Source organism: Dipteris shenzhenensis, chromosome 31, assembly GCF_047967505.1.
Source record: "Dipteris shenzhenensis isolate YYH24624 ecotype China chromosome 31, Dip_SZ_1.0, whole genome shotgun sequence".
Classification (NCBI taxonomy): domain Eukaryota; kingdom Viridiplantae; phylum Streptophyta; class Polypodiopsida; order Gleicheniales; family Dipteridaceae; genus Dipteris; species Dipteris shenzhenensis.
In genome coordinates this window covers 27,731,048-27,875,226 of record NC_141626.1, presented here as the reverse complement: position 1 = coordinate 27,875,226, position 144,179 = coordinate 27,731,048, and the positions used below count along the sequence as shown (strand labels likewise).

Genomic DNA, 144,179 nt, shown 5'->3' with positions numbered 1-144,179 from the left:
CCATTTATTTAGAAGGCTAACACTTCAGTGTGTTGTTTTCCACACTGGAAAGTCATTATTTGAACAGTAGGCATTGGGTGCAATGGCCTGTTATATTATATTAGCCAGGGTTTGGAGGCCAGTGAATCTGTATCCACACTCCGGGTATAGGATGACGTCTTCAAATAGCTGTCAATCATTTTCTAGCAGTTGAATCTTCAACCCAGAAGTTATAATTTTGCCATATGGGAACAAATTTTGAAGCACCTCAAAATTTTTAAAAATGTTGTGCCTTTAAAATTGGATAAACTTGGAAATAAGCATTATAGGAAGCGGCATGCCATCTTGGGGGGCGTCAAACTCTGTACTAAACTTTGGTTTTGGCAAGCCATTGGGACAGGAATATAGTGGTTGGTAATTCCAATACATACTTTTGGTAGAAGGAATAGTGTGTAGCCTGAAAGAGCATGTTTCTCATCTTAGGCACGCCTTTAACTGCCTTGATCCATGCTGTTACATCGCATGCTGTTACATTGCATGTACTAATGAGTAATTTTTACAAAACGCCTTTTCAGTACTATTTCAGTGGGATTGGTGGGGAATGCTATTCTATTAGGGTTAGCTTAAGTAGGATGTTTTTTTTTTTTCCAAAAAGAGACTTTTATTAAGTATTAAAGAAAACCGTTAGAGCAAGCTCCATACGGGATACACCATGCAATGCATGAAAAGCTCAAGAGCCAAAAAGAAAGGATTGGGGCTGATAGTGCCATCTCAATCCGGTAGAAACCTTCGAGAAAAAGGGAGAACCCCTCCAAACTCGAAGAAATACAGTCCTCTTAGAAGAGGTTGCTCGTGAAGGGCCCTGCATGCTAGCCCATATGGCTATTAAAGTGTGAACCGTGTCACTCCAAATACCCGTGAATACTTGTGATGGGTGTATCTGGGTGCCATCCAAGGCCTTTATGCATTTGGCTCTCCAAATGTGCCAAGAGGAAATGCTAGCCAAAATCTCCCAAGAGGTGTCCACTAGAGCATGTGAAACTCTGAAGGGAGTAAGTGGTACATTCTGAAGAGAGTAGGGCTCTATCACCTACCGGCGGATCGAGAGTGTCCAAGAAGAAGGCTCACTCTCATAAAACACCTAGGGCCCAATAAGGGATAACCATCCGACCGAGTCCCAAGTCACGAAAAAAGGGGAAGTATGAAAAATGCCGAGTACCTGAGCAACCCCTTTTCAAACTGTCCTCACTTGATTGCTTAAGTAGGATGTTAGGGTCTCCATGTTCACTAATGGTTTTAGTGCTCAAGTTAATGCTACACAATTCATTTTACTGCCATAACTAAGCAAATCTAGTTTAATACTTACATTTGTGGTTTCAATTGATGGAAACATATTTGGATGAACGAGAAGATGCAAAGTCTTACACAATGGAAAAGCTTAACTAGGATGGATGGAGACTTTTATAGCCACAAAGAAAATCCTAAGTTCTGGAGAGAAGTCATCATAGTCATGAGAAGGTCTTAAGCAAGGTGTGGATCGCTACAAGAAGAATGTAGGGGATCAAGAGTATGGCTGGGTTCAAATAGGGTTACCCATTGTCACCATCTCTATTTGGCCTCTACATCAATCAGAAGGTTGAACATCTATTGTTTTTGTTAAGACAATGGCTATTCTACTCTATGTAAGCTCGCCCACTATGGATGTGATCACAATGGTGAAGAAGATGGTGCTCAACATGATCGTGCTAAAGCTTTGGGTATTAGTGGGATTTAGTGGTGAATTGAACCACCATGACTATTTAGGTTTGACTGATACCTTATCTACCCGAAGAATAATCAATGCTCGGAAACCATTCTTGAAGCGCTCCCCAAGCACTAGTTGCTTGGTTGGTTAACTCATAAGGGCTCTCAGGGTAGGCGTGTCTCTCACCAAGTCCTTGGTTCATATTTTCCTGTATGTAGAGCACGTGTTCTTACTCCACTCTTCAACTAAGGGACTCCAATGATGCTTGATGAACTTCACACCTTTTGGAGTCACATGTTCTGAAGGTCAATTTTGGTAAAACCAAGGTTATGATATTCAACACATCTAGGGTAGTCAGACATAGAGAGGAGTTCACCTTTGATGAGTTGCTAATAGAGATCGTTGCATCTTACATATATATGGGAGTGCTTTTCTCCAACTTGATTTTCAAGATAAGACCAATGATGTAAACACTATTGAGTAGGGGATATGCCATGCTTGCCAAGCTGAGTGCCAATGCTTTCAGTCTCATTTTTAGGATTCTCGAACCAAGTCTCTTCTCTTCGATTCTTTGGTCCATCTAGTTGGTATGTATGGCAGCCCATGTTTGGGCCTTGATCTATCAGAGGTGGATTAGAGGCTTGGGTGGAGAGGCTGTAGGTTCTATTATTGAATGGAGAATCCATAGAGTACACTAAAAATCCTACATCAAATCATCTTGTCTGAGTTAAGGGATTTTGGCTCTACACCCTCAATCCAAAACAAGTTACCATAGTAGACCTTATCCGCATCCATGACATTAGCAATTGAGGGTGATGAGAGGTGTCAATATGATACATGTAGGTGATTTGCAAGTCTTGGATTTCATATGAAAACCCCTCTATCATCACAAGGCTAACGAGGTCACTGGGGAAAATCTACCCGTTGGGCTACACGTGGATCCACCTCCCCCACTCCTTGAGAATCTCGATCCAGTAGATTCATGCTTCATCCCATCAGTTATGTATTGAGACCAAACAGGCCAAGGCCATACCTAGGGAGGGCTACATCTACACTCTCTGAGATCTACATGAGGTTGAGTTAGAGGAGCACTTTGCTTTTAGATGTCCTATGTACTATGAGATACAAGGTTGCTACCATTGGGTCTTTGGACATGGTTCTCGACTCCTCTTTAACCTCTTGGATCACCTAGATCAGAGACAAGTAGCAATCTTCATTCACGAGGGTGTACAATACATGATTAGTAATTTCCTTCAAGAAAATAGCATGGACAATCGATCCCAGGGAGACGGCATAGTCGAGACCTAGAGTGAGAAACATGATAGACCAGAGAGCACATTGACACATAGATAAGGCTTGGGGATCTCCTATCCATGTTTGTTGGACCAGGGACACAATCAATGGGGCTATTTGTGGCACTTGTCCAATGGAGAGCTACTATGAGGAGACCAAAGCGGACCATGCAGGTTGATTAGCATCATTGCTCTATAATGAGTTTTATCCCTCTGTGATGAAAATCCCCAATGAAGCATCTTCCTTGAGAGATGAGGATCAGGACTAGTGAATTGGAGTGGTTCATTAACTTAGTGACCCGATCATAGCATTGTGCAACCCTCTATCTATTCTGAGTGACCTAGTGGACCTAGTTCCTGAGACAACATATAGAGAACCATCATAGTGATCCCACATTTCAAATCTATCTTTCTTCCCATGGGTTCAAACCTTGGGTATAGGTGCCCACTTAGTGGCTCAACCCATTTAGCTCATTGTATCCATACACCCTTCGGACCTTTAAAAGACTCTCTCTCTCTCTCTCTCTCTCTCTCTCTCTCTCTCTCTCTCTCTCTCTCTCTCTCTCCCCCCCTCCCTTTCCCCCCCCTAAGGGGGAGCCACCAATCCCCATCCTCACAAACCTGAGCGTTTGGCACACATATGTGCGACATTGCTCTATGACATCTCGACCCAGGCACCACCTGATATGTCCTCTTTGTCCAAGCCCACCACATCTATCTTGTTCAGCTTAGAGAATGTGAGAGCAGTATTGTGCAGGCTCCAGAACTGTCAAGCCATGCATCATGAGGGGCTATGGGCTGAGCACTTTGCACATGTACAGGACGTCTTGGCCCCAATCTTACTGTAATGTTCAATCATGTTGTGTGCCATGGTTTCCCACCTACTTAGAGTACCACCACCATTGTGTCGATACACAAAGTAGAGAGATCCCATGGACATTGAGGACTACCACACCCTCATGATTGGCCACACACTGACCAAAGATCTATGGGTTGGTTCTAGAGAGAGAGATCAGCTCCTATGTAGAGGCACATGGCCAGTGAGCTTTGGGATAGGTTGGCTTCTAGAGGTGGCATTCCACTCTTGACCATATCTTCACCCTACGAGCTGTCAGTGAGGACTGAGATCAAGATCCTAGAAACTCTAGGCTTGCTTTGTAGACTTTTGAAAGGCCTTTGATATAGTTCTGTGGGCTTGCAGGATTAGGAGACTCTAAGAGATGTAGATTCTAGGAGACAAGCTCTAGGGGATGATGAGCTTATATGAGCTCGTTAGAGGGAGAGCTTGGAAGATTATAGTGCCCCTCGAGGCTTGGAAGATTGGATTGAGAGCATGATCGAAGCGAGCCTAGGATGCCCCCTCTCACTGATAGTCTTTGCGCTCTACATTGATGAGACCACGACTTTCATTGATCACTTAGGAGAGGAGGGATATCATTTCTTGCTAATTTGATGATATAGATACTGTTGTACGTAGATGAGATAGTCCTCATATCCTCTTCTTGGGCAAGAGGCCTACAAAGACACTTGAAGGCCTTAGAGGTGTTTATAGGGAGAGAGACATGATAGTTAACCTTGGCAAGATCAATGTTATGATGTTCAACACCTCATGGGAAGCACCATCGACTCCCTCAATGGAGATCATGTTGTCGTACACCTATCTATGGGCAATCTTCATAGGGACAATTTTCACAACAATGACTTATGCAGGTAGGGTACGACTTAAATGAGGGTGGGGAGCTCTAGCTTGACTAGAGAAACAATTCTTAAAGGCACAATTCTAGGACCCTCTAGCAAAGGTATTGACACACATGTGTGGCCAAACAAACCATGTATGTGCAGCCTGAAGTGACCTATTGGCAATTGGATGGACGAGATTCAAGAGGCTACATGGGTCCAAATGATTTGGAGTAAGCCCTTAGTTCCTCATGAGATCATACAGGCAGAGTTCACTATGATACCACTCTAGATTGATGCCATCTTCTATACAATGATGTATCCTCCTAGGGTTTAGGCCTTGCCTAGCTGGAGACTACCAAGTTTGGCACTAGAGTCATCCATAGGATAGCCAAGAGGGGGCTAACACAACCTAGTACACGTGCATATCTAGATGGTTTACTTGTCAAGGTATTCAGATGGATCGCTTGCCCCCTTCTAGGCTTGCTTGAATGCCCCATCTCTTTAGACCCTGCAAGATGAGATCAATTATATCATACAGTTGGATCAACTCCAGCTCTATGCATCATGGACTTGGGGGGGCCCAGGATCTCCCCACTAAGATCCCATTCTACTAAGACCACTCCTTGAGAGTATTAGAGGATGGAGTGATTATCGAAGACTGCAGTATCTAAAGGACAGATGAGTCTCACATGGATTGAGAATTGCCATTGAAATAGATGCAGGTCTCAGATCATTAGCTAAGGATCGAGGCAGGGAGAGCTATATGCATGCCTTGAGAGCAACAGATATGCAAGCTATGCACATTGGCAGAGGTGGAGATAGAGGAGAATTTCCTATCTGCCTGCCTAGTCTACTATGAGATCTGTGGACATTACCACTGTCTCTTTTAGGAGAGATGGTCTCTCAATGAATACGCTTTCATGAATAGTTCTACAGTGGCCTCAGTCTGATGGAGATGTAGCATACCCTATTGTGGCAGATAAGATAGTAGGAGGTGATAGCACCACAAGAGACAGAGATGAGTAAGCACAAAGACATGTCATATAATTCTATGCATTTGAGTTATCCCTAAGATAGTGGGGAGTAGAGGAGGAGAAGATAGAGGACATGAGAGCAAAGTGGATCAGTTGGGAGAGATCACATAGAGCAGTTGAGCTAGAGATGTAGAGACCACACATGATTAGAGGGTGACCAAAGCAAGTGTGATGGACGTTCAACATGTCTTAGATCTCCTCAAAGGGGACCACCCCAGACAAGATGTCCCTAGCGAGCCCTTTGCCTTAGCCCACAGTGGCTTGAATGAGTTACCTTTAGGATTGTGACTTATATAAGAGGCTCGCGAGGCATCCTGAAGAGATTTATGCCTCCCTCCCCCCCTCCCTCCCCCCCCCCCCCCTCTCTCTCTCTCTCTCTCTCTCTCTCTCTCTCTCTCTCTCTCTCTCTCTCTCTTCTCTCTCTCCACCTGCCCTCATCCTCATAGACTTGAGCATTTGGCACACATATGCGACATCGATCCATGACTTCTCGATCTAGGTGCCACATGATATACTTTGAATACGATTCAGGTATACTCAAATTACCCTACAATAAACAAAAGTGATGTTGTAGATGAGAAGATGCAGTAACAAGATAAAGACGCACCGCGCTCCAACAATGTTCCGACGTGTTTCAAACCAAAGTCCCCCGACAAAATCAACTGAGAACTCCGCCACAGTTCCAACGGGGACCAAACTACGCTAATCCGTGCACGTGAACGAATATTTTCAGTAAAGAAGAGTTCGTGTCCCCGAATTTTTGAGAAAAAGCCTCTCCATCGAAAGTGCCAGGTGTTGAAGGCATAGCCTCCACCCACGTGGACACTAACCATGGGATAGTTTAAATAGAACTCTAGTAAGAGGGAGTCATTAGAACAAGGTAGTGGGATCATTTTGTAATTGTAGGGATAGTTGTAACTGTCCCTAACAACACTCCTTAGTGGCCTAATCCACCACATAATGTTTTTGACTAGGACTGTTATATTCTGAAACTTACTGCTGCCTTACAACAGTCAGACTAATCTCGGATGGCTATAAAACCTTGTATCAGTTCCTGTTGAGAGTTTGAGTTGTTGAGTTGATGTCTTCTCTATCAAAACATAATATACAAGAAGCATTCTACCTTTTGCAAGATTTCCTCTCTATCCTCTTTACATCTCGTGATAGTTTTTTATAGTCCACTTACTTTCCGATTATACTCCAACCGCAGCACCTTGTTGTTAGAAGTGGGGATGTGTTTGTGTTTTTCACTTATCTGAAGACACTCTGAACTAGACTGTTACATTTTGAAATTTACTGTTGCCTTACAACAGTAAGACTGATCTCTGATGGCTATAAAACCTTGTATCAGCTCCTATTGAGAGTTTGAGTTGTTGAGTTCATGTATTCTCTATCAAAACTTGATATACACGAAGCATACTACCTTTTGCAAGATTTCCTTACTGTCCTCTTTACATCTCGTGATAGTCTTTTATAGTCCGCTTACTTTTCGACTATACTTCGACTGCTGGCACCTTGTTGTTAGGAGTGGAGATGTGTTTGTGTTTTTCACTTATCTGAAGACACTCTGAACACTATTGGCGATCCTATCAGTGTTCCTACCCAAAATTGCCGGTTTTTACTCAACGCACAACAAGCACCACTGTCAATTACAACATGAAACAACAAATAGAGAAACATACAAACAACAACTTTGAAAAACACAAAGCTCCCAACTGTGTCATAGGATTGCACCTGCGTGCACAAAGCTGGCAAAAATGCCAACAACTACAAATGACATTAGAGATCGCATACGGTAGCAAATGTCAAAAAACATAGGAAATTCTATCCTAGTGAATACACTAGTAGAGGAGAACCTCATAGTGCTACTTTAGCATACGTGTATATCCGTATTGAAAAGCAATACTCTGCCAAAGTGAACTTGGACTAGGTTCCATTTTGTTGTCATTGAGCAGTAGCTGTAGGAGCAAGGATATCTTTCATGACCATTATTATATTCCTACTGGGACAAGCTCCTTTGATAATTCCCTACATAGCCAGGAGGTGCACGAAGCGAAAACTGAGCTAGAAAGATTAATGCTATCCACTCCAACACATGAATTACTCCAAAGAACACTTGCCACTAATATTGTAGCCAGTGTCTTTGTGACTGCAAGGTCACAACTAAATTTCAACCCTCTCCCACCACCTCCAAAGAAGAAGACAAAGAAGTTTGTCAAAGTTCAAGTTCAAGTTCACGCTCAACACAAAATGCAGAACCCATTGGTCAAAGCTGCAAAGTTTACTAGGCAAGAAAGGTCAAGTCCCTGACAGCCATGTTGGGCAATTTGAGATAAGGTGGATAGCTAGTGGATTTGGACAACTGCCAAATGAGACCAAGAAGGATCAATTTACTGTAACATTCAATGGTAAATCAATGAATTGGTTTATGCAATACGGTATTGCACATTTTCACACTTATGATGAATTGAAGATTGCTTTCTTAAGTCATTTTAGAAAGGAGAAAACACCAGAGGTTTGAAAAAGCTGAGAACAATGAAATAGAAAGATCTCATGATTGAGGACTATTCATAAAAGTTTAGAAACCTCAATAGAAGGCTATCAGCAAATCAAAGACCTACCTAGGAGCAATGGGGAGACTATTTCTACAAAGGATTAAACAAGGAGTTGAGAACTGTAGTAGCTGGCAGGGACCAGCTTGGAGGAGCAAATGATTTTAGCAATATGGTGGAAGATGCCCAGAGAGCAGAGATAAGACTTGGTACAACATCAAAATCCAAGAAGACAAAAAATAAACATCATTCAGATTCAGAGATAGACTCAGAGACAGACACAGATAGTGAAGCAGAGGAAGATAATGAAAATGAGGAAGACCACTCATCAGAATATGATGAGGATGATGAGGAATACTCAAAGAAAAAGAAGAAAGACAAAAAGCATAAGCTGAAAGAAAATTCCACAGTAAAAAAGATAGTAGAAAACATCTCCATGTTGGAGAAGATGATTGAAGACCAGCTGCAAAACTTAAAGCCACCCCCACAACCACAAAAAGTTCCATGTGAATTTTGCAAAAAGGATAATCACGACAAAGAAAGATGCTGGTACAATCCCAATTACAGAGGCAGAGTACCACCTTACATTCAACAACAATAGAATCAAGCACTAGCATTACCTCCTAATCAAATGGCAATGGCAAGACCACCACAACAAAGATATCAAAATGCAGCTCCAAAAAGGTTGAATCAACAACCATGGGGGAACCTGTAGCAAAAGCAAATGCAAGACCAAGCTTGCACCTACTGTGGTATGGATGGCCATAGGCAAGGTCCACCATGTGAGCTTTGGTGTAAGCACAGGGAACAAAGAGGTATACCCATTATTCAATACGACGGAAGAAACAATCAAAATCATCAGCAACAGCCTCCTCCAGGAGTACATATGGTCTATCTAGAGCCCATCCATCAGGAGTACAACTACAATAATCAACGCAATAAAAGCAATGTTTAGGCTTTGGCAGTTACAAAATCGAAGGAATACAAAGCCACTTCCAGGGCTAGGATATGCCCCAAGGGAAACAGCCAGGCCAATGAACTGGCCAAAATTAAACTGAGACAAGAAACAAAGCATTGCAACAAGTACTACAAAACAATGTATTACAAGATATCTAAAAAGAACAATGGAATAACAAAGACAAAGGGATAATGTAGTACCAATGCATCCCAACGACAGTTCGCCTGCACAACAACAACAATGCAACAATCATGCTCTAAATTTACAATGTAGTAGCCGTCCATCAGGGCACTTTCTTGAGAAGAGCCAACATCCACAAAATACTTACTCAAGTCAAAATGCCACTCCAAAACAAAAAACAAACTTTCTGTTTGCAACAGCATCGGAGTTCCTAGAATTAAAGAATACAACTGAACAGACAGAACCATGGACCATGATCCAAGCCAAAACAACTCAAGGCAATAAGGTTACTATGACAAGAGCCCAAGAGATGCAGTAAGACACTAGCATGCAAAATGAGGACAACATGCTCTTTTTCCAAGAGTTAATGGACTCCAAGGTACAAATTACTCTTGATCAACTGCTGAACTTGGTTCCAGCTTTCAAACATCAAATTTGCAAGAGATTGCATCCATAAGAGTCACATCCAACACAAGCTCAACAACCAAGTAATGATGAAGAGGAAATTCTTGATATTTACTCATCAATAGTTGAAGATGTGGATTACCAAGTACCACTCATTGGTGTAGACTACAAAAGGTAGAGAATCCTAGAAGTATTGGTTGATGGAGGCTCAGGTGTCAATATCCTCTCAAAATATTTATTCAAAAAAATTTGCTGCAATGAATTGGTTCCAACACCATTCCAGGTGAGGATGGCTGACCAAAGGAGAATTCAACCTCTTGGAATATTGAGAGGGCAAGAGATTACAATCATGGGACTCACATTCACAGTCACATTTGTAGTACTCCAAATAAAGGAAAAGGATTCTGCTTACTCAATGCTATTGGGTAGGCCAAAGTTGCCAAGGTCAAGTAGGACTGGGCGACTGGGGCTCAGAGAGAATCACTATCAGGAAAGGGAAAAAGAAAGTCAAAATCAACCTATCCTCAAAAAGGTGTTTTCTAAGAAAAACACAATGACAACAAGCACAGGGAATCAATATGATTCCATATTTTGATGAAGATGAAGAATAAATTTTCCTTAGAAGAAACCCCACTGTATATCCTATTTTTGAGATTGATATTATTAAGATTATTGATCAATATACAAGTTCAAATCAGCAGATACCACATTTTGACACAGATCCGGCTGCTGCAAAACAGAACAAAGTCGAAAACTAGTCGGATCAAGTTCTCACGGAAAAAAATACAACAGAAGACACTGATGCAAACATACATGATACACAAAGAATATCACTTCTAAGTTAGTAGAGGAAGCAATCGTGGAGGCAGAAATACAATTTGAAGAACATATGCAAAAAAGTGGCAGGGTCAGGCAGGATGACTTGGAGAAATAAACTTGGGAAACAGTGACAACCCACAACCAGTTATGGTAAGTACAAATCTCCCTCCATCTTTTGAAATGGCACTCAAAGAATTATTGATGCAGTACAAAGATATTTTTGCATGCCATTACACTAATATGAAAGGGGTAGATCCTAAATTCTGCCAACATAAAATCAATCTGAAGACTGATGCAGTACTAATCATATAAAGCAAATATAGAATGATCCAAATTATGCCAAGTTGGTCAAAGAGGAGATTGACAAGTTATTAAAAGTTGCTTTCATATATCCCCTGACACATATCACATGGTTATCTCCTATTGTTATTGTTCCAAAGAAAAATGGGAAACTGAGAATTTGTGTAGACTATAGAAAGTTAAATGCAGCCACTATCACTGATCCATTCCCACTACCATTTTGTGATTCATTACTTGATGTTGTAGCTGGACATGAAATTTACAGTGTTTTGGATGGTTTCAATGGGTACAACCAAATCAGAATGGCTCCAGAAGATAGAGATAAAACTGCTTTTGTCACAGAATGGGGTATGTTTGCATCAAATGTGATGACTTTTGGACTGAAGAATGCCCCACCTACTTTTCAAAAATATATACAAGAGGTATTTGCAGAGTACCTCACATCCTTCATGAAGGTATTTTTGGATGATTTCTCAGTTTTTGGAAAAATGATGGAACGCTTAAATCACTTAGCATTATGTTTTGCTAGATGCAGATTTGTTGTTGGCCTCAGTTTAAATCTAGCAAAGTGTGCTTTTGCTGCTATTAGTAGAGGAATTCTACAAGGATATATTATCTCATAACAAGGAATGGAGATTGATCCTAACAAGGTTTCAACAATTCAGAATGCAAAAGCCCCAAAAGACATCAAACAACTTCAAAGATTTCTAGGCCAAATCAAATGGCATTGTAGATTTTTAAGATACCTTGCAGATATTTGTTATCCTCTCACAAAGCTGACTAGAGATACAGAACCATTCATATGGGGAAGCCCTCAAGAATATGCATTCAGCATTTTGAAAAAGATGCTCATAGTGGCACCTATCCTACAACCCCCTGATTGGTCCCTTCCTTTTGAAGTATTTGTGGATGCTTCAGATTCAATAGTTGGTGCAGTACTAATGCAATAGAAAACACCAAAATGGTTTCGACCTGTGTACTATGCAAGCAGGATCTTAACCAAACATGAAAGAAACTATGCAGTAACAGAAAGAGAGGCACTTGGTATGATTTATGCATTGCATAAGTTTAGACATTATTTTACTGGCTAATAAGGTAAATTTTCATGTTGACCACCAGGCTTTGATTTATTTGGTGAATAAACAGTAACTAACAAGAAGGCTGGATGCTTTTGTTACAAGAGTTTGATACCATGAAAATAGCATGCCATAGCTGATTATTTGAGCAGGCTCTAGTCAGGAGAAGCTCCGATTGGCATCCCAGATGAACTCCTTGATGCATGTATATTTATGGTAAGGATAGAAGAACCACCAAACTGGTATGACAAGATGTTATTTTTCCTTTATTGATGGATTGATTCCAGAAACATTGAATAGGGATCAAAGAAAAAAATTAATATTGCAAAGCAGACCTTTCCTTATCGTTGCTGGAGTGTTGTACAAAAGAGGTATTGACCAGGTCATCAGAAGGTGTGTCCAAGACCATGAGCAAAAAGCTGTGTTAGTAGAGGCACATGGAGGGCCAACAGGAGGCCACTTCTCAAGTGATATCATGGGCAAGAAAATATTGCAGGCTGGATTATGGTGGCCCATAGTATTAAAAAATGCACATAATTATGCCAAATCATGCTTGTCATGTCAAAGGGATGACATACCAATGGATAGTGATAGAATGCCACATCAGCCCATTCTTCCATTGGAACCTTTTCAAAAGTGGGGATTAGACTTTATTGGACCAATCAAACCTATAGCCAAATTCTCAGGTAATCAATATATTCTTGGTGCTACTAATTATTACACTAAATAGGTTGAGGGTGTAGCATTGAAGATGTGCAAAGCTAGCACAATTGCACATTTTTTGTATCACAATATTGTAACCAGATTTGGTGTTTCCATTGAGATTGTATGTGATAGAGGAACCCATTTCATTAACAAAATCATCAAAAAAATGACCAAGATGCACATTTTGCTGCACAAAAAATCCACAACATATTACCCACAAGCATATGGATTGGCTGAAAGCTACAACAAGCTCATGAAAAAGATTTACAGAAGAATAATTGCTGATCACCCAGAGGATTGGGATCAGCTTTTAGACTCAGTGGTTTGGGCACTTAGGACATTACACAAGGTGGCCATAGGATTGACACCTTTCAGACTAGTGTATGGTTGTGAAGCAGTGGTACCCATGTAGTTTGTTGCAGGTAGTCTCAGAGTAGCAATTGACAACAAACTTTCACCAGAAGACTCCATCAATTCTAGGTTTGAGCAACTTTTACAATTGGATGAAGATAGATTGGCAAGCTCCCATATAGTTGACATTATCCAGAAAAGAAGAGCAGTCTGGATCAATAGGAATATTAAATTCAAGCTTTTGAAAAAGGAGAGTGAATGTTGATGTTTAACACTAAACTAGGCAAAATGCCAAGTAACTTCAAATTAAGGTATGATGGTCCATTCGAAGTGATTGATACCTATGAGCAAGGAACATTCCTGTTGGCAGACCTACATGGCAACTCCTTTGAAGAACCAGTAAGTGGTTTTTGACTTAAGCCTTACATTGGCCCTGATCCCACACAAGTGAAGATCTACACAATCTCACTGCAGAATCCTTTTGGGGTACACGGTTATATAGTCTCTGTTTCAACCTATCTGCTCACTAATGGGGTATCATGCAGCTTTCCAAAGAAGCTTTCAAAGACAAATACAGAAGAGTTTTCTAACAACTCTGAGCAACATCATAGCAAGCAATCTTATGAACAGCAACTATGATTATAGTCCGACCTGATTCTGCCAAGAATGCAGCAAAGACATTGCCGCACTTCTAATACGGTTCAGGTATACTCAAATTACCCTACAATAAACAAAAGTGATTTTGCAAGTGAGAAGATGCACCACCAAGATGAAGACACAACGAGCTCCACTCCAACAATGTTCTGACGTGTTTCAGACCAAAGTGACCGAAGTCTGACAAAATCAACTAAGAACTCTACCACGGTTTTGACGGGAACCAAACTATGCCAATTTGACTTTGATCCACTGCACACATGTTGCACGTGCCTTTTTTGCCTCTTTGGAGTCCGACATTTGTGTATTCAGTCCCGCATCCGATCTGCCCACTTGAGTCCAATTTTCGTCCGACTCTCAGGTGTCCGACCCTGTAATTCAACTCTGATTCTCCACATGCATCATAGCAAATATCGACTATGCTCTGCCTATCCAACCTCACCCCACCCTCAGTCTACCAACTCACACAACACACTGCACTAGCCGTACCGACCCATCAGTGCCTGTATGTACACAGCATCAACGGTACAAAATTCAACAAGGTCGCTCACACAAACAACGCCCTCACCACGAGGAAAAGCATCATCACCGACGCATGCCTTACCGACTCCATGATGCAAACTCAAATAAGCAACGAGGGATGGGAGGTGGATTATACACACACCCAATCTCGCCGCTTCATACTGCCAGTCCGACACATACGAGACTCCTAGCGAATCTCCAGACAAGCCCAGTGAACGATGGCTTCTACAGTCAAGCTTCCCTTCAAATGGCTCCAAAATGTAGTTTGCGCCTTACAACTCCCTTAAGAAGTCCCTAACTCTGGCAAGAAAGAGCCCATGAATAAGCCGAGATGGGGAGAAGGCGATTGTCATCACAGAAAATGAGGAGACCAAGTCCAATGACGAACCCCCCTAACCACTGCTGAAGAAGCAAATTGTGACGACTAGTTTTGCCAACTTCAAAGTCTCTCTAGACCTCAGTAAAAACCAGAAATGGTTAAAGAAGATAGGCCTACTTCAGTATGCAAGTCTACCATGGACATCCTGGAAGGCCCCATAGGATCCTCTCGCGCAATATGAAGGGTTCCAAAAATCGGGAGGTATGTTGAGCAACAATCTCATGGTAACACCAGAGATTATCTCCGAGGTTTTTCAATTGCCTTTGATTAGGGAGGAAATTGCCTACAAGAAAGATGTCGATAGTGAGATGCATAAGGAATTCGGACCGCTTGAAACACAAAAAAATTATTTCTTTGTGAGTAATGTGCAAGATACAAGCCATCGCTAACAACTGGTATGGTATTTAGAGAGAATGCAGCTGTTGGTGAAGCCCAACATAGTGAGCTGAGATTCATATGCAGTACTCTGTGCAACAAAAAGGGGCACATGAATCAGTTAGGCTCACCTATTGCATACATGTCTCATGGGGGAGATAGCAAAGAAAGATTTGACTACATCTAATGCACATTTGAAAATTGCATTGTTCATCACAGCATTATTCGAATTCGTAGCACAAAATAAGAAAGAAGTGCCAAACGTCATTATACAATATAGAGAAGATAGAAAAAAGCACATGCATGATAGAATAGAGCAAAACAATAAAGAATCCGACAAATTAAAGGCTACAGCAGTGCAAGATTTGCAAGTGGCTCAATATTCTGAGGATGAGGCATTACAAGCAATGTACGGTAAGACCTTGGTAGATACACTCTAGGACACCCCACTAATAAAGGAGGAGATGTCCCCTCAGCAAACACCACATAAATCTACCAAAAAAATTAAGCTCAATCAACGAGCTAAAGCACAGATGCCGAAGGAAACATGGCTCAAGCGTAAGGACGATGTGGCTCGTTTGTTCCTCAACTCACCTCCCAAGTCCCAATTTGAGAATTTCTCTCCAATCCGTAAGCTCAACTTGCTGGAAACTCCTATGAAGGACAAACATGCATTCACACCACACATAGAGGTGTCAAGCATGCAAGCTGGCAATGCCCTGCTCATACTCCAACATTATGTTGAACAACAACAGAGAGAACAAGCTACACTGCAACAGTAAGTCCAACAGCTCCAGAAAGAAAATGAGGCAGCACAGGAATTCATGATCAAGCATTCTGACTTGTAGCAACAGCTTGCCAGTGCACAGGCCAAAATTACAAAACTTCAGGATGAATATGCAAGGTCTACATAGCAACAGAGAAAACATATTGCAAAGCTGACAGCACAAGTCAAGGTACAACCGGATTGCATGATGCCGACTGTGACAGCATGGCTCCAAGAGATGAAAGATGAATTCTTTGTTCAACTGGACCATATGGGAGCAAATCAAAATGACCTTCAAATTGAAAATCTTTTGTTACAACAACAACTTCATGCACTCGCAACTCAAGGAAATGGTTGACGAGGTAGATGGTGTATTCCTTAGCAAATATGAATTTTTTGAGTTGAAAAATCAGCTGGTTTGGACATCCCAAGAGTTGTGGAATACCTTGAAGGGTAGACTGTTTACTATAACAAAACGACCATACAATGCTTTCGCATCGGCAGCATATGCCTACTATGAGGCCATGGCCTATGAGTTGGAGACTTTAAGGGAAAAATCAAAGGATGCCCAGAAAAAGCCAATGCCATTGGAGGACCCTCTCACAATCTTTGACACAAAGAAAACAAGAACTTCTGCAAATTTCAATGACCTTGTAGAGTTCATGACACAGATTACTAAGCTTACAGCAAAACAATCCGAGGAAGATGCCAGCACAGAAGTCAAAATTACCCCCAACCACTCCAAGTGTGCTAGCCCCAACAAAACCAATGAACAACTAGAAGGAGCAGAAGCACCACCCGAGTCTTAGGAACAGAAAGAAGAAACCGAGACTATGGATCCAGTTGTCACCCGGGGAACACTGATCGATCTCAATGCTTCATATACCTTCAACATGCACTTGAAGGAGTATTTTCAGTAAAGAAGGGCTCGTGTCCTCGACTTTTTGAGAAAAATCCTCTCCACCAGAAGTGCCAGGTGTTGAAGGCATAGCCTCCACCCATGTGGACACTAACAATGGGATAGGTTAAATACACCTCTGGTAAGAGGGAGTTATTAGAACAAGGTAATGGGATCATTTTGTAATTGTAGGGATAGTTGTAACTGTCTCTAACAGCACTCCTTAGTGGCCTGATCCACCACATAATGTTTTTGACTAGGACTATTACATTTTGAAACTTACTATTGCCTTAACAATTGGACTGATCTCAGATGGCTATAAAACCTTGTATCAGCTCTTGTTAAGAGTTTGAGTTGTTGAGTTGATGTATTCTCTATCAAAACATAATATACAAGAAGCATACTACCTTTTACAAGATTTCCTCTTTGTCCTCTTTACATCTTGTGATAGTCTTTTATAGTTCGCTTACTTTTCGACTATACTTTGACTGCTGGCACCTTGTTGTCAAGAGTGGAGATGTGTTTGTGTTTTTCACTTATCTAAAGACACTCTGAACATTTTTGTATCATCCTCAATAGAGGGATTGTAAAAACATCTAGAGGCCCTTGGAGGTGTTCTGGAGAGAGAGAGAGACTTGATAGCTAACCTTAGAAAAACCAAGGTTATGATCTTCAACACCTCACAAGCAGTGTCTATCGCCATAGCTTCATATACTCAGATGAGCCAGTGGAGATAGGCTAGTCTTACACATATCTGGGGGTAGTGTTCACCGGACAAGGTTTCACGATGATTCATGCAGGTACATCACGAATCACACGGGGACGGTGTGCAAGACCCAACAAGAGAGGAGATGCTTCCAGGCACACTTCCAAGACCCTCCAACAAAGGGTTGTCTTTTTGACACTTTGGGGAGGCCAACTACTATGTATGCACTTTTTTATGGGGAGTGGCATTTCAGTGAGATGACAAAGTGGAAGAGATTTGAGAGGAGATAGGTGACTATGGGTTCTAGGATGATTTGAAGTAAGCCCTCGGTCCCCCATCAGATTATACAAGTAGAGTTTGGCATGACCCCACTCCAGGTTGATGCCATCTTTCAGACAGTGGCTTTCCTACATAGAGTATGTGCCTTACCCGAATAGAGGTTACTGAGGCTAGCACTCGAGTCTTCTAGGCAACTGGCAGAGAGCGGTGTTGCCACACCATGGTATGTGGTGTTGGCACATCATGGTATGCACGAGTATCCACATGGTTTGGTAGTCATCGCATTCAGATGGACAGACTTCCCCCCTTTAAATACAACATGGATGAACCACCCTAGATGATCCTGGGAGATGAGATCAATCGTATCACACAGTTGGACATCCTCTAGCTCCATATATCTAGGGTCTGGAGTGGAGAGTTATTCCCCACCAAGATCCAGTTCTACCATGACCACTTCTTGAGGGTCTCGGAGCATGGTCTCGTCAATCAGACCTCATTGTCTCCAGGATAGGAGAGTCGCACATGCACTGAGGATCACCATTGACTAGTTGCAAGTCTCATCACATCAGTTGAGGATTGAAGCAAGGAAAACTGCAGGCATACCCAAAGAGCACAAGATCTGCATACTATGCCAGATGGGAGAGGTTGAGATAAAGGAGCACTTTTTATGTGTCTGCCCAGTCTACTATGAGATCTAAGGGCAATATCACTGCCTCTTTTAGGAGGGGCATGGCTTTCGTCAGCTTACACAGTTGATCATTTTCTCGACCAGGTTTGTGTTGGGCTCTATCTTATTGAGATGTGATGGCAGAGAGATACACTGATGTGACAAAGCATAGAGCAGAGTAGGGAGTGATGCCACAGGTCCCCGAGATCGATAAAGCATAGACACATGTTACAAAGTCACCTACTGAGGTGGATGAGAGAGAGAAGCTTGATGAGATGAGGGCCTCTACCATGATGCTACCAGATGAGAGGCACACACTCCCCATGCTACATGGAGAGTGACCACAGCACACACGATCAAGGTTCGGTCTATTTCAGCCCTCCTTATAGAAGACTGCCAAAGATGAGGTGTCACCCCTGACATAGCCCACTAGCGGATACAAAGATCGAGGAGACCATGCCATCCACTACATCGAGAGATAGCTAGACAGATGCAGATACGAGATCCCCTTACATCCCATCAGAGAGTCACCAGGATATTTGGATATATGGGGCCTGGGCACGTACTAGAAGCTTTAGCTCTGGTTGACCATAAAGCTTTAGGTAGAACTCAAAGTAATAAGTGCAAGCTCCAATCCATAATAATCTCAAGTTTTTTACTACTCATAAGCTATTATGTCAAATAATCAACACACAAAAATACCTTATTGATGCCTTTGAACAATTCTAAGTAGTGGCTAAGTTGACTGGACTTAAAAGTGTCCTAGGACATTTTATGTCCTTCTACCAAACTAGTATTAACTCAACACCTAATAGGTGCTAACAAGTGGTACATAGCAAGATGAACTTAGCACCTAGAACTCTTCACGTACCACTGTTCCTAGTCCCACCTCATAGATCCTTCCCTCTTTTTCAATTCAAAATGATCTATGATCCCCTAAGTTCCCCCTTTTTTGAATTCTCCTATATTCCCCCTCTCTTTCCAATCCAACTCCACTCTCCTCCTCCCTTGCGTTTCCCATATTCCACTCTTCTAATATGCTTATGCTTTTTTGCTACTCTGCTATTTTGCCCACTAGTTTAGCACTCTAGCTTTCAGCAAGGGCCTTAGTAAGCCCTTTGCTTCAGCCCACGACATCTTGTATGAGTTACTTTTGGTTTTGTACTTTTGTCTCATAGGCTCGCAAGGCCTCCTGTAAATGTTAATACATCTCTCTCTCTCTCTCTCTCTCTCTCTCTCTCTCTCTCTCTCTCTCTCTCTCTCTCTCTCTCTCTATCTATCTATCTATCTATCTATCTATCTCTATCTCTCCCACTCTCTCCCCCTCTCCCTCCCTCTCCCTCCCTCTCTCTCTCTCTCTCTCTCTCTCTAACATGGTATCAAATGATGCTATTATGCTCCAACCTTCGTTGTTCCATTAAAGTACTCTTGCTTCCATTGAGGCACATGCTCACACTTTTAGGCATCCCTTGCTTCAATCAACAAGCTCTTCTCATCATTTTGGTTTTGAAAGTTTGTGATTTAGATCTATGGAGCTTGACATATGGTCTATCAAAGTTTGTGTTTTTTCAAGTCTTTCTTTTTCGTGTTTTTGTGAGATTAAGTGCTTTTGTGTGAGCAGAAATTGAGAGAAAGAGAGAGAAACTCACAACCATGGAGGTTTTTTAGCATCATTGAGAGACTTATATTCTACACAACTTCTAATGAGCTCATCTTCACTATTACAACTCGTCTTGCAGCCTTCATGGCACCCGAATTGCAATGTTCTTCAAGGCCATTACTGCCTCATTTCCAAGCTCTAAGTAGGGGCATTATTGGTACATCCCCAAAATGTATAATTGCATTGAGAGCCCTTGAGAGGCTATCATAAGCTCAAATGCCTTAAAAGGGAAAACAATTAATGAAACAAAGAAATATAATACATTTTGGTATTCAGGAATTACCGAGCCAAGGCATGATAAACAAGTCGTTCATTATCTAGAAATAGACAATATTGCTAGCAACTTTGATTTACTTCATCAATAGGTGACAATCATGAACTCAAGGAAATTATGTTAATGAGCACAAGCTTATGCAACTTGGAATGATTCATCGAAATAAAGGAAATTTTGGAAAAACATCCGGCAAATGTGATGATCATGTTTGGAACTAAGAATTCTATTCATAGAAGCAACCTAAGACAATCTTTCTTTTTTGGAAAGGGTAAGCCTCAATTAGTGCAAACACTACACTGGAAGCACTTTTGGCAAAAGAATGGGTAAGCCTCGAATGGTAAATACCTTTGTCATGGATAGTTTGGATAGTGAGTCTCTTACAAACAAAACTGCAAACACTGTACCAGAAGAACTTTGGATAGTTTGGATAGTGAGCCTCAATTAGTGCAAACACTACACCGGAAGCACTTTTGGCAAAATAATGGGTAAGCCTCGAATGGTAAATAACTTCGTTATGGATAGTTTGGATAGTTTACAAACAGAATTCCAAACAATAGTTGGGAAGTGTGGATAGATGATATTCTAATTTAAAGGCTATGTATATTTGAAATGCCACTACCAACAATAAATCACAAGATCAGATATGCAAGAAACAAGACTTTTAAGTTTCAATCAATAATCAAAATTTGATAACATACTCAAAATAAACAGACATGCTTTTACTAAAGTTCAAATAGAAATTATTCATCAGCTTATGGCATTTTTACATCAATATATGACAATTTACTCTATGCAAAAGATGAAATCAAGTTTGATAACTTGGGAGAAATGCACATCACTTTGCATCACAGTATTCAATTTGATTATGACCTTCATTCATGATGCAGGTCCAAATTTCAGCCACAAAGATATTGCAACTTCAAGAGAAGAGAAGTCTAACACTACTTACCATTCAAATGCAGATATTTGGTCTAGGAGGACAACAACAATGCCATAAAGTTTCTTATTTGTTTGTAAAAAACAATGTCGACCATCCCTTCAAATTACACACATATTTGCCTTCAAGTAATGTAACCAACTCATTAAAATAGGCATCTTGCAGTCTAAGCATTTATTTTGTCATTTGCATTAAAGTTAGGTGGGGGAGACTTTCAAGATAATTGCCAATGTTTATCACTCATTTTCATGGCATGCCACCCCTCAAGTGATCTTATGAGTGTTTCTTGCATTGACCATTCTACCATGGAGTATCTACAAATTCATGTCCAATTAGATGTAGGTTCACTTTCAAGTGTGTGTCTACCTAAATTGTAGCTTTACTTTCAAGTGTTTGAATTGTGGCACCCCATCTATGTTTGAGAGAATTTGCATCAAATTTGGCATCTTCTATGAGGCAAGCTAGCATCATGAGATACTCTTTGAAGTACTCTTCCGTGAATAGTTTTGTCCTCCTCCATTTTGGCTATGAATCTAGTTTACACATCAAGGTTTTTGTCATCTGTAATGCCCTTGATGTTCCATCCTCATCTGGTCTTCATATTCAAGTAACACCTTAATGTGAATATGTGGGGAATACTAGCAAATGTTCTCCCCTCTAGGGGTATTAATTTATAGTAGGTTTTTGCCACAAGCTTATGAGTTTCATAAGAAGCAAGTCATGACTCGAATATCTAGATCAAAATTGCCCACATAAACCTTCCCCAATATTGCCCGACTAGCATCTCTCATAGCACTTCATCTTGCGAGATGATTGGTTAGCACGCTAATTTGTGCTACAAAGTTGTTCACTATTTTGCCTTGCAATTCATTGAGGTAGTCGAGCTTTAGCAATACATCCTCCTTACTAAATTTGTGCTAAAATCTCTTCACAATGTAGCCTTCAACTCATCCTAGGTGGCAAAGTATCCATTTAGGTATTGATCATATGATCTAAAGGCTTTGTTGACAAAAGTGGTGGGGAAGTACATTGATTACTTTTCCTCATGAATGACTTGCAAGATTGTACCCATTCTCATTAATTTTTGAACATGAGAGCAAGGTTCTCTCCTTATTCCTTGAAACTTCCTTTATGTCTTCAATCCTCTTTGCTCCATCGGCTCCTCAAAGTGCGCTTCGTGACTTTGTGTTTACTATTTCCAAGTTTTTATGTTTGTGTTGCCTCAATCGCCTCTGTCATGGTTTACTCAGGCTCAATCGACTTGGGGCAACATGCAAAGAAGATACGTCTACAATGCTAACAGAGGACAAGGTGAGAGCTAGGCATCCATCCTTGTAGTCAATGAGCTGGGCATCTTGGACATGATGTTAAAGGGCATGTTCAAGCTGTCCTTGCTTCATACAGTCCTCTGACTAGTTACTCCAATCGTTCTTTATTCAAGACCTCCATGTGCCCACTTTATCCTTTGATCTGTGAGCTTTATGTGTATGTGCGCCACCACATGTGTGTGTGTGCATGTGCGCACGTGCGCACTTGCATGCATGCATACGTATGTGCATGTGCATGTGTGTGCACGTGCACATACGTTTGCATGTGTATGCGTGTGTGTGTGTGCCCACTTCAGCCTTTGGTATGTGAGATTTCCCTTGGACAAAGTTAAATCCCCAAAATGTTAGGTCCAAGGATCACAACTAATGTTTAGAGGACACGCATAAAGAGATTGAAAAGAGAAATGTGGATGAAGATGATGTTGACCTAGAACAAGGCAATAAGAAGAGAATCTAGTGTAAGAGGGGTAGGATCAAGGTGATAGTGATGATGAGATGGTTCAAATGACCCCTCTTCTTTTTAATCTTTTTCTAGGAATTTTGGGAAGTTAAGGGTTCACATTACTACCCAATATAAATGTAATACTCTGGAATTTTGGGAGGCAAGTCCAAAATGCAAAATTTTGGGATATTTTGTACTGCAATGATGTTGTTGCATACGAGATAAACAATGTAAACATAAAATTGTTTACAGTACTAATAGAGGACAAGGTGAGAGCTGGGCTTTGTTAGATTGACCATAGGGGAAGGTCTTACCATAAATATGGGAGTATCTAATCCCTTACAATGTTGCAATGTTATAATGCTTTCAAAATTGAGTGTCTACTATTAGTGCATTAGCCTCAACACACATTTGCACTCATTTCAAGTCGGAAACCTCTCAAAATTGTTTCTTCTTCTCGATGTAGTTAGAGCTTGATTCAAGAACAACAAGAATGGGGTATATTCCCTTCAAGAAGAATAGGGTATATTCCCTTCAACAAGAATGGGGTATATTCCCTTCAACAAGAATGGGCTATATTCCCTTCAACTATTGTGTCAACTATCAAAGTTTGAATGCTACCACAAGACGATATCATTTTCTCTTCCCTTCACTGACAGGGTGTTGGAAATAGTAGCTGGTCATGCTCCATACTCCATGGATGGGTAGAGTGGGTACAGTTAAGTTCGGGTCCAAGAGCAAGATCTGTTAAAGACCACCTTTGTCACCCAATGGGGGTGCACCTACCAGATGATGCCCTTTGGTCTGTACAATGCACTGACAACATTTCAATGCCTAGTCACCAAACTTTTCCAAGAGAATCTTGGTAACTTTCTTGAGCTATTCTTGGATGATTTATCGGCTTTGAATGGTAATAATGCCTCTCACCTCAACCCTTTTGTACAAACTAATCATATCAATAAGTTGAGATGGGTTTTTGACAAGTTTAGAGAAGCTCGATTGTGCTTAAATCTTGACAAATCCTTCTTCCTAGCATTACGAGGGGTTGTCCTTGGCCATAATGTCTCAGCTCGGGGAATGACCATAGACCTAGTGAAGGTGGAGGTGATACTAACTTTGCCCATTCCTCACACACACCGAGACATCAAGTCCATTTTGGGACATGCACGTTATGATAGAAGATTCATCTAGTTCTATGTCAACATAGCGGTGCCGCTGACAGAACTCCTCGACCAGGAGTAATCCTTTGTATGGTCCACACCTCAGCAATTAGCATTCGACAATCTCAAGCATAGTCTAGTGAAGGTGCCCATCCTATGGGAACCCAATGGGATATCATTTTTCATATACATGTGGATGCAAGTGGGCTAACCATTGGCACAATATTGGCCCAGTAGGATGCAGAGCACAAACTCGACTTACATGTGTACTTTGCCAGCAAACAACTCAACGGAGTAAAACAAAACTATAGTACCACTAAACAAGAGGGCCTGGGCATGGTTTATGCCATGACAAAGTGCCGACACTATCTCTTGGATAGTAAGTTTATTATCATTACTGATCATCGAGCTCTCAAGTATTTGCTGAACAAACCCACGCTTGGGGGTAGATTGAGCAAATGCATACTTCTTTTTCAAGAATTCAACCTTCACATTGTAGTCCAAGCAAGCTACTTGCATCCACCTATACATAAATTTTCATGCATCTTTTCAAGTGAAGCAGTAATAGGGGTATGACTTATCGGATGTGGGCCTCTTTGATGTCATGGTGCTAAGAGATGCTTGTTTGCTGTCGACTTCTTTCCACCATGGTATGCAAACATTGTACATTTGTTGTCCACAGGTGAGTTTCCTAAAGGGTTGATCCCAACATCGAAGAGGAGACAAAATCCTTTAGGATGCCCCCTTTAAACTAAGTGCTGGGTAGTTGTAGCTTTGCCCAAGAAGTATGGCAAAATAGGCAAAAAGCATGGCATGATAGGAACCTCCGCAATCACATGTTCAAAGCGGCCAATTTGTATTATTGTATTCCAGTAAATTTTTGAGGCATAAACCTAAGTTTGTCAATGGCTGAATAGGCCCCTTTCTTTATTGCTAACATCATTCTAAGTGGGGGTATCTACTTGGCCACCCTCACATGACAATATTTGGGGGCACCTGCACCCGTCAATGGATCATGTGTGAAAAAATATCACTCTTCATGATCGGTATTTTGATTGGGTTTGGTGTACATACTATGTTTGGGTCAACAACATTTTTTACATAGTTCATAGTTCTTTGTTTATTTCCTTTCAATTTCAAAAAAAACAAGGGTTCATCAAGTTTCATGTATGCATGAGACAAATCCAGGCTAACAAGCTCTTATAAGGAGATTGAATTGCAAATGGTTCTAGCGTTCAATAGGTTTGGGTAAGCAATGAAACAATGATCTTTTAGCCCATGCCCAAGTTTTGGGAGTGATTCCACATAGTCTAGTACAAGCACCTAGATTAGTTCATTACCAAGATCAATATCAGGACCAGTTCAGTACCAGGTCTAATATCAAATGTGCTTATCATTTGCATCGCATCATCTACAAGCATTGTTGGGGTTACCTAATTGAACCATACTTCTTGTGGTTCACTTGCTAGATGAGGAATGACTTGTTCAATTAATTGCCCTGCTTGAGGAAGATCCGCTTAAAGTTGTCACAGTACCATTTTCATTTGGTCGCAAACATGGATTCATTAGTCTTGAGGTAGTCATGGGGCAACTATCGCATGCAATTGGTTGACATTACTTGCATTACCAAACTTATTTTTGTCTCATGTCAGTCTTTTGGGTGACCAAATTTCCTTTGCTCTTGTGCAAGTCACTTAGGTTATCAAGTGCTTTGTGGTCACTTGGGTGACCAAACTTATTTTCATCTAGTATCTACCACTTGGGTGACCAATTTTCTTTGGTCTCATGTTGGTCACTTGGGTGGCAAAGAGTTTTGTGGTCCCTTGGGTGATGAAGAGAATTCTGGTCCCAACATGGTCCATTGGTGCCTAAGAGTGTTGTGGTCCTTCTAGACCTCACAAGTTGGGGAGCTTCGAACTTGGATGTGGTCACGGGTGGTCATGGGCTAGAGGCAGTACATGATTGGGATGGGTTGGATGCAATACATGAGTAAACATGGTATGGTATAAGGCTTCAAATGGTAAAGAGTTGACCATGATCCACATGGTAAGGGCCATGACTCCATGTAGTATCGGATGTGACCACAATTCAAATGGTATGTGACCAAGCTCCATGTGGTACCCGAGGTGACCAAGAGCCCAGAATCTCCATGGTCCACAAAGTGACCAAGATCCATGTGGTGCCATCTTGACCAGCATCCGAATGGTGTGAGACCAAAACCTATAGGTACAAAGAGGTGACCAAATCTTTATGGGTGCAGGACACCCCCAAAATCTACCTCATCAAGAGCAACATCCTAAATGGTCCCCATCGCACTCTTCATGGGACACATGTCAAAGGATACCCAATCCTCCATCAGGTTCCACATTGCATGACCATGTAGATCCAAGTGTTGCACTTGCTTTTTCTATCGTTCCCCACGTATGCATGGCTACAAATTCTACCACTCTTCCTGGTTCCAATTGCATGATAATATCAATCTAGGTGTTCACTTGCTTTCTTGTTGTTCCAGATATGCATGGCCATGAATTCTCTTACTCTCCCTAGTTTCCTATTTTTTCCTTGCTTTCCAAACTTTTCTTAGTTTTCCTAACTTCCCTTCCTTTCCTAGCTTTTCCTGACCTTCCTTCTTTTGGAAAGCACATGCGCCTGCTTTTTATGCTTTTGCTTCTAGCCATCAACAATACACGGTGGACCTCTTTCTTGTAAATGATCTACCCTCTGGTTCGACCCAATCAGCTGCACTTCCTCGGTCGATATTACGCTCCCTCTCTTCCTTTCAATCTTTCATCTTGCCTTTCTTCCTATCAGCTTCGTCTTGCACAATCTCCTTCCATTTTAGTTGGACAATTTTTCCTTCTACCATGCAACCCTTCCTCTTCTCTTGCAATTGACGAAACTTCAGTGCAAGGGACAATTCAGGGGTGAATAGGTTATCAATCTCCTCTTGTGTACTCTCCTTCCCCCTCCTTCCATATCAGGCATACAATTCCTCCTTTGGCCATTCAACCCTTCCCCTTCTCCTATGGTTGAGGAAACTTTAGTGCAAGGAACAATCCAAGGGTGACCAACTCACAAGGGGATCTGAAAGACATGCATACCCTCATGTAGGTCTCGAACTAGTTGACGTGCTCCTCAAGTCAATCTATAGCTGGTTGGCATACTCCCCAAATAGGTAACAAGTGTGATGGCAGAGTGTTTTCATCACCATCCCTCAAGTAGGTAGCGGGATGGTTTGGCCATGCGTGTGCTACTACTTCCATCTCCCACTTCTCCACTAGCCCTTTCTTCCATCCCAGCTTCCAAGAGTTTCTACACTTTTTTCATAGTCTTGTTGCCCTTCCTCCACTCAAGTTCAGCTTCCAGCAGTTTTTCCCTTCAATCGATTGATTGCCTTGATTGCCTTACTTGCTCAAATTCCTTCCTATCTTCTCCCTACCATCGATATGCAAGGGCTTTCATATTCAACCCTCTTCTCTCATGGCTCCCAAAAGGAAATATCAGCCCAAGGTTGCCAAAGGCACATTACATGGCTATTACAAGTTAGCAAGTCATCCATCAAAGAAGTGTACAGGTGGTCCACCTGGTACCAACCCAGTTCCGGGTTCATCCTCAGAGTTACCACAAAACACCATGCATATCTTCAATGATGAACATGATTTGGATGATGTTGATTTTGGTTGTTCTTCTTTCGAACACCAATTTGACTCCTCCCATGCTATTGATTCTAACTACCATCTTTCAGGACTGCATGGGGACCATGATGACAACCAGTCTCAGTCCCTCTCGCCCACATCAATAGCTCTGGCTTCTTCCACTTCTCAGGTCACCTTCTCTTCCCTCCATGATCCAAATATCTCCTTGTCCACAATTCTCTCCACAAATGATATCGAAGGAATTTATCTTTGTAAATTGATGGGATTGTGTTTCCTCTTGTAGATGAGTCCATGTGCAGGGTATTTATCTCTTCTTATGACAAGACATTTTTCATTCTTGGTACATGAAAGTACTCACCCCCACAGTGGTTTCGGCTTATCTTGGACTCCCACAACACACCTCCTATCCAAGGTCGTCTCCACTACCTGCATGCCTCGAGAACTTTTTGGCTCCTACAAAGTCCATCCATAGGGGCCGAGTGTGCTGATATGTAATTAAGGCCTCAATACCTAGAGATTTCCTAGCCAGGTATTTCTTCTCTCAGATTTACTCACAGAAAGGTCACTTCTACCTGAATAGAGTTACAAACCTACGTTACTAGCACTATTTAGCTCTAAACTGTATGAGTATGCTAAGTTGTTTTGTGAGAGCTTCAAGAGCACGGTCAGGAAGAGGCATGGTAAGCACGATTGTACCTGTGTATTCCCCAACTGACTTACATAATATACCAATGGGAAGCTCACCCCACAATCATTCTCCCTATATTCATCCCTTCACATCCTCCCATTGCCCCTCTCTGCCACTCTTCCTAGTATTCTCAAGGCTTCTCTGCCCCCCACCCTGCCACTATCCATCTTACTCCCCTACCAGTGTCCCTACCATCTCTTAGTGCTCCCACAACAATCCTCATATTCATCACTCTCACCTCCACTACTCCTTTGTATTCCCTTCCACTTTCTCCTCTGGCTCCCCCTTGCACCTCTACTCTTGATTCCCTACTTACTACTTCTCTGGGCCCCACTTCACCTTCTCCCCCTATTCCCCCTTCTTTCTCTATGCCTGACTCCCTCTTCCCCACTGTCGAGCCAAGTCTGAGTCTTCCATTGGATATTGGGTGGATTACTACTACGACCACAAGTTCAGCCTAGATCTCATATTGTCCTTGGGCACATGTGCTCTAGTTAGCAACCCACTGGCTCGAGTCTCAACAAATGGCACAATACTCGGTCCACTGACACCATAGTACATCCTCAATCTATGATCACTAGGGCTTTAGATATCACTAGGGAAATAGATGCAGGCATCTTCCACCTCCCTTGTAGTACCAAACCTATGGGACCACTACTGCTACCTCTTGGTTTCACATTCCTTGGAGATTTGGGTTCCTTCAATTCCTCACTTGGCCATTCACTAGGCCCTTCAGCTCAGATAGCCGGTATCAAAGAAAGGCACTCTTCCCCAAGATCCTGCATACAAAAGATAGAGGAGCACGAATGCAACCAAGTTGAGATAGTGTTTGATAATCGAAAACTGCCTAGTAAGGAAGATTGCCAACCCATCTTATTTTGGTGGTCTCAAGACACAACTAAAGATGGCCAACTCACAAAAGAAATCCATCCCTAGCAGTTCCTAGATGTATGTTTGCATCTCATGAGGGAGCACTACCAATAGATTGACTTAGTGGAGGAGGACTTGGACGATATTTTCACTTATTCCATGGCAAAAAACATGACTCCTGAGGGCAAGTAGCCTCCACTGGGCCATTTCATAAATATTGACTCTCTAGTACCCATGGGTGACTTGGATGTGGAAGAAAAAAAGATAACAATGGCCAGGATCTCAGATGGATCGTCCATAATATAGATCATTGCTCATCATTAGAGCTCCCCTCAACAACCCCCCTTAATTTCCCTAATTTCTTTTCCCTCAAACTCCCTTATTCTCCCCTTAATTTCTCCCCCCTTTTTTTATAGTTTCCCTAATATTTGTCTTCTTTTATTTTTTATCATTTCTCCTATTACCTTTTTTTCTTAAACCCCCTTTATTTTTCCTTGTTTTCCCTAATTATTTCTTGTTCTCTTTAATTGTCTCTTATTTTTTCCTTTTTTCCTTATTCCTTGCTTATTTTTTCTCATTTTCCTTAACTTTCCTTATTTTTTCTTTGTTTTCCTTAATTTTTCCTTAAATCTCTATTTTTTCTTCCTTTTTGTTATTCTCTTTAATTATTTCTTATTTCTTCATTTTTGTCCTTAATGTTTTCTTAGTTTCCCCTCATTAAACTCTTGTTCCTATGTTTTCCTCCTTTTTCGTAATTTTTTAATTAAGTCATATTTTATGCCCCCCCCCCCTCTCTCTATCTCTCTCTCTTGTTTTTCTTAATTTTTTCCTCATTGTCCCTTTAATTTTTCTTTGATTTTCCTTTTTCCCTTTTAATTTTCTTTAAATTATTAATCTTTTAAAATGTGTTATTACTATTCCCTTCCATTTTTCTTTTTTCCTCCAACCCCCTTTTCTTTTATTTTATTATTGTTTTTAATTACTCCAATCTTTCCTATTATACTTTCTAATTATCATATTTCTTTCTTAATTAACTCTAGCTAATTAACTATAATATCTTATAAAGTCATGATTCCCTAACCTTATAAAATACTCAAGTAAACTATTTTTCCTTACGCTTATATTTTTTTAAACTTCTAGATTCTAATTTTATTTTTTAGCAAGGGCCCATCTTAGTGGCCTACCCTCAATCAGTTCCCCCTTTCCGCTTAAAGCTTTGGTCTAGTCACCCACTGACTACCCACCATCTCATACTCTCATGCACTTTGGTGCAGGACAATTTCCCCCGGCCTCCCAAGGTAGTCCCTAACTACTCGGCTCTCCTAAACCTCCCTGCCCCCTTATATATACAGGTATTCTTGGGTGAAGCGTTCCTTGCATATGCGCAATTGTGTGCTCAGTGATAGATTTAGCCAACTGGGGATAGCTCCATACTCTTCTCTCTATCATAATTTCCTTAGGTTGAACTGGCTGCCAGAAGTGGAGAACCAGCTAGAGACCATGTACAGAGAGAGAAGGCAAGGGAAGAAGTGTGGCTGCAATTTGCATCTCCACAAGTACCCTTGGAGATGCAAGAGCATGATCAAAGAATCAATGAGTTGCAATAGGTGAATACCACAAATGACAAAGAGGTCAAGGCCTTTCAAGGGGAAAGAGATGAATGGACACCTATCCAATAGTCCAAGCTGAACGACAAGTTGCACAAAAGCTCCAATAAGATCTCAAATCGACTAGGATAGATTTGGCCAATATGCAGGCTGAATACTTAGCCATGAAATTGTAGCTAAAGCAAAGCAACGTGGGGTGCACCTACACAAGCTATCAGAACTTTGTGTCCTGTCCACCTCTCTTTAGGATAAGGTGAATACGCAATAAGTTGATTGATTGTAGTCCAAGATCCCTAGGACCACTATCGATAGAAGGCTGTCACTTACAAGATGGGATGTGCAAAGTATAAAAGTAAATATAGAGAGCTTCAGCGGATGATGGAGACCATGGACAACGATGATGAGATAGACATAGAGCTGCACTCATCCGCACCTCAATCCACTACTGTTCTTGAAGCTCCTACCTCTATAGATTTCCCTTTGCCTGAGGCAACCACACTTGAAGCTCTTGATTCTATGGGGTTGCCTTTGCCCTGGCAACCACACGAATTCCCTCTTCGAGATGACTATTGCTCTTGTTACAATGTTCATTCACCAATTTTTGGTCATTGATGCATGATTCTAGGCAGATACTTTTGTTTTTTCCATTTTTGACAGTTCTTTATTTCTCTACATATTTCAGCTCATTCATGTGATAGCCAATTATTCACATGTAACTATCTTGAGTTCCCATTTTATTTTACTATTCACATGGTTAAGTAAGCTTCTTTTAACCACCACTTCCACCTTGCTCCGAATTCACCAAATTCATCGGGATGATGAAATAATAGTGGTGGGGGACCTGTTAACCGATTCTTGGTGGCATACATGACCAAAAATTGGCGTGCTACATGATTGCACTTGGTGTGGTACATGATCGAGACTTGGTGTGGTACATGACAGTCCCAACCCACCATGGGTCCCATGGCCAAGATTGAGGATTTACAAAGAGTATGCACATGGATACTATCCTCCACATGTAGAAGGTACGAGAGAACACAGGCGACCACCACTGGTCAAGATCCTTATCAAAGACACAGGTGGTGCACATGGAGTAGTTATGGTGCACCAAGTTAACAAAAGCTAGCTGTTGCAGAAAACATAAAGAGATGAAGCAACAGGATGGCTAAAGACGAGGGGGATAGCCAATAAGAGGGAGAAGGGAGACTTTTGGCCAGGGGAAGGTGAGGGTGAAGAGAGGGAGATGAGGGATGAGGTCAACACAATTCATTCATTGATTGTATGGAATTTGAGTGAGAGAGAGAGAGAGAGAGAGAGAGAGAGAGAGAGAGAGAGAGGGAGACTGCAGGTACAAGCTCGCCTGTTGCATTGCTATCTTGGATGAGTGATCTTTGCTCCATCTCCTATGTGGATTGGTGTACTTGGTTCCATTGTCATTCTATGATATACATTTTATTTGCATTGTTGCCTCTATGTCTATTATTTCCATATGTTGTTTATCATGAGCGTTGTTCTTACCTTGTCTTCTTTTAGCACTAGTTTTGTAGGACATATGTCATGTTACCCTAGCAACTTCCTATAATTATTCAAAAGCATCAATAAGGTATTTTGGGATTTTGATTATTTGCCATAGTAGCTTATATGCTAAAAAAACTTAAAATTATTATGGATTGGAAATTGCACCTATTAGTTTGAGTTCTACCTAAAGTTTTAAGGTCAACCTAGTGCTGACATTTCAAGCTCTTTCCTCAAGTTATAGATAAAATGGTCATACTTCTTGCTTAGAATGAGTTTTATTAGAGTTTGTAAGCCCACTCTGACACATATGTTTATATTTCCTCCTATGAATAATCATTTCATTATGATCTATGGCCTTAAATGTAATTTTAGTGAATGCTGATGACAAGACAAAATTTGATCTTTTACAAATTCTTTAACATGTCTAACAAGTTCCGAACTCAACCATACTTTGTATATGTCTTGAATAGGATATTATGGAGTAGCGTGAGTTTTTAGGAGACCTAATGTTATGTAAAATACCAATTCAAATCATATATTGATTGTTCCTTGTGTGTAATTCATGCTGAATTCAAGATATACAGGTTGAAGGATATCATAAGAACCTTCATACGTTTAAAATTATACTTATAAAGTACCTCTAATCATGAATGAGTGTTACCGATTTAAAAAAGGAGCACTTAATCTCTTTTAGTTTTAGCCTTTATGTATCCCATATCGAATTGTGTGGCCACAACTTCTTGGGCATGAGCTATTGACAACCCAACCAAATGAATTTAAGCAAGTCTTGGCAAGAAATATTTGTCATAAGTTGTAGAGTGCATGGGATTGTAAAGAGGCAAGGCTTGTGGGTAACAAAGATCACATGAAGTCTATTGTGTCTACATAATACTGCTCTGAGTACGCTATCAATTAAATCGACGCTAAAGGGTTGCCTAGCATTATCGTAGCAAGAAACGCTTTCCTACTACTACTTGGCATCAAAGGAATCAAAAATTTTAGGCAAGCCTACAAATAAGAAGAAAGAATAACAACTCTTGCCTACACATCTTCGAGGCATGAAGGTCCTTCAAGAAAACATCACAATTGAACTTCTATTCACTTTTATCGATCATAGAGATTGATTATTTACCTCGTGTGCAGCTATTATTGAAGAATCTATAGTCTTGGTATAAGGCTATATGTTATTTTTCCTTTTTTTTTTCTTTCTATTTATGGACTTGTCCAAAACCTTCAATTTCCTTTGATGCCAAGTAGTAGTGGGTAAGAGTTTCTTGGGTCAAAAACATTCTTTATCTCACAACTCTTAGAGTTTTTGAATTCTCATATTGCATGTATCACTGGCATTTGTTCTTAATCTTTGTTTACCCAATGGCAATAGCGATAGTATCTCCACCCCCCTTTTCATCAATCCTTCATCAAAATTATACTATTTTAGGCTTACGAACATGAGCATTGAAAATTCACGATTCTAAATCCCTCCAAGCATCTTTTACATCCAAAATGGCACAAGGAATGATACTATTATTGACTCAAACACATATGCCAAAATTTTCCCTCAAGTGGTGTGTGGTCTGCTTGTGGAGGGACTTCGTTCCAACATAATATCAATGCTACCTTATCATGGTGTCAACTCCCAATTTGACATTGCATTTTTCGAGGGGTTCATACATGATGGTGCCAAGAAGAAACATATTCAAAATGCAAGTTGTGTTGTACAATCTGGTGGTGTAACAAGTGCGAAATGAAGGTACCATCGCAATCCTTGGCAATCACATGTTGATGGACAACGATGTAACAACAATATCAACAGACTCCTTTCCTTTTCCCATTTATACATGTAACTCCTTTTTGTATCGAACTGCGAGCTCTCTTCAGGTGAGTGTTTGCAAAATAGAACATGTCTATTGTGCTTTGTTTGCAAAATAAGTCTCCCAAATTTGTAAATTCCACACCCGATTGCGCCCAATTCTCCATCGCTCAAACTCTCCCTGCGTATTACAAAAAGCTCAAACTCTCTATCGCTTCTGCAACATAATGCAAGTAAGACCTGAGTCTGATCGACGCAACAAACACACATTTTGCACTTAGAACTAAATATATGACCTACTAACTCTAGAACCCCGATTCAATGGGTACAAGCTCGAAACGTGCACTAGGTCGTTTCAACAACTAATGCAAGCAAGGATCCTAAAATCACAAAGTCCTCACGGGACACCTGTGAGTCACAAGGTTCATGACCTTCGCACATCATAGTTCTCAACTCGTTCGAGGGTGCTAACGACAGATGGAGCTACCTAGGTTGTTAAACAATAAGATTAGCATGTGGAGTTGAGGCAAGATTCCTAACTAGAAGGGAGTCACGCCCAACGTGTGATGAAGAAATCTAAATAGATCAATGCACGGATAGTGGAAAGTGAGGAGTTGTAGATAGCTAAACTCCAAGGGGCTTTGAAGAAATCTTCTTGGCCATTGGAGATTACACACTAAACTAATCTGCAAAACCATTTTTTTGAACCGCAAAAATAAACAGTTTGCAAAGGAGATGCTGGAATGCAAGAGCTCTTTAATGCAGAACTCTCTTCAACATAAATAGAGCGCAAAACACTCTCCAATGCAAAGGAGGGACTTTTCAAAAGAGGAGCATAGGTAAAAGAGTTCAAGATGACAAGAGCTGAAACAACGATTCCAACAGATGCAGGTGCCTAATTGATTGAAAGCAAGAAGCCCCAACCAAGCTCAAGTCTTTCTTCCAATAGTTTGCCTTCTATACAAGAACGTTCACCTTCTGTCGTCATTACCTGCTCCAAGAACATTTTCAGATCTAATACTAGTGGTGAATATGTCATCTAAAAATTTCATTCCATTCATAGTTCGCATGTGCAAACACACCTTAACAAAACACAATGCAAAAAGGAAAAGCAAACTTCAACAAACAACGCTAGAGCTATGTAGGGTGAAAATCATTTGTCATTTTAGTATTGGAAAAAGGCCATTAGTAAAACAAAATATCTATTGAGTAGGTTACCAACACATTCAATAGAAAGTATGATTTTCTTTGCACTTATTAATTGCTTAACATATGCAGATGATGATCCTAGAACATAATTGAAAGGACTTGTCTTATGGTTCTCATTGCACTAAACAACGCAAAGAGAATTAAGTCGTTTGATCTAATTAATTCATAAAAATTTGTAAAAAGTATCACTTTCAACATCACATCAAACAAAAAACAATCCACAAACCACAGAAACAATAGTGACAAGGGAAGGATAGCCTAGGTGGTTCAACCAAAAGGTACAAACCTTAATAGCCTAGGTGGTTCAACTAAAAGGTACAAAGTAAAATCGCTTGCAGCTTGAACCTTAATGACAAAATTGATTCAATTAGAATTTTGGTTTCTCTAGCAACAATCAACAAATAGAACACGTATCAACTAAATAAGAAATGATCTCTAGGAAGAAGTATATATATCCATCAACTAAAAGGATATCTTCGAAAAGGGAAAGGGCTTAAGGTCTTTGTATTTAAAAAAATCAAGTCTTCTCTATTACAAAGTACAACAAGAAGACATTATAACTTGTCCTTTGTCATATAGATAGTCTCCTAGAGACAAGAAGCAAAGATTTGATCACAAATTTGAAAAAAAAATTAACTACTATAAATTGCAATAAAAAATGATATGCTTTTTTTAAATAAAAGAAACTTGACACCATATTTTTTGAGTATTTCTTTAAACTATTACTAGCATCATCGCATAAACTACATTCACATGAAGTCCAAAGTTACAATGCCTAAATGATGCTCCAAACAACACAAAATAATCATCTCTCCCACATCCTCATACACTTGACAACAACTAAAGGTTGCCTCTGAGTGCTATGGAGACAATCTTGGATGATTTACCTTATTTTCCAAAGATAAGTTGATGTACACTAATAGTTCAATAATAGCTTCTCACACCAATGTCCATTGAGACATCAAGACACCCTTGTGACAAGGAGAAATTCAAATGAGTCTCCACACACCATGGAGACAATTCTCTCCAGACAGGGCAAGCCCATTGAAGAGCCATATTGCCGGTTAGACATTGATTATGAGACTTTTTGGCAACGCTTCATAATCACAAACAATCTCTATTAAGACAAAACAAGAGAGTACAATAAACCCATTAGATGGACCTCTCCCACCTACCTCTATTAAGACAAAACAAGAGAGTACAATAAACCCATTAGATGGACCTCTCCCACCTACTAGTAATGTAGGACTCTCTTTTCACATCTTTTATCAAATCCGAATGAGGATAGAGGAGGATCCACATGTTGAGATTGACATGGCAACTAAAGGAATTGTTGTTAACAATGCTTTTGAAAAAACATTTGATCAACAAAAGTTGATAGATGTTTGCAAGCCTAACATCCACATTGAGTGGAATAGTTTCACATAGTGAGAGAGATGAAATACCAAGAATACATAAGGGGAGAGGCTCACGAGCACATAGAATCTTGAAGAATTGACACGAAGTAACGAACAAGCATGACCTCCACAGTATCACAAGCCCCATCGTCATTGGTCATGATAAGAATATTAGAGCTTTTAAACTTTGTTTAATAGGCATCAAAGCTTGAGCTTGCAATCCAAGGTGCAACAAAGAGCATCCTAAAACACAAGGATTCTACTTCTATTTTGGTTAAGCAATTGAGGACAAGCTTCCTTTTCCAATATTTATGGGAGCCTTGTGCACTCTGAGTATGGTCCCTTGAGCTTTAGATCTTTAACATAACCCCATCGCCTTGGACTCTATCATCTCGAGCTATGACAAGCCCATCATTCACCTTCACAAGTCGTTTGACTCCCCTCTACTTTTCACCACACTAGCCTTGATGACCTTGCTGAAGTTCCCCACCGCGAGAGAGTCTGCTACCCCCATAGTACTCCCTCTCCCTCTAGGATGCCTACTCCATCATGCCTCTGCATTGCAGCTCCAATCTCTTCTCTCAAGCCCCATTTGTTGAATCAATACCATGCCATTTGTGCACGCGAAAAGTGGCTTTGTCTTTGAAACTCAGTCTTTGTCCATCATGCAAGTACGCAACCCCTCTGCATGGTGCATTCAGTTTTGCTCTATTTGCACCTACAACTACCCTTCAGGTGCTACCAACTTCTCCCGTGAGGCTTGACCACCACAGCCACCCAAAATTCTTCCACCATGTGCCTCTACCGTACTCTACAGTCTATTCTGCTCAGCTACTCTTCGATCTACTCTATCAACCAACCGTCCCTCGAACCCAAATAGTCAACTCGCATACCATATCGATAGTTTGTTGTCTATCGTTCTCGTCTACCAGAAGTCATCCACCTTGCCTCCTGCATAGTCTCCACCCCAGAGATTGCATCCACATGGCATAAGACAATTGGACATCTCAACAATCTAGTATCCTTGAAAAAGTCAAATACTCTACAAGCAATTCAACTTACATATTTTCAAAGACATAATAGCGAGTCTCAAGTGGCATAGAGAAGCAACATAGACAATCATTTCTAACATCCTAGTATCAAAGTTCAAATGTTCTTCAAATTACATTCAAAAGTATGGGATTATACTTCCACACAGAGCATTACACTTAAATCATATTTATAGATCATTACTCTAAAAGGCTTGGATTTACATCCTAAAACATGAGTCTGACACTGTTTGCAAAGACATCAAAGCCATGGTGGAAAAGCACGAGGGGAATAGAAGTTAGCATTAATGCCTTTCACAAGCATTATGGAAATAAATGACATTCACGTGTAGATACAGTCCTAATGCAGAATAGATATGCGAGTGAAGTCATTGCAGAGTCGACAGAGGTATCCTTGGGCACTATTGGGCAAAAGCCTGTGACACAACATTTATCCGAGTGAAGTCATTGCAGAGTCGAAAGAGGTATCCTGGGGCACTATTGGGCAAAAGCCTGTGAGGAGATCCCAACCAAGTGTCTTTACCGATTAAGCAACGGAATCCAAGACACACATCAATCAAGCAAAGATTGATCATATCCATAGATGTTATCATTGATGAGGCTTCATCATATTTTGATGACCCTACTACAATTTCTACCCCCACTCAGTGATCAAATCCAACGATATGAAGGTTTTCTTCACATGTACCAGTAGATAGTACACGATCTACACTGACCACTCAAAGTAGCAACGATCACATATTATCTTCCCAATACTTGGCTGGATAAACAATAGCCTTTTCTTTTTGAATTGTAATCAATGTGGATGTCTTATCGTCAAGCTTGTACTACATTTGATTTAAAAAATGTGCATAAAAAAGGCATCGAAACACACGTGATTGAGCTTTAATAGATAAACCCAAGTATGACAGGTGAGAGTCAGATGAAAGTAACAAGGTATAATATCCACCAATATATGTTGTCCGCATTGAACCACACATCACTCTAAACTAAATGCAGCTTGATGCCTACACCAACATTTCCATCTTTGGAAAAAGAAAACCAATGCATTTTTCCAAGCATCCCTCACAGTCCAAAACGCTCATGCCATAAGTGTGTCCAGTGACTAAAAACTTTACTCCAAGTAGTCGGTGATTGTCTCTGTCACAGGCATCAAGTTGATCGAGACCTCTAGTCACTATTCCAATGATGAACAATGAAGCTATCGTTTTAGAAATCATAGACCGCACAACGGTAACCATAACAACTCTATATCCAGATGTGGAAATAGCTGAAATAGATGTGAGATTCGTTTTTAATCTTGGAACACATAAAGAAAGACTAGACTACCGGATGTTGAAGTAATTCAGCTTGGGCAACACCCCTTACATCATAAGAAGCATTCTTAGCACAAGTCACAATGCCACCCTTAGTGCATCATTCAAAGAAGGAAACAATTTTTTGCATCAAGTTATGTGCTTGCACCACTATCAATGTACCAAGTAATAAATGCATCAGTGGCAAGGATAAAAAATCAAAGGATTATACTTGCACGTGACATCAAAAGCGCAATCATGATGACCCATATTTGCTTCTCACGTGCAGATAAAGCATCAGTAACTCCAAGGCAAGACTGCTTTTTCTTTCCTATTTCAATGTGCTTCCTGCACTCAAATCTAAGGCCGAGATGTAGGATAGTGCAGATCTGTAGCAGAGGCAGCAGCGGGGCTCTCCAAATGTGAGGGGCCGGGCTGGATCAGAAGCATGCTTTGATACCTCTGTTCGGATGTAAGTGAGCAGCAGACAACAACAGCCCAAAACAGTACATCTATTGCATATGTAGAAGTGAAACTACAAAATGACATTACAGCCCTAATCTAAGACTAGGGTGGGCCTAAACGCCCTAATAGTCATAGGATGACTAACTGACCTAAGTGTCCCAAATGCTAACTAAAACTAGTGTCCTAGGCCTACAAGGCCATACCAGGGTGTCATACTAACAGGGTTTCACACTAGGTCTAGTCCTGGCAAAGAGCAAATCAATACTCTTCTTGAAAAAAAAAGCATAAAAAGTGCCGCACGGTAGTAGTGGTCAAGTGCTGTGAGTCTGCATCATGCTGTGGTGAGGTGTTAGTATGTGCAAACTGCGGTGGTTTTGCCACATGTACAAGCCCTTAGTGACGTTGACTGCCATGTGTCTACCACAAGTCTGCTTGCATGGCTTTTTACTGCTGATGTACGCTGTGTGTCTTGTCGCGTCAGCTGTGACCCGCAAGTCCATGCCTCACACTGCTTTGCTTGGCAGTGTGTGATCTGGGTCATGCTGTAGTGTTGTTGCTTGCAAAGTCATGTCAGTCTGCATCAATGCCACGCTGTGTGCTTCTGCCTTACAAGGCGCATTCAATTAAACCATGGCTGTCCTGTCATTCACTGTTGCTTGCTCTGCCCGCCACTGCTCGTCAGCCTGCTTCCGTGCCATGCTTATGTGGCGTGACATCTGCATGCTGCTCCACTGTCCGCGCTGTTCAGCTGCTTAGCTGTTCTCCACAGCTGCTGGTCTGCTAGATGCTGCGCAGTCCCCATGCATATCTGTCCAGGCCCAGCAGACTGGTCCGGTCTTAGCAACCATTAGCTCTGTTCATGTACAGACTGTATGAACTGTAGCTCTTTCTGTGTGCTGAGCTGCATGTGTTTTGTGTGTTGCTTCACTTACCGCGCTGCCTTGCAACACATTGCTGGTAGGTCCATGTTCCACAAACCTTTTAGGACTCCTGGTCGGGTGAGCTGTCTGGCTCCTGGGCATTGGGCTAGACGAAACATAAGGTGGGAAATTGACAGAGCTTCATGAACTAGCACTTATTTAGTTTCACGAATAGATATTGAACCTGACCTGAAAATTCAGAACTATTTCACATGATCTCAAATGGAGAGGGGTAGACCCAGGATCCCAAAAGAAGAAAGGATCTGCAAATCTGCCCCACAGGGGTGGTGGAAAATCAGCAGCATGTACTGCTAAGATGCAGAGCTTATGCACACATCAGAGAGATATAAGGGCAGCATAGATAACTTAAAAACTCTACTGGAGCAGCCAGACCAGAAGCTTGGGACCTACTTGAAGAGGTTTTGGAACATCGAAACAAGATACACATGCTAGCACACAAGCTAGCCCAACAAGTACTCACTACTAGTTGATAGTTATCACCAATCCAGTGGATCCTGAACGGTCTCACCTGGACTTTAATACAACCATATCGTATCGTCCCTCTCTCTCTCTCTCTCTCTCTCTCTCTCTCTCTCTCTCTCTATATATATATATATATATATATATATATATATATATATATACGTGCGTGCATGTGTGTGTGTGTGTGTGTGTGAAGTCCTCTTGCAAATGATCAATGTTGCCTGGCAAGAAAATCAGTTGCCGCACTCTTGGAAGCATGGCATAGTCAAACTTGTGCCCAAAAAACATCTGTGTGACCATATGTCAGATTGGAGGCCTATTACTTTGATGCTTGTAGTTTACAAACTCATTGCCAAAATGATTATGCATAGGCTTCACAGGATACTGGATGCGGGACTTCATCCTCATCAATATGGGTTTGTGCCGCGAAGACAAATCCATGATAATATATCCAATGCCTTGACTGCAATTTAATATGCTAAGTATTCGCATCAAGATGTGCTCATATTGCAGGTAGATATTGCTAAGGCATTTGACACTGTTCAATGGGATTTTATCTCTCAAATCATGACAAAGTTGGGCTTTGGTCCCAAGATAGCAAATGCAGTTTACTGGCTTTATTCTGGCCCTACTTCTCAGTGCATTCTTGGGGGTCGTCTATCTCGGTCATGGACATTGGGTAGATCAGTTAGACAGGGCTGCCCTCTTAGTGCTCTATTCTATGCCATTGCGACCCACCCCCTTTGAATGTATCTTGATCATCTTACAAACACAGGACAGATGACTGGTCTTAAAATCCCTGGGGCTGCATCTTTTTTGGCACAAGCATATGCTGATGATTCCTTCTTTATGCCACAGAATTCTCCCCGGGAAGTTCACATGCTTATGACCACTCTTTCATTGTATGGTTTGGCAGCGGGATTGCATGTCAATTTTGACAAATCTAAATTACTTCCCCTGAAACAATGTGACTGGCATTCTATTCTTTGGCCAGGTCAGGTGGTGCATTCCAAAGATGTAGTCAGGCATTTGGGATATCCTATAGGATGGCATATCACCAGGAAGCAGCAGCTAAAATGGATCTTCCAAAGACTTCAACATAAACTGGAATACTGGAAATTTTCTACTTGGCCTCTTCATGTCAGGCTCAGAATAGTACAGTCCATTGTAATGTCTTATGTCCAGTTCTATTTGCCTTTGCTGCATTGGTCCTCCAAGGATATTTCAGCCTTTATGTCTCAAGCTATGGAGCTGTTATGGAGGACAAAAACTGCTGTGAAAGCATTGAGACTGATGAAGATGGAAATGGTGTGCTCTCCTAGGATGCATGGTGGACTTAATGTCCTCAATGTAAGATATCATGTACTTGCAAGGAAGGCGACTATGCTCCATACTTTTTTCCGCCAACAACAGCCATGGACTTGTATGATAGCATCCATGTGTGTCAACATGAGGACTTGTGCTTATGGTCATTGGACTACTGATCATTGGGAGGTTGTCATTGGGAGATTTATAGGGAAGATACCTGGCTGTCCTTTCTCTACTGCTCTGATACTTGATTGGAAACAAGTAGTTTCTAAGGTCAAATGGGCTCCTGATAATTGCTCGGGGACAAACTCAATGAGGAAAGAAAGTATTCATTGGAGTGCCATCTTTGACATTCCACTCGCTTTACAGGAACCTGTTCGGGCATACAATCTCATGAAATTGGGAATTAGATACATACATGATGTGGTAGATGATCAGGGCTATGTCTTATCTTTTCCTCGGGCCACTGCTTCCTATGCATTGGGAATGCACCATAGGTCTATATGGAAGAAAATTGCTGATTTGTTGCGTCCTTTTCTACCTGTTCCTCCTGTGGCTGACACAGACAGGCTTATGGATTGGCAATTGCAGCCCTTTGATACATGCACTCGTCCTGTTCCTCTTCCTGCCTTGACCTCCATCAAAGCCTACAGGCTTCTTCAGCCTGCTCCATGGATTCAGCAATATGCTAATTCTCTGTGGCATATAAGGAAGCCCCTCTCATGGTGACGGACGAATCTCCGGATATTATGGAAATGTAAAATGCCATTGAAACAAAGACTTTTTCTTTGGAGATGTATGACAGGCACATTGTCAGTGGGAGTCACACTTGCCAAATGTCGCATTGCACCATCCACATGTTTAAGATGTCAGGCTCCTTCAGAGACTGTTCCTCATTTGCTTTGACAGAGTCACAGATTTGGGAAACATTTCTGGCTCTTTGGCAGATTTATTTGGACAATCTGGAGTGAGCATAATTTGGCCTACTTGGGTCGGCAGATTCACGAGTCATATGAATCTTTCTGAGTCTCATTGCGGCAATCCTTATATGATGCCTGCCATGAGGGTGATATGGATGCTTCTTGCATAGAGCTTTTCTTTTTATGTTTCTAATCTTTGGGATACTCTCCATTTCGGGGACCTCCCATCATGTAAATTTATGAGCATATAAATATATTGCACTGGATATTACTAAAAAAAAATGTGTGTGTGTGTGTGTGTGTGTGAAACAAGTGTAACTAAATGTACCTGGCATTCCCATGCCTATGCTTTAGGAGCTCTTGTATCTCCATGACAAGTGCAGCATGACTCCATCCAACTTTGACTTCCTTCTCTAGTTAGGCAATGACTTTCTTCACGTTCCTTCCTTGAAAACATTTAAAATAAATGAGTTAGTTGATAATCATCGTCTTATATCTCAAATTTCAATGAAGCACTTCTTTTTTAAAAACGACATACTTCCGCTAAATGTGGAAGTTAGGCATGTAGACCTATGTAAGCTACCGAATCCATCACGCTCAATGAGGATGTTAGAGATATAGACCTACATAAGCTACCGAATCTATGAAGGAACTGATTATCTTGAGTCTTTACTAACACCACCATATTCAATTGCAATTGATTTCAATTGCAATTGATTTCAATTGCGATATCAATTGCAATATGTGCATCCCCCCACTGTCCTTGTGGACGTGGACTAAGACTACAAGGAGGAAACAATACACAACTCGGTAGATAAGAGAGCACCGGGAGTATCTGGTGCTATCAAAGGGCACATCATAATCTTGGTCTATGCAAGTGGGACTGGACCAGGTGCATCTAGTGCCATCACAAGCCATGTCGTACGATCGATGCCCTAGTAGAGTGCACATGTGACAATAGAGCACTACCATGAGATGAGAAGGACCTGATGACATCTTCAATTTCTTTTGGGAGACAAGCTTCTCCACGTGCTTCTCGCGCCTTTCAAAGATATTTGTATCCATGGTCTAAAATACTAGTCCCATTCAATGATTTTCACCATTGGTTTTGGCAAAATTAGTGAATTAAGTGTTTTGACAAGCCAATCTTTGAGCAAAAACAATAAAGCATTAAGGGATGCCTTCACATCATGTGGAGGCAACATGCATCACTTTTAACCAAGTCCATCGTTTTGTAATGCAACTTAAACGACATTCCTAGCAAAGTATCACTAAAATTTTAAAAATAACAACACATACTGAAACCAGTTAGCTTATGTGTTATAAAACACATCGTTAGCTTGACTCCACACACACATGCACACGTGTGTGTGTGTGTGTGTGTGTGTGTACATGTACGTGTGAGTGTTTGTGGTTGTGTGTGTTCGACACCGCGGCTCCATATTGGAGACTCGAGACTCTATGGGAAGACAAAAATCATAGAGTTTTTGGAGATTCGGCTTTTTCCAAGATTCAATACTTCTAAATGACGCTCAATAAATCTTTCTAAGATTGTTTGTGTGTTCGACAGATTATCCTATATTGAGATTTCTTGATGCTGTAATTGCAAGTTCTCTTTGGGAACTTCCATTTGTAATATAAAATTAAATGGATTTCATACCAAAAAACGTGTGTGCGCGCGCATGCACACATACGCACAAGGCGGCTACTCTCTCTCTCTCTCATACGCACAAGCGCGCCTACTCTCTCTCTCTCTCTCTCTCTCTCTCTAATTGCATGTTAACTCTCTGGTAAGTGCTTCTTGTAATATAAGATTATATGGATTTCACCCAAAAAAAATTAAAAATTTTAAAAAAGGTGTGAGTCCATACAGGTATATACGTAACCATGTGTGTATATGTGTGTTTGTGTGTGTAGCAGTCTCAAATAATGGATCTCTTTCAGGAAGAATTCACTCTTCTTGCTATTGGCATAGAGCTGATGATTACACAACTCTTGGAAGACGGTAACATGATGTCATCGCAGAAGGTACTAGTGAAATTTTTGTAAGGACAGAAGATACAATCCATCATTCAATTAAAGGTAGCATGGGCCTTTGTAAATCCGAATGGCATTACTAAATATTCATACACACCAAAACTAGTGCGGAAAGCTGTCTTGTGCACATCCTATGGTTATATGCACACTTGATGATAACCACTTTTCAAATCTATCCTGCTAAATACGAAGCTCCACTAAGCTGATCCCGCACATCATCCATGCATGGTATAGGGAATCTACTTAATAGTCATTTTGTTTAGTGCGCGATAAATCCACGCACATACGAAAGGAACCATTTTTCTTCTGCAATAGAAGTACACGGGAACAGAAAGGAGAGGAGCTAGGCTGATCTAGCCCTTTGGCTAGCAAGTGCTGAGTGATAATCTCCTCTTTTTGAGTGGCATTGACCCTATAAGGCTGTCTATTAGGTGGTTCACTGCCAAACATGAGCTCTATCTGATGATCCTTTGGTCTCTCATAGAGGCCCGTGCATAAACGTAGCGTGCATAGCATGCAAATCCGCTACTCTCTAGGTATCTATGCTACTCTCCAGTCTGAATCCTTAGTTGATGGGATGAAACCCGCATCTGCCCAATGGCAATCCTCAGTGCGTGTGTGAGACTCCGCTGTCCTTGAGATACTGGGGTCTGATAATGAATCCCTCCTTCGAGACTCTCGAGAATTGATTGCGGTAGAGCTGGTTCTTGGTGGGGAGCTCCTGATCTCCCCCCAGTCCGAGATGTGTGGAGTTGAAGGAGGTCTAACCGTATGATAAGGTTAATCTCATCTCACGGGATTGACTTAGGAGGTGCATCCATACTGTACTGAAAGGTAGGGAGCCTATCCATATGAATCCTCATGCCTGGCAAACCATATGGATATACGTGCTGGCAAACCATATGGATATACTTGCATACCATTTGTCCGCCCTACTCTCAGCTAGTCGTCTGAATGACTCCAGAGCTAGCGTCGGTAGTCTCCCCTGGAGTAAGTCCAAGACTCTATGAATGTTTGCAAGATGGAATCAATCTATAGTGATGTCATAGCAAACACTACCTGTACTATCTCATGCGGGACTGAGGGCTTGCTCCGAATCATCCAAGATCCCATAGTCACCTGTAGCCGCTCCAATCTCCACCACTCTGCTATCGGTACATCACATCCCCAAAAGGGTGCTGCATACATGACAGTCGTTCGCACAAGGGTATCGAAGAGCCAGCACTTCGGTGGATCCTTAAAGTGTGCCTCGAAGCACTGTCTCTTCAATCGGGCTATTGCACCCCGCTCCTATGTGAGTCGTGCATGGACTACATATGCCATAGTAAAAAGGGGTCTTCACATAGTAAAAAGGGGTCTTGTGAAGACTACTCCTAAATAGGTGTACGACTGCACTATCTCCACTGGCTCGTCTCGATACGTGGAACTGAGTAGAAGGAGCACTGCATGTGAGGTGTGTTGAATACCATAACCTTGGTGGTCTTTCCAAGGTTGATTGTCAAGTCTCTCTCTGCACAACACCTCTAGGGCTGAAATGAAATGAAGTCCGAAAGAGACCTGCTAGAATGTACGGGATTGAAAAAAGCAAGTCAACACAAGGTCCAAAGAGTTCTAGAGATAACTCTGCTGGACAATTGACAGGAAGGGAGATAACAGAAAGAGCTTGTGCATCACATGAATCCCACCTTTTCTGTTCGTGTGTGGGAGACACCAAAGCAGCAATTGCTGCACCTAACACTTGTCCTGCACCTTGTGCGTGACCTCCACCACTTCCTCCACCTTGTTGAGAAAGAGTGACAGGTGTGACCATAGTCTCTTGCCGTGTCTCATCTCCGTTGACATAATCCCATAGGTGTTTGACAACTCAGATATTGCGAGCCATAAAACTCCATAAAGAGTAGTTGGTGCCATCCAACCTATCCTCCTGAGTGAGGACACCAAAAACTTCATTGGGGTTATTCTGAGCCATATCTGCCAGATAAAACAAAAAATGCAGCAAATCTGACAAGTCAAATCCCAACCTGGGATCAAAGATGCACAACCAAAGACTGCCAAAAATCTGTCCAAAATGACAGCTTGCTGTCACATCCTATCAAAGGCTTAAAATGTACCAGAATGCTCTGCAAATGCCCAAAATCTGCCAAATCTGTCTGCAAAAGATGGCAAATGTATGCAATGTGACGCAATCTGAGTCTAAAATTGCCTACAAAACTCCCAAAGTGACTGTCCACTGTCAAATTGCATCCAAAATGCAAAAGCCCCCAATTCCTACAAGAGATTGCAACTGAATGAGGGCAAATTTACTGAAAGCCCCAAATTTTGCAATTTGCCTACAAAAGCCTCAAATTTGCAGATTTATCTGCAAAGCCTACAAAGCAAGAAAATCTGCCCCAAATTCTTTTCCAACAGATTTGCCAAACAATGGCTATCCCTGCAAAACTCTCCTGCAAGAAGACCCTGCAGAGAAAAGAACATTGTATGGTACAGTCACATGCGATGACTGTACGGACGGCAAGATGTACGGTCAAGCATCGCACGTATTGAAGCATCCCGTACAGTACGAACTTTATGTGGAGTGTACGGTTGGCAGATGCAGTACGGACGTATAGAGTACACTCAAAATAGTCGTACGGCGATATCGCGTACGGCTATATAGCGTTGTACGGTATGCCTGGCAAATCTTGTACGGATCAGCCCATACGATACGGCACTCGCAGATTGCACCTATACTGATGGCTTCCGCTAGGTGTACAGACAGATACCAAGTGTACGAACAACGAACCGCAGGGTGTACAGACAAAAAGCAGCGCACTGTTGTACAGACGACGCTGAGCTGCAAGTATGTGCAGCATTGTACAAACGGGATGGAGCTGCTTGTACGGTGAGCTGCTGGTACGAATTTCGAGCTGGGGCAAGAGATGTGCAGAAGCAGAGGCAGGTCCGGGAGCTAGGCTTAGATACCAAATTTGAGAGGAATGAGTCGACAAGAAGGAAGCAAGAGAGCTAGAGAGAAAAACGTAGGATATGCAATGATAAGATGAGGTACAAACAAGAGTGGAGATGGTTTTGTCTAAGTGACAAAACCACACTAACTCGCCAACTGTGGTTAGGGGGAAAAACCTCTAGTGAGGGAAAAGTGCCCCTAGCTCACTTATGGATTACATTGGTCACTGCCTAGAATATGACACTAATTCTAACAAGCAGATGTACTCACGGCAAAAAACGACAATCCTTACTTCATCGATATGGTGAAGGAGATTGCAGCCTTTGGACCTAGTTACACTCCCACATGAGGCATGGCCTCCCTTTTTTGTACTTTGCATATTATATGCTCTCGGAACTATAGTATTCTACAATCTACTAGGCTTTATTCACATTGCAAACATGTACATTTCAGTTTTGAGTATTCTAAGAGTGTCTTTAAATGTGTAAAGCTGAAATGGAAAGTTTAGAGTTGCTAAAAGTAGTTTTCTTTTCATACTTGGTATATTTTTATATGAATTGATGGCGTGTCATATGATGTGGCATTGCAGTTCCCCTTCCCTCGTTCCCCCTTCCCAAAACGTTCCCATTCCGGCACTTGAAATTTAGGAACGTTCCCCTTCCCTGGTAACTAAGGTGCCAAGTCAAGCTCTACCTTGCAAGTAGAGCTTTGATAGTGAACCAAGTCCTATAGACGAGGGTTTACTATGTTGCAGCACATTGATGATTCTATAGAGGATGAATGACAAGCTTTAAAGTCTCATTCATAGCTTTATTTGGGTAAGGTCAGATTAACACATGAGACATCAAAGACTAGGTGGCTTGGCAAATTGTGAATGTTCCTTCGTCCAAGAGGGGACTTGCTATCCTTTTTAACATGGCTATTCTACAAGACTTTGCTTGAGAACATCAGTCCAAAAAACTCTTGCTATACAAAAACAGCCTAAAGAATGGAGGGGCATGGCAACTTGATGGATATTTTTGAAAGCCCCCTTAATGGGAAGGGCCTCCTAATCTTGCAATGTTTGACAAGGGTTTAAACGCACCTTTGCAAGTCTTGCTTCATCAAGCCCATGGTGCAATTAGGAGATGACACGTGGCCCACTACTTTGGCATTTACCATCCAAGGAGCCTATACGTACATCAGTTGGGCACAATAGAACATTGGTCCAATCAAATCCTTAGGATCCTAGATCGACGATACAGCACCTTGTGGCACTTGAGGAGCGGGGCGCATAAAAAAGATTGGTGAAAACACCATGCAAACGAGGATCCATAGGCAATGGCAATGCATTAGCGCAATCAATTCTCTTGAGCTACGGTCCCCCTTAGAGACTACTGCACTTAGATGGGGCGACTCCAAGGCCTCAACCAAGACATCACAGTGCCCACTCACTCGATCTGATGCCATGGCAAAGGATTAGTAGGGTGAGCCCGGAGGTGAAGTATGGACTATCAACCCAGAGCCAACCAACCAAAGGGACTAGACACAATGGCAACTCTAGCTATGGTAGGGTCATCATCTTTGTGTGACCTTGAAGATTCTAAGCAAACCCTGCAATCCAAAGCCACTGCCTTTCATCTCCTATACCACACGCATTGGGAGGCGGTTCCAAATTACGGCCACTTCGTGAATGCCATCGTTGGAGAGGCACTTGGTTCTTCAACGAGTCCAAACTGCCTTCCTAAGTCTTCTCCAGGCTTCCAATTGAGGCAAAGACATCCCCCCCCCCTTCCTTTTTTTTCTTTTGGAACAATTTCTTTAAAGAGATTTGGATGGTTTTTATGACTTGGGTCATCTTCGACACATAAAACAAATTATCGGCTAGCCCTTGCACTTTTTCCAAAATTAGCAATATTTACAAACTTTGACTTTGCATTGAAGGCATAATAAAACACTGATTAGAGCTATAATTATCTCTTAAGCTGGCCACCATGAAAGCTACAAAGCATCCTCCATAGAGACACTCCATTCCACTGAAAAGTTCCCAAACAAGGCCTGTACATCCAACCCCTGTTCCATTATAACCAAACAAAGACAGCAAGCAGCAATGTTCCTACTAGGCAAAATTAAACATCATTGCAATATTTCTGAAACGGAAACATAGATAGTTTGTATAAATACACAGTTTAGAAAATTTGGCAACTTACAGAATCGGTTTACTTGGATTAAAAACGTCCAAAACCTGCAAGACAACAAAAACTTGATTTGTAAGCTAAAATGTTAAATTTGCACAAATATAACTACCCAGCATTTGAAATTACTTAAGAACCTTCAAAAGTTTCAGGAAAATTGCACTATTCAACTTGGACTAAAGATAGAGCAAGAAAATAATTACAAAACAGTGGTATTAATCATAATAAACAAAGGGTGTAATACACATATACAGTGGAAGGCGACACGACAGTTATACAAGTCACAAACTTTATACTGGTCCAGCTTCAAACAAAAAAATTTGAAGGTGAAAGACCCACTCTACAAAATGCTCACAATACCTGGCAATCACCGGAACGGCCACGAAACATAGCTCGGAACATACTTTTAACATGGGAGATACGATACTTCACACTTTGTTGTACAATATCCTTGTCGGGCAGAATTCCTGCCCATTCAACCCTCAAAAAACTCCACTTCTGGCCCCCACTTCACACAAAGAACATGAATACTGTTTGGGGAAACAACAAAATAGATCCACGGTGACATGTGGAATGAACTCCCAAGTATTCCGTAAGAAATCAGGCAAACTGAACTAAAAGCACATCAACGTCAACATTTGACCACATTAGTGCAAACACGTTACTTTCCACAAAGTTTACTGGTAACATGTAACAGAATGATGGCTCTGAACATAAGATGCACTTCAGGAAAAAACGGTAACCTGAAACAAAATTGGACAATTTTATAACGGTTCAAACTGATGCACTGGAAGATTATAAACCAATAGCACCGCTAGCCAGTGATTATACTTAATGCTTCATACAGTATTAAAGATGCCACCATCTATGACATCACGGATTCCCCATCAAAGACATGCTTGAATGTACTTTTAAAAGTGGCTACTGCCCCACACCTTCAAAAGTGGCTGCTGCAGCATTTCCTGCTGTAGGCTCAGCAATCCTTAAAGTCCATTCTGTAATGTAGACGGTAACTTTCCAGCAGACTATGCTTTACAGAGTGGCAAATACAAATGTCGCAGTCAGCCAACATCTGTAACAACCTGTCTCCCATCTGGACAAATCACATTAATATGGTTTGTTCTGTCGACTGTCTCTTTTCAACTGTACTTTCAACCTCTTCCCACCCAGCTGAGAACCATTCATGATATTGATGGCAGCCCTGGAAGCATCAGGTGAATCATAGCTTACAAAACCTGAAATGTTCCACAAAATCGGGCAAGGTTATTACATTCTCAGGTTTGCTACTCACAAGAAAAACCAAGCTTAATTAATTCTTTTTTAAGTAAAAGCTAGCCATTTGCATTATCAACCTACCAAAGCACTTGCTCAATCCAGTATTCTTGTCCACAAAAACCTTAGCGCTAATAACATTCCCAAATGGTTGAAAAGCTGTGCTCAACTCTTGATCACCAAACTCTGCAGGAAGGTGATAAATAAACAGATTTGCACCCGGCGGACCTGAAATGGGCATGGAACAACCACAAAATCGTTTGTAGTGAGGAAAACCACAAATTTATGACACCGGGCATTGTTATAAAGTGTCTAAGATACTGTGAGTACCTTCAGCCTGAGGAGGTGCAATCGTCTTCACAGAAGGGGCCATGCTTAGGGGTGCATTTAAGCCAACCGTAGACATCCCTGTTGCTTGATAAACAGGTGTTACAGTTCCTTGTGCTATTAAACCAGCTTGATATACTCCAGGATATTGTACTCCAGGCATGCTTGAATAGGTATAACCCGTGGGTTGAGTCCCATAGCTTGTTGCCAGAAGTGGACCAGTGCCAGTTGTCACATCATATGCACCCGCAGGACCAGCACTATTTGCTACACCAACCATCCCTCCAGAAACAGCGGTTTGACCTGACAATGCTGTTGAATACTGTTGTAAAGCATAAGGGTTTTGAGCCTGTATACACCCCAGAGGCTTGTAAGCAATTGCTAGCATATGGGGATGCAGTTACACAAGCATCATTTAAGCAGAACTTGTAGCCTTTCAAAGAGTTCAGAAGGATAAGCCAGAAGTGGACCAGCAAGCAGTTGTTTGAAGATGGCATCAATTTACTTATGATGAAAGTCCGATAGCAAGATGGCATCAATTTACTTATAATGAAAGTCCGATAGCCAAAAACTGCCATCACTAAAATGCTTAGACTCACTAGACTATGTTTCCTACCTATGCTTTAGTCAGTGGAGCATAAATCAGTACAAAAACAAAACTGTGAAGGAGGGAAAAAGATACTGCAGCACATTCTCAGAACAAGATACTGCACCACATTCTCAGTAGGCAAATCGATTGCAAGATAACGCCACTCCTCGAAACTCTACTACACCAACCACAATTAAAGTAGAAGCATGTTGCAGCCTGAGGAGCGCAACAAAGTTAACAAAAATCAAGCATATCAAAGTTCTTGATCGGATTGCTGCATTAGGTTTGGAGGTAACAAAATTCAAGGATCGAAACATCCTAGGAAAAAGTTAGGACGACGAGCACTTATATCAACCAAACGAAGGCCCTTCTAGTCATCAAGCCCTTGCTTAAGCATCCCATAGTTCAAACATGAGACAAGTTAGCTAGCCAAGACAACCACAATTGAATCAACCTAACCTGATAGCCAAATCCATTAAGAGGAGCAGCAGCAACAGCATATTGCTGTGGCACATTCCCATATACTGAAGGTTGCTGTGTTTGCAGTGTGCCTGCTGTAGCAAGGGGAACAGCTTGTACCCTTTGTTGCTTGCGTGCCTGTCTCTCTTTCTCTGTATCAGCCCATTTCACCACCAATGGAGAGGCAGCACCCTGAAAAAAGGGGAAAAAAAAGTTACGACACCATGTCATTGGAGCTGTAAAAGATCCGAAAACATCACAGATGCAAGGAAGACATAGGAATAACCATGGAGGACCTCAAAAAACAAATAATTAATTACCTCGTTAACTCATCACACAGACATAAAATTGAAATCTGTAGCATAGACCCTTGTGGACATCACCCAAAAAATCACAGACGGTGATAGGATAAAATCTGTATTTATTTTTCTCCACATAGATTGTGCATGAGGGTAGACACTGAACACATGATAGTGTTAATTTGCGGGTTGTGTGTGAATAAGCCAATGTAACTGGCTGCACATGTAAAAGACCTTTTTATTTTGAACTTGAAAGACTAAAAGGTTTTTTGCAGGGACTTACTTGGGAAATGATGATAGATAGTGTGGGAACACCGAGATTTCCAGAGCAAAAGGGTATCCATGTGATGTCAATGTGGGAATATCAATGTGTCAATCAATGTTCCTTTGTCATGTCATTATGTTGTCACTTGTGGTTTCCGTTCTATGGTGGGCAATGTGACTACCCATGTGTTGGATTTGTTTTTTATATGCCATGTGATAGGGCATTCAATGTGGTCACTTGTGTGTGCATGCAACTAAGGTTGTGTATGGAAAGCTTGTGAAAGGTTTGAGTGGTGATCTAAAAGTTCAATGTGCATTAAAATGTGCCTTGGTGTTATTTCATGTGGATTGGAAGAGTGGTAAAATGCTTATGGTGAGGTGGCTGGAAGAAGCACCTAGAGGGTGAAGGTGTCAATTACCATATGAAGAATCGCGTATGGAATAAAATGGACTTTTTTTTTGAAAATACCATGCATGCACGTGGCAGCTGAGGGGTGTTAGGAAGGTAGGAGGTGGCAGCCTGGCCATGCACGTAGAGGTTGCTGAATAAGGGAGACGGAGGTGGTGCAAAGGAACGTCATGGGGGAAAGAAGACGGGGGCTGCGGGGGATTAGATTTGCAGGTGCGACTGGGAGAGAGAAAAAGACGACGGACTGTCCACGGTTGACATACCCTGAAGGAAAACCACGATGGACTGAAGGCGGCCTGTCAACGGAATCGATTTTGGAGGAGCTGCCGGCTGATTACGTGGGCTATTGGGAAGAGCGGCCTGCGTACCTGATATATGTCGTGGTGGGTCTTCTGTGAAAGGAGAGCTGAAAGCATACGAAGAGTCTTGGAAAGGGACGACGGGTACTGAGTACGTCACTGAGCATAGAGAGCGTGTTGAGCTTACGTGCAAGCAACAGGAAAGGGACGTCGCAATAAGTCAAGGAATTTGTCAAATTGTTGCCTGGGAACAAGAGGATCAATAATCGTCAAAGATCTCTACGTGTGGTGTTTTCTGCTCATGAAATCTGCGTTAGTTTTCTTAAGTGGCAGGCTGCTTTGATCTTGTGGACAAAAGGAACTTGGTCCATGCTTGATATTAAGCTTGGGAAGCTGACTAATAGCCGGACAGAAATCTGGTGTGCATGCTCAGTGAAGAAGTTGCTGAATTGAGAGCTGATCATTACAGAATTGACATGTTGCATGGGCATCGTTTTGTTTGAGAAATGTCAGAAGGGGAAAAGTGAAGTTGTTCTTGTGTCTGTGCTTATCCTGGAGCTTGGCTTTGCTTGATGGTTGTGTTGATGTGAGAGTGTTCACTGTACCGTTTATACTTGAGATTTGTGTGGAGTCCTGTGGTCGGTTGGATACCTACTCTGGAAGTCGGTGCATAAGCTCTACCTTGAGAGCTACCACATTACAGTACTGATATGATTTTGTCTCTAGAGTTGGATTCTGAAGAAGTGGATATGATACTGTTTGTAGGCTTTCATGTAGAAATTTAATGTCTGAAGAGTATTTTAATGGTCAGTGGACAATTTTAGTGCGGTTGAGGGATGAAGAGTGGGAGGGATTGACAGTAGATGAAAGTAGCTTACCAGATTTTGTTTTACACTTTGAGTTTTGTGAAGAGGAAGACACATTGTAAAAGTTGTGTTCTGGTCTTTGAATAAAGCTGGATGTTAGGCATGATTTTGTGTACTTGTTTGTTTGCCTTAGAGAGTTTGTTCAAAACATTCAGGGAGAAAAATGTATGACTGTATGAGGTCAGCAGTAAAGCACTGAGCCATTTTGTGTTTGTCTGAGGACAGTCCTGTGTTTCCCCTTTTTTTCACATCAACGGCTACATCCAACAAGCAGGATGAAACACTCTGCCCCCAACAGCCTAATCAAACCAAAATCAAATATGCTGTTTAGGCCTTCACATCTTGATCAGCAGTCCATGTGAGACTTGGATGCATGAGAGTGAACATTTTGGTTAATTTATGGCTAACATATCCAAAGATTCACTCATCTATCTAGGCACCAAATTATCTGAGGGTGATCTCGAATCAATTTGCCTCTATCAGCCTCATAAAGAAGGCCCAAATGCTGAGTGCTTTTGAGATGAAGACACGCTTCACGGCATGCCAATGGTGTGTAGAGGGACTGTGCATATATCTGCTCGACCGTGAGATAGCATAATGAAGATCAGGTCTCGTATGGCAGAAGTAAATCAAACAACCAATTGCCTGCTGATAGAGAGTGACATCACATGCACCGTTGCCATCCTGAGAAGAGAAGTGAAAACGCAGCTCTAATGGTGTGGATACTGACTTGCAATCCTCAAACTGAAAACACTGCAAAAGCTGTCCGACATACTTGGATTGTGACATCAAAATGCCCCCCTCACTGCTAGCAAATTGAATGCGCAGATAGTAATGCAAAAGAGCAAGATCAAACATGGCAAATGTCTTCTACAAGTCAAGCTTAAAAGCTGCAATTTGCTCAGCATATGTCCCAGTCACAAGCATGTCATCCACATACAGTACTAAAATCAACAAATATGTCCCACTCTTGTGGATGTAAAGGGTGGCCTCTATAGGGCTGTTCCGAAAGCCAAGTGTGAGCAAATGAGTATGAATCCTGGAATACCAAGCCCGAGGTGCCTGCTTCAATCCATAGAGGCCTTTCTTTAACCGGCATACCTTGCTTTCAGAACCTGCAGCCTCAAAGCCAAGAGGTTGGGAAACAAAGATCTCTTCCTACAAATGCCCATGAAGGAAAGTTGTATTGATATCAAGCTGATGTACCTCCCAATGAAAGTGGGCAGCAAAGATAATAACAATGCAAATAGTAGTGATCCTGAAAGTGGGGGCAAAAGTCTCCTCAAAGTCAATGCCTTGCTACTAAGCATAGCCCTTAGCAACCAGATGGGCTTTGTAACGGTCCACTGAACCATCAGCTGTCCATTTAATCTTATAAACCCACTTAGTTCCAATGGCATTCTTGCCACGAGGCAAGTCACACAACTCCCAAGTGTTATTCTGATAGGTAGAATCCAATTCAGTTTGCAGAGCCTTCAACCAAGAGTCATCCTTATGGCATAAGGGCTCTTCATTGCATGCTGTAGCAACCAGTGCAGAAGCAATAAAATTAGTATGCTCTTTCTGGACAGCTGCTCTAGTACAGGCTGGCAGAGGAATATCCTGTTTGCTGCCTTTTAATGTGTCAAGGAGCCAACAAGGACCTTTTTGGGCTTTTGGATTTCAGCTCTTTCCTGGTCAAGAGCTCTGTTCACAATGTCCTGGTCAAGCTGAGCCATATCAGGCTGAGAATCATGCTGATTTTCAGACTGCACATGTGGCTGCAAAATGACTAATAGAGGAAGGAGGAGTAGCCTCAGATGTGACATCATCATGAGAATCTGACGGAAACAAAGGCATCAAGCTGTCGTAGAAAACTGTGGTATCAACAACGGGCTGTTTTTTGACAGTCCGGCAAAGGCATAGTGGAGGATTCATAAAAAACAACATCCCTACTGACAAAACACTTGCCCATGCGGGGCAGGTAGAGCCTATAGCCCTTGCTCTCCGAGCTATACCCAATAAAAATGCACTTGACAACTTTATCATCCACCTTGGTGCATGTTTGAGAAGGCACATGGGCATATGCCAAACATCCAAAAGTCCTATGTGAGAAATCCAGGGCTTATGACCTGTCCAAGCCTCATAAGGTGTGATGGTCTGCAATGCCTTTGTGGGACATCTATCCAAAATGTAATTGGCACACATGACACCATTCAACCACAACTTGTTAGGCAAGTGCTTGCCTTTCAACATACACCTGGCCATTTCCATCATTGATCTATTCTTCCGCTCAGCGATAATGTATGCCGCGTGAGGCCAAAAAACAGCAAACTCCTTTGACATATATTCATCCCCCCTGTCTGTATTAAGGTGAGCAATGTGCAGCCACTCTCATTCTTAGCCAAGGCGATAAAATGCCGGAAGCATGTAATAACTTCAGATTTGGATTTCAAAGCAAGAATCCAAGTAGACCTGGTGAAGTCATCAATGCATGTCACAAAATAATAGAATCCCCCAAGAGCTGCAACCCGCATGGGTCCACAAACATCACTATGAACCAAATAAAGCTTGCATGAGGCACCAACTCTCCCATCCTTGGGAAATGCAGAACGGTGCATCTTACCAAGCAAGCAAGGTTCACAAACATGCTTTGAAGGCATATGCATTTTGGGAAGATCAAAAACCATACCATCCTTATATGCATTTTGGGAAGATCAACAACCATACCATCCTTATATAACTTCACCAAAGCCCCAAAGTTGAGGTGTTTGCCATGGTAGAGGAATCAATAGCAAAGGCATGTCCATTTGCAAGTGCAGCATTATCCAAACATCTATCATAAGCATCAAGTCCATACAGGTCTCTAGTCAATGTGCGAGTCAAGACCATGGTAAAGGCATGTGTAGCATCATACACTGCACACCGTACACCATGAAAAAGAACCTAATAGCCACATATAGCTATGGCTGAAATAGAATGAGGGTCTTGCGAATGCTTGGAACATAAAGCACATTCTCTAGAGTGACAAGAATACCAGAATCAGAAGTAAGAGCAACTTGCCCAACACCTTTCACTGTATATGATGCATTATTAGCACATGTGACACTGTCCCCCTTAGATGTATCTTTGTAACTCAATCCACACTTAACCCAAGGTTAACCATGGTTAAGTATAGTAATGGTTTGGCCATGAGGGACTGGCTAGAGGAAGTGCACGCTTCCTAGACGTTCCTAGGGGTAAAGTCTAGGTGCACCACTAGGTCCTATGGACAAGGCAAAGGCTTTAAAAGAGGGGTCTAAAGGGTGGGCCCAAGGACAACCAACGTTGTCCTTGGTATGGAGGTTAGGACTTTAATGAAGGAGCAAATGGCAAGAAGGAGGTGCCATTTGTCATGCATGTGTATGCATGTCCTTCCCCCACCTTCCATCTCTCTCCCCTCAATCTCCAAGAGGTGTTGAACATCAAACAAAAGATCCCTTTGTGATTTTTGTTGCATTTTTGTTACTCCTGCTCTTGTGTGTTGCTGCTCTAGCTGCTCTCCCCCTTTGGCACGTTTCTCAAGGTAGCTTGGCTGCAAACACGCATCCCGAGAGACTATACGAAAGTTGGCACGAATCTTGAGGCAAGGAGTCAAGCATTTACTGCAATCCATACAACCGTACGGATTGTACGAAACAAGGTGCAATCCTCCAAGGGCATTGTACGGACTATGGGAGCACTGAGATCGAGGCATCAGATCCCAAGGTCGAGGCTTTGGTGTAGATCTGGTTACATGTTGACCTCTACAGCTCTATCTTGCATTCTCTCCACTCTCTTTCTTCATTTCTCTCATCTCTCAATAACTCGAAGTCTCTTGCACCCTGCAGGGAGCCTGGACAGAGGATAGGTGCGAGAAAGAAGCTCACCCCTCTACCACAAACAACGAGAATTGGTTCCAGATTTTGTTTTTCTTTATTCATTCTTGCTTTGCAACTTTTGCAATGCATGCATGTTGTTTGCAGTCCTTTCAGGACTCCTACAGATTCTAGCAAGCACCCAAAGACAAGGGTATTCATTTGGTAGGCCCAAGCACAGTATGGATGCATGTGATAGCCTTGACGCTACTTGAGCTCAGTTTGCCAGTGGTTTGAAGCATGAATGCCTCTCAGTTGAGTCATATCAGAAGTGGATGCCTGAGTATGCCTTGCCAATGGAAATTCTACGGTGACTTGGATTAGATGCCTTGAAGACAGGTAGAGGATTTACAGAGAGGAACAGTGTAGGGTTGAACCCCTATTGTAAAGCATTTCCATTCAGAAGCATTAAATAAATACCGTGAGGGGTGCCAAGGCATTTGGGGCCATTGGGTGCACTGTGTACTATTTTCATTGAGCAGGGGCATTCTAGCCTCACCTTTGTTGTTGTTGAAGTTTGATTCCAAGTTGTGCTAAGTGATTGAAGTGACTAAAGCTTGCATTGTGGCCATTTATGAAGTTTATGACTAAGTAGAAGATCGTTGCTCTTTTGTTTATGGAAGGCTGGTTTCAGAGCCAAAAAATGCAAGATCAAACTCTTTCTTCTTCTGCTCAAATGCAATTCTTTTTCTGCATTCAGAGATATCATGCCCAGATTTCCCGCAACAATTACATCTCTTCTCCTTTTTATTATCCCCCGAAGAACAGACATCATGAGAATGAGGAGGTTTACCAGCTGAAACCTTGCCTTTGCCTTTGTTTTTATGCTGGGTGGCAAAGGCTTGATCACTAGCCATAGAAGCATTGCGATTTGCACGACTTTGTTCCTCCTAAAGGGGAAGAGCAACCAGCTGGTCAAAAGAATAATGGTTGGCATTGCCACCTGCAACCAACCTCAGCAAATCCCTGATAAGAATCATGCAACCCATCAAGGGTATTAGAAGCAAGCTGAGAATCAGATATCACCTCATCAACATTGGCCAATTGCTCTTTCAAATCCTTCACATTAGTAAGATAGGCATCCATGTTACCACCCTCTTCAAGCTTCAAGTCCTTCAACTGCTTGCGGAAATAGGCAACCTATGTCTCATTCCGCACCTGAAGACATGTGCTTACCATCCCACTAAATCTGCTCATGTGTATGATATAAGGATGCAAAGCTGATCCCATGCTTGCTTAACTGTCTTGCAAGACCTGATATAAGGAAAAATAACCCTTTTGACTAAAAGAGCAATCAAGGCATGTGCTTACCATCCCACTGAATCTGATCTTGTGTAGTAGATGCATCTGCTCTAGAAGTAGCATTAGACCCATCACTTGAAGTAGTACCAGAGGCAGTGGCATTTGTGAGGATTGGGCCATAGACATCACTGTGTACTAGCTGCAATTTCCTTTGTGAGAGTTTTGGACAATTCTTTTGAAAAGGAAATCGATGCATCTTACCCAAAAGACAACCCTCACACACATGTTTAGAAACTGTGTGAGTCTGAGGTACATCATTTGCCATCTGCTGTGAATGTAGCTTTGCAAGAGCTCTATAATTGAGATGGCCCATTCTCTCATGCCAAAGATGAGTTTCAGCAAGCTGTGAATCTGAAATAGCCAATGCTTCGGTAGAAAGTGCAGCTGCATGATGATCAAGGTGATAAAGTCCTTTTTGCAAAGTGCCAGTGAGAACTATGGCATTGTCATCACGAAGATCATATACTAGGCATCTGTAGCCATCAAAAATTACTCTGAAACCTAAAGTAGCAATTGCTGAAATTGAAATCAAGTTGACTTCAATTCCAGGCACAAAAAGAACATTTGTCAGAGTGATAGGATGGCTGGAAATGGATGTGAGCTGCACATCTCCAACTCCTTTTACAGCATATGAAGCATTATTGGCACATGTAACAGTCCCCCCTCGAGGTGCATCAGCTAAAGAATGAAACAACTGTCTGCAAGATGTGACATGCTTGGAAGCACCACTATCAAAATACCAGGACTGAGCATCATTAGCAGTAAAAAGTGCATCAGCTTTGGAGGGATCAAATGAGCAATGGACAGCCCACGCCCAATCATCCTGAAGAGCATGTGCATGTGAAGCATCTGATGGCTCATGGGATTCAATGGCATGTGAGGCATTAGCTGTCAATCCTGCTTTCTTTTTCTCCGAAGCAATGCGCTTCCTGCATTCTGAAATGTCATGTCCAGGCTTGCGACAATAGTTGCATCTTTTCTTCTTTCCTTTATCTGCTGTATTTTTAGATGCAGGGGAGGAATTACAGCTGCTATGTGTAGAGGAATTGCAGCTGCTATGCGCAGATGTTGGCTTGTTCATGGGCTTGGAAGCCTTGGCTCTTCCTGTTTGCTGTGAAGCAAATGCATGATCAGGAATAATGGCTTGTCTGTTAGCTCTACTTTGCTCTTCCTGCAAAAGCAAAGTAACTAGCTGATCAAAAGAATAGTGGTCTGGATTACCCATGGCCACTAATTGAAGGGTTGTAGCAAACCCTTGATATGTATCTGGTAGTCCATTCAATGTAGTACTGACAAGCTGTGAATTTGGCACCACTTCATCAATGTTGGCAAGCTGTTCCATGAGGTCCTTGACCTTTGTCAAATATGCATCCATTGACTCACCTTCATTCATATTCACTTCCTGTAATTGCCTTCTCAAATATGCAACACGAGCTTCATTGCGAATCTGATATAGAGAAGCCAATTTATCCCAAGCATCCTTTGCTGTCCTGCAAGAACGGATGTGTGGAATAATGATTCTCTTGCATGATAAAGCAATGCATGAATGTGCATTAGCATCTCTTGCATCCCATCTAGACTGTTCTTGAGTTGGAAGAGCAACAGCAGGAGTGCTAGAGGAAGAGGCATCAGGAGAAGTACCACCTGCAGAAGGTGCAGCAGTAGAAACAACCACTGAAGGATTGGCTGGCCTCAGATCAGCCCCTGAAACAATATTCCACAAATGCTTTGCAACAAGAATATGTTTCATGAGATAAGACCACATCGGATAGTTGGTGCCATCCAACTTATCATCTTCACGAAGAACTCCAAATAAATCTTGATTGTTCCCAGCCATAGCAACTGTGATAACTTGTAAAAGACCTGAAAACCCAAAAGCCTCAAGGCTATCACTGCAATAGGCTGGCTGTCCCAAAAATGACAGCAAATATCTGCAAATTTCTGACCCAAATCAAAGGGCAAATGCAGATCTGACCCAAATGTGACTGCGACAAAAAATGTTCACTGCAAAAACAGCAAATTTGGCAAAAGCCCCAAATTTATTGAGGGCAAATAGGCCAAAAAGAGGGCAAATTCAGAAAAGCCCCAAATTTTGCTGAAATTTTGCAAATGTGACCCAATGTATGCAAATCTGACTCAATGTCCTGCAAATGTAACTGAATGTCTTGCAATCTGACTTAATGTACTGCAATCTGATGCAAAAACAGCAAATTTGGCAAAAGCCCCAAATTTATTTAGGGCAAATAGGCCAAAAAGAGGGCAAATGTGGGAAAGCCCCAAATTTTGCTGGAATCTCGCAAATGTGACCCAATGTCCTGCAAATCTTGTACTGCAGTATCGAGGGAAGTACCAGCTGTACGGACAGCCCTAGCACAGTGTACGGCTGTACGGCCAGCTCAAGTACGACTGTACGGTTGTACGGCCGTACGTTGTACGGCGATGCGCAGGTGTACGGCGACGGGCAGTACGGACGTGTAATGCAGCGATGCAGTACGGTACGACGATGCACAGTACGATGACGCGCAGTTGTACGGCGACGTGCAGTACGGTACAACGATGCACAGTACGTAGCAGAACCGTACGGTTGTACGACGCGGATACCACTGAAGGTACGGTTGTACGGAGCAGGTGCGACGGGCACTGAAGGAATCTGTACGAAAGTCCGTACAATCGTACGGATTGTACGGATGGAGCGCAAACTCTTGAAATATGTGCGTGATGCAGATCCGGAGGCAGGGGAACAGGTCAAGTAGCGCTCTGATACCACTGTAGATGCTAAACGGAGAGAGAGAGTGTGTGTAGTACAGGACGAGTCGAAGAAGAAGTCACGTCAACTTAGATAGATAGATAAGGTTCCTAAACACAAGTACAAAGTACTTGTATCTAGGCCTAGGACTAAGTGTCCTAGGTGTCACATAGGACTAAGTGTCCTACGTGGCATAGTAAGCACTAACACAATAAGTGCCTACACTTATGCCTACAAGGCACATACCATGGCCTATAGGGCATCACTAGAACCACCAAAAGATGGCCTACACTCAGAGCCTGGAACAATCTGCCACAAATTCTTGGCAACCAATACATGCCCCATCATGTATAACCACATGGGGTAATTAGTGCCATCAAGCTTGTCATCAACCCCAAGCATCCCAAAAAGGTCAGCAAACAAATAGGAAACAAGGACCCCAATGTACAAAGCCAAAAGAGGAGAGATACAACTCTCAACTGCAAGTACTAGTGACTGCACAAGCCTCAAGGCTTTCAACTGCACAAATATCTTGCTGTCCCAAATAAGATGCTGAGTGAACAGCAAGTATGCACCTGAAAACCTTGAAGAAAAAAGGTACAGCAGATGTACAGCAGCACCCAGAGATAGAAAACTCTCAGATCGAGGTGAAAAAACAGTAAATGAGAGCAAGAAAGATCTCTGGATTGGCAGCAGCACGCTCCAAGGCTTCAAGAGAGCAATAACCAGTCCTAAATGCTAAAATCGGTGACCTTCAATGCTCCAAAGTGCAGCAGCAAGGCTCAACCTCCAAGGTCGGTGGAGATAGTCGCCCCAAAATGCTGTAGCAGGTCCAAATGCCAAAGTCGGCTGATGTATGTGCTCCAAAGGCTGGCACGCTTCACGAGGCAGTGCCAGACTGCTCCGAGTTGAAGAAATAAACTCCAAACAGGCTGCAAAGGCCTCCGTACAGACAGCAAATACACCGTACAGCAGCAGTACGGACCACACGTGCAAATTTTCCTGCAATAAATGATCCGTACTGCGCTGTACAAGCAATTAATGCTGATGCCTGCAGTCCGTACACACTCTATGGATTACCGTAGTCACACATGTGAGGCGGCTGCTGGAAAACGGGTGGAAAATGGCTGTAGGAGGAAAGTGCAGCGAAAATTGCAGCAAATGCTCCAAAACACAATCTTCCCGCGACGAAACTGCTTGGGGAAGCCTCGGATGTGCACGAGTGTAGAAATGCTTTGAAAAATGGGCCGATCAGCAGAGAAGTAGGCTGCCAACCAGCTCCCAATGGCTCCAACAGGACTCCGGGTGGCTCTGATACCACTGTTGGCTAGGGCAAGCAAAATGGAAGCTCAAAAATGAGTGGGAAAGGAGAAAAACGAGCTGTTGTATTGAAAATGCTGCTATAATGAATGGAGGCTCAAGAGGGAGCCAATATGACAAAACCCTAGGGCTAAATGCCCTAATTGGACTAACTGTCCTAACTGTCCTATACGGTACATGTACTGACTGTACCCACTGACATAACAAGATGCTCATTCTAAAACCAAAAAGGAATTTCGAATCTATATGATTGATTAGCAAAGGCCCTTTGAAAAAACAAAGTGTCAAAACCTAGTGCATGCACCATGAATGTCAAAGCTAAGGTAGTTTATGGTATGTTAGTATTAACTCGTTGGCCAAAGATCGCTTGTTGAGGTTCTTGATGAAGGATTTAAGAGGACTAGGCCTCCACTAGGCAACAGCCTTGATGTCATGTACTGTTTGGTACTATGGTTGATGCCATGAGGATGCACAAGGACTTAGTGGAGACCAAGAGAACCCTTAATTTGCCAAGTGCCAAAGCATGCAGGAGTGCAACCAGGGTCTAGTGGGATGACTAAAAGGCTCTCCCCAACCAAGAGAACAAGCATGTATGGCTGGGAGGAGAGTGCTTGCATGTATGTTTGTGGTACTTATAGTTTAATAAAGCTCGTCACTATATAGCAAACATCGTTCCACAATCCAAGCAACAACATAATAGACAAAACAAACTGATCAGTAGGATTTTTAGCTAAACAAGTGCATGTCCTACGATACTCCACCTCCATTTTGTAAGTATTATTCAAGGCCTTGATAGCTGATATTGCTTGCTCCCTTGTCTCAAATTTCAAGAATGCACAACCTGAAGAGAATTCCCCCACCCCAAGCCCCAAATGAAACAAAAGATTCAGCGACAATTTCTAAACTACGCATACTATCTGTCTCAATGTATTTAGGTCAAGAAAAGCAACACCATAACGCAACATACTATCTATCTCAATGTATTTATGTCAAGAAAAGTAACACCATAACGCAACATACTCTCTTTCTTATAAGGTTGCTAAACCAGTAGCACACAATAAGAACAACCAAATCATGTATTTTATCAGATACGTGCAATCACACCCACAAAACACGACAATCAAAATTCGTATCCACACAGACCATCACCGTTTGGCTTTTAAAACGTTTGTGCAGAAGGAGCAAAGTTCAATTTTTGCACTATTGCAAGTCAAATTGTTCCATAGAAGTAGTCACCATCTTCCAGTTTCTAAAATTATCAACCATGCAACCTTCAATGCTGTAATTAGTAGATATAAATATGAATGCTTATAGGAATTGGCCCCTAGGCTCACTCTTGAGGCTATGTTCCTCAGTGTTTCTTGGTGGCCATTAGGGCATGAAATCATGCAATTTAGGACTGAAGCATGCCAACTTTTATTTTCCTCAAGTTCTATTATCTGCACTAAGATTATCAATCATGCACACTTAACCAGTAGTTTCTCAAATTTGCCTACTACTACATGCTTTCACAATACTTGTTATACACTAATTGTTTGTGAAAATAAAACACATATAAACTTCCACTCCAAACCAACATCATCACGCCCAATCAAAATACATGAATGCCAAGATGGATCCCTGGACTTTCATATATTAGCTCAAGTTACGCAAGTCTAGTCTCACCACCCTCCCAAATGACTCACTTCCGACCATTCATGGTGCATGCGCTAGGTTTTGACCAACATCTAAACTCGGTTTTGACCAACTTCCATGACTTCCTACCGACCAACATCTAAACTCTATTCAGCCTTCTTATATTAATGCAACACACAAATATCTTGCTAAACGATTACCACACCTTGAATCGTGTGTGGGGTTTGAGCCCCATTGTAACCACAATTCAGAGGAATTTTTAAAAAAGAAAGGAGTAGCACTGTCTTATGCATTGCTACACGAAAGAGTACCAAACACACATGCAAGGGTCACCCTCAATTGCACACTCCTATCCAATATCTCTAATTACCTTCTTCATCCTCTTCATCTTTCAATTTTCTTAAGCCTTGACCTCCTACTCCTCCTCCGCCTCCATGGTCTATTTGTAGAGTTCAAATCTAGAAGCTAACAAGGCGTCTAGGTCATCTACATGATGTGGCACAAGGCCATGAGTCACTCTAAGATTTAATATGAGATCTAATGATTAGAAGTCAACTCACATAAATATCTAGGGCTGGAATTTACCGACACCACAAGTGGAATGCATGTTTAGAAAGAAGAATACTGGGGGGGTTTGAAAGATTTGACAACTTCCAAAACAAGTGCATGAAGGCACACCTGCGGAAGTGGGAATGGAGAATGTTTCTATACTCAACGCTTGTATAAACAGTGATCCTATATGGGTGTCCAGCATGGGCTCCTAGCCTCTCCAGGACCTATTGGAAAAGAATAGAAACTTTACATAAAAGACTTCTCACAAGAATCAAGAGTTAAGGCAAAGACACCCGACCCCATCCTACTAGCTGAGACGGGTGTGATATCTCTACAATGAGAGGCATTATGCCAATTCAAGGCTTACCTCAACGAATTTAAGAAAATGGATGCCAGCAGGATACCTCAGCTGGATGGCACTGAGATGGGATGAAATGGATGGAATTATGGGATATAACAGCTGCTGATATACCAAGGGATGCATGTGAGATCAAGGAGATAGTGACACACGAGACGCTACAAAAAATTATGGCAAGACCCATGTGTAAACATGCAGTTCTACAAAACAGGAAATTAATCCAATGGACAACTGAGATGCAAAAACACCTTGGGGAACACATAGCAATGTTTAAAAGACATCTCATATGCAAAATGAGAACCAGCTCACATGATCGAAAGGTGAAGAAAGGAAGGTTAACAAGACCTAGGTCCTACAATCCCAAGGGAAGAAAGATTATGCAAAATCAGCCCCACAAGCAAGGTGGAAAATGAGCAGTATGTACTCCTAAGATGCCGGTCTTATGCACACATCAGAGAAAGATATGATGACAACAAAGGCAATCTCAAAAATCTATTAAAGCAGCCAGTTACAGAACTAGAAAGTTATCTCAAAAAAATAAAAAATAAAAACCGCAACAAGATACTTGGACTAGCACATCAGAAAGAAAGAAAGAAAGAAAGTTTATTATAGTCTTCGGAAGACCGATCGGTCTATGAGACTGTGAAAATCTTGATACAACAAGTTGTGGTAGTGGAGCTACTAAACGAGCATCCATACCAATGCAAAATGCAAAAAATGCAGAATGGTAGTACTAAGTCCTAAGTACAACATAGTCATGTCGATGGTCGACTATATATCAATCTCAGCATCATCATCAATATCATACTCGGCAACAGCAAGATATCAAGATGGATGAGGTAGTGGAGGCATAAAGTCGGCAATAGAGTGTTGTCGTCCACTCAGAGTGCTGTCGGCAACAAGATACTTGGACTAGCACATCAAAAAGAAAGAAAGAAAGAAAGTTTATTAAAGTCTTCAGAAGACCGATCGGTCTATGAGACTGTGAAAATCCTGATACGACAAGCTGTGGTAGTCGAGCTACTAAACGAGCATCCATACCAATGCAAAATGCAAAAATGCAAAATGGCAGTACTAAGTCCTAAGTACGACATAGTCATGTCGATGGTCGACTATATATCAATCTCAGCATCATCATCAATATCATCATCATCCTCGGCAACAGCAAGATATCAGGATGGATGAGGCAGTGGAGGCATAAAGTCGGCAATAGAGTGTTGTCGGCCACTCAGAGGTGCAATCCTGGTCGTCGCTTTGCGTCTAACCAGGGCTACTGTGACTCCCGTCGGTCGGGGGCTCCGACTCTAAACAAGGAGGGGATGTCTCCAAGTGTGATCTGTGTGCCATCCCTCTATCTGCTGAGCTGTCGGGTCACAGGCTCCGGGTCACGGTCATGTCGAGGCCTTGTCTCGTTGGGGTCCATGTGATCTAGCTGAAAGAACTCCGTGATAGAGCTCTGAGAGGGATCAACCAAGGAAGAAGTATGCTCCTGTCTCCGTGCTCGGAGTATCCTCTCGCAGTGTCTAAGTGTCTGGATAAGCGTGTCCACAAGAGAGCAAGCTACACCCCCTGTGTCTGCATCACTGTCTCAAGCTCGTCAATATAGAGGCCAAATAGGTAGGCGACAAAGGACACCCTTGTTTGATCCCGATGGTACTCATGATCTCGTCTGTCCACCCGGATCCTACCCGAACTCTGCAAAAAACTCTCGTAAAGTGCCATGACAGCCTGCTACTCTAAGTCCTCGACACTCTGCAAGTTTGCTAACCTCAGAGTCAAGTACTAATGCATAAATCTTGGACATGACATGTCCAATCATAATAGTCATGTAGTTCTCCGGGCTCATGGGATCCCCTGCCTTGTGGATGGGTGAGATAGTATCAATGGTCCAAGTGTGTGAAAATCCCAAACAAACCGCTTCATTAAAAAGCTTTGTTAAGATCGAGGCTAGGAGGTTAATCCCATATGCAATGCAACCAGTGCATACTCCCTCATGATCCTTCACTCGGCCATTATGAAGTATCCTTTACCCCTCCTCTAGTGAAGAGGATGCAGGATGTGGGACGAGGCATGTGTGAGAGGTTAGGGATTGGCTGATTTGGGATGTCATAAAGTGTGCGTGCATAATCAAACCAGATCTGGGTGTCAGTGAGTGACGGAGGGGACCGTCCTTTTAGAAATCTCCGCCAAAAGTCCTTAGAGTTGTTACTAAACAAAATGTTCAGTAGTTTCTCCTCGTTTCGACGAACGAAGTCTAGTTTCTTCCTCCATACGAGTCTACAGTATTCACGTAGCATATTTGGTGTGCTTGGAAGACTGTTTTTTGTTTCAAATCTAAGTTGACGGCATAAGGCCTTCACTCATCATCGTACCAACTATTACAAGATACAGTTACAGAGGGTGGTGGGCGGGTAGAGCGTTACAGGGGATGGTGGGCGGGTGGAGCGTTACAGGGAAAAAAGCGTGAATGGCAATCTCGCATAGTGAGCCGGTGACAAGGGCAGCACGATCCTCTAAAAGGGGTATGAAGTCAATATAAGTGAGAAGTATGTACAGACAGCCAGAGTAAGAAGGTGAGTGATCCCGATCAAAGCGTATATCGTGAAAGGTGGAGTAAGCACTGAGTGAGGTGAAAGGTGCTGTGTGAAGGGAGGTGGAGATGCGAAAGAAAAGAGGTATGTATGATCAGCCCCTGGGAGAGAGGTGCTACAATGAAGTCAGTAATGCGAGATGTAAAGACAGGGAATCCCATGATGTAATCAACAACACTTGAGCCCCCCCCATGTGGAAAGCATGTGAAATTACCTGAAGGGGGCCATTTGTCAAGACCATTATAGATAATGAGATCATGTATCCTACCGAGGTCTAATAGAGCCTGCCCATAAGATGAGAATGGACCTCGCTTGTCAACCGAAACCCGTAGCATACCTACCTCCTCAAGGTCAACATCTGGTAGTAGAGTGGAATCATCTCTAAAGTCAAGAAGTGGCACCTGACGGGCCCTTGTCCTCGCGTTGAAGTCCCCCGCTAGAAGGACTTCTCCGCGGCTAGAAAAGTCAACAATGGACTAATAAAGGACAGCAAATGGGAATGTCTCATCATCACCTCGAATATCTCTGGCAAAGTGAGAGGTCTCAGGGGGGAAGTAGCAAACTGCGACAAACAGATCCCGGCTATCCATGTGTCGTATCCCCTCTTCCAATAATCAGCTTCTCGGAATCCTATACAAGCCACGACATAGAAGACTATGTCGTGGCCTGTATAGGATTCCGAGAAGCTGATTATTGGAAGAGGGCGCTCTGGACTCTGATGTGTCTTTGTATAGAAGACTATGTCGTGGCCTGTATAGGATTCCGAGAAGTTCCCTGGTTCTGACCATAAGGTAGCATTACAATTCCAAATGGTGCAGGGCAACAAAGGCAATCTGAAAAACATAGTTGCAATGAAACACATTTTTTATTTTTTGAAACGTTAGGAAACGTTGCCAAATGTTTGGAAATAAAAATCGTGTTTTTGTGTAGTGGTTTTGGGGGCAAAAGGCCCTCTCTCTCTCTCTCTCTCTCTCGTCCAGCTCCTGCGGCCTCAACATCTCCCGCGGAATCAGCACCACTGTGTTGCCAAGATATTCGCAACAAAAATTGCAACTTTCTTCCTTCCTACACGGATCAGTCCTAGGCTCCCCCAGGTCTGTCCTTGCTCTAGGCGGGGGCCTCTAGTGCTCCATACCAGCCCATAGACCCCCTGATTCTGATCCAGAATCAGCGCCCAATACTGCGCCTATCTACCCCGGCTGCTCACATCCTGTCACGATTGCAAATGGAGGGCAAACTCTCCTGTTCAGAAGCGCATTCAACTGTTCGAGGACCTCAGCCCTGCCAATGGACCTCCAATAGCTGTCTTGGGGAGTCGAATCTGTGCCCGGAGCTCTTGAACCTGTACCCTCAACTCCAGGGCCCAGAAACCCACCAAAAACGCTCAAGAAACCCCAAAGGCCCACAGGGGGCTGCTGCTTTCCTAGGCAGGATTGACCTGCAGGACCCTGTGGATCACCATTGGCTGCAACCAAACATACAAAAAACGTGAGACGAACAAGCAGAAAAGAATGCAGTCTGGTATGTAGAAAAGCCTATCAAACTCCAAAACTGTCAAGGAAATAACAGGGAATTGCAGAATTCTTTCGCAAATGCCTACACGAGGATGTATGAAATACATATGGGGGAAGTCAGCCTTGGAAGCTGCCATGACCAACTATACAGCAGGGACACCACCCAAGGGCATTTCTGATGTAATCACCCACCTCAACAAGATTTGTTTAGTGCTGATTGAGAAGGTTGACAGCCTGGAAGCCAATAATGTGGCACTGCTTAATGACAAAGCACACGTGGATAAAACATTGGCTGAGGTAAAGAAACAAGGGGGGAGGAAAAAAGCAAGAGGTATGAATGGGAGAAAGAAAGGGCAGGCATGGGAATAGATGAGCCTCAAAGACAAAATGCAAGCCATGGGGGCCAAACTGCAAAAACTAAGAGACATGCAGGGAGCCAACCTGAAGGGATGTGCAAGGCAATGGAAGAACCAAAATCAGAGAATGAAAAACTCAAAAACAGATGGCAGCCATCACCACGCTAGGAAAGCATGCTGAATTCACACAGCAAATGACAACAAGGAAGGCTAAAATGCTAGAGAGGAAGGAGATCTTTGAAAAAGGTGCAGCAGCCCCCTAGGAGTTTATCTGATGCTGTAAGAGGCGGAACAGCAAGTCCATGAATGTCCTAGTTCGAGGACTAACAGTAGGCAACAGCCCTATGGTAAATGCCGCAGCATTCTTCAATAAGATGGGTGTCAACCAGACTTGTGAGGCACCTTGAAGAGTGGGTAAGGTTGATGCACCAACCAGGCCACTGGTTGTCAAAGAGCCCATTCCTCTTCAATTGGCTTCCCCTTGCCTCGGGCTGCAAGTTCCCTTCCAATGCATCACACTCCTCTCATCTCCAAGTGCTCTTACTCCTCGTGGGAGCACTTTTTCTTGCTGTAAATCTCATTTCCAGCCTTCTCTTGGCATCTCTCACTGCCATTTGCTGTCTTTTTCACCTCTCCCTCAAGGGTGAAACCCTCTACTTACATTTGGAGCCTTTACCCTACTATATTTTTGGGCTACATCGTTGGGTAAGACTTTGTTGCATTGGTTCTTTCCAATTTCTGCAAATCAGTCCTTTCTTACATTTTGGAAAGGCCTCGTGTTGCCTTGGAAGGCCTCATGTTGCCTTTTGGGAAATTTTGCAAAAGGTACACCTTGGACAATAGAGTCTTTTGCACTGAAAAGCTTTGAAGCTTGAGCAGTGTTTTGCCTTTGAGAGGTTTCCCTTCTCTCATTCGCCTTGCCAGTTGGTGCATTTGCATTGAATTTAAGCACCATGACTAGCAGCAAGGATCATTTGTTTGGTATGCTTGGGGCTGAGGACAAGCTTAATGGCACAAAAAAACCCCATGTGGGCTTACATGATGGGGAATGTTTTGGTTGCCAAAGAATTTGTGGAACATAGTTTCATTTGGTACTATAGGTACTGCTTCAAGCTCTTCTGGCAATGGGTCTAATGCTACTTCTGGAGTAGATACATCTTATACTACAGGTACTTTGCCACCTACGAAGGAGCAGATTCAGTGGGCTGATCCTGATGCCAAAGCACATGCCTTGATTGCTCTTTCAGTTAAAAGGGTCCTTATCGTCATATCCGGTCTTGCAAGACAGCAAAGCAAGCGTAGGATCAGCTTGCATCCTTATATTAGGTGCAAAATGAGGCACAGGTTGCCGATCTCCGCAAGCAGTTGAAGAACTTGAAGCTTGAAGGGGATGGTAACATGGATGCCTATCTTACCAGTGTGAAGAATTTGAAAGAGCAGTTGGCTAACATTGATGAGGTGGTGCCTAATTCTCAGCTTGTTTCTAATACCCTTGATGGGTTGCCTGACTCATATCAAGGCTTTGCTACTACATTGAGGTTGGTTGCAGATGGCAATGTGAACCATTATTCCTTTGACCAGCAAGTTGCCCTCTTACTTCAGGAGGAACAAAGTCGTGCAAACCGCAATGCTTCTATGGCTAGTGATCAAGCCTTTGCTACCCAGCATAAAAACAAAGGCAAAGGCAACGTTTCAATTGGTAAACCCCCTCATTCACATGCTGGTCACTCCCATGATGCTTCTTCTTCAGGGGATAAGAAGAATAAGAAGAGATGAAACTATTGCAGGAAACCTGGGCATGACATTTCTGAATGCACAAAAAGAACTGCATCTGAGAAGAAGAAGAAAGAGTCTGGTCTTGCAATATCTGGTTCTCCTAGTCTAGATGATAGACATGAGTCAGCTAGCTTATGATCTTGACGTTCATGATGCTTGCATCACAGTTTCTGATGTATCTGATGCCTAGTTCTTTGATAATGGTTCTAGTAAGCACATTACTTCCTACAAGAAGTTATTCAGCTCACTTGAGCATACATCTAAAATTAAACAAAAAGTTGATGGTTCAGTGGACCGTAACAAAGCTCGTCTTGTTGCTAAGCGCTATGCTCAGCAGCAAGGCATTGACTTTGAGGCATAATTACTAGGGAATGGAAAGTTTCGAGAACGTGGGAGGTTGAACGATAACGTATCAGGAAGAGGGAACGAGGGAACGGGAACGCCACATCAAATGACACGTCATCAAATCACATGGAAACATACCAAAGTATGCTAAGAATAACCTGATGTAGCAGCTCTAAGCTTTCCATTTCAACTTAGGACTTTTACAAAGACAAAATCCTTAGAAAATTGAACTGTACATCAAAGCAAATTGCAATGTGCATTGTGAAATGGGCAATGTGCATAAAGTTTAAAGCTTTAAGAATTGCAAATTACTGTAGATCATAGAGGCTAGAGCATATAATATGCAAAATACAAGAAAAGGAGCTTGGAAGGTAGTGGAAGGGGCTGAGCCTTGAGGCCCGAGAGCTTACACAAGGGGGTTAGTGGGCTGAGAGGGGGTTGATTGGATGAGAGCTTAGAGAGGGGGCTGAGATGCTGAGTGGCTCAGTGGAAGGGGAGGGAGAGTGGTTGGTGAGGGCTTAAAGCCCCCCGTCGACGCCAAAACGGCGCACCTACGCAACCCATAGTCACAAGAAACATTTCATCTATTTTGCCGTTTCGTTGTTTCGACAGGTTTTGTTTCATTTCGTTTCGTATTGTCAGACGAAACGGATAGGTTTCGAATTGATACTTAATATATACCCTTATAGGTACAAAAAGATATGTTATATTTAAGTTAGAGTGAACAAAGAGAAATATAAAGTCAAGATACTAAAAGGAAATTCAAAACATAAACACCTTGGATTCTAGAAAAAACGGGGCAAGAATGTTTATTTTGATTTGGGCGAAACAAAGGTTTCGTTGAGAGCGTTTCGTCCTATTTCGAAACGTTTCGTCTGTTTTGCGTTTTGAGGTTTCGAAGAGGACGAAACGGGTTTTCATGTGACTATGATGCAACCCTAAACCCAAAATGCCAGAGACCCAACCCAAAACGCGTTTCGGCCGCGTTCCCAGAACGTTTGGGAACATTTCCTAGGCATTCCCACTTCTGGAAACGTTCCCAAGTGTTCCCAGACGTTCCCACACATGTTAGAAACATGGTGAAAGGAGAGACAGAGAAGAGCTAGGGTGTAAGGAAATAGTACTCAAATGAAGACATAATGAAAACTGTGTATTATATCAAATGAACTACAAGCCTTAAATAGGCTACACACTCACACACTAGCACCAAGTGCATATGGGATTAAGTCCCATAGTGACACGTGGCACTCACACATGACTCACATGAACTAGTACTAGATCTCCTAGTACAACACATCACATCATACCAACACTCTTTGGCTATGATATCTCCAACACCCCCCTTCAGAGCAAAGAGGTGTGAGACCCAACACGCAAGAGTAGACCGGTCCCCCCTCCACTGCAATACTGCAAAGAGCAAGCCCAACTATCCAACACCTCCCATGTGATAGTGATTTCTCAGTCAGCTTGCAACCGGCAAGGGCAATACAACCAAAGTAAAACACAATACAATCATTTTTGGGGGACAACCCAAGGCAAAGTATCTCTTATTGACTCTTCAAACATTCATTTTAGAGAGACTACTCAAGGCAGAGAACCTTTGACTCAAACATAGAAATATTTTCATTCATTTTATGGATAGCAAGGGCAAAGAACCCATGATCCCGAAGTAGCTATCGCACAAGAGTGTGCACATCCTGATGCGAAGAGGTATGTCGGTGAAGAACCAGGCGAGGATGCCCTCGAATGATGCGTCGATGAAGTCCATAGGAGCAGCTACCAAGGGAGATCATGTCAGACTCTCAATGTGCTGATTGGAGAGTCACCGAATGCAAAGAAGAGCCTCGGAGGCTCCAAAATGTAAACCCTGATCAAAACGCAGCAAGAGGGTGTCCGGAAAGCAAACCCTAATGAAAAAGCACAGAATACCCTCGAAATGCAGCAAGAGAGCTCCGAATGCTGTAGCAGATCACGAGGTGAGGGAGATCTTCACAAGTCAGTGCTGTACGTGCCTTGAACAGATGCTAAGCGCCAAAGTCGGCTGAAATATCCTCCAAACAGCAAGAAAATCTCTGAAATATTGAGGCGGTTCTGCAGCAGCAACCCCGAAACGACTCGAAAGTGCAATAGGAGCTCCAAAACAGGTCGAAAAAGCCTTCAAAAGCCTTGAAATTCTGCAACCAATGTCCACGCGTGGTCGACTTGTGCTGCAGCAGCCTGGAAACCCTGATTTTTGGCAAGAAAAATTCTCTGAAATGACCTCGAGGGGCCACACGTGTGAAAAAACGCCTTAAAAACTGAGCCGACCAGCAGATAGTAAGATCTGCTATGCAGTAGATGTGCCGAAAAACCAGCAGGTAAAAGGCTATGGAGGTGCAAAGGCAGTCGAATATGCAGCAGCAGCAAGGCGGCAGGCAGCAGGGGCTAAAAGCAGCACATGCTGAGCAAATTGCAGCCTTTAAGCTTGCCTTGTACAAAACATTTGCAATGTCTGATCTTGCTCTTTTGCATTACTATCTTTGCTAGCAGCGAGGGGGGCATTTGATGTCACAATCCAAGTATATGTGACATCTTTTGCAGCGTTTTCAGTTTAAGGACTGCAAGCCAGTATCCACACCATTTGAGCCTGGTTTTCACTTCTATAGTGGCAGCTGTTTCATGCTTGATACTTCATGCATTTCTTGGTTCAGCAAGAAGCAGACTACATTTGCTGCTTCTAGCCGTGAAGCTGAGTATGGAGCAGCTTTTACAGCTACAGTGGAGTGTGTTTGGCTCCAGAAGTTATTTGCAGATCTTCATGCATGTTATACTACTACCACCGTCATCTTCACTGATAGTCAGAGTGCTTTGGCGAACTCAGTTTTCCATGCTCGCACAAAGCATATTGAGGTTCACTATCACTATGTCAAAGAGAGACTATCAATAGGTGATGTTCAGTTGTCTTATGTTCCCACTGAAGACAACTTGGCAGATCTTTTTACGAAAGCTCTTCCTCCACCTAAGTTTGAAGCTTTTCGGCAAGCTTTAAACTTAGTACCTTTTGTGACTTGATCTGTTGTACTCTCTACATTCATAGGTTGCTATATCCCTACAAGATGTACATGTGCAACGATGATATTAGATATTCAATGATTCTAAGCCGTGTCCAGGATACATCAACCCATACCATGGAGGGGGTTTGTAGGCGTGCCACTCATTCCTTAGTATGTGCCTTGTAGGCCTAGTTAGAATCAGTTAGGTCAGTTAGTACTGTTAGTACATGTACCAGTTAGGACACTTAGTCCAGTTAGGTCATTTTAAGCTTCCATTGCTTGCCATAGCCTACGATCAACACCGCTCTCAGCGAGTCATTTGGATGACCCTGGTGCTAGCCTCGGTAATCTCCACAAGGGTAAGGCCCAAACTCGGTGGAGGAATGTCAATGTCTGAAAGATGGCATCAACCTGAAGAAAGGTCATGGTGAGTGGCCTCTCAAATCTCTTCCACTCTATCGCTAAAATGTTACTCCCCCAAAAAGGTACTGCATACATGGAAGTCGGTCTGGCCAGAGTTTCAAAAAGCCAACCCTTCGTCAAGGGATCCTAGAAGTGCCTCTAGAAGTACTGTCTCTAAAGTCAAGAAAGATGTATTCACGTCGTCAAAAGGACTCCCGGGCCTATGAGACAGAGTACAATATCAAAGTGACTCATGCTCATACAAGCCACAAAGGGCTGAGGCAAGGGGCTCGCTAAGACCCTTTGCAATGTGCTATGAGAGAGAGAGAGAGAGAGAGAGAGAGAGAGAGAGAGAGAGAGTTTATTCAAGTCGTCGAAGGATCTATGAGACTGAAGAAAACCAAACACAATAAAGCTAAGGGGTGGAGTCACTAAAATGGACATCGACACATAAGTTTGATAATTGAAACAAGAAATAACAAATACCATGATGTCTTTCAAAAGGGTGTACATATAGCCTAGCATAACTATCCGCATGAGAAAGAAAAGAAAGATATATTAATGTCCGTGGGAGGCCTTGCGGGCCTATGGGACAAAGTACAAAATCAAGTAAGCAGCTCATACAGACCACTGTGGGTCGGGGCAAAGGGCTCACTAAGGCCCTTGCTGAGTACTAAGATGCTATACTAGTACAAAATAGCAAAGTAAAAATGCAAAATGAGAGTGACATGAAGATATCAAGTGCTCAGAGCTAGAGTCCCAAGTGCGTGGACCGACCCTACGTATCCAGGCTCCATGATGGCTCTCTCATGAGATGCAAAGAGCCAGAGGGGGTTCCATGTCATTGGGAAAATTGATCAATTTCATTATGTTGTCTGGGGGACCGAATCCAACAGAGGAATGTTCTTGGTATACACACCTAGAAAGCTTAGAAGTCATGCCTCAGCAAAGTAAAAAATTACAGCTGAAGAAGAGTTCCAAATCATGACAATCCATAATCAAGAAATCAACGAGGCAATTGAACCAACAGTATGTAAGGGTTTCTGGATGTTTATTTGAGCAACAGGCTTTTATAGTAGCATTACCTTTGCTTGCTTGTGAACCCTTGATGACTGTTAATTCTTTAATCGCCCCAAATTGAGAGAATACAGCTGCCACATCAGCTTCTGAAACACTCTTTGGCAGCATTCCAATAAAGAGTTTATGCTCTGCAATTCAATATACCAAAAGTAACAAATAAATAACATCATCTTCAACACAACTAGTAGCTAAACTCTGAAATTTTCAATGCAATGGTGATAAACAATCCTTACAAAGGATTGTAAATGTCTACATTACATTGGCAAAAATGGAGCTGCGCACATAAGAGCAAATGCTGATCAAGAGGCAAAATGAAATTCAAAACAATATTACAGAGAGTATAATAAAAAATTCACAGGTTGACCTAGTTTTTAACACCTTCTTACCAACATTCCCGAAGGTCTTTATTTATATAATGAAAACTGAGTAAGTGAATTCGAAAGTTACTGCAAAAATCACGGGATCAGGTATTTCATTATATTCTACAGCAAAAAGTCATCGACACAGCCTGCCTGAAAGCTACAATAACCCCACATTGGAGTCGAAGTCCACTAGTTCAAAGAAAGGCTACTACCTACAACCACTTAAGCTATCCAAATATACACTATATACACAAGGCACGCTAATTCCAGAACTATTAAGTCTCGACATCGCTTTAAAACCATATATCAACATGGTTCAAATCATGAACAATAGCATTCAAGAAAGAAACGTAACAGAAATTCACAGCAAAGGGGTAACTCAAATCATCTCAGCTTGCTCATAAAGCAGGATTAACAAAGCTATATGCTCCACATGAAGGAGAACATTAGATAAAAAGACAAGAATGGCAGCTCTCAAGTTTTAAGATGCAACTTAAATCATATTGAAATGGACACCCTAGCTAGATCCAAGCCGATTCATACTGGCACCCATGGCAAGGGCTAGCTAGTCCCAAGCCTGTGTGATACAAGTTTTGCTCTGACGCCAAGCCTTGCAAAACAACCACAAATTAGTAAGGCCATATACGGGGAGCTGGCAAGCTCGCCTCCCGAAACGTCTCAAAATACCTGGTATTTTCTGGTCATGGTGGCACATGTTCATCCAAAAGGATATAGCCACCTATGAATGTACAAGGGATGTCAGATCATGTAACAAAGGAAACCAAGTGTAAAGCCTATCAGAAGATTTCGAACTAGGGACGAGAAAGTGCCTTTGTAAACATATCTGCTATGTTGTCCTCTGTGGGAAGATAGAACAACTCTATGTCTCCTGCTGACAACCGCACTCAAACATAATGATAGTGAACTTCAATATGCTTGGTACGCGCGTGAAACATTGGGTTACGCGCAATGGCCAAAGCACTCTGGCTGTCAATGTAGACAATAGTGGAGGATGTCTGGCGAATACCAAGATCTGTAAGTAACTGTCGAAGCCAAACACACTCTACTGTAGCGGTGAAAGCTGCCTTGTACTCAGCCTCACAGCTAGATGTGGCAACTGTTGGTTGCTTCTTGCTGAGCCAAGAGATACATGAATTGCCAAGTAAAAAACAATTGCCAGTATGTGACACTCTGGTGTCAGAACATCCTGCCCAGTCACTATCTGTGTAAGCATGCATGGTAAGTGAACCCTGATCACCATAGAAGAGGGCTAAATCCTGGGCATGCGCATGAATCTGCTGAGCTGAGATACTGCATAAGCTGAGAATTTGAAGCCAGGGTCCACTGGAGTAGAGATTGGCTTGCAATCCTCAAACTGAAAACAATCAAGGAGCTGTCCAATATACTTGGACTGAGACATCATGATACTCCCCTCAACATGAGCAAACTGAATGCCCAAATAATAATGGAGCTGTCCCATGTCTGACATGTCAAAGACCTGCTGCAAATCAGTCTTGAAAGCTGTAATTTGCTGAGTATTTGGGCCCGTGATGAGCATATCATCCACATATAAAATCGGCACTAAAAAATCAAATCCACTCCCACGGACATGAGTGGGTTATGTGGGACTATTCTGAAAACCAAGGGATAGTAAGTGTGCATGAATTTTGGCATACCATGCCCTGGGTGCCTGCTTCAAACCATAAAGTACTTTTCTAAGCCGGCATACCTTATTTTCAGAATTAACAACCTCAAAGCCAAGCGGTTGTGTGACATATACTTCTTCCTGCAGATCCCCATGAAGAAAAGCAGTCTTGATGTCAAGTTGGTGCACTTGCCAATGATGATGGGCTGCAATGGCAATGACACATCTAATGGTAGTAATCCTGGATGTGGGAGCAAATGTCTCCTCAAAGTCAATGCCTTGTTGTTGGCCATACCCTTTTGCAACAAGACGAGCTTTGTATCGATCTATGCTGCCATTAGATTTCCTTTTTAATTTGTAGACCCACCGGGTCCAATGGCATGCTTGCCTGAAGGGAGATCTACTAATTCCCATGCGTCATTTTTAGCAATGGAATGTAACTCAGCTCTCTCATTCTTTGCTGTCAAAAGCATCTTTATGGCACAAGGGCTCTTCATTGCAAGCTGTAGCAAGGAGTGCAAACTCAAGAAAGTGACCATGCATCTATCTATTCCCTGATCTTGTCCGGGCAGCAAAAGGCTGATCTTGTTTGCTGTCCCTCAATGTATCAAGAAGCCATCTGGGAACTTGCCTTTGCTGTCTATTGACAGCTCTTTCTTCAATGACTGCATCATGAATGGTGGGATCATTTTGTGCCGGAAGAGAAACCTGCATATCAGCATGAGGTAGTGGCTGATTATTGCTTGGTGGGGGCCTACAGGAGGCTCATGTTGCTGGTCAAAGTCCTCTTCTGAGGATGGCAGAGGTAACCAAGATTCAAAAGCATCAAACATGTCAACATCTGGCTTAGCTTTGCAGTCCACAAGAGGAGAAGCTGAATGTTCAGCAAAGATTACATCCCTACTGACAATAATCTTCCCAGTATTTGGTTGATATAACCGATACCCTCTACTCTCCTGGCTGTAACCAATAAATATGCATTTGATTGCCTTGTCATCAAGCTTATGTCTCAGCTCAGATGGTACATGAACATATGCAAGAGACCCAAAAACTCCCATGTGTGAAAGTGAAGGCTTCCTGCCTTTCCATGCTTCATAAGGTTTCTTGGGTATGATATGCCAAAATTAGCCTTCAACTTTTTCACACCTACTCGCGCCAAACAATTTTTAACACAACACATGGTTGTAACAGTCTTCAATGCCCGTGTAGGTGATCTATTCAGCACATAGTTGGCACACATCACTGCATCAAGCCAAAATTTATTGGGCAAAGACTTGGCCTTAAGCATGCATCTGGCCATCTCCATTGTGGACCTGTTTTTACTTTCAGAAACAAGATTCTACTAGAAACAATTCCCACTGGTGGACTGCCTAGTATCATAGTCTCCAGCCCAATCTAAATCACTGTAAGCATGCATCTGCAAGTCACCCCCCTGGGAAACATCAAGCCAAAAGACTTTGTACCTTGCAAGTAACGGAAGATGTGTTTTACAGCCTGCCAACGCATAATCTTTGGGCTGTGCATATACCTGCTCACCTGAGAAACTGAAAATTGAATATCAGGTCGTGTATTGCAGAGATAAATGAGGCATCCAACAGCCTGACTATAGAGTGTGACATCCCTATCTGTGTTGAGCGTGACAAGCTTGCATCCTGATTCATTCTCAACCATATTCAGCCACCTCTGAAAGCATGAGAAGACTTCTTATTTGGCTTTTAAAGGATATACCCAGCAATATCTTGTGAAAGCATCAATGAGAGTCATGAAATACTTATACCCCCCAATGGCATTTGTCCTCATTGGGCCACAGACATCACTATGTACTTGCCGCAATTTCCTTTGTGAGAGTTTTGGACAATTCTTTTGAAAAGGAAACCGGTGCATCTTACCCAAAAGACAACCCTCACACATGTTTGGAAACTGTGTGAGTTTGAGGTACGTCATTTGTGAATGTAGCTTTGCAAGAGCTCTATAATTGAGATGACCCATTCTCTCATGCCAAAGATGAGTTTCAGCAAGCTACGAAGAAGTACTAGCTGTACGGACAGCTCAAGTACAATGTACAGTGACTGTATGGATCAAGTACACCGTACAATGTACGGTATACGACTGAAGTACGGAGGCTCCCACGTGCAAGTACGACGTGTAGTACGGACAAAGTACACAGTGCAAGTACAAATCAATTACTAGACCTTTCGTACTCCTATATGGCGATGCATGTACTGATGTATGGAATGCAGATACTCTGTACGACGACGCAAGTATAGACGTACGACGCACGTGTGTAACAGGTACTCTGTACGAAATATATCACTCAAATACGTACGGAGGTAAGCGCAGATACATACGGTGGCGCAGACTGAATGCAGGTACGAAAAAAGGTGCGCAGGAAGAAGATCTGTGCTCTAATACCACGGAAGGGTCGATGGCAAAAGAGAGAGAGTATAGTACATTAGAGTCGCACTAGTCTTAGCCATCACATCAAACTTGGATAATGAAAAAATAGAGAGTACCAAGGTACTTGTACCTAGACCTAGGACTAAGTGTCCTAGGTGTCACATGGGACTAAGTGTCCTATATGGCCTAAAAGGCACTAACACTACAAGTGCCTCTATTTATGCCTACAAGACACATACCATGGCCTATAGGGCATCACTAGAACCACCAGGAGATGGCCTACAATTATGAAACCCCTTACTTGCCAAGAGTGCATCAATCTTGGCATACGATGCACATGGGGCTTGTTTCAGCCCATATAAAGCTTTATTAAGCTTGCAAACTTGAAGTGTGTTGCCAGAGAGTTCAAATCCAGGAGATTGTTTGAGATAAACCTCTTCCTACAAGTCCCTATTAAGGAAGGCTGTTTTTATGTCCAACTGATGGGCATTCCAAACAAAATTTGCAGCCATGGCAATAACTGACCTGATGGTAGTCAATCGGGATGTAGGAGCAAAAGTTTCCTTATAATCTATGCCCTTCTTCTGTGCATAGCCTTTGGCAACCAGCCTTGCCTTGTACCTGTCAATGGACCCATCTGGCTTCCTTTTCACTTTTGAAAACCCATTTGGTACCAACGGCATGCTTACCTGGTGGCACATCCACAACATCCCAAGTTTGATTTTTTTTCAATGGACTGCAATTCATTGTGCATGGCATGCATCTAATGCACATTATCCTTGGCTAGAAGAGTACCGGCATAAGCTATCTCAACAGAAAGAGCCCCCCCTGCGTGCCTTACTGCACTACGACTCCTGCCAGGCAAAGGTGCCTCAAGCCTACTCTCCTTGAGAGTCTATAGCAACCAATTTGGAACTGTTTTGGCTACATGTATCTCTTGACTGTAAGTGCTGAATTCTCTAAAAATATAACATCTGTACTCACAAAAATCTTGCGAGACGCAAGATTGTAGAGACGGTAGCCTTTGCTTTGTGCACTATACCCAACAAAAATGCATTTAAGTGCCTAATTTGATAACTTGTGTCGAAACTCCACAAGGACGTGGGCATATGCAACACAACCAAAAAATCTGAAGTGATCCTCTGAAAGCTTTCTCCCATGCCATGCCTCATAGGGAGTAATTGTCTTCAAAGCCTTTGTGGGAGCCCAATTCAAAACATAATTTGCACACATGAGGCCTTCGAGCCAAAACATGTAAGGCAACTTCTTACTCGTAAGCATGCATCTATCCATCTCCATAAGAGTGCGATTCTTGCGATTTTTGCTGAGGTGTAAGCCTCACTGTAAGCTGATGCGTGATGCCTTTCTCCTTCAAAAATGCCTCAAACTCATGAGACATATACTCCCCCCCTCTATCTGTGCGAAGTGTCTGCACCTTGAGTCATGTCTCATTCTCAACCATAGCCACAAAGTATATACCTTTGTAAGACTAGAATAAGTCCAATCATACAAATTTAGATTTTTGTTGTTCTAAAGATCAGAAAACTACACAGAAAATAAAAGAGAAAATGAAAGAGAAGAAAAAAGAGGTAAACAAAAAAAACAAAAGGAAGACATACTTAGCAAGCAAAGCAACACTTATGTCGTCATCAGTGCCCAAGCATAAGCATAGCCATAAAGTGTTTGAAATACATAAACACTTCTGATTTTGCCTTAAGACCATAGACCCAAGTATAATTGGTGAAGTCATCTATGAATGTAACATAATAGAGATAACCACCAAAAGTAGGTGTCCTCATGGGACCACAGACATCACTGTGTATGAGCTGTAATTTTCGAGTAGCTCTTACTGCATCATCCTTAGAAGGAAATATATGCATCTTGCCAAGGATGCAACCCTCACATGCATGAGGAGGAGGTGACTCCAAAGGAGGCAATGCATCAACCATAGCATGCTTCTAAAGTGTCATCAAGCTGCCACAGCTCATGTGCCCATATCTGGCATGCCATAACTCCGCATTCTACATCGCAGCAGTGGGAGAGCTCACTGAAAGTGCAAGATCGGATCTTTTCTCATATATGTCAAGCTGAAAAAGACCCCGATACAAAGTGCCAGGCATGTCTCTGACTGCACACTTAGCATCATCGAATATATCCTGAAACCCTCTTCTATTGAGAGACGACACTGAAAGAAAATTCTTCTTTATACCTGGCACATAAAGAACATCTTTAGTTATGCGCTTCTTGCATTCACAAATATAATGGCGTGGCTTCTTGCAGTAGTGACAAATGCCCTTCTTTTTAGGCTTATCTGCATCACCCTTAGCCTTATAAGAGGGTTGTCCTCAATCAGCTTTATGCTGATGTACGGGCTGATTGGCATGTTGCTTTTGCTGCCCTTTTCCTTTGGGCTTAAACTAAGAAAGCATGGCATGCTCGCCAGTCCGTGTGGCCATATTTCTTCTTGTCTACTCTTCCTGCAACAGAAGTCCTACCAACTCGTGAAAAGAGAGAGGATTGCTGCCCCCCTCAATGACAAATTCAGCGAGGTGTGGAAACCAAGATAGGACTCGGGAAGAGAATTCGAAGTGGTGGTAATCATATACCTAGATGAATCCAGGAACATTCCCAAACTCATCCTCTAAAAACACAACATAGTGCAGTTTCAATCTCATGATAGTCACTCACAAGGTTGAAAACCATAAACTCCATCATGCATAGCAGGGACTAGCTACTATGACATCCCCACTGACGTCATCAGCGCCCAACAGTGGGTGTAGACCATAGTATAAAAATATGCTCTCACACATACAAATCCACACACCCACACATACTTGAGCATCCATTTATACAAAGTCTTCGTACTGAGTTTCTGTCGGCACTCCGGAGGCGAAGGGCAGACTCAGCCATGATGAATGCTAGCACTAAAGGAGAAGGCTAATCAAAAGATAGTCCAAAATCTCTTCATTCAAGCTACAACTGCTTGTGAAGTCTAAACATTTTCATTTTAGTCTCTCCCCAACGAGCATCTAAATCTAAATCTAGCTGATAGGGCAACGCACCATTTAAGATAGAAAGAATTATCACAATACCAGCAGGCCGCAAATTGGACGAAAACTTCACAAGGTGAAATTTGCATGTCCGCTAATACGGCAGAATTTATACCTAGATGAATCCAGGAACATTCCCAAACTCATCCTCTAAAAACACAACATAGTGCAGTTTCAATCTCATGATAGTCACTCACAAGGTTGAAAACCATAAACTCCATCATGCATAGCAGGGACTAGCTACTATGACATCCCCATTGACGTCATCAGCACCCAACAGTGGGTGTAGACCATAGTATAAAAATATGCTCTCACACATACAAATCCACACACCCACACATACTTGAGCATCCATTTATACAAAGTCTTCGTACTGAGTTTCTGTCGGCACTCCGGAGGTGAAGGGCAGACTCAGCCATGATGAAGGCTAGCACTAAAGGAGAAGGCTAATCAAAAGGTAGTCCAAAATCTCTTCATTCAAGCTACAACTGCTTGTGAAGTCTAAACATTTTCATTTTAGTCTCTCCCCAACGAGCATCTAAATCTAAATCTAGTTGACAGGGCAACGCACCATTTAAGATGGAAAGAATTATCACAATACCAGCAGGCCGCAACTTGGACGAAAACTTCACAAGGTGAAATTTGCATGTCCGCTAATACGGCAGAAGCATATACCTAGATGAATCCAGGAACATTCCCAAACTCATCCTCTAAAAACACAACATAGTGCAGTTTCAATCTCATGATAGTCACTCACAAGGTTGAAAACCATAAACTCCATCATGCATAGCAGGGACTAGCTACTATGACATGCCCACTGACGTCATCAGCGCCCAGTAGTGGGTGTAGACCATAGTATAAAAATATGCTCTCACACATACAAATCCACACACCCACACATACTTGAGCATCCATTTATACAAAGTCTTCGTACTGAGTTTCTGTCGGCACTCCGGAGGCGAAGGGCAGACTCAGCCATGATGAAGGCTAGCACTAAAGGAGAAGGCTAATCAAAAGGGAGTCCAAAATCTCTTCATTCAAGCTACAATTGCTTGTGAAGTCTAAACATTTTCATTTTAGTCTCTCCCCAACGAGCATCTAAATCTAAATCTAGCTGATAGGGCAACGCACCATTTAAGATAGAAAGAATTATCACAATACTAGCAGGCCGCAACTTGGACGAAAACTTCACAAGGTGAAATTTGCATGTCCGCTAATACGGCAGAAGCATATACCTAGATGAATCCAGGAACATTCCCAAACTCATCCTCTAAAAACACAACATAGTGCAGTTTCAATCTCATGATAGTCACTCACAAGGTTGAAAACCATAAACTCCATCATGCATAGCAGGGACTAGCTACTATGACATCCCCACTGACGTTGTGTGGATAAAAAAGAAAAAATGTTTTTCACTTGTTGCGTGTTGATGGGTGAGTGCAGAGCTATGTATATAGCTAGTTGGTAGGGGAAATGAGCTGTGGATACCCTCATGACGGACTCCACACTGATGATATATTGTCTTGAGATGGAAGACGCTTCTACATGGACTTCCGGGAGATGATGAAAAGCAATGTGGGCGCATCAGGCACTTGAGCTTCATGAACTCGCGGTTATATGTGGCAATCAAATAATAAAAATTTGCTTGAAGGATATGTGCAAAGGTGGAGTGCCTAAGGTTGGATAAGGTGCACTAATTGCCTTGGTATAGTTTGAAGGAAAGAGTGGGAGAGTGGTGAAAAAGGAAATGCATGACGTGGCTTTAATCAAAGGAGACCATGCATGCTACGTGAAAAGAAAAGAGGCTTCTCGTCGACAAGCTGGCAGGAAGTCACGTACGCGGAGAGGACAGCTTGTAGGAGGATTCCGGAGGGAGTACGTGGGCACTCGGGAGGATAGACACATAAACAGAGGGAGATCTGGTTTAGAAGCTTCACGTGAAGGAGAGAGGCTCCTCTGGATGAAAGTGACGACACGATACAGACAGCGGTGTGGGGAAGGAAGTTTAAAAAAGGAAGGGAGGGAGTGCCTTGAGGGGGAGGCCGTGCTCCATGAGCAAGGGAAGAAGCTGAAGGAGAGCGACTTCACGGGGAGTCTGGAGGAGTCGATGATGCCTCAGGGGGGTCTCTACGATGGGAGAAGGAGCGGAAGGGGAGATGTGGTGAACTGAAAAGCACCGAACGGGAGGAGAGCAGGGGCCGTGAGTTGGTGAGGAGCTTGTTTGGGGATTCTGGGTTGATGGTGGCGTTGACTGCAGGCCAGGAGAGCTCAGGGGAGTAACTTAGGCGACGAAGGGAGAGCTTGTTGATGGTGGTTGCAATAGTGAGCTGGAGATTAAGGAATCGTGGGCTCACAGCACAGAAGGCGACGGGAGTTACGTGAGTAAGGGAGCAAGGAAGAGGGGAGCTGTGGCGACGCGATTACACGCTGCATGATTCTGGAGATGAGCGGAAAAGATACGTAAAAGGAGAGACCTTGGCTACAAGGAGCTTTGGAATTTGGAGCGTCATTGCTATGCAAGCCAGAGAGATCCTTGGATAATACGGGTGGTGTAACGAGAACGCAGGCTGGTCATCACGCGGACTGATGGATGGTGAAGGCTGTTGAGAGAGCTTTGTGGGCTCTGTGGGCGAAGGGAGGACCACAGATGAGGAGGACTTTGGGAGCTCATAGGGAGCGATGGAGGTCTCTTGTTCTGCGCGCTGGAGTATCTTGAGCGATAGAGAGAGCTGCTGGAAGGAAGAAGACGATGGTGGGCACGGGAGTTTTAAGCTTCTTGGCTGGCTGAGAACATGAGCACGGAGTGGTGAGGAATTGCCAGGAGGCAGTATCCGACGGGATGGCAAGCAGCTGTTGTGGGAGCTCACAGTAGTAGGAGTTCCTTCGATAACTAGAAAGGAAGACCTTAGACGATAAAGGCTCGTAGGGGTGGTGAGAGAACTGTGAGCGACTAAAGGACTTGGGAAGAAGCATGTTCGGTGGGCAGGAGGACTATGGAAAGAGAGCTATTTGGGAGGCCAAAACGACTGTGGGAGGGTGTATACATCGGGTCCAAGAGAGAAGACTGATTGGGCTAGAAGCCTTCTGATAGAAGAGGTGGTCGCATGGGAAGAAGACAGATTTGTATGCAAGGAAGGCGGCAGTGGTGACTCTGTTCACGTGATGGGAGTGGGATATCGAGTGCAGAGGCTTGGAGAACTCAAACGACAGAGGATGTTTGTGTTCAGAGAGAAAGCTTTGAGAAGCTGCTAGCAGTTAGTGTACCGATTGAAGGAGTGGGCTGAGAGAATGGGGTGGACAATCGTGTATAGAAGCTGGAGTACCTTGGTTTGAGAAAGCATGAGCTGCAACAAGAATGTGGTTGAGCTTGCATGAGATTAAAGAGGCTGAAGTCTTTGCTTGAGGTGTCTTTTGTGTGGGCTTGTACATGGTTGACTATGAGCTATTGCTTAGTAAAATGGCGGGCTGCATCATTTCTGGTACTTGATGCTGATCTCGGGAAGACATGATAAGATGTCTGACTTCTGATTGTGGCCATTTTGTGGGTTGATGTCTTGAAGAGTCAAGAAGATAGTCTTCATGTACATCGTGGGTTGGATGCATTTGAAGCTGAATGTTTTCTGAGTTATTGAAGCAAGAAGTCCACTTGTCTTGAACTGTGTAGTCCACTGGGTTTTTTTCTGAAGTAGACTGGCTTCTGGAGGAAGTGTGGCCAGAGTGTGAGTTGTATCAGAAGGTATGTGTAGAGTCAATGATGTTGAATGGATGCCTTTTGCCTTGTGATAGTGTTGTTCGGGTGTTTTAAACGTGGATGAGGGTGGCTGTGAAGGCGGGTTAGGCTCTACTCTTTTTATCCATCCAACGTCATCAGCGCCCAACAGTGGGTGTAGACCATAGTATAAAAATATGCTCTCACACATACAAATCCACACACCCACACATACTTGAGCATCCATTTATACAAAGTCTTCGTACTGAGTTTCTGTTGGCACTCCGGAGGTGAAGGTAATCATCTCTAAATCCAGAACAACTTCATCTATATTCAGCAGTTTCTTCCTTAAATCTTGAAGCTTTGTGAGGTGAGCATTCATGGCATCTCCCTCATCCATATGCGTATAAGATAGCTCTCTCTTCACGAAAGAAACTCTACATCATTTCTCGCATCTCCCTCATCCATATGCATATGGTCTTGCATGACCGAATGTGAGGAATAATGAACCTCTTGACAGAAAGAGCTTGTGCATCCCTAGAATCCCATCTTTTCTGCTCTGCTGCGGGAGCTACTGGAGCAGCAGCTGCTCCAATTACTTGTGCTGCATTTTGACCTCTACCCCTACCTCCAGCTGTAGGAATGACAGGTGTAGCCATAGAATCTTGCCTTGCCTCATCTCCATTAACATAATCCCAGAGATGTCTACCAACTAAGATGTTGGGAAACATAAAACTCCACAAGGAGTAGTTGGTGCCATCCAACTTATCCTCCTGTGTGAGGACTCCAAACACCTCATTGGGGTTGAGCAAACGTAAGGTGTACTGAATAACTAAATAGAAAGTGACTACAAAAATGAGAGTGAGGGGTTTTGCCTGAGTGACAAAACCCTATCCTATCCCCTAACCGTAGTTAGGGATTGGACTGTGGTTAGGGAAAAAAACCTCAGTGAGGGAAAAGTGCCCCTAACCTACTTATTACAATATATTGGCCACTGCCTAGATTATAATAATAATTCTAACACAAACAAGTTGAAGGGCACACGGATTTGGATCACAAAGGAGCTCACCCCAACTCCGCTAAAACAGAGGAATGTCGAGCTCGGCAAAGTAAAGAATGCACGTAAAGCTGGAAAATCGGCTGTGTATCAAGATGGAATAGAATTAATTCGAGACTTCAAATCTAAACCCAAAGACTCTCAGTCTTAAACTGATGTTATGAAGGCCATTTTTATTACTATTATAGATGTTAGTATGTAGAGGTGTGTTGTAATAATCGAGCTGAAGATGCCATGTGCACTCCTCGACTCTTTGGTTTAGCTGGATGATGTTAGTAGTTTTGACATTTAGTCTTTTGTCCCATAGGCCCATGGGGCCTCCCACAGACGTTAATATGACTTTCTTTCTTTCTTTCTTTCTCTTATTTAGAACATGAAAAACTAAATGGACCTCTTACGCATATGTACCACTTCCTACAAAGATGCAAAATTACATCCTTAACTTAGAAAGCACATACATACTCAATCAAATTCTCTCTCATAATAATCCTTTTGGGCCTTTCACATAGTTGAAGGTTCAAACTCTTTGCCCGTTCTTTCAAAGAACTTCAATTTTGAGAAGACATCTCTTTCTCTTAAGGTTCATAATTTACCTCACTCACCGCTCAACTTGGCAAACAGTCCTCAGATGCAGATTCCCACCTTCAACAACGTGTTCACGCTCACAAATCAGCCATTCAGCCACACAGACAGCCATTCAGCCACACAGACGAGCTCTGTTTAGCCTGACAAATCAGCACGAGCAGAACAAGCTCACAAATCGACTAATGCTCAGTTCACCCTGTTTCAAACTATGAGATTGAATGTGTTTTTAGAAGATGAGTTTGGAAATGTTCCTGGATTCATCTAGGTATATGTACGTGGTTAGGATGTTTCACGAGTGGAATGCAATGAGCATCCTTAACTAGGTAGGCTCATTGATAGCTAGAATCACCATTAAGTCTACAATCTCCAAGTAGAAAGTGGAGCCCACTTAGCTAGAGGGGTAGGTATGATCAGCATTGTTTGCACTCAGCATAGTAATTTGGGCTTCCATGCCTGAGTGCTTCGAAACCAAGGGCCAATTCAATGGCAAGATTAGGAACGTGGAGGGATTGGATAACGTATGGGTGCTTGACTATCTCATTAGACCTTAGCACCTCTTAGTTGACACCAAGGCCAACTTGATTTAACTTTCCACCTCATGGATTTAACATATTGGTTGCGAGAAGCTACCCTCTTGTATTGTTTTGAGCTTGGCTTTACATCTACTCTAAGCTGGTTGATGTGACATTGATAGGCTGGCACTTCATGTTGGGTGAAGAACCTTCTTTGGAGGTGCCTATGTGTTGGCAACAATTTGCTCCATGGTAACATTGCTCAAAAACTCAGTATGAAGACCTTTGTGTAAATGGATGCTCGAGTATGTGTGGGTATTGTGGATGTGTATGTATGTGTGAGAGCATATGTTTATACCTCGGTCTACACCCACTGCTTGGCGTTGATGACGCCGATGGTGATGTGATATTGTGTTTTTAGAGGATGAGTTTGGGCATGTTCTTGGATTCATCTAGATATGTTCTCCATGGTGACATTTAACGTTTTGCCCAAAGAGTTTACTTTGTAGGGCTGCTACATTCATGCCTAGTTGTTCGAGTGGGTGCCTCTCCATGGTGATTTGCTATTGGTGGAATTCATGCAGAATTGTATGATAATATAGTGACTTTTTGGAGAGTAACGGCCTCCAAGGCCATTGTAGGTGCTTGGGTTGTTGGCCTATGAATTGCCCAATATAGCCACAAAATTTTATTTCGATGATTAGGTGGTCAAAATTCGGGTCTTTATAAGGTCGACTTGGCATTGACTGCTGTATTTTGTCATGACGTTTGAATCTAGAAGCATACTTTGTGAAAGTAGGATTTCAAGGTGACACTAAATCACTTAAATTGAAATTAACTAGCCACAAACTAAAAACCTAGTCACAACAACAGAACATCAAATCATCACACATGGCATGCATAGAATATAGGTTCTAGCAAAAACACGAGAATAAAGAAATAGTGACATCATTTACCTGGCTACAATAGTAATTTAGAGGTTCACATGAAATTGTAAACGTATAACAATTGAATACCTTTTACAATGACTTTTATTTCAATTAAGTGTCCAACAATGAAAATAACTTTTTGGAGCATTGACAAAAAAAATCTGTGTATTTAATAAGGAACCTCAACAATTGTCATGACGTGGAGTTCAATTGAAGAAGCCCTTCCTATGCACAAATTTGGATCATTATTCTAACTAAAATTTTGATGTCTTGATACAATTACGGTTTGAGCTTCTTGTTTATCCTTGGTTTCTGCACTATTGTCATGGCACATGTGATACTTCAGGATGCAACTGTTTTGTGTTCGAGTTCTTTTGCCATTATGACAATTTTCTTTTGTGGTGGAGAGGTGGACATGAGGTGAACAAACATCTCATGCCACACAAACCTTCTTTCCAAGTGAGAAGGAACTCATGACATTTAGTCACATCATAACATTTTTTGGGGAGGGAATCTCCTCAGTATTACCAGCAGGGGATTATAGCCGTCTTAAAGTAAGAGTATGGGACAATAGATTTTGAGACTAGGAAATTCGATGTGAAAAACCTGCTATTTATTTATATAATTTTCTCCCAAAGAAAATAAACTTTCTATTAATGCTTGAAACACCATACAAATCAGCTTCCAAAAGGACAATTTGGTCGGTGTGTGTCAATTACATACATCGACGCTTTTGGTGGGCATGTGTCTTGATTGGTGAAGTTTGACACATGTATATTTACGTATGTATTTACGAATGTACATACCTGTTTACGTACGTGCATGCGTGCATGCGTGTGTGGACATGCATACATACATACATGCTTGCATGCATTCATAAATATGTATACATGTATATATACATATGTATGTATATCTGTACACACAATGCGCGCACGCACAGAGTTTTGGGAAATCCCATCAGCTCCATGTTTGCTCTTCCTAGGTATCCCTTGATTGGAGCTAATCTCTAAGTTAGGCTAGTGGTTCAACCCAACTTAAAATGAATGAGGAAAAAGGGGTGTCCCTTCATGTACTTAGTTAAGGGGTCATGATCTCAGTGAGTGGGAGCAAAGCTGGGTGGGCTAGAAGTTGATGTAAAATGAATGTATTATAGATGTATGGGTTGGAACGAAGCTAGAGTTTTTTGGAACTGACCACATGTATGGTGGTATAGGGAGGACTTGTATGGGCTGAGAAGGAGGATTTTTACGGGCTACAATGCAATAAGTAACAGGAAAGTACCTCTTTGAATTGGGGAAGAAAGCGAGAGGGAGTAAGTCATGGGCTAGACTTACAACAGGTTGCGCAATGACATGAAAAGGTTAATTCCTTATTGAATTCAGCATGGAGCTGTGAGCTCTAGCTGTGAGACTCCAATTTGGCAACGTATTCATCAAGAGTTTAAATGTGGGGCCATGCCTCCTATAGAAACTAGGGCAGGCTGATTTACTTTAGTTATGGGATTGTACCCCAAACTGCCACGTGGCATCAATTTAAAAGCCTAAGCTTCAAAGTACAAAGTATAAAGCTAGTTAAAAGGCTACTAAAGTGCCCCTTTTGATTGAAACTGCACTATGTTGTGTTTTTAGATGATGAGTTTGGCATGTTCCTGGATTCATCAAGCTCTATATATACTACTGTAAGTGTGGCAATAATCTCAACTATGTGACACACAATTTACTAAACTAAGCAAGCAAATGTGCTGCTACAACCATGACAGTGTGCAACTTCGATAGGTTTCCCAAAGGCTACAAGGCACGTGGCATTGGTATGGCATGCTAACTCCAAGCATAGATCCATGGGATCTCCAATAGAGAGGAATATGCTCTCAAGTGCACAAATATAAATGACATACAACGTCTTTCCAATCAACTATCAAACAAGAAGATCCACCCAAGAGTGAAAATACAAGAGCATCACCAATAAAAAACTCACTTGTCATTGGAGAAGTCATTTAAAGCACCTCTAATCACATGACCAACATTACGATACACTATATTCCACATTCCAAAGCCCATAGCATACCCTGGTTAATTCACAATCCTAAAACCCCTCCACCAACAAAAACTTTCTCTTGCTTCCTCATATGATCTTATAAAATGAAAAACTATTATCACAATAGCAAATTCATCATTCCCCCATTCACAAGCATGCGTATACAAATAGACTTGAAAGAGCTACCACCATTAGTTTCTCAATAAAGTTTCTACTCCCAAAAAATTTAATGCTTTGGAACGAGGGAACAACTCTTGAGTTTTCGTTATATATGTAGAAATAAATGCTACAATAGAGAGTTACCAAGTCTTTCAAGTTCACCGTCAGCATACTTAACTTGCAAAGGAGTTGACACCTATAACATACCGATGCCAATAAATTAATATCAAAACAATTGCAACACTAAATAAGATACGTATTTGCTAAGAAATTAGACCTAAAAGAAATACACTATCAAGTGTGAGAAGTCATACTGGAGGCAACTTGCGTTTGTTGTGGAATAATGCAATTGCATTGTCAGCATCCTGCTTTGTTTTGTAGATTAGAAAACAACATCCTACAAGTAACCAACCCAGAAAACCAAGATTACATGGATATAGAGAATAACCCCGTTTAGTCAAACAATTACACAAAGACATACCAAAATGGTCAATGACGAAGAAAGAAAGAGACTAATGAGAGTGAAAAAGATAACGGGTCACTCGTTAGACGGCATGGAATTTATGTACAACTTAATGATATTCTTTTACAAACAATTCTGCCACTAAAACATCAAATTTTACTTTAGTTGTCATAGATAAGGAGGAGTACCTACTATGATATCACTTTGTAAGTCCTAACTGTGGTGATATACAGATAGGCAACGCATTTACACATGCCCACATAATCATCTTCTCAATGGTTGCAGATGTATAAACCTCGTACATGCATGTATGACAGCTCTAGTATACATACGTCCTTGCTCCGGTCTCTTTACTTGGCAATGATCAAAAGCATTCACATCAACAGACATCAACAGAGGCGTTCACACATGATGAAACAGCGGCTTATGAAGATAACATACCCCTAATCAAACACTTCTAAAAGCCCTTTTTTTGGTAAGGGATACCGGCCTAAATGAAAATACAACACCCAATGCATGTGGCTGCCTCTAATAAATACGTTGATACGATCCCACGTATGCCAAGAAAAAAAGAACGTCAATGATGGATAAGCAAAAAAGCGGCCATCTGCAGATCTGCAGATGTAAAATAAGTTGCGCTTAAAACGACAAACCACAAGACGTCGATTTAAGCACATTACACTCAATTAAAACGAAAGAACCACTTCCGACTCTCTAGGACGACAAGCCTGGTAAAATGCTCATCACAGACTGATAAACCGGGGAGGTTAGGTTAAAAAGTCGAGACACAAGACGCGAGGACCACCTAGCCTTGTGGAGAGAAGTTTCACCAGAGTATTTTCAATCTTTCAAAGAAGCGAGTCGGAAGGACGCACGTTCGATTTATGTTTGCGGTGAGGTAAACCAGTTGCTGTGAGTTGTGGAAAAACTAACCGGGGGTAGTAAGCTCACCTCGTGAAGCTTTCGTAGCCTTGTCCTTGATGATACTGATTTCGTGGACATTACCAGCTTCTTGAAAGATGGGGAGGAGTTGCTCCTCGGTCATCTGGCGCGGAATCTGGCCAACGAAAAGCTTAACAGTGTCGAGAGAATCGGCTCCATTTTCGCCATCCATCTGCGAGAAAGCTGTGTGTGGAGCTTTGCAGCAATCCCTAACTCTGCAATGGACTATTTTCTAACTTGAAGAAAGGAAGAAGAGAAGAGGAGGGCCCCTCGTCTTGATGAGCTATAAAGGTTACTTGGCCATTATGTTTGATACAATCACGTTTGATACAATCTTTTTTAGTCACTAAGGTCGAGAGAGTTTTTTTAAGAGCACGTTTGATACAATCTTTTTTAGTGTGGTGGAACGGCTATTTTGCTCCTAGGGAATTATTACCTGCATTTGTGTGTCACGTTGTCTCCCTCTAGATTGTTGAGGGCATTCGCTAGCTTGTCAACGCACATTGTTTAGCCAAGCCAAAGCTTATGTCGATCGCGTGAGCCACGCAATGTACATTTTGAATTTCTTTGGGTTATGCATCGCATTTGTCAAAGGTGCTTTCTTTCAAAGTTGACGTGTGAGCTAACGTGCAATAATCTACTCATAACGCAAGTTGTCATGTTTGCATCACCTTCCGACTCAAATTCCCAACAATGTTTCAATTTTTTACCCTCAAAAAATAGTTCACACCAAGGCAAACGCTAGCTTTATGAGAAGCTGTCTCATCCGCATGAGCCTTACACCCCACTCCAACCAAGGAAAATAATCTAGCATACCCCCCATCAACCATAGTGCATCCATCATATGCACAACAAAGGCCAATAATTTGGTTTTATCTTGTTTAGCAACATGGAACTCTTGTATTAATTTACATCAACACCATGTAGAACTAGTATATCCATATTAAACTCTAGTTAATCCCATGTACGTTTAATCAAGTACAAGGTTATGCCTAGTCTCTAATGCTCACATATATAGATGCTAAGAGAGATTAGTGACTTTCATTCTTGAGACAGGTTTTCTAGATCACATGGTGAGGACCCATGCTCATGAAACATGGATGAGAACCCATGTTCATGGAGCATGGAATGAAATATAAGCAATTGTACTAGCTATATAGGTGCAGTGCTTCGATGCATGTCTTGAGTTGGGCATCAACCTTTTAAGCTTTTAATAAAAATTATTGAAGGAGCCTTCGTGAAATCACCGACACCATGCCACTTGAGAGTTTGATCATGTTTAAATGGACTTAAGGTGAGTTGTCCTTAATGCCAACTAGGCCTAATTGGTAGATCCAATAATACTAAATGGGGTTTCTTGGTTTGATTAGTTTAATTAACCAAGGGTGGTCTAGTTAAGTTAGATTAACCAAATCATGGGCTTGCTAATACTTCTCACAAAAATACATGTATGTAGTCGATACAGCAACATACTTTCTTATATTAATCTATAGATAGTTCTCGCATACTCACATGTACTAAATCAACCCATAAACTAGTAGGATTAATGAAATCATGGGCTTTCATATACTTCACATACTTACACGTACACAGCCAATAGACCGGCAGGATACTTTCTTATATTATTCTTCAAATACTTCTCATAGACTCACAGGTATGCAGCCGATAGACCATCGGGATCTTTATAGGCTAAGGATTAGAGCTATAGGTTGTTTGAGGAAGTAATGGCCACTCGATCGACTATGAGAGAGAAGCTTAGGTGGAAGCTTTAGATATTTCAAGGGAGACCTATAACAAAGTTGGATTAGGATCCGAGGGAGTTGGTCTACCCCATTTTCAGTATTTGGGGAGGAGCTAATATAGGATTCAATAGACAGATATTCACCATATACCCATAGCCGTTCTGTGTTGGCAATCATAGGAGATAACTTAGTAGTTCTTGGCAAGATTTTGGACCCATTTTTGGGGGATCAATAGAGCAAATAAAGTTTCATATTTTTCTTGGCTTATCATTCACAAGGGCATTCCAGTGGACTCATGGTTACAAATGGGTAGACCTTCTCTTTCTGAGGAATCCTAGAAGCATTGCTTGTGGGGCTGTCACGTTGCCAAGGTGTTGTTAGATTGTTCACTTGGCATGGAGAGCAGCTATATGGGGCTAAGGGTATGGTGCCTTTGCTTTATATGAGTCTCAGGTTGATGACCATGCTTTCTTCATATCGCCTAAGACATGGTCCTACAAAGCTTAGCATCATGGATCCATGGGATTTTATTTTTTTTCCTATTCTAGGTGAAGATTCCTTGCCTTCTTCATAGGCTATTTAGGTTGGGAGGTGGTACTCAGTAGAGGCGGATCTCGTGTTCAAGATGTCCTAAGACTTGATAGAATTAAAATATTTGACAATACAAAAGCAACTTAGAAATAGGATTATTATTGAGTATTATATTAAGTAGAAAGATAGGAAAGACAAAGATTCAACTTGGGAGAGTTTCGAACTTGAAGAAAAGCCTCCCCAATTTTCTTACAAGGAGTAAATACATATTAGGGGAAGAATGTTAGATCCCTAACTAACCTCAATTAGCTAGTGACTCACCTATAGGTAAGGGAAATAGTAATGGTGGCATCAATGGGCTAATATGCATATTCATAGCTAGAGTCATATATTTGCATGGAGGTTTAGAAGGGAGTTGTGAAATTTTCTTTATGGTTTGAAACAAGGACCCTAGTTAGCCCTAGTTAGCTAGTGACTCAACTGTCAATGAGGGAGTTGTGAATATCTCTTTATGGTTTGAAATAGGGACCCTATACATGGGATGCAAGGATTCACAAATCACTTTCTTGCATCAAGTGGATTCAAATCCATCACTTTATCTCAAAAAGCCTATTGAAAATATCTTTACATTCTTGTAATACTTTATGCTAATGACTTGATCATCATCATAGGTTCCAATAGACATTTTATTTTAAAGCAAACGGTCAACTCACTTTGGAGTTAAACATGAAGGATATGGGAGAAGTCCATTATTTTCTTGGGATAGAAATATGAAGGGATGATATAGGAATCACACTTTCTTAGGGCAAGTACACATAGGGATGATATACAAATCACACTCTCTTATGGAAAGTACACATAGAGAGTCTTTAAGCAATTTCATCTACATGACTCTTAACTCCTAAGGATGGCAACATCAAATTGCCAACTTTTGATAATTGTCCTGCTTTGGATCCTTATTATTATAGGCAGCTCATTGGTGCTTGATCTACTTGACCATCACCAGGCCAAACATAGCTTACTCATCTGGTGTGCTCAATGAATTTATGTAGAATCCCCAAGAAGACTCACCTTATTGCAGAAAAAGAAGTACTGAGATACTTGGGCAATACATGTGTGGGGGTTAAAGGCCACTGTGCCTTAACCCCGATTATATATAATACTCAAACACATATATATATGGATGACATAGAAGAGTAGGGTGTTCTACACCCACCCAAACTTGTGGCTCTCTTCTAGCTCTCCCTCTCTCTCACCCTCTACTGTTCTGCTTCTGTTGAGAGCACTCTCAACATGGGATTATGGACTGCATTATGTCAAGTCATTTGACTTACACTTTCATGGATATACCAATGTCAATTGATTGTCACTAGGCCAAACATAGCCTACTCATCTGGTGTGCTCAATGAATTTATGTAGAAGCCCAAGAAGACTCACCTTATTACATCAAAAAGAGTACTAATATATTTGGATGGTACATGGTATTATGGATTGCATTACATCAAGTCATTCGACTTACACTTTCATGGACATACCGATGCCCATTGGTCACGTGTTGAAGATGACAAAAGATCCACTAGTGGATATAGATCCAGTCTTAATCCCTATAGCTTTGTCATGGCAAAGCAAGAAGCAACCAATGGTGGCCTTGTCTTCCACCAAAGAAGAGTATAGATTTGTTAAAAATAGAGAATCTTGCTAGAGATCCTACAGTGCTCTATCGTAACAGTATGAGCCACAATCATTTAGCAAAGGATTGGTAGAGAAGAAATCAATTAGTAGAGGACTAGTGTTTCATGCCAGAACAAAACACATTAAAGTTCATTACCACCTCATCTTGAAAAAATGCCATCAAATGTTGTTCATTGTAGACACAAGAATAGGTTTCATATATCTTCACATTGAATTTACCATAACAAGTTCTCACACTTTTGCCAATAGCTTGGTCTTCATAAATACAACTTAAGAGAAGGAAATCAAGGTTAATGTACAAGATCTAAGTTGTACTCATGCTATAAATTTTTGTGGCATAGTCAATATGCTCTTTCGTGCACATATTTTTTTGATATTTTTCTTTTTCAAAAATTTTAATCGCTACTATATACAATAGAAAATCCATGCACCCTGTACTTATGCAATGCAATTCAAGAGGTGGTGTTAATAATAGTATCAATTGCACTATTCCAGAGAGGACTACAAGTGCAAAGGGATAAATCCTAACCTCTTCTTTTTTTTTGGGGGGGGGGGGGGTAAATAGCTAGCTTTTATTACTTAAAAGAAAGTAAAATATGTACCAAATTGTGGTTGGCTACCAGGGGCAAACCTCCCACAGCATTGCCAACCCGACTAACAATAAACCCCCCAAGCCAACTAATAAGACTCTGCTCAAAACTCAGATAAACAAGACTACACTCAGTTCAGACAAACAAGACGCCACAAGAGAGTCTCCCGTACTCTCACAAGCTTGGCCATATCTACCAGAATGGTTCCGGCTAATGCAACCACAACACTCTCCCTAAACCTCAAACCCACACCTTTGCAAAACACCAGCTCATTCCCCACACGGCCAACAAACTTGCAACCCAAACAAAACACTAGCAAGTCGCCAACGTAGAAGGCAAACCTTTGGTATCTCCCAACAGCATTAACCGCCAATTAGACTGGACACAAAAACCATCAAACTAACATTCATGACTGCAACAACAATCCACAACTGGAGTCTTCTCATGATAAGACACGCCCACCCCAAATGCATGATGTCTTCAATCCATCTCCTGCAGACAAGGCAATAAGGATTCACTTTGACCCACTTTCCCATCCTACCTCTCTCAACCAAACACTTGTGCATTACTTTCCAAGCAAGAAATCCAACTTTCCCCATCATTTCTTGAGAGTGCTCTCAACGGAAGCAAGAACGGAAGAAGGAGAGAGAGAAAGAGAGGGAGACAGAGAGCCACACAAGTTTTGGTGGGTGCAGAACCACCCTAATCTTCTTTTTCATTCATTTATATATGTGTTTGAGTATTGTACATAACTGGGGTGAAGGCACAGTGACCTTTAACCCCCACAATCCCTCCTTTCCACAACTCAACAAATCTCTATTTCCACCACCCATTAGAATGCCTCAACTCCATTTCTCATTCAACTTCAAGACCACATACAACTTCACCATAAGATTCCTATATAAATAGCTCTAACTCCATTCATTGCCTCTCTAGGCTATCAAGGCAATACTATTAGTTGGCGGCCCCTCTGGCATACTAATCAGTACCTCATTAAATCTTTTTAGTTTCCCTGTATGACAACTCGTATTGGCCTTTGAGAGACCATGTGGATCTCCAACCAACCATCCTTTGATCCCAAACATGCAACCACAACTTTATCCCTTTCTTGTACATCACCCTCTCACTGTGGACATTCATGCTAGCAAGGGCTTCTCCTTCCAAAGTAATTGTCAATTCCCACTGAACCCCTTCAAAGAGACTTGCATCCCCTAGGCCCCAATTTGTCCTTGCATCTCATTAGTGGACTACATGCCTTCCATGCATCCACTACCCTTGCTACTACTATCAGATCCAAACAAGTGATCTTCAATGGATCCAGGTGTAGAGCTTATCATACCACGCCATATCTTTCCAATAGCCCACACCCCTTCCTTTTCCTCTCACAATAAACCACTTGCAATGCTGAAACCATGAGGCATTTCACTCAAACATCCTTAGCAACAACCACTTCCCAATCAAGTAATATTCTTCAAATCCACATCCGGGACTCTCAATACCCCCAACACCCTTTGGAGCTTTCATGTCATCCCACGAGACATAATGCCATTTTCATTTCCCCCTCTCTTTAGCCCACATGAATGCTCTCAATAGTTTTTCTACCTCATGCCTATCTAAGGGGTGGTCCGATCACTTTGGGAGGTGTTACTGAAGGCCTAAGGCCACTAATGTGAGAAGCAAGGACTGGGCGCTGTGTGGATCTATGACACTACACAACACTATGCAAGGATCGTGTGTGATGATACAGGGGTACTAGGGAGTGCTATGAATTGGAATAGAAAGAACAAGCTCTAACACTAGTTTGGTAGCATAACAAGACATAAAAGTGTCCTTTTGAGGTTTTGGCAAAAAGATCACAACTTGTTGTAGATGAGTTTTTTGGTGATTTCCTCTCTTGAGCTTAAGGTAGACTCATAGGATTATTATCTAAAAATATAAGGAGCATTAAAAACTATTACATGTGATTACAAAATGCTCACAAATTAATGGTAACACAGTCTTTGATCCAAACAGTACTTAGATTTGAAACTTTATCTAGTATGCTTGAAAATAAAATTGATTTCAAGGAGCTAGCATTTTTTACAAAGTGTATCAAACACTTAAGAGTGACAAAATTTGTTTAAAAATCATTTTGGCAAGATTAATTTATCAATTAACAAGAGTAGTTAGCCTAGCAGATTTCATTATAAGTCAAATTTCATAAATAAACATCTCTATATACTACACATAATAGCCACAAAGCATCATATTTTAACTTATAATGGGAGTCTCGACTTTGACACGTAAAACCAAATTAGGCATGGCAATGTCATTTATTGTAGCAAAACAAATGCAAGCTCTAGTGGCTCTAGTGGTATCCTTGGCTTAGACAGGTCAGAAATGTCTTTAATCTCACAGCTTGGAGTTTCTAGTGGGTAAAAATTGAAAGGAACATGTGTGAAAAGTATGCATGGGATGTTCGTTTGCATGCCTAAGTGCTTTTGTGTGATTCATGATGTACCACTATCTGTGGGTCATGAGGGATGGCCATATGAAAGTGGGTAGTATATCGAGAGGAACATATATGGATCTTGCAAGACAGCCATATGAAAAAAAGAAGGTACACATTGGCTGTATGTTTGCATGCATCGAGTGCTGGCATATGCTGTTGATGTACCTCGTGCTCTAGGTCTTACAAGATGTCCATGAGAGGATAAATCATCTATGTGGGTCCTATGAGATGGCCATACATAGCATCTTGTTTTTCAGAGCATGTATGTCTGTCGTTTGTGGAATGATGCCTGGTTGTGTCTTGACTGTTATCTGTTCACTGTCCTTTGGGGATCTCAAAGGCCAATTATAGTGGTTCCATTGTTGGGATATCATCAACTTTCTCAAGGAGGTGAGATCTGTGGTGGTTTTGGATGACGTTGGAATTAGGGATATCACCATCTCTCTCCAAGATGTGAGGCATGTTATTGCTAAGAGAATTCAGCCGATAAGTTTTACAGGAGTGAAAGCATAGGATGTGCCTAAGTATATGCCTCATGAGGAATAGCCAGAGACAAAGGAACATGATGCGATCAATTTGAGCCAACTTTGGTTGGGGCTCATTTAGGCTCAACAGAGCGTGTCTAGAGGATTGCTTGAGGCTCAAGAGGGGGGTAGCACCTCCTCTCCCTTGGTTCACACTGCTCCTGATATCTAGAGGTCGCTTGGTGACACAATGGTCTCAGTCGAAAGGTACCGCTTGTTGACGGTATATCTACCGTGCGGGACTTCTAGATTCGTGTACTAGTCACTGTCAGACTATCCATACATGGTATATGAGTTGGTTAGCTGTAGCTCTATCAAATCATATATTGCATGTATATCTTGTTTATCTTGTATCTTGAATATACAGGTACATGTAAGAAAATGACAGAGTCTACTAAATCTGTTGAGATGGTTTTGTGGTTGGATATGGTTTGCTATCCATGGATGTGCAAATGATATACAACTACAACACTAGTCTTGTTGTGCATGTGACACATTTGTGTAATGGTAGTATATGCCACTCTTACATGACTGTTTAGTAGAGGGAGTATCCCTAAATCTAAGCTAGGATACCGTATTGCAAGCACTGCATCTTTACTTCTTTTCTAAATCTCCATTAAGAAATTGTGATTTGACATCCATTTGATAACATATGGATGTGTAAAGTGCACGCAATTGACTACAATGATCTAGATCATCCTTAGAGGAGAGAACTCCAAAGTAGCCAATCGAATCCATGTTCAAAAATTTTCAAATAGGTCCTACTCGGAGTCAGTCCCTACGTTCACATGCAGTTTCACATCATTACATTTCTTGAAACTTGACCACCATTAGTTCAGTGAGGAGACTTCAGAGTTTTTGAGAGGCATTGGCTGATTGATAGTAGCGGCAAGATTGCACATGATTTGATTTTACACACACATGCCATCATTGTAAATCCTATCCGCTATTTTTTTAGCATTGTGCACTTTATTCATGCCTTGTAAAGTCTCTTGGCTATTCCCGGCATCATTTGCCAATAGCGTTATAATAGACCGGATTACATATTACAGTTCTTCTTCACCGATGGTTCAAATTGCAGTTGATTCAAACAATGATTTTCATAGGCACTTCGAGTAGTATCTTGCACCATGTCTATGACTAGCAATCTCAATTTGGAGGCATCTGCTAAGTTAGACAACTCAAACTACGGCACTTCAAAATACCAAATGGAGACAATTCTTGTACTTCAAGACAAATGCGAGTATGTTGATGGGTCTACACCTAAACCATCGGATGATCCAACATTTACTCCCACTGTTGCCACAGCGCAAGTAGTAGGATCTACACCTACACCAATAGTGTCCGCACCTGTAGTAGATCCTGCCATTGCTAGAGCATGGGTAGAATGGGACAAGAAATATAAATATGCATATCATTTGATCAAGCTGAATGTGCAAGATGTCATGCTTGGACAACTTAGCATAGTCAAGACATCAAAAGAAGCATGGGATATGTTCATAGCTCTTTACGAGTGTAAAAATTCTTTTAGGATTCTCACATTGAGAAACTAGATCAACTAGAGTTTCCTCAACAGCAATGAAACTGGTCATGCTTTCGTACTCAGAATCAAGGATTGCAACAATCAACTCATAGCAACAAGAGAGACACATGAATCCCGTAGAAATGGTTCAAGTCATCCTGAATCGACTAGGAGAGGAATACGAGAATCTAGTTCAGAGTGTTGCCATTCAACAGCAAATCCCAACACTGGAAGAGCTACAATCAATGTTATTTGGTGAAGAACTCGGGACTCATCCATTCATGCATGCAAAGGTCATTTTAATGATCAAGCATTCATTGCTTCAGATAAAGGTAGAGATAGAGACAGAGGCTAAGGTTGAGCATTTTAGCAAAGTGGTCAGCAACAACAAAGTCATCATCAAAGCCAGCATCATCCTCAGCAGCATCAACATCAGCAACACCAAGAGGAAATCATTCCAATAGAGGAAGATTTCAAGGACAAGAGAATGCATCCACCAACGTGTCAAACATTTAGTGCAACTACTGTCATAAGTTTGGACACTATGAAAGAGATTGCCACAAGAAGCAATATGACCAAGGAGGTCAATCTAGTAGTAATTGAGGGAATTTTCGAGGAAGAGGAAATCATTGCAGTGGACATTTAAGTCACATTCATTATGCCAATGTATCTCAGAATATGTTTCTTGCAAATAGGATATGCATAAGACTAAATGCTTAGATAAGCTTTTTGTTTTTTGTGACCAAGTTACCTGGAGCAAGAATGATCAACAAGCATTTGAAGAAAGTGGCAATAGTTTTTTAGACATCCACATCGCATACCATGGATATTTCTTAACAAAGGAGACATCAACAAACTAACATTTTAGCGTGCTGTCTTTGGCTAAGATCCAGAACCCACCCAAGTACTATCAATGAATGCCAATGGCCCATGGCATAGCCCTGCTCATGGCTAAATATAGCTTGAGTAACTTTTTTTCTAATCTAGATGGCATTTCTATTACCCCTAGGGCCCTTCGTCTTAGGTTGATAGCCTCACCTTGTAAGAAGCTCTTTCTTCACATGGTGTACGTAACATATGTAGAAGTTAATTTGGCATTTCGTACATATATACTACTAGAATTTAGTTTGGTATTTTAAAATTTCTAAACAATACTAACACTCTCTAATGCCATTATTAGTAATCCCAAGGAGGATGTGTAGCTTAGACTGAGTCATTTATAGATTTTAGCTCAACTTAAGGTAAGAACACTCATTTTCATGCCACCTTACTCATACCACTACACACACGAGTGTGCTAAGGTGGTTGAAGATGACCATAACTAAAATGGGGCATTTTCAAGCAAAGTGATGCCATTTGGGCTGAAGAATGCACCAACAACATTTTAGCACTTCATGGTGGAAATCTTCCAAGAGCTCGTGGTGGATTTTTATGTTTTACTTTATTTCATCTCTTGCTGTTTGCACAATGTACATACGTTGTCAAACTGTCTTTGTACCACATATTTTTGGGGATTGTGCCTCTATGTTTGTGTGCATGATCCGATGCTAATCAAATGTTGTATTGTGCTTCTTTTGTTTAATTCTTTTCACAGTAATAGGGTCTTTGTTGTGTTAATCTCAAGCCGAATGTTGTAAGAACGAGGCATCCCCCAATGAGCAATTGTGCTTTGAAGTATAACTATAATGTGGTAACTGTTACTCGTCGCTAGTCAGTTACGACATGAACTTAGGTACACTTCTTTCTTAGTGCTAACAAAACTATTCTCTTTAATAGACCTTCCTAGAGATGCCTCGATCACCTCCTTGAACCATCATCTCCCCACGAATTGCCATGGTGTGGACTTCAATCCTCAAAACTCTCTCTGATTCTCCAATCGGTGCTCACAAGCCACACTTCCCTTCATAAGGTAGACGTCAGTGGTGGTTACCTAACAAAGCCAAACACAACCAAATTAACCTTGCTAATGATAAACATCCCATACTCATATCATAAAGCAAAATGGAAGCCTCTATCTCTCTATTTGCAAGATCTAGCATAAACTAACCAATATTGTCCTAAGGACAATCCATAGGGAAGGCATACCTCCTAACTAGTATCCTAGATTAGGGTGATTCAAGAACCAAAATTGCTTTGATTAGTGTCCTATACAACCCTAGAGCACCCAATCCACCAATCGACTACAGGACAATCAAAAATTGTGAAGCCCATGATTATCAATATTGGCATTAAGCTCTTGATGTGAATAATCATGCTCTATTAGTCATTGCATAATATGTAGAGCTAGCCATAGGCTAGAAACACACCACAATCCCAATGAAACAACTCGTAGTCATCATCATAGCAAATGGAACATTTAGACGAGCCGAGATCCTTGAATATATCATTTACATGATAATTAATTAATTGAACTATAAGGTAGCACAACCATCAATCCTCTTCATCTCAATACACATAATCCAATAATGAAATTACACATCATACATAATAAAAGATACAAACATAGACATTAGATGGAGCTGTGCGTGGAAGATGAGCACGTATGTTGATAACTTCTCACAAGTGAATGCAATAACGTTTATAATCTATTTTAGGTGGATTGGGTTCCTGATGAGGATAAATCCCTATGCAAACCATCCAAACCACGTCAAACTTAGGCACACCTCTCAAAGTCATTCCCTTACTCGTCAACATTTTCTTTACACCATAACTCCCTGAAGTCCACTCTAGGAAATCAATATCCTTGTTTGATCATTGGTAAAACATACATAAGCATCCATCTATGTAATCCACAAAACATGTTCCATGTTCAATAAAAACCTATAATGCATATTGTCTGTGCTGGCATCCATGCAAAATCCATAATATAGGCAACAAATCGAAGTGAGTGCAAGTGATACTACTACTAATTCTAGCTTGGTGGATGCACAAATTTTCTACTTTCCTCTATGTAGAGCTTAGGACCTTATGAGGATAAATCCCATCAAACATATTGTACTTGCAAAAACATATTCTACTCGTAAGATAATTTCTCTCTAGATTATTAACCATCACTGGCAAAATGCAAACACTTTTTTAGCATTCAATGGAAACCTTATGCTAATTAATAACCCATAAAGAAATTCCCAATGAATAGGTGCCGTAGTGTCCAAATACAATCAAATGAATCCCATATGGGATGGCACTAATGCAGATGGATGAACACAATCCACAATGCTGTGATATACATAAGCATAGGACATGTGCTTAATGCAGTAAGGGTCCCTTCTCATGAATGCACACAACTATGGTAGCCTCGTTCATGTGGAATTGGGACCTTCATGGGCTATGAAACCCACAAAATACATGCATACAAATGACCTAAGCAGGGATGTTTTTATCAAAGCTATGCTTATATATTAACATAAAATCTTGGCGAAAGTTTTCAATTCCGTCTTTTTATTCACAATACTAGTAGAACATAATACTTTTTTACATATGTTATTTTGAATTTAGAAGGGAAAAATGTAAATCTTGGCGAAACTTTTTTGCATTAAAGTTTCAAATCCTCACAAATGTTTCAAACATTTATTTTTATTGAAATTTGGAGCCAATATAAAATCTTATAACAGAACTAACTTGAAAAAATCATCCATGGACCTAAGCCTCTTATCATCTCTTTAACCCTCAGTTGCAATTGAGAGCTCCAGTTTAGGACATTCATTACCCACTCACTTGTCTCTCGACTTCAATCAACATTGGCAACCCCCAATCAAATAAACCCATGGATATTGATGCCATAGAAACACACCAATACACATATGACAAATGCCTTCAACATATTTATTCATCTTTGCTAAAATCCAAACTAGAGATAGGATGATGAGTCGGTACCATCGCACAATTCACATATTCTATTTTTATCAAGGTTAAGTACAACTCAGAATGACGAAAGTACACCTTGATCTTCGATAGTAATGTTTATTCTCTCTACACATAACATGTGTTTATGCCAAGGTACTACTTGCTTTCTTACCTAGAGGATACCAAGGATGGTTGAGTATATATCTTTCCTGTAATCACACCACTTGCAAAATTTCCCAATAGACTCTACGAGAGAGGGGTAACAAACCACCTATAATCATACCTATGTTTTGAATCCAAATGAGTTAGACAGTAATAAAAATAGGCACATATCACAAAATACTTTACAAAAACCATAAAATCCACACTTTGAGCACACACACACATGATCTCTAGAATGATCGATACTTAGTAGTAGCCCAATAGTTAAAAGGTGATCAACCAAGCTCAAACCTAGTTTTCCCTCAAAGAAACTACTAGTCAAGAAGTGTCTAGCCAACTTGAATCTTTGGTCATTGACTTACCAATCCTGTTAAATACTAACATAAGTGTATTATTATTGATGACTAGTTGGGTCACCTATGTAGCCTCAATAAACATGGCCTTAGTCATCATCCACAAGGTATTCATGCCTCCATAGGCAAGGTATCAATTTATCCATCCCCTTATGAGTATTTACTAATCAAAAGGATTATTCATCTTATATTCTAAATATTTTGAGATTCCTTTAAATAGTTGTGGTTTTCATAGGGTTATACACAAGTCCCAATGGCATATGGCCATATAGAGATGCAACACATCTTTACACACATATATAATTGCTAACACTTACCAAGTTTTTCACTCTTCATGAGACTCGAAGACAAAACTTGTTAAGAGAAATAATGTTATATATTCCAAATTACAAGGACAAGCCTCAACATGAACATTTATCCAATCCTTCTAGACGCAAATGGAATTTATCTTAAGGGTTTCATTCGTATCCAAAGACTTTAACATTCAATAGACAAACTAACTCAATTTTTTATTGAGTGATTGTATCATCCAAACCCATAAATTGACAAAACCATCTCAACAGATTTAGCAGACTCTGTCATTTTCTTACATGTACCTGTATATTCAAGATACAAGATAAACAAGATATACATGCAATATATGATTTGATAGAGCTACAGCTAACCAACTCATATACCGTGTACGGATAGTCTGACAGTGACTAGTACACGAATTTAGAAGTCCCGCACAACAGATATACCGTCAACAAGCGGTACCTCGACTGAGACCATTGTGTCACCAAGCGACCTCTAGATATCAGGAGCAGTGTGAACCAAGGGAGAGGAGGTGCTTCCCCCCTCTTGAGCCTCAAGCAATCCTCTAGACACGCTCTGTTGAGCCTAAATGAGCCCCAACCAAAGTTGGCTCAAATTGATCGCATCATGTTCCTTTGTCTCTGGCTATTCCTCATGAGGCATATACTTAGGCACATCCTGTGCTTTCACTGCTGTAAAACTTATTGGCTGAATTCTCTTAGCAATAACATGCCTCACCTCTTGGAGAGAGATGGTGATATCCCTAATTCCAACGTCATCCAAAACAACCACAGATCTCACCTCCTTGAGAAAGTTGATGATATCCCAACAATGGAACCACTATAATTGGCCTTTGAGATCCCCAAAGGACACTGAACAGATAACATCCAACAAATACTCAATTTATGCTATGAGATTGTCAATTTATACTCAATTCTAGCACAACTCTCCACATATGAGATTCCAAGCATCTATAATACTCTTGTTCAGACCTTACCATATATTCATTCAAGGCTCTTGGGGATAGAAATTGATTCTCATGTGGCCAAAATTGACTCCTACACTCAATCTCCGCCAACTGCCCCCCTCCTCCCCCCCCCCCAAAAAAAAAACAGTGTGTGTGTGCATTCATGTTCTCAAGTGGTGATATCTCAATGTAGTTGCTTTAAACACCAAGGGTCCGCTTGGCTTTTATTAGTTACCATAAAGACCTAAATGTCTTCATGGTCAATTTATACTAAAAATGATACATCTAGAGAAGGTTCACAAAGTCTTCAAAGCTCTCTAACTCATTTGATTGAACTAAATTGCATGCACTACCACAACCTTGTGACCTCACCTCCATTCAAATCAATTTGATAATACACAACATTAAGAGAATCATAAAGCAACACCATAAAGCAACACCATAGGGACATCACTTGCCCCTTGAGGAGCCAAGAACAAGAAAACTTACAAATACTTCACTAAAAGTTTTATGTCATATAGGTTAGGCATTGAATTCCAATTAAGGTTAATCTCTTTGAAAATCAGCATGAAGCCAAACACAATCCAAATCAAAATTTCTACTTATGAAAGCTTTTATGTTCAAGGTGGTGCTATGCATACTACATGAGTGAAGGGATGTATAAGGCCCATTGGCTTTACAAATTATTATTTTTCCCCCAAAAAAGAGAGGAAGGGAAGTGAGCACAAGAGGGGGGGGAGAGAAAATATATTAGTACTCTAGTGGATAGGATGAAATGATCAATCACCACCAACAATCGAGCACATCCTACCATAGTTGACTATTGATGTACATACATCATATAAATAATTGTAAACCAATTAAAGCAATGATTCACAACTTGGGGTCTATATTCTACAATCTATGGGGCTATGTGTACCATTGGAGTGACTACAACTTGGAAGAGATGAATCGGAGATTGTGTGGATGAAGGGGCAGCAACCAGCTTTGACATAGGATGAGAAGGGAGGAGGTGGTAGGTATGCAAAAATAAGTGCCAGTCAATTTACAAAGCAACCACCCCCTCCCTCTGCCGAAAAAGAAAAAACAAAAAGCAAAAAGCAAAAAATTTACTTTTTGCTTGTACACATACCATACTGTGCTGTACTCTAAAAACTTATTGTATCATATGCGTACCAAAACCACCTTGTTTATGGTACAAAGTAACAGGAATATAACAATGTTATTTAATGAAACATTTGCATTTAACTAATAGCAACTACTGAAATTACAAAAATATGGAATCATACAACCTAGTAACAAAAGCATTATTAGAAGAAGGAAATAGTTAAGGTCACATTAGATGGCCTTTGCTCGGTCTATGTGCATGTATACCTAATAAATATCTCTTATTGAGAACTATTGATGTAAAAATACTATCCAAGTAGAGCCAATTTCATAAATGACTTCAGAGTCTCCTCGTATTCAAAATTCTATGAAGGTATCACATCTCAGCATAATAATAATGAAAATAATGAATTTCACTGAAAATTATAAATCACAATAAAATTTTGGGGAAAAAATGACATAAATTGCCACATCTAGATGAATAAAGTTTCTTAATCAACTGAAAAATATGCCCGATTCATCCCCAGATTCTGTAATTTCTTCAAATTTTCCGGCTTCCAATGGAATTGAGAAATTATAGACAGACCGTTGTGCATGGGCAACTGCACAGTATTTCACTTGGTAGACGGATGTCGAGCGGAAATTACAAACAAAAACTCCTATTCCTTCACCTGTTCAAACCAAGGATTGCACTAAAACAAGTGAGATACACATTACGGCTCAAACAATATCCTAGGAATCTTTGACAAAAAGGATATCAAACACCATCAAATCCCGACAATCCAAGACGATTTACAGCGATACTAATAAGACATTAGCAACATTGCATCGAGAACGCCAGGGCAAGCAGGTTTCCACCACAGCTACAAAGATAAGGCAAGACAACAGAGGATACATTGTTGCTTTGTGGATCTTTGTAGGACAAAGGAGGCGATTGGTTTAGTGGTCCATTGTCAAGTAAAGAAAATGAAAATTGTCACTTTCCAGTTTGCGTTTCCACTAAATCCTTGAAATTCTTGAAGGCATTCAATTTCTGCCAACCAACACCTGATCCAGTAGGGTCGTCTCCTGCCAACGGTGATAGACTCGTCAACTTCATCTTGGGCTATATGAGACTCCTTCACGCACATGCTTTGGCCCTTTGCTGGGCACATCACTTTGCCAGCACCCTGGTGCTTTTGCGCCACCCAGATCTGTCTTCTCTCAACTCCAGATCCAGATCATAAGGCTGCTTTATCTGCGGCAGCCCACATGGCTGCTCATGCAGTGCATGCCTCTGCTCCCCATACTGCGTATGTGGCAGATACATGCTGCTCACATGGCAGTCTCTAGTGCATGCCCGTGTGCCCATGTGAAAAATTTATGTTGTGGGCCCACAATAGAACCTCGCACCACCACACGAGAGGTTCCATCTGCTCCTATTCAAAAGCTCTCAAGAACATGCCGAAAGCATTGTCGTATTCAAGTCCAACTCCCACACCTCTTTTTTACCTCCACGTAACGCTCCACATCATCCTTCAACAACTGGATCATCACAGCACTAAATGGAATCCGCGCTCCAATCCACATCACAAACCTATCAGAGTCTTCAAGATACCCAACAACCATCAGCAGGTCCATCCAGTCGTCCCCCCCAGATGCCTGGAACACACCAAACCTTGCAAAGCATCAAGCATCATGGATTTTGTCTCGAGTCGTTCAGCATCCAGCAAAATCCACAACCTTGAGTGTCGAAACTCATACTATGAAATCTATCATTTATGCGGCTGCTCCACATACATTTCCACAAACTAGCTTCCTTCCAAAGACCTTGAACTCCTCCCAACCATCTCTGGAACCATGCTCATATTGAGCTCCACTCAAGTCTAACTCTTGAGTTCACCAAGGTCACCTGTAATCCGTCTGCAGCCCATGCATCTGCTCCCCACACTGCCCATGTGGTGGATTTACATGCTGCTGCTGTTCATGCTGCCCATGTGGCATCCTCCATGCTGCCCACATGGCAGTCTATTGCATCCTCATCTGCTCAACTGAGACTTCTATGTTGAGCCCACATCCCATACCTAAGCGTCCAACACAAGTGTCAAGCTCCTAGGTCCTCATATGAGAGCTCACAGCTGGGGCATTGACCAACAAGGAAGCTTTGATTTAGTTGACATAATTGGCATAGCTGATACACATGACAAGGACACTCTTTGCTTAGCACCATATAGCTTGCACGCCTCTAGTTGCCTCTGCTTAGGCCACAAGCTGCTTTTAAGTATCGTTCTTGATATTTAGCTAAGAATCAAGGCATATGCATCGGTCAAGGCACCATTCCCATGCTGTATGATCCAGGATTTGATGATAAATAAATATGATAAATTCAAAATAATTGTCAGATTTGTGTTCAATTCATATCGAGAAAGTCTATACGACATTGTAAAACAGCACATAGATTAAACTCATACAGTGAATGCTTGGAAATAGAATAAAGCTTGTAAGGTTCTACGAACCATGTGTAACACAAAGTACATTTTCTTTTGGGAACATATCAGCAGCAGCCTGGAACGTCTCCTGGTATCTCTGATATGCAGCATCGAGTGTCTCTGGCCAGTCAGGCAGCTGCACGTCAATTTGAAAGTATATCAGACAAAGTACATAGAAAAATACAACCATCAGCTACAAAAAACTTGTCCCCAAAAGGAAGTTTTTTTTTTTCCAAAGAATGTCCCCAACAGGACCAAACGATTCTTGATCACGGTGTCTCACGAAGCACACTACTCATGTTGCAAGCGATGAGTGACGCATGATGGAGTCTAGCACAAGCGCCTTTAAATATCTTTGGGGGGCAGGGGGGGGGCCTCATGTCCTTCGTTCTAGTGATTCCTCTCTTCAAAAACAGACCAAAAAGATCTAGCTGCTTTATTACATTCTATAACGATTTTATCATGTGAAAATAATTATAGAAGTCACAATTTAAACTTAACTTATAAACGTTTAAAACGCGAAAGCTGCATGGAAAATCACCTTTGTCTTAATTTGTTCAACAGAATGATCGACGGTGCCCGCAGGTAAGAGCGCCTCCAATTCCCTCCAATCAAGCGTCAAAGGCCCCTCCGGCAGATTAGTTAAGACCCTGATTGCTAAAGTGTTCATTACTTCACATAAACCATACTCAAGTGAAACCTGTCAAATTCCAGCAACATATTAGTAAGTTCCCAACACCTTATTCTTTTGAAGTATAAGGCATCCAGCCAAAGATAAAAAACGCGGGCACACCAGAACGGGAGCCGATGGTGAATCGAAAGGACAGCGGCCAGACCAGTTGCCTAACTACGTTTTTTGAAAGGGAACCCAAGATTTAGCCAGGAAGCTGAAGATAATCTTCTCGATTGACATCCAAGCGATCGATCCTATAAACGGAGGCAATCTAGAGTGCCTATTCAGTACTAAGTGGGATCAAATGCTGCGGACAAATTTCCGTTGACCCTTCATAGAGCCCGGAAAAAGTGAGTTATGGACCAGCTCACCTTGACTTTGGAGGGATCGATGGGGACGTCCTTGCAACTACGAGTGGGCTCGGCGGAGGGATCGAGGGCACAGAGAGCGGTGATGACCTCTGCAGCGGTCTGGACGCAGCGAAGGAAGGGGGAACAGAACAGGCGAGTGATGTGCCAGCCTTGGCGTCGGAGTTTTCTGCCAGAGTCGCGAGCGCGCCATCGACCGAGGTCAGTGAGGGGGGGATCCCAAGGGCGGGGAGCGGAGGAGATCCAGGAAGGATCAGCGTCATCGAGGCGATCGCCATGTCTGATGGCGAAGAGGTGCTGCAAGCGAGGGGCTACATCATCATCATCATCATCTTCTTCTTCTTCTTCTCGTTGTTGTTGTTCGAGCTCTGCGTCCGCCATAGCCTTAGCTGTTTTTTGTGTCCCTTACAAGAATTAAAGAATAGAAGCCCTTTGTGTTTGTACACACACTCGGTGTAGCACAAGTCTATAGATTTGGCCAGGGCCGCAACACTTTGCACCACAAGTCTATGGATTTGGCCACGGCGGCAACACTTTGTGTTTATACACACACTACTCGGTGTAAGCACAAGTCTATGGATTTGTCCAGGGCGGCAACACCTTGTGTTTATACACACATTGGGTGTAGCACAAGTCTGGGGATTTGGCCAGGGCAGCAACACTTTGTGTTTATACACACAAGTCTATGGATTTGGCCCGGGCGGCAACACTTTGTGTTTTTACACACACTGGGTGTAGCACAAGTCTATGGATTTGGCCAGGGCGGCAACACTATGTTTACAGTGAAGGCAATTAACCTTGCTGCTGCTGCTGTTGTTGGAGTTCTATGTATGCCATAGCTGCAACTTTTGTTTGTGTTGATCTACAAGAAGTGGGCTACACACTCTGCCAAGAGGCCGCACAAAACTTTTGTGTTTACACACTCCTCCTCTGTCCTCAAGATACTCGAGTCTGATGATGATTAGTCCCTCCCTTGATACTCTCGAAATGGTCACGATATAATTGATTCAATGCCCTCCTCGCCCTCTTTTCCATACGGAACTTCCCAGCCCCGTTCCCCATTTGCCACCTTCCCACCAATCGTTTGTACTGAGCATTGAATGCATTTCCCCAAAAGCTGTAGCTATTTGGAGCGCCATCTATTTGTGTGCTCACTAAAAATGTGTCTGCCACCCAATGTGTAAAGGGGTGGCGGGCCAAACATTGAAATCCTTTTGCCATCAAAGTGAGCATAGCTTGGGCATGCAGTGGTGTAACCACCCTTAGAGGACTACGCAACTACTAATGGCAAATTAGATGGGTGGAACAATCATGTCCCCACATGTTTCTAGCACCTACTCAGCGTCACTTTGTCATCAGGTATAGTCGGTGGCAGAGAGAGGACAAGGGAGGAGGAGGGGAGGAGGAGGGAGGAGGTGAGGGGTTGCAAGGTTGGAGGAGAGGGGAGGAGGAGTTGCAAGGTTAGGACATGCTTTTGGACGTGGAGTGCAAGGAAGCATGGATACTTGGAGACAATTGCTTGGAATACCAAAGTAGAACTCAACACAATGCCCTAAAGAGTTTGGGCTTCATTCCATTATGGGTTATTTATACAAATTGGAGAGCTTCTCTCTCTGCATGTAGGAATTCTAAGACATTCTCTCTCTACATATAGAACTTGCATCTAGGATGCGCATATAGAAGTTGCATGTTGCATGTAGAACATGCATGTAAGAGTTGCATGTACAACATGCATGTAGGAGTTGCATGTACAAATTGCATGTAGGAATCGTATGTAGAACTTGCATGTAGAACATGCATGTAGGAGTTACATGTTGAAGATGCATGTTGAGGATTCCTAAGAGAGATTATTCCTAGCCTTATGCAAGTACAAGCGGAGCTTTGTCGCTACTCTACACACATTCTGTGCTACCTAAGTCCATGTTGCCACAGAGACAACATACCCTCGGATCCATTTTATTACCCCTCCTTGAGTTATGGCTTAAAGTAATCACGGAGTTGGGATCGCGGAACCCAGTGGTGGTTGTGGAACTTGTGGCATGCCAGTTGATCCTGCTGTAAAGCCTTGGCAACATACAATTTTTGCTCTGTTTCCAGGAAGCCTGTATCCACCATTTGTTCGAACAGAGATATGTGGCGTGCTTCTAAGAAGATGACTCTTTGATAGAGTCAACTTGTAGTCTGAGCATCGATCCGTTCATTGGGATTGAAAGTGAGTGTAGGCAAATGGCGATCAATGTGGATGGGGACCTCCAGAATGTATTCCAATGTTTTATAGAAGATAGCACTTTGGCGAAGGATGCGGCCAATGTTGCCACACACTATCTTCTCATGCAGTTGAAGTGCTCGGATCAGTGTGCCTTGGATGTTCCATTCTACACCAGAGTATGGCTCGATCATTGGCCAATTAATGGTGCAATCCTCACCCAAAGTGTGGATGTTGATCTCCCATCTGTACCATCGTGGAACTGCGTAGAACTTGGGATGGGTTTTGAGACATGGAGGTGCATGCATGTATTCTTTCAAGAAGATTATATCAAAGAGCTTGGGGCGGCGCCAATTAGGTTTGGCATCCAACTTGCTGACCCAAGCTTCACTAATTTGGTGCTAACAAAGGCTAGTAGGAAGTTATCCAGGGTCCACATCCACCTCGAGTTTTGATATCAGGATATTTGGTTTAGAAATCCTTGATGGGGTTACTGGGAAGTGGTATTACATCAAAATCATACCCATCATTGGAATTTGGCATGGGAGTGTGAATTGGATTATCTGGATCTTGATATTCACAATTAAATATTGGGTCATTTTTTGTTGATGGCAGCACAAGTAGTGTCAGAGGTGATGGCGGGGCAGGGAGAGAATCTGGGAACATGGGGGAGAAATATGGAAGAGTGTTAGTTGTGGGAGGGAATAAGAGGGGAGGGAGGGAAGAACTGGGCAAATGGTTTGAGCAGCTTGGTAATCCTCGAGGGTAGGATTAGCAAGGGAAGGGAAGAAGTTAGGTGTGAGGGGCTGGTAAGTTTGCGACTGTTGTGTTAGTTGAAAGTGGTGAGAGGCACGAGCAAAGAGACAATGAAGGGAGTAGATGTTAGGTTGGAGCTCAGGGAAGGTTAAGAGAGTGGTAGCAACAAGGGTAAATGATTGGTATAGAGAGTGGTTAGATGTGAGATAGGCCATGTCATCCTCCAACACTTCTTTTTGTTGGTGCGATGGGATCATCAGCTCTGCAAGGGTGGGATGTTGGTTTTGTCATGCCCTGTAGTAGCTAATAGTGATAGTTTTTGTAGCAATGGTAACAAACCAGCAATAACCCTGATCCCGAGTGCTATAAACCCAGCATCTGTAGATAGGCAAAAGATATTGTTTTCATCTTCGGACAAGTCTTGGCAGATTGGTAGTCCATACACTCAGCTTTCCATTATTTTTTGGGACATGATGCAATTCGATCCACTTCATAAATGAAAGCTACCTTAGCAATTGAGCAATCTTAGCATTTACAAACTTTGCATAGTTGGGATTTATTGAATATCTCTGCTACCAAATTGGCCTCACATCTGGGATCAAAGGAATTTAACGTTGGAGGAGACTTGGTCATACAATCTTTAGGTCATTGTACTCCCATGCAAATACATTTTTGAATTGTAGAAAGAGTTCATGGGCTTGCTCTAGGAATTTGTTAAACAATTCCTTGAGTTCAGGGGCTTGCTCTAGGAATTTGTTAAACAATTCCTCATTGATCTCTATCATATTAGGTCCTTTTTGTGAACCCACATTGATTTATTTGTTGATAGCTTCTCCCTCAGTAATTCAACCATTGTTGCGGATTCAGCGAGTGGGATATGTAGGCTCTTCTTGAATCACCCTCTGCACCTTCAATGAACCCCTTCAAAAATTCGATTTATGGCTCTTCATCATCCACTGGAATCTCTATTGCTACCCACATGGCATAAATGGTTGCACATTGTTGAGTGTGCATAGATTATCTTCTATACACTTATGGCTTATACTTCCTCCACTTCTAGGCATTTGAGCTTGCATTTTTGGAGATTGTGCGCTTTTCCAATAGTATCTACACCTCTTTTTGGTCATTTACAATGGTGAGCATATCCTCTTCATAGCCTTGTACCCCTTTAGCCATGGTCTTCCCCCAGTAGCATAGGGTATCCCTACTCTTTTCCATCTTCAACATGATGAATATTAGTCACCATTTATTTTAACGCACATATTTGAGCACTCCCTTGGCTTCACCATTCACTAACCTACCATACAAAATTTGAAATGTGATGGACTCAAGCTCTTTACTTCAGCCATTGTTGGACCTCTATTGGCACCAGATCCTCCATTAATGAGGACTCCTTTCACCATCTAGTTTTGAATCTTCATGTCAATCATAGGCAATTCTTCATATCAAATTCTATGTTTTGCTATGGGTGACTTGCTAAATTGGGGAATTCTTGCAGAAATTTTCAGCAGTTTTCCTATGGAAATCATTATGTAATTCAACTCCCAAGCTTTCTCCCAAGAAATAAGTAGTTGACCTATGGAAGTCATTATGTAATTCGACTCCCAAGGTCTCTCCCATTTTTAATTTTTTCTCTTGCTTTATTAATAATCCCTTCCACTTCATTGTCACTCTCGAGATCATCCCTACTTAGGTCCTTTTTCTAACTGCACTCTAGTTCCTCTATGCTACTGTTTGGTCTTTGATTGCATTGAGATTCTTCTCTCATCTCTATAAGAGACTCCTTTTCTTAAGTGCTTGGTTGATTTTCTTTGCCATCTTCTTTTTCTCTTTCCATTGAATTTTAGCTCTTTTGGCTTTTGTTAATTCATTTCATCCTTCATCTCTTTTGACATTGCGACAACCCTTCAACTCTTCTAGGTGGTGCCCCTCTTGTTCATATGCTCTATATAATATGTCTAGCTACTTTTTTAATAGTGGACACTCGTTCTTGCCAGTGACCTTCCTTCTTGTCGAACATGCCATATTGGTGTTTTTAATTTGTTTCCTTGATTGGGCTTTCTACCATCCTTTTCCACTTGGTGGACCTCTATGGTCCTCTTGCTTTTGTTTAACCAATATTCTTCAATCATGTGGCCCAAATGATTGCTTATATTGTAGTATCATCTTGACCAACACTCATTCACAATATGTCCATTCAATTCACACATATGACACTAGACTTCTCCTTTTTTTAGAGTTCCTTGCACTAAGAGTGCTCTCAACGGAAGCAAGAACGGAAAAAGGAGAGAGAGAGACAGAGAGCTACAAGTTTTGGTGGGTGGAGAACCACCCTAATATTCTTTTTCATTCATTTATATATGTGTTTGAGTATTGTACATAACCGGGGTAAAGGCACAGTGACCTTTAACCCCCACAACCTCCCACTTAAAGGACAATGTGCCTTTAAGGGAGAACAATCAGTGAGCATACTATCCAATGCCCATCAATACACGACAATACTCAAACCGCTGACTAGGTAGACTCTTCGTCAGCGTATCTGCAGGGTTATCATCTGTATGAACCTTGACAAGCTCTATGCGCTTGTCCTCAAGTACCTCCCTGATGAAATGGACCTGACCTCAATGTGTTTGGTCTTTGCATGAAAGACCGGATTCCGTGCTAGGTGAATAGCACTCATGGAATTACTATGCAATGTCGGTACACCTTTATGAATCCCCAAATCTCCCACTAGCCGATCAAGCCATATAGCCTCCTTGCAACCCTCTGTGGCTGCAACGTACTCAGCCTCTGTGGTAAACAAAGCAACGCACTTCTGTGCACGAGACATCCACGACACTGCACCACCTGCAAAAGTGAACACATAACTAGAAGTGGATCTCCTACTATCCACATGCCCTGCATAGTCTGAATCTGTGTACCCAAGTACACGCATGTCTCCTTTACCAAAGCAGATGCACATCTCCTTGGTACCCTTCATGTACCTCATGACGCACTTAACTGCCTCCCAATGCCTCTTTCCTGGATTAGCCATATACCGGCTAACAACTCCCACTGCAAATGCAATGTCTGGTCTAGTAGCTATCATAGCATACATAAGATTCCCAACCGCTGATGCATAAGGAACCTTGGCCATCATGGCCCTTTCCTCATCTGATTTGGGACTATCTGTATGACTCAGTTTCACATATGGAGGCAATGGAGTACTCACTACCTTCCCCCCCTCCATATTGAAACGCTGTAATACTTTTGTAACATACTTTTTTTGTGAAAGCCAAAGGAGTTTCCTACTCCGATCACGTGTGATGCACATACCAAGAATATGACCTGCAAGTCCCAAATCCTTCATATCAAAGGCCTCATGCAACTTGGCCTTTAATGCATCTAGCTCATAAGTATTCTTGCTAGCCAATAGCATATCATCCACATATAGTGCCAAGATTATCAGGCTATTATCCTTAGTCCTTTTAGTGTAGAGGCAGTGATCAATTTCACTCCTTCTAAAACCCTGGGACCAAATGAAAGCATCAAACTTTTGATACCATTCTCTAGGCGCTTGATTAAGACCATAGAGACTCTTCTTCAGCTTGCAAACTAAATGCTCTTTGCCCTTTTCTTCAAAGCCTTCCGGCTGCACCATGTAAATTTCCTCATGCAAATCCCCATGCAAGAAAGCTGTCTTGACATCCATCTGCATAAGCTCCATATCCTCTGATGCCACTAGTCCAAGCATGCATCTAAGTGTGGTCATCTTCACAACCGGAGAGAATATCTCATCAAAGTCCACACCCTTCTCTTCCTTGAACCCTTTAGCGACCAAACGGGCCTTGTACCTAGACATATCATCACCTGTGACCTTCATTTTGTAGACCCATTTACATGGCAATGCTTTCTTTCCATGTGGCAAAGAAACCAAGTCCCAAGTCTTATTCTTCATAAGTGAACTCATCTCTGATTGCATAGCATACTCCCACTTGCATTGATCCCCACACATCATAGCCTCTCTGTAGTAAGAAGACTCCCCACAATCAGTAAGCATCACATAGTCTACCCCTGGAACAAACTTATCAGGCGGTCCAGACACTCTAGAAGATCTTCTCAAGGGCATTTCAACTTTCTGTCCCATCTGCATATCAGCCACATTTGGCTCATCATTTCCACCAATAGATGATCCATCATCTAACATATGTAGGTGGATTCACATCCTGGAAAGTGATTCTCCTCATTTCCACATCCCTCATGGGTGCCTTATGCATCTTCTTCTCATTGAAGACCACATCATGGCTGCGTATGATCTTCTTTGCTTCTGGATCCCAGAGACGATAGCCCATCTCTCCACTTTCACCATAACCCAGAAAGATGCATTTCCTAGACTTAGGATCTAGCTTCTTTCGAAGCTCTTTTGGCACATGTGCATATGCCTCACACCCAAATATACGCAAGTGAGAGTAAGAGGGCTTCTTGCCACTCCATGCCTCTTCAGGAATACCACCATCCAAACTCTTACTAGGTGATCTATTGATCACATGCACTGCAGTCTTCATTGCCGCAGCCCAAAAACCACCAGAAAGACTTGCATTGGAAAGCATGCCTTGCAACCTTTCTTGAATGGTACGGTTCATCTTTTCTGCAACTGGATTTTGCTCTGGAGTACGAGGGGATGTAGCTCCCTCTTAATCCCACGTGTATCACAGAAATGCTGAAAGTCATGAGAGAGATACTCTCCACTATTGTCAGTCCGTAGGCATTTAAGCGTTCTGCTTGACTGATTCTCAACCAAGGCTAGCCATTTCTAAACTACCTGGAACACATCACTCTTCCGAGCTATAGCATAAGCCCACACTTTCCTAGTTGCATCATCCATGAATGTCACATAGTATTCAGCCCCGCCTAATGACCGTATAGGCATGGGACCACATACATCTGAATGCACTAAATCAAGCATTTCAAACTCTTTCTTTCCCCTTCTTTTATGGGCTGATTTAGTCTGCTTCCCATAGAGACAATGCTCACAAAATTCAAAATCCTTGAAACTCAAATGCGGTACATAACCTAAATGGCATAGGAGTTTCATTCCATTCTGGCTCATGTGCCCCAACCTGCAATGCCACAAAGAAGTGCTTGGCTGCTCGGTTATTGCAACAACATGATCAAATACCCCTGATACATGTAAGGGATACAAAGTCCCACACTTGGCACCCCTGGCCAAAAGCATAGAGCCCTTTTGAATTTTCCAACTTTGAAAGCCAAAAGTGGTGTGAAAACCAACATCATCTAGCTGACCCACTGAAATAAGACTCTTGGTCAGCTTAGGCACATGTCTCACATGTTTCAAAACAAATGCAGACCCATTTGCAAAAGAAAACTTTATGTCACCTGCTCCCACTATGTCACATGCATAGTCATTTCCAAGATGCACACAACCTGTCTTTCCACTGTCATAAGTGGAGAACCATTCCCTATGGGGAGTAACATGGAATGAAGCACTAGAATCCAAAATCCAATCCTGGGAATATGCATCATCTGAAGTGGTAAGCAACTCTGCAGATAAACTAGACATGAAGAGAACGTCATTGTCACTATCATGTGTGACTGCATTGATGTCCTCGATCTTCACTTTTCCTTTGTCCTCCCTTGGACTCTCTTCCTTTTGATTTGCACCCCAATTTGCATTCTTTTTCTTATCCTTTTGCTCTCTTTTTAGCTTGTAGCAATCCTTTTTCATATGGCTCTTCTTGCCACAGTGGTAACACTCAATGTTCCGTGCCCTAGATTTGCTATGAGACTTCCCTCTTTCTTGGGACTTCCCCCTGAACTGTGATCTGCCCCTTTGCACATTTAAGGCTGCATCCTGCTTGTTGCCATCCATAGACTTCCATCTAATCTCCTCGGCCAACAAGCTACCCAGAACATCATCAAGTTTCAGTACTCCACCAGGTGCAGAGTTACTGACAGCTGTACGAAAGGTATCCCATGAGGATGGCAATGAACATAAGAGAAATATTGCCTTAGTCAAGGCCATTTCAAATCAGTGGTAACAACTCCAAGGCATCCTATACGAGCAACATACCACCATGAAGGTATCAAACAACTTGACATAGAATTAACAAAACATAATCTACAAAGAATACAAGTGTATGATTACATAAACAAAGATTCTATTTTTGATAGTATTTCTTACTTGCTTGAAAAATGATTTTGTTCTCAACAAGTACACCTCAAAGCTATTAAAAAGTTGTAGCTTGCATTTGAATGCTCAAAGACTATAACAAAATAAATCACATAGCCTTATTTTGATCAAGAACCTGTTAGATATCAATGCTCCACTCTCGTGTAACTATGCGGGAACCAACTAACTCTACTTGTAAGTCCCCCATATGAGGAGAAGGCATTTGAGTAGCTCGGTTATCCAGTAGGTCCTGGTTTGGACACCAGATGGTGGCCATGTGTGGCCTGATGGCTAGACGGAGTTGGCACACTGCCAACTAGGCTACATGCAAGTGCGGGAAGGCATCCCATGACTGACTGCACTTCCCAGGGTAGCCCTCTCAGGTTGCGGGGCCTGTTTGGAGTCTCAGATGATCCCGGATGGCTATGGGCCGAACGGAATCCATAGGTTACTTGCTCTATTTTATGCCACAGTTCTATCGTGTGGTCGATGGCCTATTTCAGGACCGACCCCCAGTCGACCATTTTGGGCAGACTGGGTCGGTCACCCAATTGGGTCCAACTGACTATGACTAGTGGCTATATAAGAGCAAGCCCGTGAAGCCCATTTTATCAGTGGCTACAACAACCCTGATTCCTTAGTATCCATTTCATCTTCTGAGCCTGAAGCTGGCTGAAAATAATATTGAATTCAAACTTTATTAGGGCAGTTTCCTTCTCATAAGTGGCACACAGTTTCTTCCACAAATCTTCCGTAGTCTGCTCATTTACTACTGTGAAATAAACTGACTCTGCAAGATGAAGTCTAATTGTAGACTTTGCTAATGCATCCAACTCATTCCAATCATCCTCAGACATATTTGCAGGCTTAGCTTCAATCCCTACCAAGGGTTTAATCTGCTTCTTTTGAATAAGCACATCCCTTATTTGTTCTTTCCATAAAGAAAAGTTTGTCCCATCAAACTTTTTAATGCTGAAAAACTCCTTTTCAGACATGGAAGAGGATGCCATGATGCAAATGAAACAAAATCCCAAATGCTAGTGCCTGCAAGAGAGAATCACACCAAATACCAGGTGCACCCAAATGTGTATGCCACAATAGAGTGAAATATCACCAAAAACTCAAAGCTCAAAGCATCGAAAGATGCATCTGACTCATGTGCATATACTATGCATCCATATGAGCAAATCTACCCAAAAGAAAATGCCAATAAGTGCCAAATGAGTCAAGCATAAACACCGTCCACTGGCATATGCATCAATAATATCTCATCCAAGAGAGCATAGCACTATCAGTGCATCACCTGCAATGTGTCAAAGCTGTCCCTCAGCATAAAATAGCATCCATGTGCAAAGCGTCCATAAAAAATAGCATCCCACAAGGCAATTTGGGCCTCTCAGCACATCCAGTAAGGACCGTAATGCATCCAAATGGCCTATAAATCATCCACTGCAACCCAATGCATACCACGAATAAGTGCACACTGCTCAAACTGCAACCAGAGTGATCTGCATAAGGTATGCTCAAGAAATCATAGTCCCACGGTAATGACCGCTACTGAAAATAGAGGATTACCAAAAAGCGAGCGAAGAAAAGTGAGCGAGGCCAAATAAGCGAGCGTGGACAAACAACAATGCAAGGTGTTATCTGTTTAATAACAACCACATCATATTCATCCAGGACAGCCAATTACCACAATTTATGCTCCAAGAAAGCTTAACCACTCGCCTGCATCTTGGCTAGCATGTTTCCAGAAGTACATGTTCAAATCATGTTTCCTTTGCTGTGAAAAAGTAATGATAAAATAAAACATTGAATGCTTTCAATAATGAGAATAGTAACATATTACATTAACTGCTCTTCATGTTGTCAAAAGTCACCTTTTTTCTAAAAGTTATTAACTCCATAGCACAAAAAGCATATGTCATACAAAAAAAAATTGATAGAAAAATTTGATGCTTCAAAATATCTTCCAACCCTTGGAATGATTGTACAAAATGTTTTTTTGTGCATTGCCAAAACATGGAAGCACACCTATGTATATCATCCGCTTCCAAAGGAAATATAAAAAAGGGACATCTAGGCTGCCTACTAAATGCTTCATGGGTTTCTTCCACCTTCAAAAAATACAACTTAGTGCAGCATCATGCAAGGAAGCACACCTACATATATTATCCGATTATGAAGGAATTGCAAAAAAAGGGCATCCAAGCCATACACTACATACTTGATGGGTTTCTTCTACCACCCAGAGCTTGAAACAATTCAACTTTTGTCAATGCAGCCTGATGCATAAACTGATGCACCATTTCAGTTAAGCCCAAGACAACAATAAACACGAAGTATATGTGCTTGCAAGGCATGTAGGGACTTTTTCTTGCTTCCCTTTCTATGAAATCAAGGCATGTGCAATGTGGAAACTCTGAAATCAAGACACTATATGTTAGCCCCTTAGACATTGATCCTATTGTATGAACATGGAATACATGCACCTCATGTGGAATAATGATGTTCTCTCTCACCACCTCCCCATTTTCTGTAACTGCCTTGTGTATCCTTTCGTTGAAATCTTTATTCAACTTACTTCTCCATGAAACAAGCTTTCCATCACGATGAGAAGGGCGCACATGGCTAGGTGTATGGATCTGCTGTGCATAAGGAGGTCCCATCACACCAATAGAATCATCACTATTAAATACAAACCCTGCCCTTACAAGGGCACCCCTCTCATCTACAGTCATTGATGTCCCACTTGCAACCTTCCATACACCTGGAGAGACCCCAGGAACACCTTGAATGGATTTATCCACATTCCATGTATGGGTGACAGAAGTATTACAAAACCATACAAACTGCTCTGTCACTCCATGAGAATGTTGCCTTCTTCCCTTAAAACAAGGGGCTGGCACACCATAACTTGCACTTCTACCAAGTGCATTGATTAGTGCCCCACATCGTCTCCGACTCTCTGCCAAGTAGCCAAAGCATGTGACAACGCTATGTGGTTCAGTTCTCCTGATTGCCCAATTGGCTTCATGAATATCTATCTCTCTACAAACCACGTCCTGTGATGGACTTTTAAAATCAATTTGTCTTCTTTTTCCTATCACTCTCCTTGTTGTCACTGTTATGTATTCTGGTCGATGACTATCATTTGCATGGACCGATGTTGAAAATTTTGAACCCCTCTTTCTTCTTATGCTCACCGATTCTGTTATTGGCCTATTCATCTCAAGAGATTGCATCCCACCCTCTTCAATCACTATGTGTGATAAATCCACAAGCCTATTTCTGTCCCCTTTACCAGACCCACTACCATCAAGTATTCTTCGCCGGAGAGCATCCAAATTTGGTCCTGTACCCAAGTGTCTTCCATTCATAAAGGCATTGTAGTGGGCACTTTGAAGGACACTCATTGCAAGATCTGCTGCACAAGCATCATACAATGTTATGTGTTTTGCATATCCATGTGCTGCTGTCATGCTAGAATGTTTTATCTCTAAAAGGTTCACTGTAGGAACAAATCCAGAGTGCTCTTCTTGCTGCAAGAACATTCCCCCCCACTGGTTGACTCTAATATCCCACCAAGCAAGCCACGTATGCAATGCTGGTAGCTCACCCTCCTTCACATGAATTGGGGACCAATACAAATTCAATGTTTGTTTGCATTGGTTTGTAGAAGTTGAAGTTGTTGCCTCTCTCCACTTCTGACATAGAAGTTTATGCTCCTCCTGAAATTGTGGCTTAATGCATCGTCTGGTGTGCTCAACCATGCTCATCTCCCAATGGAAAACACAAGTTCTTTCTCTACCATCCATCACATTTTCCGGTCCCCCATTGTAAATAGTGCGGACAGCCAGCCAATTTGCTCCTGCTCCATCTGCCATGAATCCACGGAATTCAGGTTTTTTAAAACCATTCTTCTCCATTGTATTGTTCAGTAGCTCCCAAAATCGAACTTGAGCATGGTTATCCTCCACCTTGAATTCACATATTGCTATAGTTAATAGTTCCCTTATGAATGGGTCATACACATGAGCACCCATTGTTGACCATCCCCTCACTCGATGCACATGGTCAAAATGAACCCATTGTGATCCCAAGCTGCCACCAGGCCACATGCGATTCACTAGATCAACTCTTGATCCTGGACCAATGGTCGACATTTTGAAGATATGTGGTTGTTGTTCATCTTGCAATTGTTCAGGAAATAGGATACTTTGTAGGTATGGATATTTGCATCTCCTCTTTAAATCAAGTATTGAATCCATTCCACCATCCCCTCCTCTAGCCTCACTTCTTGCGCTCTGCACCACTCTCTGAAGCCTCCTTCTCTGGGTCATTGGTGTAATGGTTTCAAGCACTTCTTCGAACTTTTGATCATCTAGCGGCTCCACAACAACCCCATCCTTTGCTAGCATCATCTCCATCACAAGGTCTTGTGCCATAGACACCTCGATATTTTTGCAAGAGGAATTTCCATTCAACCTTGCACGCATTGAAATGAGATCATCTACTTGCATTTCCTTTGCTCAACTTCTACCTTTTTCAACTGGATGGTCATGGAAACCCACATGCACTGCGCATCTCGTTGTCTTCACTCGTTCATGGGGAAAGCAATAATATATAATAGCACTGCATAGGTAAACACACTCTGGTATTGCATCACAATGCTTGCACACAAGTGACCCCAAGGCTGGATCAATGGGACCAGGTAGAGGAGGTCTCCTAAGCTTTCCTTTCCATTGTGTATCATTTAAAACTCCCATTCGTTCAAGGAAAGGACAATCCAAATTACAACATCTCAAATTACTTGAACATCTACTCATTCTCACAACACCATTGAAGCAGTCTTGCGAACATGTGGAATATTTTGTCCAAACATGACCATCAGCATTCTGTTCCATTCCAGACATTGGTGAACCCTTAGGCATAGGTGGAAGTTCAAAGACAATATATCCATCATAAGTTAGAGGAAGCTCAGCAACCTTCTCCACTCGAACTGTAGATTTGAGCGCAACATGAAGAGAACTATTCAAAGGCATCCTCTCTATTAGTGAAACCACACTATTTAGTTCATGATTCATAAAGTCACCATGAGAACCTCTTTTATAGGGCATGTGAACTCTTAAGGTTGATTGTTGGCTACCACTAATCTTGAACCCTTTCTGACCATCCTCTAAGTTTACCACTGGAAGTACAATGGCAAGCTCATCTATTCTGATTTCTTGATGCAGCTCAATGTCCTCATTCTCAATGTGAAAGTGTTCCTTAAGCTCCACCAATGAAACCTCCAGGAAAGGAGTGTCAAAACGAATGGTCAATGATTCGTGTTCTCCAAAGCGAATGAAAACTGAGAAAGGCATGATTCAAATGCTAGAGCCAAGATGTAGCACCAGACGACACCAACCAAAGAACAAGAGAAAAGCTAGCTATACAAAGGGTCCGGAAGCAGGGAGGCAAAAGAAGAAATGGCATAGATGTGTTGGAGACCGAAGAGAATGGAGCAAAGAGAAGTGTTGAAAGAGCCACTGAGAGGGATTATGGGAGAGAAGAGAAGAAGCAAGTTCGTCTCTGTAATTGTCAAATGCAAGTGGATGTCACTATTAGCATCCAAGGTGGTCGTTTAACTGCAAGTCTTTATTGAACAAGATGTGCTTATTTGTTTAGAATAATGGTAATCTTTGAACAAGATGCCTTCATGCATATAGTAACTTGAATGACGCCTCCATGCATTTCATTCAGTAAGGGTGTACATTTAATATAAATGAATAAAAAGAGAAGTAACTTTCAAATTTATATAATTGAAAGACTAAAATATCAAGAAAAAAATTAAAGATTTATAATTACTATATTTTAATAGTAATAGTTAGAATGAGTAGTATCTTCAAATCCATATCTAAAATGAAAACTATCAAAACGTGTTAGTTTACTTCACATTTGCATGAACGAGCAATATTACTATTTCCATCATGAGTCATTACAAGGTGTTCTCCTCACTATTACAAGGGTTATGCAGTTTCTGGCGTTACCCATACCCACGTCTTCTCCTACTGTCTAATAATGACCAGGCCTACAAAATCTGATAAAATCGTTTCTCTAAAGGCTAGGCCTACCATCGATTGAGCGTTGGGCAGGGTGACAGGTCCATTGGAATTCGAGAGGAGTAAATGCTGATGAAACTGATGGAAAACATTGGCTCATAAAAGAAGAGGAAGATCTCAAGAAGCACGCTCTAGCATCCACATTCTAGAGTCTAGTTGGTAGCTAACCGGTTGATAATGGAAACATAAACCCATAAGGCCACTCCACTCAATTGCTTTTCAATTGCTCCTTTTCGAGGAGAGCCATTCCTTTTCTGAATGTTGGAATGCATCAACGTTGGAATGCATCAACGTTAACTGACAATGTATATACACAGATAGAGTCGGCAATAGCAATTAAAGACCAACGTAAACTGCAAGGGCGATGTAAACTGCAACGGCTGCAACGAGCACTCTTGCGCAATGATGTAAAAACCGAAGGATGGTCTCTTGCGCAACGATGTAAAAACGAAAGGATGATCAATTGTTCTTTGCTAGATCCTCGCTTCTCAATTGTTCTTTGCTAGATCCTCACTTCTCTCTCTCGCTCTCTTGATCTAAGTCTCTCTCTCTTGCTCGCTTGATCTAAGTCTCACTCTAGAGGTAGAAGAATCTAATAATTGTGCTGCTAGATGTCGTGAGCGGTGGCATTCAAGCGCGAGAGACAACGGCATCGGAACTGTTATGAACAGTGTTGGTTTTTCATGGCTGGGGCTATGATGATGACGACGATGATGATTTACGGAGGAAGGGAGTGTTAAGGCAAGGATCACCGATTTGGGGAGAAGTGAAATCACTGTTGATTCTGCGGGCGAAGTGACAAACAGAGCGATGGCGAGCACGAGCAAGGCGGTGGAGGTGTGCGAGGAACCACAGAGGCTAGAGATGGCGGGTGCGGGGGTGAAGGAGGTGAGCAGCAAGTGAGGCAGCAATGGCAACAGGGACAGAGGTAGAGCAGGTACGGTGCGAGTGCTGTGGGCTGGGAGAGGAGTGCACGGCGGCATACTGAGGGTGAATTGTGCGGGCTATGCATAGAGGCAGTGAAGGAGTGGAGATGGAGGATGCGTTGCAAGCTCACATGAGCTTCTGCCACAGACATAGATCTTGCAGCTGCCATGAGAAAGCTCCTCAGATGAGTTGCAGGAACCAATCGTGCACAGGATTATGGACCCCTTAATGTTTGGTGACTATCCAGAATTGATGCGAGAGCGAGTGGGCGACCGATTGCCGAGATTCAGTGAAGAAGAAAGCAGAGATCTAAAAGGAAGCTCTGATTTCATAGGCGTGAACTACTACACAACGATGTGGACAACCGCGAAATCAAAAGAAGAAAAGAATGGCATTAATCATGAATCGAACGGATGGATGGATGATGCGCGGGCGACTTTCTCATGTAAGCTTTTCTTGTGCTCGTTAAGAATCAGGCGTAAACTCTCAAATTCATCCATATCGAATAGCCTCTCAGAATCAACAGTGATTACGAATCTGAACTAACTCTTTGAAGCACAAATAATCTTGACGACGACCAATGGAATCGGTTTGTACACCGATGCTGATGGAAAGCAACTCGGAGAACCCATGGCAAGTGCAAGCTTAAATATTCGTTTACTTGTGTTATGGTCTTCTCCTTATAAGCATTGCGAAGTTACGATAGTAGTTGTTTTGACATCGCGTCGTGGTCCTCCCTGTCCTCCCTCTCCTCACATGAGCTTCTGCCACAGACGTAGATCTCGCAGCGTCCATTCCACCTCTTCCCCTCGCTCTGCCCCCACAATTATTAGCTGTGCAAAACACTCTCTCTCGCTCGCTTGATCTAAGTCTCTCTCGCTCGCTTGATCTAAGTCTCACTCTAAGTCTCGCTCGCTTGCTGCCGTCGACTCGCTTGCTCACTCTAAGTCTCGCTCTTTCGCCTCACGCGCGCTACTTTCGACTCCGCTTCACTGCTACTTTCGCCTCCTCACCGCCTCCTCACTGCCTCCTCACCGTTTCACCGCCTCACCGGCTCCTCACCGCCTCCTCACCGTTTCACCGCCTCACCGCCTCCATCCTTCCTTCCTTCCATCGTCATTCCGTCCATAGCTCTCACCTCATCGTCTCCTCCATCTTCCTATCTTTCTCTTCGCCACCTTTTCTCTGTTTCACCGATTGTAGCGATGGTTTCCTCGTCCGCAGGAGCACGTGCCAAAAGAGATGAGGCTTACCTCACGATGCCATTTCCATTTGCAAAAGAGCAGGAGAGATAGAGAGATCGGCTGCTCCTCATCGCCTCCTCCTCACCACCTCACCACCTTGGCTCCTCACCTCCTCACTGCCTCCAATCCTCACCTCCTCACCGCAAATCCTCACCGCCAATCCTCATTGACAAGTCGACCTCATTGAAGGTTGGAATCCTTATCGTGCTAGAGATTCCATTCCTGCCCTCTCTTGGATGTAGTGGCAGTTGGACTGCCTGGGGCAGCAAAAGGCCCCGGGCAGTCCAACTGCCACCACAGCATTTGAACTATGGGAAGTGTGGGAAGGCATACACACCATAGCCTGGGGCAGCAAAAGAGGTAGCGTGTTAATGCGCTGCCTCTTTTGCTGCCCCAGGCTATGGGATGTACGCCTTTCTATATAGTCTAATTAGTCTACATTTTGGCATTGGATTTTATCTCCTCGGGCTCTTCACGACTTTTTCTTGCTCCATTTTGTTTCGTTACTCCATTTTGCTTGCGTTGCTCGGTGGTTGTTGCTTAGGACTCCATGGTGTTCACAGGTTTTTTGTTGACTTGGTTGTGTAGCAGCCCGAGGTATCATTTCATTTCATAGGACTTGCCATCAAAAATTTGTGCCCATGTTCTACAAACCATATATACGAGGCATGTATGTGGTTGCTAGAGTTACCCAGAGTCATGCAAGGGAGGGGAACTTGGATTGTGGAGGGTAGTAAAAGAGGCAGCGCGTTAACGTGCTGCCTCTTTTGTTGCCCCAGGCAGTCCAAGACCCTTTCCCATGTGAGGCATTCAAGTGATATTCAACTCTTAAACGGATGAAAGAAGTTTACAAAACAAATGAGCGAGTGCAAGTCCAATGTTCAAGTGTAGAGATAAGAGGAAAATTTTTAGAAAACCTTTTAGACTATCGGCATCTAGGTAGCATTTCGAAGACAGTCCTATTTATGCTCTAGAATTGCATGTGAGAGACCAAAAGAGACAGCGCGTTAACGCGTTGCCTATTTTGGTCCCTCGGGCAGTCCACCCAATAGTCCCCTCCTTGCATAGCGATCAAAAGACCATGTGACCTATCCCTCCAAGAGTCCAATAGCATTCCAAAGACCATAAGACCTGTATACCAAAGCATACTTGGAGACAAAAGATGAAATGGTCGAAGCAACCTCTTGTGAGTATTGATACATGGAGGATTGAGTAGAAAAGCCTTGCTGAAAAGCCTTCATGAAAGACAGCTTGAGATGCCAAAAAGAACAGCGCATTAACGCGCTGTCCTTTTTCACTTCTCAAGGTGTCTTTTCATGAGGGTAAGGGGTAGGCATAGAAGTGCATATTTGCCACTGCAATTCCATATATCCAAGTGTATAGATACCACTACAAGTTGATATACTATGTGCATTGGAGATGAAACTTTTTCTTTTAGGACACAAGTGGGTGAATGTTCCCTAAACTGGAAATCAATTGCATTGGTAGATACATGTATTTTTGTCCAGATATGTAAAATAATATTTATTCATAAGTGTGAGTTTACACACCTTTGCATTCATATATGTCAGCAGTTTGAGATATTTGTTTGAAGCTTTTTCCTTATGAGGTGTACACACTTCATAATCTATTTGGGGCTTTGCCCTCGTGATATGTATTGCATATGTTTTCATAAACAAAACCTTTATCATATATATATGTGAAAAAGCTCTCATGTTTTTTTGAGCATATGGAAAGATTTGAGAAGACCTTTGAACCTGCCGTAGGTTATACTCTATCTATTGTTACATGTTGTTTCTTGTTTTTAGTTTTGGTTTTTATTGAAAAGGTTTTGAGAACTATGATTGGAAAAATGCCTTGTTTTTTGTCTTTTCAGGATGACAGGAAAAAAAGGCAGAAAAGTTCAAGTGGCACATTTTACAAAGGTGTGAAAGGTACAAGAGGAACAAAAGTAGATCACAATGTTGAATCATCAGTAGGTGGAACCGAAGAGCAAGAAAGTGTGGTGGGTCTAGAGGTTGAAGTATCATCAACTCAAAGAGATGAAGGTCCAAGAGTGGAGGAGGATGAGTTGGATGATAGTGAAGTTCAGGTGGAAGGAGGAGGTGATGTGATTGGCAAATGTAGGATGCTTGATTCAAACCAGTGTCCTCGCATTCCCTTGTGTAGGTTGATACCTTATGCAAGAGTGAGAGGACTTCGTGATGATGTATCTTCACTCAAAAGTACATTTCAAGTGGAGGGCTATCTCCCAGAGAAAGGGTCTTTCATTGTATCTGTCTGCAAGAGTGATGGAGGGGAGACAGTTGTGACAGATGATATGAGGAAGAGTTGGTCTCCCACCTGGAGAGAGGTGGATGAGGAGTTTGAGAAAGATGTGATGTCTAACACTGACTTTCATTTTATGTCGCAAAAGATGTTATTTGTTTGGGAGGGCAATCATAGGACCACTGCATGGATGAGTGTTATCAAGGAAATCTTTCCTACAAACAAGAAAAGACATGTACGAGTGGTATGCACAATAATTGACCCAAGGAAAATTAGTGAGATTGCTCTCTTAGCAGGGCTACAACGAATGAATTCGTAAGTACATGGACTCTTTGAATCTTCTCCACATTTGTGTTTTATGCTACTTTGCATTTATTGATTGGGTTGTGTACTTTACTGTTTGTTTTCTAGCATGAATGAACATGCCATTATCAAACCCAGTCTAAGGGACATACTCATAAATGCACACAACATTTGTGAGTGTGACTCTATGGTGTTTATGAAAACATTGTCTTCGAGTGAGATCAAATCAATAGAGAATTGGAGGGCTCAAGAGAGTAAAGGGAAGAAGCCATGGTTTCCATTGACAAGAGGTTATCTGGCAAGGCTTGTCTTCTAGGTAGAATGTTGCATTTGTATTGATGCTTACTTCTTTATCACTCCTTTGCTTTCTCTAATTGGAACTTTTGTATGTAGGTTGAGTACAATACAGAGCTTAAAAAAGCAATGGACAAAATATCTACAAAGCTACCTTTAGATCAAAGGGGAGAGGTAGAAGGAAAGCAGCGTACCATAATTCAAAAGAGAATCGCTGATAGGATGGGAAAGGTGTGAATTGAATTTTCTATACTTTGTTGCATTTATTTTGAAGTTAAGTGACTGACATGTCATCTTTGGATAGGTGTTGAATTGTATAGATCCTGGTCTTGGAGAGGCTTGGTTGGAAAAGTTGTTTGCCTTGCGCTTTGATGGTGCGGACTCTTGCGTGACATTGGAGAAGCTCCAACTCATTGCAAAGTCTGATTTGAGATTAGAAAAAAAAAATATTTTCCTTTCTTTGTTAGAAGCCACTAAACCTATGCAAGACATGTACTTCATGCCTGAGGGCGACCTTGAGTACAGAGGGTGTGTTTCTTCTACCAATACAAATCATCTTTCATGGTGTTTGTTTGTTTCTTGCCAATAACATGACTCTTATTTTTTTATTATAAAATTGCGTCAACTTTTACTGTTTAGGTGGATTAGTAGAGAGATATTTTTGGAGAAGGTGGAGAGACAGTCATTGAAAGTGCTTGAAGATTTGAGGGTGATCACAACAATGGGCATGCCTTTGGATACCCCTAAGGATTACACATTGCAGCAATACATGGAGGATAAAAAATTGGAGGGGAGAAAACATATGTTTGTGGTGCTAAGATCAAAGGAAACAAAGATGGAGAGCAAGGGTGGAAAAAAAGGAGATGGACTATCTGAGTTAGACATGGCTGCCCATAGGGTGGTTTATAGGTATGTTGTTAATTCATTCGAAGGTTCATTTTTCATTTGTCTATTTTTGTGCTATTGATTCATGTAATTACACAATCATTGATGGTTGTTCCACTTGATTTCTTGACCCTTTGATGGTTTGGGACATCCAATTTTTTTGTGTCTATTGGTTGATAGATATCTCTCCCACTTGGCAATAGAGAAAAGGATCTCTGACATTCCAAATTTGTGCAAGAGTTGGGTGGAGATTGGTCATGCTGCATGCATGTATCCACCTGGCATGCACCGTCTCTCTTAATGGGAATTAGCACATTGTCCCTGGTGGATAGATTTTCCTAAAGGACAAGTACTGGTGCGAGAAAGAGACTTGTACAATACTTATGCTTCACAAAAAGCCAATGAAGCAAGTAAGGACAAAGTGGAGGGAAGCTCAAGGAGAGATAAGAAAGAGAAAGAGAAACAAGAACATCCTACAGAAAAAGGTAAGGAAGATACAATATGATTGTTTGTTGATGTTGTCTTCAATTTGTTTTGACATTGCATTAATAAGTTTATGATTGTTCTCTTTCTAGATGAGGGACCATCTAGTCCTATGCGGCATGAAATGGATCACATAGAGAGTGCAGGTAAGGGTGTTATTGTGTTCTGCATATGTAGTTGTTCCTTTAACACTAGTTTTACCTGTAATTAATTTGCTTTTGCATATAGGTAGAGAATCAATCTCGGGACTTGTGAAGCAATATGTGTTCATCGATCACAGTCACCTGACATTTCCTTGGCCCGTGGCATCACACCTTTGTTTGCTTGTACAGTTGGAGATTACATTGCAATGGGCAAAGACTTTGCTGACTCTAAAAGAAATGATAAGTATGCTATTTTGCATGAGTTTTTTATTACAGTGGCTAGTCGAGATCAGGACTACAAGAGGATGGGTAAGAAGGTGAAGTGGGCTTCAGATTTTATATTGCTCGATTTTCCATCTGGCTATCCACTTGATGAGAGAGGATCCACTCCTACTTGGAATGTCTTGCTCGAGGACCATGTGCGGCATGGGCTTGCAGTTGCATCAGCTTCTTTGTCTGATAGTGGTTGGTTGGCATGCATATGTCCTTTGGTAGGTAAGGCACAATACCACAATTGACATTTCACATTTTTTGTTTCCATTCTACTAGTTTTAAATAAAATTAATTGCTTGTAGGACAATGTATTGGTTGGATGGAATGGTTTGCATATGTCCAGGGCTTGGAGGTTGTCAGACGTGTGATCATTCATGACAAGTTTCCATATGGATTTTGTAGAGAACATGATAAAAGTGTTAAGGTAAGCTACCATTCCATGCATTCTATGTTTGCATTCCATGATAAAAGTGTCTTTGACAAATGTCTCCTCATTAGTCCTATGCATGCTATGTTTGGAAGGATAAGTCCTATGCATGCTATCTTTGCCATCTTTCATGCTATAATGCTTGCTAGTTGAAGTCAATATACTATACATGTTTTTCTCCATGTGGTTTCCAGATGCAATCTTCAGTATTAGCTCTAATACGTAGAGCAAAGAAGAATCCAATAGTTTTTTGGGAGGAGAGCTTTCCACTTTTCCAACAGCTTTTGATTGATCCACGTGAAGATGTCTGGACTCATTACATACCTCCCTCTGCAAGGACAATCGTGCCGATGTCTTCTCAGCTAGCACGAGGTGGACTAGAGAGGAGTAGTTTTTTTGTAGGTTGCATTATGTCTCTTCTCTGTGTTCTTGGAGGGTTGGTTCTAGAGATGGGTTGTGGTACAGCCCCTCTTATGCGTGCTTGTCAGGCCATTGGCAGGCCTTGTTTTTCATTTGATTCAGACAATAGTATTATGGCTAGCATTGTTGAGCCACTTGTGGCAGATCATTCTGGAAAACGGATCAGGTCAGAGCATGATGGAGAGGGGGAAGAAGAGAGAGTGGAACCTATCACAAACCCCTTTGATAAGTAGTATGCTACTGGCCCTGAGTTTTTTTGTTATATATTTTGAATGCTAAAATTGAGGACTTTGAAAGTGTTATTTAGCATCTTTATAATATGGTAGATAGTGAACATTTACGGGTGCCTTTGAATCAAGAAAGTACAAATTTTGATGCTTTGGATAGTGTTTGTAAGGCCTTGATCTAGCAATTGATTTTTTTTGCTTTTTGTTGGTAGCGAATTGTCTTTTGTATAACACATAAGGATGGCAAGTTCTTCTTATTGGAAATTATTTTCATTGTTCCACTTTGACTTACTTTCCTTTGAAATGTATGTTTTGTTGTACTTTGTTGCCATGCTATGCAGAAAAAATGGCAAGATTCATGACAGCCGACAAGAGATATGATGAGTGGCAATTAGATAAACCACATGCGCGCAACTACTTTCTTGATGATGAATGTCAGGGGGATTAGAACATGGTTTAAAACACCGTTTTGTTCATAGACTGATAATTGTTGTGGTGAACCATGGATACATTTGGAAAGTTTTGGTCTAGTGCATTTTGCGGGTGAAGTGGTATATCAATAGTCATCTATGTTATGAGTTTGGTAATTAGTTTATGTTCTTCAAGTGAAAGATAGGGTGGATTGTAAGTCTGATTATTGGTATGCTTATTATGACAACATCTTGCTATAGTAAGTTCGGTTTTAAATTTGTTCTCATCGGAGGAATTGTAAAAAAACTCGCTCGCTTCATTGGGTCCGCTCGCTTTTTCTCGCTCGCTCTATTGACTACCTCCTGAAAATAGAACCTGAGATGCCTCAAAACATGGGTGCCATTGCATAATCGGAATTAGCAAGAAAATCTGCAAATATCTCTCTTCTGCCAGAACTCCAAAATCCCAACCGATGAGTGAGAAATGGGAGTCAACACTTATCCACTGCCATGTGGCATAAATCTAAGGTTTCAAAACCTTAGAATGAAAAATGCATAACAGAGAGACGAAATTGAAAACACAAACATCTATAACTCTAAAAATCCTCCACCGAATTACGCAAGAACTGACAGCAGGTAAGGGTTTTTGGGCATCCGAAACGCAATGGGATAGACGGTTTTGGAAACCGTGGTCTCAATCACTAGGTCCAACACACGGACTGAAAAACGTTTTTGGAAACAAAGCTGTTTGTAAACTCCACTGGAGTGCAAATGATTAGCAACATAGAAGTTTTAGGACCTCTTGAGTCCACCGGAACTGACAGATCTGCAAATGGTTGCTCCGAACTTGAGTTCCAACACCTGAGCAAAAACGCAGAAACTGACACAGTGAGTCAGAAATCCAATGAAATGATCCCAGATTCAAGAATGAAGGTGTTTCCAAGCTCCTGAAGTGAAGTGGACACCAAAAGCAAGTAATAGTTGCCTCTACAAGTCAATATGGAGTCTCTGTCATTGAACGGAATAGGGAAAAGCTCAAAAAACGACTTTTTCTTTGAAAATTCTTAACAGGCTCTCAAAACCACTTCGCAAAACCAAAGTGACTTTTCCAAAGGTTCCTCCAAGGTCTCTGCACACTCGGATGCAAGTAAAGTCACCCACAAAGCTTCCCACAGAGCTTCTCCTTCCTCCCACAGAGATGCTGAGCTTCCAAGCATTCACGCACGCTCAGCTAGATCACCCGGGCTCTGATACCAGTTGAGAGTGCTCTCAACGGAAGAAAGAACGGAAGAAGGAGAGAGAGACAGAGAGCCACAAGTTTTGGTGGGTGCAGAACCACCCTAATCTTCTTTTTCATTCATTTATATATGTGTTTGAGTATTGTACATAACCGGGGTAAAGGCATAGTGACCTTTAACCCCCACATGCACCCCATCTCTTTCAAAAGCATCTTCTTCATCACTATCCATGTCATAGAACAATTTTCTCTTTCTTTTAGATTCATTAATGACTTGCTTCTCAATAGCAATTGTGTTATGAAGCAATCCATCATATGTTCTTATCAAATTCATGATTTCCATGTTACATAACTTGGTGCCATTGGTGAGGCTAATTAACAAACACAAAAGCAAAGCACTTTCATCTCGAGCATTGCTTACATAATTTAGCACCCTTGTTTGGGATGCAAAATCATACATCGATTCCCTAAACTTTAGATTGACTCAGTTGAGCTTAAGCACCATGTCCTTCTTGTTGAATGCATGTTGAAACGTTTGTAGTAAGGATTCCCTTAATTCTATGCATGTTTGATATGACCATCTAGATGCTAGCCAAACCACTCGAGGGATTTATCTATGAATGTGATTGGAAAGTGCAACAAGTACACTTCCTTTGTATTGCATTAGATGTCACCACCGTTTATATAAATCTTTGCAAATGGGAATAAAGATTCTCACCCTCTCATCCCATGTATCTTTAAATTTGATCTTTATCTTTGGTCCTCACACTACCGTTGGATTCATTTGTGGACTTAGTATGGGATTTTGAACAAATCTATTGTTGCAAATTACATTGATGGACTTGGGTCTCTCTCTTGCCTCTCAGTACTTCATGCCAAAACGTGCTTAGTTCTAGTTGGTAGCTAGGGTCTTGAGTCCTTTGTTCTTCTTCCAACCCTTCCTCTATTCAACCATCGACATCATATCTAGTTTCAAACTGCTTAGTTTGCCCACGATCTTCTTGAGTTTGAGTATCTTCTACATTTTGCAACTAGCTTTCGTGATTTGGCATCTAATCTTGCCATCTATTCTTCTCTCCATCGCTAATATCATTACCAAGGATAAGTTCTTGCATCCACTAGTATTAAAAGTCATTGCAAGTTGATTCTCACCGTTTGCTCCCATCTTACTTCATTGGCACATCGAATGCAAACCATTCCCTTGTAGGATTGCCACAAATGTTAACTATGAATTGTAGCTAACACACTGAGAGGAATTATAGAATCTTGACTCCAGCAGGTCGCATTTCTCAAAATGGCGGGGGCTGTAGATAGCGTCGACATGGGATGTAGGAGGACTAGCTTTAAAAATCCTCCGGGGTGGACGTGCGCCCTAGTGACCAAAAGCTATAGCGAAAAGGGCTCGGGAAATAGTCACCTAGATTGGGAGAACAAGCTTAAGGAAACTCAGGAAGGAAGGTGGAAGGGAAAACTTCATTTGGGGAAGATGAAGAATCTAGGGGAATCAAAGAGGACTCAAGGAGGGTGGACATGAATTTGATACCACATGATGGAGCAATAGCAAGAAATCAATGGAATAAAGAAAATGGAGATCTTTATTCAAGAGTGGAGAGCCCAATATATAGGCACCAAGATACATCCAGTGAACATCATAGATGATGTCATAATAGAAGCCATCAAGATCCTATAATCATGCCACCATCTCCATGAATCTCTCAATCACACCTAATAGAACCATCTACAACCAAACCTGGTCACACTAACCAACACACAACCCTTGTACCCCTTTGTACACCCCATTACATCAATTTGTCCTTTAGGACATAGGTCTCTTAAATAGAGGGATCTATGGGGAGGGATGGAGTTATTGAAAAAGGTGGGGCGAGAGACATTGAACTGGCAAGAGGAGGCTAGAGGAGGGTCCAGTTAGCCATCTCAATAGGAAGTGACAGTGAAGGTGGGGCATCAATCTGAATGGACAAAGAAGATCCAACTGGAGGACTAGAGGGCGCGGCATCCACCCAGCTACCATGTGTATGCTCCGAACTATCATCTCTCTCTTTCCCTAGGCTCTCCACCAGCATTTAAATTTGGACCAGTAGAGAACTTTCTTCTTTGGCCAGCTTGTCTTCTTTTTTGCAACATTCTTGAATTTGATCCTAGAGTTGGCTAAGCTTTTGGAAGTTATCTCCGCGTTCCTTTGATCAACCATAAGTTTAAAAAATAATTATTAGTATCAATCTCAACATCATTGAACACCTTAGAGCACCTTTTATACCAAAATGTTCCATGTCACGAAACTATGGATAGCATTTCAATTTGAAGGCGATATACTGGTGGCATCCCCCAACAAGATATAAGGTAGTTAAAAGGAACCAAGGCTATGTGTCTGCTCACTGTGTCCCAAAGAGATTTAGAAAAGCTACAACTAAGGAAAAGATGAGGAATATCTTCTTGAGCCCTATGGCATCGCTTGCACAAGCCGTCCCCTAAGCCTATCTTTCTTGCTTGGTTGGCTGTATAGATACCCTTGTGGAAAATTAGCCAAAGAATTACCCAAACACTTTCAAATCTCTTCATCCATATTTTTTAGTATCTCTTCTGTGCCATTTTTGGTTGAGGTGCATAATGAGCTCTTCATACCTTTCCGTCAAGATAGGGATAGGAAAAATCTTGGATTGCCCCACCCACCTAAATTCTTTGAGAGAAGGAAGCAAGCAACCTCCTATTCAATGTAGAGAGTCTCTCGACAACAGGCTTTGTCTTTCTTGAATGAGCAAAATATAAAATCTGTTAAGTCGATATCTAGTCATCAAAGTCTCACTATTTATGCACCTACCCTAGGCTCTGTCCCACAAGTCTCCCCACACTTTGATTCCTTTCTTATTTAGGTGCACTGCCCCTTTTAGAGACTCATCTCATATCTGAGATTTTGACCATATGACTAGCAATCAGATTGAATCCTAGAATGCCGATCTTTCTAGAAAAGCCCTTCCAAATGACAAAAGGTCTCAACACTTCCATAGCATTGTCCCTTGTAGTTTGGATGACCCTACAAATGCATCTACATGCTACTCCCCCATGCGCACAATAGAATTGAATTTGGAAGCAACATTGTTGCACATGCTCCTATTGGTTGTCTTTTTTAAAGTATCATTTATCATCTTTCAAACTCCATGAAATTTAAGAGCATTGACTTTCACTGTTAAGTTTTCCTTCGTTGGTTAGGGGATTCATCTTGTTGCCCCTTTTGTTGTAGATCCCTCCTCCGGGCAACAAGCAGGGCACTGCACACTTACCTGCCTTGGTAAAGATATTGTTTGGTCACCTTCCATAGTCTCCATGGAGGCAAGAGACTCTTCACCTTCATCTTCTCTCAAGATTTCCCTCCTCTTGAACTTACCGCCATCTCCGTTCTTTTTTTTTCCCTAAAATTAGAAGGGCAAGAGTGAGAACTCCTTTTCCAAAAAATAGCAAGTTGAAATTATGTTTAGATGGCCGTATGGCAAGAATTTCTTTCCCCTTTCCTATAGATTTCTCCTCTGGAAAACAAGCAATGCTTACCCTAGGTTGTCTTTAATATTTGGTTGATATAAATGATCTTGTCAAGCACCAATGAGTTGTAGCAATGATACAAAGGTTTCGGTGGACCTTAGACGGTTTCTCAACAATGTCTTTCACAAACCTTTCTCATGTGAATTCATTGACTTTGATAACATTTAAGAGAATTCACACATATACATGCACACAATGAGTAGGGATTAGGATTTCATAAGACTGAAGCATAGGGGGAGCTCTGATTGGTTTAATTGATACAAAATCCATGAGGAATGGTTGAGCCCAAGATCCATATGGGTGGATGACCACTTTTAGAGTCCATGCAACAAAGAGAAACATCCAAAACATTTAATTGAGATCTATATGCGTTTGGTCTTATTTGATGATCATAGAGGGGTGCCAATGTTTCAGCGTCCTCTATGTATATAGTGCCATCTCTTGAACATATTTGAATTGTGCGAATCAAGTAGGGTTGGTCCTCTTGGGTAGGCTAGAGGTTTAGAATTCCTCAATAATTGTGGTATTTGAGTC

At 41.9% G+C, this 144,179-nt stretch overlaps 3 protein-coding genes across 5 annotated transcripts in view; 1 reads left to right on the top strand and 2 right to left on the bottom strand.

The window, feature by feature from the left end:
• Positions 1-338, top strand: part of LOC147881289 (uncharacterized) — a 16,996-nt gene extending 16,658 nt beyond the window's left edge. The window contains exon 4 of the mRNA XM_087369840.1: positions 1-338. This exon is cut by the window's left edge and continues 433 nt beyond it. The gene's annotated coding sequence lies outside the window, so the exon portion shown is untranslated.
• A 49,516-nt stretch (positions 339-49,854) lies between these two features.
• Positions 49,855-96,292, bottom strand: LOC147881288 (RNA-binding protein BRN1-like). 2 transcript variants are annotated; one of them, XR_015544000.1, is made up of 11 exons: positions 95,997-96,292; positions 94,897-94,979; positions 94,727-94,778; positions 78,146-78,268; positions 65,261-65,340; positions 53,120-53,311; positions 52,075-52,420; positions 51,829-51,972; positions 51,408-51,707; positions 50,488-50,522; positions 49,855-50,335 (listed from the first exon to the last, which is right to left on the bottom strand). XR_015544000.1 is itself a non-coding variant. In XM_087402238.1 (9 exons), exons 1-9 carry the CDS (start codon positions 96,157-96,159, stop codon positions 51,580-51,582), a joined length of 1,311 nt encoding a protein of 436 aa, XP_087258364.1. In that variant the 5' UTR covers positions 96,160-96,292; the 3' UTR covers positions 51,206-51,579. The 2 variants fall into 2 exon arrangements, 1 of the variants encoding a protein (XP_087258364.1); XM_087402238.1 differs by lacking the exons at positions 49,855-50,335; positions 50,488-50,522 and having other exon boundaries at positions 51,206-51,707.
• A 15,812-nt stretch (positions 96,293-112,104) lies between these two features.
• LOC147881287 (uncharacterized) lies at positions 112,105-115,829 on the bottom strand. Of its 2 annotated transcripts, none has more exons than XM_087370077.1 (4): positions 115,318-115,829; positions 114,815-114,973; positions 114,301-114,409; positions 112,105-112,476 (listed from the first exon to the last, which is right to left on the bottom strand). In XM_087370077.1, exons 1-4 carry the CDS (start codon positions 115,693-115,695, stop codon positions 112,301-112,303), a joined length of 822 nt encoding a protein of 273 aa, XP_087226203.1. In that variant the 5' UTR covers positions 115,696-115,829; the 3' UTR covers positions 112,105-112,300. The 2 variants fall into 2 exon arrangements, with proteins under 2 accessions (XP_087226203.1, XP_087226204.1); XM_087370078.1 differs by lacking the exon at positions 112,105-112,476 and adding an exon at positions 112,524-114,129 and having other exon boundaries at positions 115,318-115,828.
• Between the last annotated feature and the right edge of the window lie 28,350 nt (positions 115,830-144,179).

Coding starts and splice junctions, on each gene's coding strand:
- LOC147881288 (XM_087402238.1), bottom strand. CDS start 96,159: ATGGATGGCGAAAATGGAGCCGATTCTCTCGACACTGTTAAGCTTTTC. Junction 94,980..95,996: donor GGCTACGAAAGCTTCACGAG/GTGAGCTTACTA, acceptor GGTTACTTGTAG/GATGTTGTTTTCTAATCTAC. Junction 65,341..78,145: donor GGGTTCACAAGCAAGCAAAG/GTAATGCTACTA, acceptor AATTCTCTTCAG/GTTGTGCATTCTTGAAATTT.
- LOC147881287 (XM_087370077.1), bottom strand. CDS start 115,695: ATGGCGGACGCAGAGCTCGAACAACAACAACGAGAAGAAGAAGAAGAA. Junction 114,974..115,317: donor TCGATCCCTCCAAAGTCAAG/GTGAGCTGGTCC, acceptor GGAATTTGACAG/GTTTCACTTGAGTATGGTTT. Junction 112,477..114,300: donor TGTACTTTGTGTTACACATG/GTTCGTAGAACC, acceptor TGGTTTGAACAG/GTGAAGGAATAGGAGTTTTT.